This window comes from Pleuronectes platessa, chromosome 7 (assembly GCF_947347685.1).
Source record: "Pleuronectes platessa chromosome 7, fPlePla1.1, whole genome shotgun sequence".
Taxonomy (NCBI): Eukaryota; Metazoa; Chordata; class Actinopteri; order Pleuronectiformes; family Pleuronectidae; genus Pleuronectes; species Pleuronectes platessa.
The window spans coordinates 18,110,633-18,224,638 of record NC_070632.1 but is presented as its reverse complement, the minus strand read 5'-3'; the positions used below and the strand labels follow the sequence as shown (position 1 = coordinate 18,224,638).

At 40.4% G+C, this 114,006-nt stretch overlaps 8 protein-coding genes and 2 long non-coding RNA genes across 14 annotated transcripts; 6 read left to right on the top strand and 4 right to left on the bottom strand.

Moving 5' to 3' along the window:
• The first annotated feature begins 17,972 nt into the window (after window positions 1–17,972).
• tmpob (thymopoietin b) lies at window positions 17,973–22,702 on the top strand. The gene is made up of 6 exons (XM_053426514.1): window positions 17,973–18,589; window positions 18,718–18,835; window positions 19,781–19,936; window positions 20,087–20,208; window positions 20,294–20,394; window positions 20,780–22,702. The coding sequence occupies exons 1-6, from the start codon at window positions 18,356–18,358 to the stop codon at window positions 21,165–21,167; spliced, it is 1,119 nt and encodes a 372-aa protein (XP_053282489.1). The 5' UTR covers window positions 17,973–18,355; the 3' UTR covers window positions 21,168–22,702.
• A 5,410-nt stretch (window positions 22,703–28,112) lies between these two features.
• On the top strand, window positions 28,113–31,831 carry LOC128444534 (L-lactate dehydrogenase C chain). Of its 2 annotated transcripts, XM_053427063.1 has the most exons (8): window positions 28,113–28,176; window positions 28,535–28,671; window positions 29,608–29,725; window positions 30,074–30,247; window positions 30,327–30,500; window positions 30,607–30,724; window positions 31,324–31,447; window positions 31,664–31,831. In XM_053427063.1, exons 1-8 carry the CDS (start codon window positions 28,122–28,124, stop codon window positions 31,829–31,831), a joined length of 1,068 nt encoding a protein of 355 aa, XP_053283038.1. In that variant the 5' UTR covers window positions 28,113–28,121. The 2 variants fall into 2 exon arrangements, with proteins under 2 accessions (XP_053283038.1, XP_053283036.1); XM_053427061.1 differs by lacking the exons at window positions 28,113–28,176; window positions 30,074–30,247 and having other exon boundaries at window positions 28,543–28,671.
• Window positions 31,832–33,629: 1,798 nt separating this feature from the next.
• Window positions 33,630–34,837, bottom strand: LOC128444143 (spexin prohormone 1-like). The gene is made up of 4 exons (XM_053426449.1): window positions 34,775–34,837; window positions 34,644–34,689; window positions 34,356–34,415; window positions 33,630–33,802 (listed from the first exon to the last, which is right to left on the bottom strand). The coding sequence occupies exons 1-4, from the start codon at window positions 34,835–34,837 to the stop codon at window positions 33,630–33,632; spliced, it is 342 nt and encodes a 113-aa protein (XP_053282424.1).
• A 2,421-nt stretch (window positions 34,838–37,258) lies between these two features.
• On the bottom strand, window positions 37,259–41,252 carry LOC128443960 (vesicle transport protein GOT1B). Its single transcript, XM_053426216.1, has 5 exons — window positions 41,050–41,252; window positions 39,630–39,721; window positions 39,354–39,532; window positions 39,180–39,261; window positions 37,259–37,817 (listed from the first exon to the last, which is right to left on the bottom strand). Exons 1-5 carry the CDS (start codon window positions 41,072–41,074, stop codon window positions 37,779–37,781), a joined length of 417 nt encoding a protein of 138 aa, XP_053282191.1. The 5' UTR covers window positions 41,075–41,252; the 3' UTR covers window positions 37,259–37,778.
• A 1,632-nt stretch (window positions 41,253–42,884) lies between these two features.
• On the bottom strand, window positions 42,885–53,336 carry LOC128443962 (uncharacterized). The gene is made up of 2 exons (XR_008339099.1): window positions 47,118–53,336; window positions 42,885–46,549 (listed from the first exon to the last, which is right to left on the bottom strand). It is a non-coding gene; the product is annotated as an uncharacterized LOC128443962 (long non-coding RNA).
• LOC128443959 (uncharacterized) lies at window positions 50,824–58,539 on the top strand. 2 transcript variants are annotated; one of them, XM_053426214.1, is made up of 9 exons: window positions 50,824–51,021; window positions 52,376–54,518; window positions 54,999–55,113; window positions 55,853–56,033; window positions 56,387–56,401; window positions 56,827–56,910; window positions 57,432–57,502; window positions 57,706–57,841; window positions 57,930–58,539. In XM_053426214.1, the coding sequence occupies exons 1-9, from the start codon at window positions 50,944–50,946 to the stop codon at window positions 57,951–57,953; spliced, it is 2,847 nt and encodes a 948-aa protein (XP_053282189.1). In that variant the 5' UTR covers window positions 50,824–50,943; the 3' UTR covers window positions 57,954–58,539. The 2 variants fall into 2 exon arrangements, with proteins under 2 accessions (XP_053282189.1, XP_053282190.1); XM_053426215.1 differs by lacking the exon at window positions 56,387–56,401.
• A 4,677-nt stretch (window positions 58,540–63,216) lies between these two features.
• On the top strand, window positions 63,217–68,029 carry LOC128444514 (uncharacterized). The gene is made up of 2 exons (XR_008339153.1): window positions 63,217–63,595; window positions 67,000–68,029. It is a non-coding gene; the product is annotated as an uncharacterized LOC128444514 (long non-coding RNA).
• Window positions 68,030–70,908: 2,879 nt separating this feature from the next.
• LOC128444190 (neuroepithelial cell-transforming gene 1 protein) lies at window positions 70,909–80,666 on the top strand. Its single transcript, XM_053426512.1, has 12 exons — window positions 70,909–71,213; window positions 72,981–73,047; window positions 73,253–73,312; window positions 74,047–74,151; window positions 74,249–74,416; window positions 74,521–74,583; window positions 74,673–74,769; window positions 74,846–74,922; window positions 76,358–76,615; window positions 76,731–76,901; window positions 77,018–77,204; window positions 79,338–80,666. The coding sequence occupies exons 1-12, from the start codon at window positions 71,065–71,067 to the stop codon at window positions 79,670–79,672; spliced, it is 1,737 nt and encodes a 578-aa protein (XP_053282487.1). The 5' UTR covers window positions 70,909–71,064; the 3' UTR covers window positions 79,673–80,666.
• A 3,528-nt stretch (window positions 80,667–84,194) lies between these two features.
• On the bottom strand, window positions 84,195–95,474 carry asb13b (ankyrin repeat and SOCS box containing 13b). The gene is made up of 7 exons (XM_053426513.1): window positions 95,357–95,474; window positions 92,100–92,282; window positions 89,408–89,607; window positions 89,155–89,305; window positions 88,408–88,542; window positions 86,986–87,177; window positions 84,195–85,972 (listed from the first exon to the last, which is right to left on the bottom strand). Exons 2-7 carry the CDS (start codon window positions 92,140–92,142, stop codon window positions 85,815–85,817), a joined length of 879 nt encoding a protein of 292 aa, XP_053282488.1. The 5' UTR covers window positions 92,143–92,282; window positions 95,357–95,474; the 3' UTR covers window positions 84,195–85,814.
• Window positions 93,708–112,773, top strand: tasor2 (transcription activation suppressor family member 2). Of its 3 annotated transcripts, none has more exons than XM_053426510.1 (22): window positions 93,708–94,215; window positions 94,529–94,677; window positions 94,886–94,981; window positions 95,063–95,135; window positions 96,742–96,833; window positions 96,924–97,061; window positions 97,794–97,927; window positions 98,031–98,047; window positions 98,375–98,474; window positions 98,571–98,665; window positions 98,788–98,894; window positions 99,203–99,275; window positions 99,369–99,440; window positions 99,589–101,676; window positions 102,001–102,745; window positions 102,855–103,326; window positions 104,561–107,971; window positions 109,831–109,953; window positions 110,038–110,191; window positions 110,304–110,409; window positions 111,167–111,348; window positions 111,566–112,773. In XM_053426510.1, exons 1-22 carry the CDS (start codon window positions 94,188–94,190, stop codon window positions 111,658–111,660), a joined length of 8,550 nt encoding a protein of 2,849 aa, XP_053282485.1. In that variant the 5' UTR covers window positions 93,708–94,187; the 3' UTR covers window positions 111,661–112,773. The 3 variants fall into 3 exon arrangements, with proteins under 3 accessions (XP_053282485.1, XP_053282486.1, XP_053282484.1); XM_053426511.1 differs by having other exon boundaries at window positions 93,708–94,221; window positions 102,433–102,745; XM_053426509.1 differs by having other exon boundaries at window positions 93,708–94,221.
• Window positions 112,774–114,006: the final 1,233 nt, after the last annotated feature.

Genomic DNA, 114,006 nt, shown 5'->3' with positions numbered 1-114,006 from the left:
GATGAGTTACATCTCTTCAAGGAGCTGGCTTTAAATGACGTCATCAGTACGAGATGGTGGTGTGTGTATCCAGGATCTTTTGCTTGGTTTCTGGATCGTGGGAGGAAGTGGATACATGTAGTCAATCCAGTCTAGAACCAGATATTTTTATTTCCCTCAAATGTTTATGCAAAGCTAAGCTATCTGTTGCATCGTAGAATGAGTGTCAGTCTTCAAAATCTCATTTAATAGGGAGTAAACTAAATTGAAATTTTGTATTATATTTATCAGGAGGCCAGGATTAAAACTCCACATGAATGTTAATGTTGTAAACAGTTCAACATTTGTTAGCAAATTAATCATAAATAACATGCTGTTGTGTTTTCAGTCTGTTCTGCTGCCCTCAAGGAGCCAAGAAAATGACTTATTAATGCAGTGACGAATATTTTGATAAAAAACTAAAGCCAGAAGAGAAAAAGAAAATCACAGGGGGAGGTAAAAACAGTAAAGATGTGGAAGGATTTATTTTAACAACTCCACAGCCGTAGATATCTGTTCCCAATCAGGACTTTTTGCGTAGGTAGGAGCACACCAGCACTCCTCTACAGTAACGAACCACAGCGTGTGTGTGTATGTGTGTGTGTGTGTGTGTGTGTGTGTGTGTGTGTGTGTGTGTGTGTGTGTGTGTGTTTGCATGTGTGCATATGTGCGTGTGTGTGCGTTTGCGTGTGTGTGTGTGTGTGTGTGGGCAGGCATGCCTGAGGTTGCTGAGCCTCGGCCTTCTCCTCAACATTAATAAGGACTTCCTTCCTACCAGACAGAGTCAAACACCTGATCACTTACCAAGGAGGACATGCCCACGCATCCCTCAGAGCTGGCAGCCTGCAGCCTCTAATAAGGATCGGCCTGTGTTCTTTAGCTGCCCATCAATCAAAATGTTCGCATGTCGGACATCCATATGCAAATCATGTTTTCTCTCCTTACTCCACCCTCAATGTGTGAATGTGTTTGTGTGCAAGTTTAGACTTAGATATCATGGGTGGGAGCTAAGAAATCCAGAGAGACAGAACAAGAAACAATCCCTCTCATACATATGCCACTTTAAAAATTACAGCTTCTTCTCCCATGGCAATAAAGTTTGGCTTCTTTTTAAAAACGTCGAGCCAAGATACACCTTGTGAAATGTGCATTTTTATGATGTGCATAACCCGTTATTTGTCCTCCTTAAATATCAGTTTTTAAGTGGTTTTTCTGTAATAGAGTTAGAGTAGCTTGTCACAACTGACTCAAGAACACATCAACAGAGTCCTGAGGCTGGACTGGAATTATTTGGCCATAACAAAAGTGAACAGAAAATTATTGAATTTGTTACAGAAGGATTTGGAAGTACCCCAAAAGTCCAAAGCCAAAATGTTGTGATCAAATGATCCCTTTCAACTTGATAGCAGATATCTCCGGTGATGGCTGCCCTGAATCTGACTGTTTTATGGATCAAATTCTGTCAACATACCTGCCGGGAACACAATGCTTCATCAGCAAGAGCTGTCAGTGTGTGGTTCCCACAGCGAAAAGAGAACAAAGTATCCTTCAGATTAAATGGAAACCTAGTGTCCTTCACTCCTTCAGCCCAGATGTTTATTATCATGAAACTCAGCATATTCAAATATGTCTATTATAGACCGATCAACATCATCTGGTCTTTATGTTCTGTACCCAGCAGAATCAACGCATGGTACTCAAGTACTTTCCATTGACATAAGATCTGCGGTCTCTGTGGATGCCTTCAAAAATAACCTTTGCCTACTTCTCCTTCTTTCCGTCTTTATTGTTGAATTGAACAACTGCATTCTTGTGAAGCACTTTGTGACCTGGTGTTATATTAAAAAAACTTTACTCACCTACTTGGTTAAACTGAACGTTTAAGGATGCTCAGGATTACTAATGAAGCTCAGGGAAATGTGCTCGCAAAGTACAATAGTACAAGGTATTCTAACTCAACACTGAGCAGAAACCCATTGTGCCATTTATACCCTTTGTATTGGCACATCATGTTTTGCAAACTGTGCTTCCTGTCGAATTGTCTGTAGTGTCGCCAAATATGTAATTTGTAGCAAAGCATGGAACATGTTGCTCTTCCTCCTCCATGATAATCTATGACTCACCCGACATGGCCTCCAACTCCGGCAAAACTTGGACGAGAGACTTGAGAAGAGTTGGAAACTGGCAACAGTTGAGATTAGAAAGAGAGAAACAGTTTAGAAAGGAATAAGGACTCAATCTAAATATAAAATGATTGATCCCCTACTAATAATTATACATATATGTAAATAACACCATTACTGGTCAGAGGTTTTTTGAACCTGTGCAGTGCTCATGGTTTGCCTTGTGTTTGTTTGGTTCGCTCAGGAGTTTATGAGACATGTATTTAAACAGAGCAAAAGAGACAAGCAAACACACACACGTGCTGTTCAGACCATAGACTGTATATACTGAAAAGGTGGCTGCTCCCCAAAAAGCCAAAACATCTCAATCAGCACCTGGTGTCTGGATGCAGTATAGGTCATAAATCCCACCTCCCTCATGGATGAGACATAAGCCCAAATAAAAAGTAAAAGTACACAACACAACAACTTGTTTCCAATATTCCAAACTATGTTTCCTGCACTAGAAAAAGCATCTTCTATTTGCACACATCTTTGTTAGCGACAGACAACCATGTCAGGTAATCAGGTAGACTGCAGCTCAGGTGGTGGAGTTCATGGCTTGATCACAAGCTCTATGTATCGATTTGAAAGTGTCAAAGAATAAGAAAGCTAAATCACTCAAGTGGTCTGTGAAATGAATGTAATGTCAACATCCCAAATCAAAAATAAAACTATATAAATAACATTTGGCACTGCACTTAGTGCAATAAGTGCCTTAAAACAGACCAGCATGTGTGCTACAAGATAGAACTGTTTAATATTATAGTTAAATACTGTATCTCCAGCCAGTCACCTCTTCGTCCAGAGAAACCTTGGCTTTGTGTCAGTTTGGAAAGGGTTTGAGAAGATAAATTTGTCACATAACATGGAGGACTGAACAAATAATTTGCCTAGCTGTCTCACGTTTTACATTGCAGTTACATTCCTCTTTGGTACTTGCTTTTCTACAGCGTGTTCGAGCCGAAACCGCAAAACTCCATGTCACTATCAAAGACAAACAAAACAAATCTTTATCAAGCTCATTTCCATACTGCCATTTCTCTTTGAATATCCCTCTGTGTGGGTTTTCCACAGTACAAGTCTGAATATGTTCAGACCCTGCTATTCTACAGCACTAAGGTTCTCAGCTCTGTTTGATTAGGGCAACACACAGGAGGTCTACTGCCATGATGTTTTCTTTACCTGTGCCCATAACTCTTAAAAACACACAAACACTTGGGTTGTAAATGACCTGTTCATCACACAGTGACAGGAGAGGTGATTCTGGACTCTTGGTGGGCCAGGTGTGCAGATCAGGACAGCTGCGTCGTGCCAAGACCTGTTGGCATGGCGACGCAGGACCATGGAAAGTTCTGGACTCTGTCGCTGCTGGCAGGACTGAGCTTCTGAGCGGGACCGGTGTTGGCTTTGCCTCCAGCTGTTTCTTTACAGACATGCTGAACGCCAGCAACAGCCAGGGGCCAAGATCAGCCCAGCGAGCCTGACCACACACAGCCCACTTACACACTATACACACACACACCCACAGTTAGACAAGCACACACAAACATCCAAGCATTTTCAGCAATTAGCTGGAATATATTTTCACGCAGAATTTTACTGGTATTATTTAATTTATACATATAGAGGTGCAACAGTTTTAATTTTGCCTTGTAAAGCTGTTTGGAACTTTGTTTTGAAAAGTGCTATAGAAACGAAATTGAGCAAACATGAGTGAACAAACATTTATTATTAATGGGATTCATATAAGGGATTACAAGAGTACGAAACATAGCAAAACCTAAAATAATGACATGGTCCCCCTCAAGGGTTTGTATACCATTAGTTCTTAAATTTGTGGATTGATTCTTTTAGTATCAATGATATTTTTTTTTTTTTTGGGGATAATTGTTGACGAGGCACATTCTTCTTGACAAAAAAGCCTCCAGTTTTCATAAATTCTTTGTTTGTCCTGCATTTCCCCCAAATTGTCTCAACGATATTTGGGTCAGGAGAAGGCGATGGCCTCTCAAGAACCTGTGCTGTTTTCTGATGTAGCCTCTAAAAACTAAATCTGCCCTGGTCAATGTTGACCAAATCAATGCTGCTGTAGGTCACACACACGTCCACAAAACGACAGAGATCTCCCTCCATGCCTCACAGTAGGGATGGTGTACTTGTCGACCCCCTGTCCAAACACAGCGTTTATGGTTGTGACCATTAAGTTCCCTTTTGGATTCATCCCTCAAGAAGATTTTTTCCAGAAGCTTTGAGGCTTGTCTAGGTGTTGTTTGGCAATTTTATGGGCTGTTTTGGCGCAGCATTGGCTTTTTTCTGGCAACTTGACTGTAGAGCCCATTTTTGTACAAGTACCTCCTTACTGTGAATCTTAAAACAGCCACAGCACTTTCTTGCAGAGGAGCCTGTATTTCATCTCAGGTGGCATGTTGGGTTTTCTTTTATTCAGACTGGTTTTCCTGGTAGATGTGGCTGGGATCTTCTCTTGGTCTCCTTGACCATGGCTCGATTTCAACAGAATCCTAAATATTATCAAAGTGTGAACACAACTAACACCATTTTCTAATATTTGGAAATATATTTATATCCAAGTGGCTCCAGTGCTCTGTAGGTCATCTCTTTGATTTATTACCTCGGCCAAGGAGATTTTGTTTTCCTCTGCGTTTGTTTGTTTCTTAGTTTGAAGGGTTACACAAAAAAATTGTAACTGATTACCATGAATTTTATGGAGGGGGAAGGCATGACCCAATGAAGGCCCCTTTACATTTTGGAGCAGATCCGTATAAAGAGGTTGATGTAGAATTTTTCAGCAAGTGAGATAGGGTGTTAGCCTAGGTGGAGGTATGCCCTCGAAGTGCCCTTCTAGTTTCAAGAGCGATTAACCTTGAATCTAAGTCAGGCACTAAAGCCGTTTGTTGAATGGAGTCCAGAGTTTCACAAACCTGTCAGCCATGAACAACACAGCAGGAGATGCTCTAGTCTCATCTCAAGTCATCTCCTGAGTGTTCAGGTGAGGGGTGGCACAGCATGTGTTACTTTACTGAACAGTAGAAAATCTCAGGATGTTGGCAGTGAATCAAAGATATTGAAACATGCTGTTGTAATAACTGAATTTTATATATGGTTAAGATGAACAGCGTTCTTCTATTTGTGCAACTATTTAGAAAAACACCTTGATAGTAAAACATTTCTCTTACAAAATATTACAGATGGTAATTTTCAGTTTCAAAATATGCAAAACATGCTTTTTCAGTTTGTAACTAAGTATAATGTAACATTGTCCTTCACGGTACTTGAACGTTCCTGTAGTCTAAGCTAACCACTATCAGTGGTGCCTGAAGCCTTTGATTGAGGTACATGTGGTGTCAGTGAATAATTGCTTTGTTGAAACAGTCCCACCACAGAAAAATAAATGTGCCATCTTTTGTTTTCCTTTTGTGGTAGACAGTAATTCATTGAGTAAAGAGAAATGTGAGGGAATTCTTTTGAGGCTTTTGTTTGCTAATTCATTACGTTCTCAGGACCAGGAAAAGTGGCTGCAGAAATTTATTGAAATCTATTTCAGTGGTGAAGTCGGCTGTGTTTCTTTGAGAGTTACGGCCTTTTTCAAACTTTCTCAGTGAGTTTTGGTCAATGAGGAGGCAAACTGATGTTGTGGTTAAGCCTGGAGGGAGGAATGTGTAGGTTTGTGGCTGTGGGTTTCCCCCAGCCACAGGAACTGGTAGTAATGGTAGGCTGGAAACAAGGTATGGACATGATCCCCATTCTTACTGAAAAGTGGACAAAACATATCCAGCAGAGTATAATATTGACTACCAGTTTGACCTGATGTGTCATGTGTCGCTCAAAGGTAACTGAAGATATAAAGAGAAATCCATTAAAAGAAGAAGAGACACTATATCTCCACCAGCAGCCACTTCAATATTCCATTATCCATCATAGCTACAAAACAAAAAAATGTGCTTCCTGTCTTTCTTCTGCTGTCCCTCGAGATTAAACATCAGCTGAATGCATTGCAATGTGAAGTATTCTGGGAAATGTAGGAAATCACCGAAGGTGGTTCAAATCATTAATAGAAATGTGAATTTTACCATAATTCCAGTTTCCAACTTCAACATCAACATCCAAGTCACAATTATTAGTTATAATTATTATTATAAGTATTATTTATTATTACTACAGTATTGCTGGAAAACTAAACAAACATGGATGCCTCAGTTTAGCCAAAATAATTAAATTCAACATTAATGAGTACATTGCTACATTGTTAGATCTCATGTTAGAGTCATTTTAGATGGATTGTTACCCCACAACCGAGTTTTGCACTGGCTCACTGTTGCCTCACAGCACGGTTTGAATCCGAGACTGGCAATGGAGTTTGCATGTTCTGCCCATCTATATGTCTGTGTGGATGTTTTCTATAGGGTCCACACACACCAGAGGTGTGAATGTGAGTGTGCAGGTTTAGTTGTATGTTGGCCCTGTGATACCCTGTCCTGGGTGTACGCTGCCTTTCACCCAATGTCAGCTTGGATAATTAATGGTTTGAACTCACAACAGTCTGTTGTTACTTCTGGCACTGTGGTTTTCTATATTTCTAAGAAAGCTTTTCCTAGTGGCGTTGGGTCACCAGTTGTTTAGGGTTAGAGTTTGAAGTGTGCATAGCTTCACCTGAAGCTCTGTACGTGGTCCAGCAGCTCGGTATCCTGCTGAGATGAAGTATATCCTGACCGACTGAAAGACTTCCTCCCGTCTGTCCCCTCTCACTGGGAACAGAGTGGGTGGATATGGTTAGCAGCCGTCATAACAACTATTTTTCAAAATGAGCTCCAAATGACGACAAGTTTGGACGTATTGAATGCCTGACAACTTTTCCAGTCCAACTCTATGATGATGCCCCAACAGAGAATACGCTGTCCATCAGTATGGAGGGAGGTTTTTCGGAAATGGCGCAGACATCATCCATGGAGGCGACGTCTTGAGCATCTTATGCACAGCTGGACTTGTATGGTTTCCTCAAGCTGTTAGATATTTTGACTAAATCATTATGTTGTCACTTCAATTTCAGCTTCACATATGGCATTATATGTCTTAATGCATGTGGTTACTACACTTATTACTTTAACAGCATGTCCATCAACTCGCAAAGCTTCAACAATAAACTGTCCATTTTCCATTTACCGTCTGCTGCTGCTGTTGTAAGTATATCTTTGCTTTCCATATCCACAGTGAGTGCCAGCACTCGTCCAGCCTTCCCCTCTGGTCTCATTTTGACACCTGAGGTTGCCATCTTGTAAGTCAGGAAAAAAGTAAGAGCTATAGCGAGGTGACAACAGTTTTTCCTCCTAGTTTACCTCCGTGCGCCACACCGAGTCTGACAAGCTGCTGAAAAATAGGACCGGGTCACGTTTCAGCCTCAAAAGAATGTGCAGTGGCTGTGAGTAACCCTGTGGTCTGCTTTGGCATGTTTGGTCTGGCTCTTAATAGTATCATGTAGTGTGCCGTGAAGGACCGGGGGCACGAACACCAAAGAGAAGGGCCGAGGGCGTTTCTACTTTGGACCATAATCAATGCCAAAACCTAATAGGAGCACTGTAATCAGTCTTCCCTCTAATATTAGCACCATGGCTCTTTTCTCCAGGGTGGCGGTTGGTGTGTTTGGCTCGGTGCATCCTCTTCGACCTTAAATTCAGTCCTGTGGCTTTGTAAAGCACCTCTTGGCATCATCAGCAGTCAGCACATTAGTAAAATACTGCTTTAACCTTGTATGTGATGCTTTTAACCGAGTGTAACACTGAAGATAGTGATACCTGTGATTTCAAAAACACCCCCAGTTTCACTACTAATCCTTCTTACCAGCATGGATTACTAAATTGATCCATTATGCTTCTCGGCATGTCAGATGTATTAACTTCCTGAGCAATTTTTTTTTCAACATATGGTTTAATCATCGACCTCCGCTCAGGAAATCTCATGGCGCTGGTCTCTCTTTTATCAAAACCAGAAGGGCTGGAGATGGCGGGCACCGAGAAAAGGTCTGGTTACACAGAGAAGTAAATTGTCTGTCCCACAAGGCCTGGACATGAACTTAAAGATAACTTGGTCAGTGCACTTCACATCATGGATGATATTCAATATCACCTCTATTGGCAATTGTTTCACCTCTAACTCTGCAGGGTTGCTTTCTATACTGTCGCACCTGTGCTGAATTAGCAGGAAAACTCATATGCTCGCCCCCGAAAGAGAAGAGCATGTCAATTTAACCAGAGGCTGATCTCTGGTCAATCAAGCCACCCAGTATGTGCTCTCACTATGAATTAAAATTAATACTGATATCCCCAGCACCGCCAATATTTTTTTGTTCTGCCACTAAATGTCGGCGATTTATCATTAAAACATCCCAGGGTTTTGTGTAGGTTCTTTTGGACCTCGGGTTCAGTGGGTTTGATGCTCAGCCAGGGACAATATCGAATCCAGGCCAAGAGTCCAAGCTGTGAACGCTTGTCTGAGAGTTACCGTAAATCCTTCTGCTTGCACCACTAAGAAGCTAAGAAAGCCACAGCCCCGCTATTTGCCACCCCTGTGGTCCTTACAGGTAGCCACTGAGACTCCCCCAAATTATGATCTACATGTATAGGGGAGCAATGTGAGAACAGAGCTCAATGGATAAAGGGCCTACCTGTTGCCCCTTATTCTCCTCAGTGGATAAGGACTGGCGCTGTCAGTTTTCCTCCGAGTTGATTAATCTGGCACTTTATTGGATATGATCCTGATGATTAATGCCATATTATCGTGGCCCTCTGATAAAAAACATTCCGATTTCAGTTATTTCCTGGTTGAACATGATATTTCTGGGTGTTATTCCTTAACATGCTAAACATTTGAATGTGAAAATTATACAATTCCATGTGCTCCATTAACCATTTACTCAAACAAAACCCTTTTTAATAATTATTATTTTAGTTATTTTCTATTTTCTGATTTCCCCCTTATAATTTTGCATCTTGGTTTAATGGTCAAATGACTGTGATTACTGATTACAGATGTGAATCAGGGTGTTAATGATGTCCACCCCGAATTCACCGATGTTGCATTTTTTTTATTTTCTTTAATGAATTGGCATAATGTCAGTAAACATGTTAATGTTCTTAATTTAGACTTTTTTTTCAGATGGAAAATGGTCGGTCAGTGGGGTCCGGGAGGTGAAGTCCAACACTGTTCCCACCAGGAGTTCCCAGCAGGCTTCTGGGATCACACATCAAGGTCTGTCGCTGGCCCCCGACCCCTACCCAGGCCCCTGTGACGGGGTGGGGCCAAGATTGAGTGGGCCAGAGGAGGCAACACACCATAGCTGTGTGCAACTGCACAGTGAGTCCTTTCGCTCGTTGCCATGCTGTAGCTGACCGCAGGATTGCAGTGTTTACTTAAGAGCCGGTGCATAAGAGAAAGGCAGACCACCGGCAGTCACCACCCGCCGGGCCCTGGGCAGGACATGGGGCTCATCTGTGTTGAAAATGGCTCTAGAACCTGCCACCTCCCACAGGGCGAGCCTATATTTAGAAACAAACTGAAAAAGCTCTTCATTCTTAAAAAGCTGTTTAGGTTTCCATTGAGAAGGGGGTTCAGAGGAGGACGGGTGGTGATGGTGCTCTCATGTGGTCTGAGAGGTGCTTCTCTTTGCCCTGGACTCACCTGTACAAGATGTTTGTTACAACTTACACAGGATGGAAGTTTTCTAAGTCCTAAGGTCAGTTGGTTTAAAAGTTGTGAAAGAAGATGATAGGTCATGGGAAATTAAATGGGAGATTGTTATATACTATAACAATGTCATACAGCATCCCAGCTGTTAGATCTAAAAGAAATCAAATTTCTTTACCTGATCCTTTGACATACTCTTATCACCTCCGCCAATGTGGTATCGTTTTCTTTGGATTTTTTTAGGGGAGGTGGTTATTTAGCAGGGTTAAGCAAAAACTATTCACCCGATTTTCATAGATTTTTGTGGCTGGTTAGAGCATTACCCGAAGAAACAGCCATTAAATTTGGAGCAGATCTGGATAAATAAATTATTTATTTTCACTTTCTTTAACATGGAGCTCTTGGATTGGCTGTTCTAGTTATGTCTATAAGAGGAGGCTAGCATTTTACCGGCAGTCAGAATAACATGAGAATCAGGTCTCGAACCAACAAGAACAACAACACAATATCTGATGGATGTATTAGACTAGAACTGCGAGACAGAATTATTAATTCACAGTGTCAGAAAAATATCCACGTAATCCCTTTGCAAGTTCCCCTTAAAAAACAAGCAGTTCAGACATTTAAGTGCTGGGTAATAAAAAAAAAAAAGCCCTTTTAAACAGCCGTGATAGTTGTTTATCAGAAAATGTGATTTAGGTCCTGTCCCAAAAGAATCCCTTTAAGCATCTGAATGTTGAATATTTTTGATTTATTTGCTTAAGAAATCATCTTACACGTTTCCTTTCTCATGGATATGATGATTTGCTGAGTCTGAATTTTTCTGTTTGCATGCTGTTCTACTCTTCCCACCTCTCAACGTCTCATTGAACTCGGGAGGAAGGCAAATCCAAGACAGGACATGCGTATTACATGTTTTCATTTGCCCTTATATATGCCTCAACACTGAAACAATCCCCCTTTTCATGCCCATGGTTTCATTCAGTGGGTGGTGAGAGCACGATTATGATTGGGGATGAGGGAACTGGGTGATTTTTTTCCAAGGTGAGCACCTCATGGGAGATGACTGTTCGCTGCCATTAGTTTAAGTGCAGGAGTGTCAGTTAACCCGACACTGGCACCAGGAATACTTAATGCCAGATGGAGGGAGCTGTCCTTGATGTCTTAACAAGCAGGCGTAGAGAAACAAGCCTTTATTCAGTGTGAGAGAACGTAGAAAAAATTGATAACTTAGCAAGGTTACCACAAAGTGTACGTTAAATCCCACATAGGAAAGGGAGGGATAAAGGAGATTGAACGGGGTGGGAAGGGGCAAAAGTCAAAACTGGATAAAAACACAGTTTGGATGTTGCTGACTGTTATTTTTTATTGCATTCAAACTAAGCAGGAATATAAAACAAAGCAGTGGTTGTCACGCTGAAGGGTCTAGCTGCTTAAGAGGTGTCAAATTATTGTACCTCAGCTGGATACATCGGCATTGGAAGCCAGGGGGTGAGAAAAGAGCCAAACCCAGTAGACTTTGGCATATTTGTCCTCACCGCTGGCACAGATGAGCCACGCTGTGAGACTACAGAGTATCGATAGGCCCCCGGCGTTTTACTACCCAAAAACTATGAGCTGCCACAAGAGCCGAACCATCAAAACTGCCTCCCGGGATGACAGTAAACATGACGACAAGTGCTTTTTCCACAAAGTCCACTTCCTAGTCCCCTGACCGAACAATTCTGATGCAGGTCCAGTTAAAGAGCGGTCCATTTAGGCAAAGAGACGGTGTGAGGCCTAAAGGTCTCAGTTTTCACATTTAAATAAATAAGATCATATCAGCTGACGTACCAGGTTTTGGGGAAAACGTCCTAGCTGCAGTTGACACAGAGCTAAGAACGATTACTTAAAATAACTTGACATAAGAAAGCCCCTTATCCGACCAGTGAGGAAATTACAAACCCAGCCATGTCAGTCTATGGAAGCAATTCCTATAAAAGGTCCCCAAAGAGCTTTCTTGTTGTCAGCTTTGATAAAACCCACTCCCTTTTCTTTTTTGGTACTTAATTGAATATTGAGCTTGAGTCCTTCCAATGATTGCAATAAAATGTTCAATGCACTGAGCTGTTGGCATCTTAACCTGATCTGGCACTTGTAATTACGAGTGCTGCCGAGTCTCTGTTGATTGTCTACTCCTCATTCATTAGTTAAAGTTAATGCTGACAGTCTCCAATGATGCTTCAGTAAGAGGCCTGTGAGCTCAGAGCCCAGGCATGCGGGAAGCAGAGGAAATGGTTAAGGGGCATGGTGGTGTTACAACCGACCCATCACAGGAGGCTTTTCGAGAACTCTTTGGCTCTTCCTATACTGGTCCGGTACCAGTGCTCAGCCGCGGGGACCAAAACCCTGAGAAGAGGCAGGTCTGTTGAGATCTTTGGCCAAGTTAAGCAGGGAAATATTTCTTTCCTGTTAACTCAAGGGTCTGGCAGTCATTTGTTTTAGTTTGCCCGCTTTCTTCTAGTTGTGAGCCACCGGCCCCTCGGTTCATTCATGACAGGCACGAAATTAAAGTCCTTCTTGTGATGAACCATGAGCAGAGTCAAATATGTGATATCTAAAATCTTATGGTGTTGAATTTTGATCCTATATTGTCCTGAAGTGTCGTTGTCCCTTTACTAAGATAACATGTATATAGTATACAGTACCTGAAACGTGTGTGTGTGTGTGGGGTGTGTGTGGGGGGGGGGGTCTATTCTTGGGGACAGTGGATAGGGTTGGCTACACTTTTTAGCAGCAGCAACGAGATGTGTTTCTGGACATTTGATGAAAGTAAGTCTGGTATTCATTCTTGTGTTAACTCCTGAGGGAAATATCTGGAAAATGCACCACTGACCTCCAGGTTCAAAAACTTGTTGATGACTTTACCTGCTTTTTGGAGCTGAGTGGATTTTGTGCAGTGAGTTTTTAGCAGCTGCCTTTTGCGGCTGAACATATCTCCGTGAGAGTCAACCAGAACAGTAAAGGTGACCGATCCCTTTCACATTACACAGAGTCCATAGTTGATATTAAATGTTGATAGCAGCTTTAACTGGAATGGTACTTAAGGCCGGCATATGCTTCTGCGTTTTCACAGACACGCAAGGACTCGCAAGCGCAAGAGCCCCTTGCATGCTTTCGTACCCCTTCTTGCGTGCTTGCATGAGTCGCCCAATTTTTTTTAACTATACGACAAAGCTACGCAAGCCACACTTAAATTTTCTAAGTCTAGATTTTTATTTGGATGCACCAAATTAAACACACAATGTCAAAACACCCTTTCTCAAAAAGTTAGGGACAATTATTGAAAAATTCCTAGATCCTTGGCAAAATTGAATCTTTTCTTTTTCAACCCACGTGTTATGCTTCCGCCAATTTTCACAAACGGACAGGAGTGAAAACATGACCTCCTCGATGAAGTTCACGTCTCTCACTGCTCATTGTATCTGAGATGTCCTGAATTGAGAAGTGGAAAAAAATTATCTGCAGCAGTGAAGCTCCTTATTGCATCTGCAGTGGCCCAACAGCAGCTGCAGAAGAGGCTCCAACATATCACATTCGTGTTCATTATTTATGTCAATGTGATACATTTCAAGAAGATAGATGAGGGTTTTTAGCCCAAATGATCCAACATGACATCCCATGGGTGCCTCACCGTGGCCTTAATAGATATTCTCTATTCACGATAAGTTCATACACAGTAGTTTGCCTGAAGTTCAGTGAGGACATGAGCAAGTGTGTCTTTGTACTCAATGGCCAAATAAAACTGGACAGGCCCAAATCATAATAGTAATGCAAATACATGGAGTAGTACTTATGATACAACCTTCAGGCAGCCAAATGGGCATCAAGAAGGGCCAGTGAGGCGGTCTCATTTTTCCTCCTGACAGAAATGTCTACAACTAAGTGTGTGTCCTTTTAAGTAGAGTTTGGATTGTCAACAGAAGAAAATATACTGTGCGAGCACTACTAGATGGCTGTTCCTAAGCCAGGACACACAAATCTCCACTCCTGTGAAATACACTGCTCCCGCTGCCCGCATCCTACCCTCCTCTTTGTACAGGAAACGGCCTCGGACTTGATCTTAATTAGTTTGGCAGTGAGTAATAACATCCTGCAAGGATTAGAGATTGTTGTGATAGATTATTGCCGGAAAACACACCTTTTTTTCCAGGATGCTCTGGTTATTTAAAAATCTTAATGTGGGAGTTCGGTAAAACAGAATAAACACTTGTTTAATAAAACTGACTGTTTGGTTATTATGTGAAGTTGGACCAGGCAACACATGAGCACCCATGAGATGACAGGGCTGTGATCTTACAGTGTGTGGAAATTTCATAACGTTGATTAATTTCACCAGTATGTGTTTTGTTGTGTCAGTGGAATTGGATCAGACATTCTCTGGGTGGTAAAGGTTGACTTTTCCTAAGCTACTTCTGTGGTCGACTCAATGGGGATTTAGAAATATGTAAAATCCAAGATAAACTCGACCGAGGAGTTTGTGTTTAAAGTTTTTGTAGGTGATCAGAAACCCGCTTCTAGGACACAGATGTTTGAGATGTGTCGTCTTTTCCAACACCGTCTCAAATTTAAGACTAGTCAACACAAATGTCTCAGTGTGGCTCCACATATAGGCCTTTATGTTCGCATGAACAGCTTTTAGTCTGTTTTGTCTTCCACCTGCCAATCATGTGTCCTGTGGATTCATTTTTTTTAATTATCTGTCATGAAAATGTGAATGTTGACGATTAAAGCACAGACTTTGATCATTTTCCGGGGGCCATGATTGTTATGCTTAAAGAGGCACCCTCTATGATCCTTGGCCTGAGTCTTATTTTCTGTATAAATGACATACAAAGTAAACTTAAGAGGTGTTTCTCAAGGGCTCTACATTTTTTACGCTAATACTCCATTGGAAAAGCTGAAGTGCATGTGAAGTGCCGTATTTTTGTGTGGTTTGGAGCTGAAGTGGAGATCTATTGCCTGGTTTCTGCAGCAACATCATCAAAAAGCCCCAGAGGGGCAGCTCTGAAGGACAGGTGGGGAGGCACACGGTGCCACCTCAAACCACTGTCCCCACGGCAGGAAGGAATGGGGGTAGAGACCAGCATGCTTCTGTGTGCAAGTGTAAAGGCATTATTTTCATTATTGATTATTTATTGATAGATTGTAAAGTCTGGGTCAGTAAATACAGAAAGGAGTCTGTTTCAAGACCTCTGCATTGCTATGTTTTTATTCAGTGATTCAATAATGTCAGTTCAGTCAAATTATCAGGCTTCTCATAAAATTTCCATCACCATCCACAGCCCAACGTGATGTTTATTGTCTGACAAACTATTAGGGTTAAGGTTTGAATTAGGGCAATGATTAAGGTTTGGCATTTAGACGTGATGCTGAAGGTGAAGGAATATGGAAATGCCTTTTGGCAAGGAGTGTCCTCACTAAAATAGATGCACAAGAAAGTGTGTGTTTGGCAGGAAGTTTAAAGAAGACCTTTGTCACTTTTTGTCCTTTTCCCTTATGATATCCTGCCAGTTTTGCAGAATAAATACCATGAATATTTATTCATTAATGTTATACTAACTGCAGTAAACAAAGAAAACACCTGAGTCCAATCCATATTCACTTTGACTACCCTTTGTTTTTTAAACGGCATCAACTTTATCAAAACTGACCACAGTTTTAAAAGATTGATGGCAGGTACAGTACATTGCTCTAATCACATTGGAGAGCTTCCCATATTCTTTCTATGGATTCAGTCACATTGTCTTCTATGTCTTTTTGGAGGACAGATCCTCTGCTATGTTCTTCTTGTTACTGAAGATTGCTTTTTGTGACTCTGGCTGTGTGTTTGGGGTCTGCAGAATGAATTTGGGACCAATCAGGCGCCTCCCTGATGGTGGATAATATTTTAAACAAATAAATTACCTAAATTCTTGTGCAGTTATATTTAATATGTAGACTCGTGTTTTCTGGCTAGAACACTAATGGTCTTCATTCCGATGCTATTATTCCTCTTTAACTTTGGAATAGTCTTAAAACTCATTTGCTTTCTTTGGCTTTCTCTTGATTTTATTCATTTAATTTAGTGGATAATAATCCCCCCTCTTTCCATTTCCTTCTTGTGAAGCACCCTGTGGTTTCTTCTGTCCATTACATCAAGGTTATTTGTTGGCTTGATACCGAGCAACATGAAACCTCAAATAAGTGAAACATGTTACTTTTGAATTGTTGGGGTTCCTGGAGAGTTCACTAACTTAAAGTTAAGACTTTTAAATACCACATTGAGCCCAGTTTAAATACCAGTTTCACAATGACACTGTACAAAGACCATGAGGGAGAAGCAATACAGTTAAAAAATAATTTATTATTGTGTCACATTTTTCTTAGTACTTTTCAGCAATGTATAACAATGTTTATCAATATGACTAATTATATTTACACAATCTAGACTTACATGTGCAAAACAGAAAATGGATGGCTGGATTTACCAATGAATAAGATTGATTGGTTTAGTTTAATTTAGGATTTAGCTCTAATCTTGACTAATTCACTCTGAGCTATTAAGTTGTGTAACATCTTCTACAGCACACAAACACATAGAGATGGGCCCCTTTTTTTTCCAGATGTCCAGAAACCAGCGAGTACTGTATTAGTTAATTTATGGGATAGACGATGGACAATCATTTGACACAATTTTGAGCAGCCTCTCAATGGTTAATATTAAGCAGTTTTACGTATTTTCTATAATAAATGCAGCTCCTTTGGGTTTGTCATTGGTGGTCAGAAAAAAACAGGGAAATTAGAATATGTTACTGTGTTACGATTTTAAAAGCAGAATTTGACATGTGTTCCTGGTTGATATTGAACTTCTGTTGTGCAAATTTAGAACAAATGATCTCCTTACTAACTAAAGCAGGCTAGAGAGAGTATTTCAGTTTGTGAATTAAATTCAAATTTCTTTAACGGTCTGAGCCTTTCTTGTGAGGAAACACATTTGGAACTGTACAAAACTCCAGACCTGCTGATACCCTGATAATGTGTCTCATGCTGCCCTCTTCTGTTATAGGAGCAGTTTTCATCTACAACATTTGCTCACCACTGCATTATGCAATATTTAAACCAGGGGTGTGTAAGTGAGAGGAGCGGTGGAACTGAGCACCCAAGGCCCCAACGTGGGGGCCCCAAAATAGGCCGCACATAATAGTTTTAGTTTTAATCTAAAATTTGAAAATGCTACATTATTATTATCGTCTGAAAATTTAAGATGAATACAAAGTTTAACAAACAATCTCTTGTATCTATTACAAAAGATCCTCTCAGAGCCCCTCCTGAATTCCAGTGTCAAGTTATACGTTTTTGAAGTCCGATGCTTGTTGAATTGTAATGCTGCATCTTAAAATAGTTTTTAATATCAAACTGTGAAATAATCATAGTACATACATCTTTTTTCTCTTGTTCTGTTCATGCTATTATTTTAGTTTTTCACATTACTTATAATATTTTGTTGTCCATGAGCACATTTTTAGGTTTTTAGCTTTTTGCACTCGTTTAGTCTGAGGTACCACTAATTTCTCCCTGTTGATGACCCATTAAGTTACCCATATGTATATACACAGGGGGTCCAAAAGACTATAAATCTGATGATTCTCCAATATCAGATGTATTGCTGTACATGTACTGTAACTGTTGATATTAAATGCAACCTGTCCATTTTGAATTGGAGCAGATTCACATGACAGCCGTGATTCGTCGCAGGGGGAAACTGCAGCTGTCATAACATTGGTAAACGATCAGCAGCATCAAACCGCCATTAAGGTATTTCTCTTGTCGCTTGCTACGACTCGAATTTGTTTTAAACCCGCCTCTGTCCCGTTCGTCCACAGAATGAAGTCAGTAAAGGGATCATCGGTGTAAACGTCGCCGGGTGATTAGTGTAAATCACCATCTGAAATACTCAGCGCGAGGTTTCTTTGTGGCGGCGGCCTGCGACTGTTCCATTCATAGCGGGCCAATCAGCGCGCGGCGTACTGCCGGGCTCCGTCCAATAACGGTGCTGCTTGTTGCGTGGCCTTGTTGCGACCGCGGACAGACAGAAGCAAGTGGACCGGTGTGAAGCTAAGCTAAGCTAACGCAGCCACGCTACCGCCGCTGAAATTTCAATTTCGGCACCAGCTCCGCTCGCAGCATTAGCGCGTATCTGCTTTCGAAAATTCCGCGTTAGCCGGAAGTGCTGTAACTGTCGGGCGAAGAAGCAGAACGAGGTGTTTATTCCATCCGGCCGCGCTTCTTCCCCCCCACCCCCCGCGAGTAGCGGGAAGGCGCCAGTCGTGTTTGACAACAGCGCTGTTCGCTCACGTTCCCGCTGCTGCGGATGTTGTTTGCAGCTGCGGACTGAAGCGGCAGAAAGAAACACGAAACCTCGCATCGGACTGAGAGAGAGAGCGCCGTGAAGAAGCATGGCTGAATTCCTCGCGGACCCGACGGTGCTCACGAAAGAGAAACTGAAGAACGAGCTCTCCGCCAACAACGTGCCACTTCCCAGCGGAGAGCACAAGAAAGAAGTGTACGTGCAGCTGTACCTGAAGAACTTAACCGTGCTGAACAACAAGCCGAGCCCGCCAGCAGACACCTTCTCCAGCGACGAGGAGCTGCCCGCCCCCGTGGTGTCCAGCAAGAGCCGCTCTGGAAGAGTAAGTTTTTTTAAGTGCAGCGACACAATGGAGCTTTTGTTCGTTTTTATTGGTTGAAGCGATGATTGTATCGTAAAGTGTGAGTTATGGGGTTTGGTGTGATTTATTGATCTTTGATTATTCTGCAGAAAGCCACCAAAAAGACGGACAAGCCTCGCACAGCAGAGGTGGAGGTGACAGATCTCACAGATGAAGATCTGAAACAACAGCTGGCAAAGCATGGTGTGGAGTCAGGTCCCATTGTTGGTGAGTACCAATTACACTCCAGTCATTCAAAGACTCAGAACACAAACAATTATTCTGTTATGGTTTTGCACTTCTGTAAAATCCGTTATACATCAATTGACTTTTTTTAAACAATTAAAACTGATATTTTGTGTTTCTTTTAAGTGGTTAATCTATATTAGTTGAAAGTATCTTGATATGTTAGTATCATAACCCAAACACCAGGTCTAGTCATTTCTTTCTTCTTCATGCTTTAATGAATCAGCTTTTTCATGCAAGTATGAATATCAGTTAATGAAAAACATTTACTTTTTTCAAACTGTACATAACCGTGGTACCCAGGGCTAAACATAAAATAAATACGTGGAATTTATTAGTTTATCTTTTTTTGTTTTGTCTAGTTTTAATGGATTAGTCCCCTCCACCTATCTTCTAAACAATGTCCCAATTGTCTATAATGTTTGGGGTTGGTCTTGAATATATTTTCTAAAACCTGCGGAAAGTGCTAAGATTAATAAAACTATATATCAATACGTTTTATCATGTACTATTAGCATTAACAACTTTGTTAAGTATGATTTTTAAAAATTGTAAAGTTCAGACATACCAAAGATACGTAGATAATGGTTTGTGTTATTGTGCCACTGTCGGACAAGTCAAAGACCACACTCAAATCACATTTTGTTAACAGCATTTACTTTTGTTTCCAACAAGTGCGAGACCACTCTGCTGCAGTATCAGTCAGTAAATAAAACTGAAATGTTAGAACAATGCATATACTAAATGATATCCTCATTGTTATAAATAAATATTTGTTACTGAAACCTGCTTACCTGACTGATCTTAATAGTGTAATGTGAACGCAATAACTGATAGGTGAAAATTGTGCTCACTGAAGATCTGTAAGGTTACTCATCCTATTAAATATGTAACAATATTGTTTTTATCCTTTTCCCCGTCGCTCAGCCTCTACACGTAAAGTGTATGAGAAGAAGCTGCAGAAGGTCTTAGATGAGCCTCCGGCTGAACCTGAAGCTCCTACAGACATCACAACTCTCCCCAAGGCAGACTCTAACCAGAACGGCAACACAAACTCTGACCACTACAGCGACAAGGAAGACGGTGAGCTCTGATGGCACATTGCCCATAGTCTTTGTAAATTCCAATAACCTACATCATACAAGTTTATCGAGGTTAACCAGGTTACGTTTAGTGAAAACAATCTGTGTCCCCTTGTAGCACTGTTTGTTTATATCACCTGTGTTTTTTCAGAGGAGATCGCTGTGCCAGTGCAAGAACCAGAACCAGAACCCGTTCCTGTGGTAGAGAGGCCTGTGAGGAGCAGAGGTAAAGCTCCCGTCACTGTCAGGGCCAGCAGCAGACGACAAACCAAGGTGAGGGATATTTTGACATTCTCCAGCTTGGAATATAATTATTTTCTTTCCATTAGTATTAACATGTTTCTTTTTAAATTGACAGGTGGTGGAGGAAGTTATTATTGAAGAGACGCCAAAGAAGGCCAGCAAGAGCGTTGTTGAAGATATCCTTGCCAATGAGATAAGCACACCAACAGGCATCAGGTAACTATTGATTTCTCGGGATTGCACGTGAATCACGCCATAAAGCCATTCAATTCACCTTAGATTAAATGTTGGGTCCTATTTCAAGGCTCCATCACTAGCTTTCTCTAATTTAACCATATTTAATGGTGTTGAGCAGTGGATGGAATTGGCTTTATTTTCATTGCGACATTTGTTCCCTCTGAAATAAAAGACTAATACTAGAGACATTGACCCCACATGGTCTTTGGTGTAAGATGGTACAGTTATCTCTTTACCAGCTTAGCAAACGTCAGCTGGGGGAAATCATGGATGTAGTTCAAAGCGTCGGAAAAACTTAGTTTGTTGGTCCTTAAGTTTCTGTCAAGTTAATACAAACTGTGATACAATTTTTTTCTCTAATCAGTGCGAGCTGCAGGCGTCCGATCCGAGGGGCGGCCGGTCGGCCGCTAAAACCAAGCGAGTACTGGCTGGATGAGTCCCGCCTTCTGCGCAGCGTCCACACTGAGAGCCGCACCTGCTCAGAGTCCTTTTCTCGACCAGGCAGTGACGTCTCTTCAAGCAAACCCTCAGGCCGACAAGGCTTTCTGTCTGTGTTGCTCAAGATGCTGCTCCTCGTTGGGGTGGGTGGTTCTCTCTACTATGCCTGCCAGAACCTGGATGTAGAACAGATCAACACCCTCAAAGGCCTATTGGACGGCGTCATCGTCCCGCTCCAGGGTATTGCAGACAGCGCAGCCAGCTACCTGGGCATCAGCAGCAGCGCCGGTGCTGCAGTCAACGCAGGCAACTAAAGACCCTCAGCAGTCCCTCGCCATGCCCACATCTGCCTCCCTGCCACAGCAAACCACAGCTCCAGCAGAAACCTCGGCTCACCTCTTATCTTTTCCTACACGGTCAGAAAAATGACACAGATTCGATCGGAATGAAAACTTTCTCCTCTCTCCGTTTCAGCTTCCTCCCACCACAAGAGGGAGGTATAACTCAAACTGTAGCTTCTCGATAACACTGTTTTTGTGGCAGTCAGAAGAGACTCATTTTAATGTTGATTTTAACCTGTGAATTGTTTGTGTCTTTGTGTGTATTTAACCCTCGTCTGTAGAAAAAAGTGCAGAGTGGAGAGGCCAGTTTATTCATGCATGGTTCTAGTTTTTGAAGGTCATACTGTAGTTTCTAATGGTCCGTGCCAGGTGTTTTCCTTACGGTGAAGTGCCTGGACACTGTTAGCACTTAGTGCCCTCCCCTTAAGCACAAAGCAGCGCTCCTACTAATAACAGAATGTCTTCATTTGTTTCTCTATGAATTTTAGAATTAGCTGTATACTTAGGTAGAAGCATTATTTCAAAGGTGCTCAGGTCAACTCAGCTCAAACCTTTTTGTTGTGGTCTGTGCTGGGAGGAGACGCATGGTCAGGTCACATCACTGCACCGGGCGAATCAGCCCAAAGTCTAGGTGAAATTATAACTTTATTTTAATCCACCACTCCTTGACTCGTCCTTATTTGGGGATTCATGGCTCTGGCTGATTATTCTGGTCACTCTGTATTGTAATCATGGCTTTTACTGTCAATAGATGATGAAACTTTATTACTGGCGGCATCTTGTTTCAGCATCCTCATCAATTTGCAAACGAATTGTTTAGTGTTGATTATCTACCATTTATTTGATTGATTGCCGTGTTTGATCATAGATTGATTTCTCCAGCCCTGCCGGTGTGCCCATATGAGTTGACATGCTTTGGGTTTTTAGTGCTCTATTGTACCATCTTTATTTCGCTCTTTTTTTTTTTTAATTAGATCTGTGATACTTCGGTCCTTAATGCAGGACTGGCTGTTGACGTGCACCCACATAGCCCACGACACTGATTGCGTGTGTCCAGACACGGCAGATTCGCGAAGAAAACGCAAGGAGAAAGTTAATCTTTTTGAATAGTGTATTCTCTTCAGAGAGCTCTCGACTACTTTTGCCTGTTCAAATTGCCAGAATTAAGATGCTGTAGGTTTTGGTGGGGTGTGTGGATTTATTCACTGGGGGTGATGTCAGGGAGCGGGAGGACTTCTGGGGCATCTTTAGTTTCTATTTTCATATTTTTCTAAACACACATTTTTTACAGCACATTTTAAGGTACCATTTGAAAGCAATATGTAAAACATGCAAGTATGAAACTGTATCTTAATCTGAACCTTTCCGACTCAACACAACTGATTCATCAGCAGGCAGCTCTCCCACATTGGAAAGAAACGACAAGGGTTATGTGGGTAAGGATTTTGAATCTGTTTATTTATGATAATGTAGGCAGTGTATCATAAAATAAACTTGTTATTAAAAGACATGTTTCCCTTCATTTCCCCGAACAGTCCATACTTTGTAGGATTTTAAAAGCATGTTAGTCAAATGTTATCAGTTAATCTCATGGTGGCTATTAATAATGACATAACGTATTTAAAGTGAAAGTGGATATAAAAACAGATATTTAAGCAATTATTAATTCTATTCTGATTAAGAAATTGAATGGACTAAGAATAGGCTATAGTTTAATAAGACCAAGAAGAAATAGATTATATATAATTTGCATTCAAGTGGCTGATCAATTCCTCAAGGAAACAGTTGGGTCGCTCCGTTTAGCTTTTATAAGAAATGTAAAATATTGTTAAAAAAATTGTAAATGCAAACACGCAATTGAAGCAACGACAGAAACACGCCATCAAAACAAATAAGTTACCTCGTAGACCTTCTGGCCAAGGAGAATGTCAACTTGAGGACAGAGTACAGCTGGAGGATCCAGCTGAGCAAAGAGTTGGAGGAGCAAAAACAAGAGCTGTTTCGACAGAAAAAACTGAAGGAAATGTCCATTAACAGAGGAAAGAAAACAAAGCAAGCGCTGGAGCAGTTACAAAAGTACAGCAATGCAGAAGCACTCAGCGCCACAAAGATCGCCTGTCAGGTAAACCACACCATCAAGAGGAAGAATAAAAAAGATCTTCAGAAAGATTACGAGGAGCTGAAGGTGGCATACATCATCAACCAGGAGAAGTTTAACAATGAGGTTCAGTTGGAGAAGGATAAAAAAAATATTCTCCAAGTAGAGATTGAGAACCTCATAGCGTCCTTTGATGATTTCTACCAAAGTCACACAACAAACCAGGAGAAGTTCAACACTGAATTCTAGGAGGAGAAGACTAAAAAGAACCATCTCCAAGAAGAGTTGGAGGATCTCAAAGCTTCTTATCAAATTGTCTGCAAAAGTAACACAACAAACCAGGAGAAGTTCAACACCGAGCTCCAGGAGGAGAAGAGGATGAAGAACTCTCTCCAAGAAGAGCTGGAGAATATCAAAGCTTCTTATCATGAGGTCTACCAAAGTCACACAACCAACCAGGAGAAGTTCCCCGCCAAGCTCCAGGAGGAGATGAAGAAGAAGAACGTTCTCCAAGAAGAGCTGGATAATCTCAAAACTTTGCATCACGAGGTCTGCCAAAGTCATATAACCAATCAGGAGAATTTCAACAGCGATCTCCAGGAGGAGAAGATGAAGAAGAACATTCTCCAAGAAGAGCTGGAGAGGCTCAAAGCTTCTTATCACAATGTCTGTCAAAGTCATACAACCAACCAGGAGAAGTTAAACACTGAGCTCCAGGAGGAGAAGAAGAAGAAGTCCGATCTCCGAGAAGAGCTGGAGGAGCTCAAAGCTTCTCATCACGAGATCTGCTAAAGTCATACCACCACCCAGGAGAAGTTCAACACCGAGCTCCAGTAGGAGGAGAAGAAGAAGAAGAAGAAGTACGATCTCCAAGAAGAGCTGGAGAATATCATAGCTTCTTATCATGAGGTCTGCCAAAGTCCCACAACCAACCAGGAGAAGATCAACACCAAGTTCCAGGAGGAGATGAACAGTCATGTTTTCCTAACAAATCTGGAGAAGCTCAGGGTTACTTCTGATGAGATCCTCCAAAGATATAAACCTTATGTTTCCAGACCTGAGCTCACTGAGGAAGAATTTCTCTCCAATTTTCTCCCTGCTCCCAAACCAAAGGAGACGGGGCTGCCTGAGAAGACAGAGAAACCAAAGAAGGCTTCATTGTGGAAGAGAGTCCGCAACATTCTGGGGTTGTGCTGTAGGGGGAAGAAGTCAGCTGCGCCAACATCCCCAAGTAACTGTGCTGACTTTAACTTCTTCACCTGCTGTGGGGACTGTCAAGGTTAATGGAGGTGTAACCTAGGTCTCAAATGATTTAGGTGTGAAGCAGCGTCAGTTTTCCATGACTTTTTGTTGACTAGTTGAAACACTGTTTTGTGTTCAGTGAAAGTGAATACAAACTATATTTAAAAGCAACCTGTGTCTCCTGTGTCTTGGCATTCACACATTGGGCTCCAACTGAACCTATATTTTTCGCACTGGTTACAGAGGGATTTACAATTTGATTTCAAAACAACATACACAATAATAATGTCCTCACAATGATAGTATCGCACCAAATAAAACGATAAAAAACTAAATGTCTTGCATATGTTGATGTATTTAAGATAAGGTAAGATAAGATGTACCTTAATTTATCCTCCTTAGAGGATATTCACAAATGACACAGCAGCACAAGAAGGTGTATCAGATACATCCTCCTGCAGAGCTGGAGAACGGTTCCAGATGTACACATGCAAGAGTCATAGAACCACAGTTTAGGCCTGTGCATGCACCACCAGTTTGGTTCTTGTAGTTTTCCATGTATGCATATGACAGACCCTATATATATATATGTATCACATTTTATTCTCTTCTATCGAATGTTCGTGGATATAGATTTTTTTATCAATATAAACATTTATTAAGTTTACACAGCCATATCCCTACATGAAAGACATTAATCAGCTGTATGCCTGCACACATGATGGAGATCTATACTATCTCAAATTCCAACTTTTCGTCATACCGTGTGACCGTGGCGTCAAAGTTTGATGAGTCAAATCAAGACGATTGAGCTGCACCTGCAGTATTAGTCACAGATGGCAGTGTAAGACCATTGTTTACCCAAGGCACAAATCTTCTACCCCAGGGCTAAAGAGTTCATTCACACATTTTTAATGTGTTGGATTACACTTACAGATGTTTGACAATTAATGTTGAGAGATAACTAGTTCATAATTGAGAGTAAAAGGAGAATCATTAACATCTACGTTACACGGTGTGACCGTGGTGTGGCTTGACATTTTGATGGTTCGCCAAAAAAGAGGAATATATTATAACTGCAGTGTGCATTGTCCTATCACAACCAAGCTTCTGTCTCATGATCAGAGACCAAGCCTGAACAGCGCTGTGTGTCAATATTTCCTCAACGTTATAGCGCCACCTACTGATTCGCCATGAAAAAGGAAGTACTTTGTTAATCCACTCTGCATTATCGAACCGGCCCAAAATTACTGACCCATGATCATAATCCTGACCTGAACACATCCATATATTAATATTAGTTCATGGTCACAGCTGATCAGTGTGAAAATTAAGTTGTGGTAACATCGTCCAATTGACACAAAATTGCTCACGCTACATCAGAGCGCCTACTTGAACAGACATATTAGTCTGTGCGTAATAATAGTGATTGTGCCACCTACTGGCAACAGGAAGTAAGCTTTGTTTTACAAATATCATTCGATTTACATAACATTTTCACAGTGTGATGTGCTATTTGATAGCATGGACCGTAATGAGCAATTAGGAGGCAAGGATCGACATCGCGTGACGGACGCAGGAAGTGAAGCGTTTATCCTTGCCACTGTGTGCTAAACGCATGCAACGCGATGCAACGTGGAGAAGTGTGCTTGGTCATCGATCGCTCTCTCTCCACCGACTGCAAGAGGCTTGAAATTGCCTGTGCTCGGGCCCATTAGGGCTACAACGGCCCAGTTCTAATTGTTATTATTAAGGCCTTTGAGACCCCACTCTCTTTCCGCAGCTCAGAGGCTCCATGTAGCTCCCGTCTCTGCAGGTTAAGTTATGGAATCATTTTAATGTGAAAATCTTCAGCCAAAACATTGCAGTGGCCTTTTATTGGATCTTTACCAGTGCAGTGATGTAAAAAATAATCTATACTGATCAATAATAATAATCATAATGGTCATTTATGTTATTGACAACCTTTCTCAATGTGGGCATTACACCTGCATCAATGTGGTACTTGGAACAGTTATTTAAAAGGGAATGCATGTTATTGTTGTTTTTGCCTGCCTGTTGTTGTTGTTGTTGTTGAAAATAGCAGCTGGTGCCTGTTCGAATGCCAAACTGAGACTTTGTAGGGGATGGAGAGACTTAGTCAAATAAATCCAGCAGACTGCAGCCTGACAGCACAGCAGGGAGAGGAGAGAGGAGCAGGAGGACACACACTCTCAGAGAGAATCCTCCTGAAGCTTCAGAGACACGACAAGAACTCAGCCGGACCCTCGACAACAGGTGAACAACCATGTTTTCATTTTGTGTAGCTTTGAGAAATCTGACTGAGACGGACTAGTCTTTTTATGGAGAAAGTAAAAGTAAACAGCAACTGTATATCTGAGCTCAGATCCCGCTTAACCCACATTAGACTGCAAGTCACATTTGTTTAGTCATCAATAATATATAATAAAATAATAATAAAATCCACAATCTGCTGACCATTGTTTTGACAGCGGATGTTGACAAATGTACCAATACAGTAACAGAACCATCATCTGCATCACTGAGACTGGACACTTTCATGAAATATTGTGTATGCTCCCTTTTGTATAACAGTTTCTACTTTGTGTTTATACGTTACACTTTACAGTTAAATATGTGGCTTTATCAGTAAGTGCACCTGCTTCCCTTAGTTGTATGTTTATTTTAACCTCTCATCAAACAGCTGAACGTCTTATCTACTTCGAATGTCTGGGTTCAAGTAGAAAGTGCGACTCAATGTGTCTTCGCAGTAGACAAAGATGAGGTCTCTACATATCTGTGTTTCTATACGACATTCGTATTATAAGCCAATAATCTGACGACTCTCCTGTTGCTCGACCATTGAGACACTGACCATACATTTATTCTGCACACTTAAAAGTTGTGGAGGCCAGCGACCCCTCTGTGACCTTGCGGGATAAGCCACCTCATTAACCGCTTGTGTTTACATGCTTGAAGTGTGCAACGCTTTCTCTCAGTAATCCAGTGTCACAGGTCTAATGAATGGACCGGATGAGGGGATTATCCAGATGTCTCTGTGTCTAATGTCTCTGTTGTACTGAAACAATTCTAAATAAACAATCAACTCTTATTATTTTTAACTGCATTAAATTCAGATTCTGTATCTAATGGTTATATAGTCGAAGTTAAGGCTATTACATGGGATTGTGCTTATTTTAGAGACATAATTATGGTAAATTATTTGATAAATTCCCAATTATCAAAAATAGACATCAATTAGTTGGTCCATATAGACGACATCCAATTAGGTTATGGTTGATGATCATCAGTAGAGCTGGTGCGGCAGATGGAGGCAGCGTTAAGGGATTACAGTAACTCCTTCCACAGTCTGCAGTCACTCAGTCAAGTTTGGCTCCGCTCCCCGTTTTGGGAGGAGAGGTGAGGAGAGGGAGGAGGGGGGCTCACCGGCTCTGAGTCACATGTGCTGCGTGCTGCAGCTGACCGGATACCTGCCTCAGTCTGGAGCGCACAGACTTGACAGTGTTGTGGATGCAGGGCGCACGCAGCTCTGTGGAAACCCACCGCAGGTGTCCTCTCAGTCTGCCATGCTGATCACATGCTGGTATTTATACCTCGCAGCTCGGAGCATCGCCCAGCAATGCAAGTATAACGCTGGTGTTTCTGTGTCTGGCTGCAGTGGGTCTCTGTTGAAGGTCAACTCTGCAGAAGGAGAAATGTGGGACAGAGCTGTCACTGTGTTTTCCTCTATTTTTGTAATAAATTTAGATCATGTCTCAGAGGTCATGCATCCATTAGTGATAATGAGAAAACTGTTAATATGTGACTCCTCTGTACTCTGACTGTGACGTGCTGTATCCTGAATGCAGTATTTATGAAGTTTGTGCACGCAGCCTTTTCTTTGGCTGCAGGGATGTGTTGCTCTGTATGAAATGTACACACACACACACACACACTGAATGACTGACTCTTGTTTACATCTATCATTTCCATTCCTCAGCTTTTAACATGGCCTCAATCCTGCAGAAGCTCATCACCCCGGTCTTCAGTGGTCCTCCTGAGCCGCCCAGGAATAAAGTGACAGTGGTGGGCGTGGGCCAGGTCGGCATGGCCTGTGCCATCAGCGTCCTGCTCAGGGTAAGAGAACCCCCCCCACTGGTTCTGCCTCAACTCAAATGATACCCTCCAGCCTGCTGCTGTCACAGGTTTGGGTAACAGCCAGGATCATCAGAGGCTGACTGTGGATTACAGATCTCTTGGTGTCTGATCTGGGTGTTAACCCTGCACGGTGCTAACGAAGGTGTGGTGACAGGCAGACTGGAAAGAAAAAAACAATTTGTGGAAATCTACAGTGATACCAAATCAGTTCAACCAAGCTTCTGTTGTTCTTCGAGTTGTGCAGCCGCTTCCTGTCTGAACAGACGCAACAAACTAGTTTACTTTTATTTGTAAGGGACCAGGTCCAGAAAACACTAATCTCATACAGAGAGAAAGTACACAGTATATTGTAACATATTTAGCTGCTTGCTACTTAAGCCAAATGACTCCAAGTGGGACAATAAAATACTGATCTAAACTGATTATCATAATTTCAATCTAAGTATTGCAAATACAATAGTTCCAGCTATTAATAACTAAATTATATCACATTGACGAATCCCTTTTCCTAATTTTGAATACTCAGTAGATGTTTATTTATAAAAATCTGGTCACTATTTGCAATGTCACTAGGTAAAGGATTAGGAAAACAGGTAAAAATATATATTTTTTGGTTTTATATATTTGATACAAGATGAATTTTCATCTAAAAAACGCAGCAGAAAGTACATAATATTTTGAACATGATATAATGTGGCCATAGGGCAGCACATACAGCATATGCAGAGATCTGTAGTTTTAAATGAACAGTGGATGTGCCATTGGGTCAGGTTCTTTACATATTTAACACATTGATCTTATGCATTGATATAACTTCAACCAGTTACTCAAACTGTAAAGAGTGGATATGTTGCTGGATGAGTTTATAGTTGGGTGAAGCAGAGTCATGCAGCCTCTGACCTCCTGTGTGTGCAGGAGCTGGCTGATGAGCTGGCCCTGGTGGACGTGATGGAGGACAAGCTGAAGGGGGAGATGATGGACTTGCAGCACGGCAGCCTCTTCCTCAAAACTCCAACAATAGTCGCAGACAAAGGTAAGTTCATATCCAAATCATGCGATTAGTTTGAATCCCGTCAGGTATCGAGTTGCCGCTTCTTTGAACCTGTCGAAATTACAAACGGGACTATTTATATTACCCATCATATTCGCTGATCATCCTAAAACACAAATGATTGGAATCTGTGAGTGAGCTGCTGGAGCTGTCCGTGCCAGGGGAGGATCAATAACGTGAATCTGTAGGAGAGTGCAACAAGGGCACAAGTTGAGGCTTGATCAACCTCGGCTGGGTCTCCTGAGTGAGAGCGGCTGATGTTCAAAAGACCTGATGACCTCAGGATACATCAATCACCCTCTTCACTGTCTCTTTCTCCTCCTCGGTCAGATTACTCGGTGACAGCAAACTCCCGCATCGTGGTGGTGACAGCCGGAGTGCGTCAGCAGGAGGGGGAGAGCAGGCTGAACCTCGTCCAGAGGAACGTCAACATCTTCAAGCACATCATCCCCCAGATCGTCCGATACAGCCCCGACTGCATCATCATCGTGGTTTCTAACCCAGGTACCGTCCACCCAGCGTTTCCTCACTCGTCTTCTGGGTCTCATGCAGAGATGATGTTTTAACAGCTCTGTTCAAACAGTGGACGTGCTGACCTACGTGACCTGGAAACTGAGCGGCCTCCCCAAGCACCGCGTCATCGGCAGCGGCACCAACCTGGACTCGGCCCGCTTCCGCTTCCTGATGGCTGACAAACTGGGAATCCACGCCAGCAGCTTCAACGGGTGGATCCTGGGAGAACATGGAGATACTAGTGGTAAGTTACAGCTCTAACTTACCTGTGAGCAAACTAAAGAAAGGAAGAATCCCGGTCATATGTCCAGTTCGTGAGAGGAGTGTGATGGTCTGAACATTTGTTGTAGTGCCTGTGTGGAGCGGAACCAACGTGGCCGGAGTCAACCTGCAGATGCTAAACCCCGACATCGGCACCGACTGTGACGAAGAGAACTGGAAGGAGACGCACAAGATGGTGGTGGACAGGTAGAGTTCACTTCAGAGAGTCCACTCAGGTGGATCATATTTTCATTAAATATTAACGTGATAATATTGTGACAAAATACCTACATTAAGATGTTTTGATTCAACGTTCTGATGCCTAATTAATTTGTTATTACGATAAGCTAAAATTTAATCGAAACTTAAAATTATCATGAATATAGCACTGTATAGGTTTAGCATTTTATTGTTAATATTGGGGCGTTTACTCCAGTAAAACACAAAAATATTTGTCTCAATTCAATCGTATTACACATTAACTACACTTTTCATTGTCTTATTTTGTATATTGTAATAATAATACATCAAAATATAGGGAAAGTTTTGATCCATGTCGTCCTCTGTCATGTGTATGAATTAGCATTTGTATGAAAATCAGGTGGGTGTCCCGGAAAATACAATTTGAAAATTGCATTTTATATTCATTATATATCAACATGAATCCAGTTACAGAGGAAAAAAGCAGCAGTCGATCCGCCTCTGGGTGGTATGGTGTCCTCATATAATTTAAAATCTAACAGTAATAAGTCCACATTGATCTGTTAAAAGTTGAGTGTGTTAAGTTGTCTCTGTGTGTGTCTCAGTGCTTATGAAGTGATCCGACTGAAGGGTTACACTAACTGGGCCATCGGTCTGAGTGTAGCTGACCTGACAGAGAGCCTCATGAGGAACATGAACAGGATTCATCCAGTCTCCACCATGGTGCAGGTAACACACGTTCACACACTCAATCTGTTTGTCCTACAAGGAGAATTTCTCTTTTTGATCCCTATTATTAATAAGAAATTTAATACATTTTGATTTTAATGCTCATATCAGGACAATTGATTTAAAATGTTCTTCTAAACCAAAACCCCTTGATCTTAAATTGATGATGGTTTTATAAACACACTCTCAGACACACAGTGGTGTTTTGATTGACAGGGCATGTATGGAATCGATGATCAGGTGTATCTGAGTCTGCCCTGCGTGCTGAACAGCGGGGGCGTGGCCAGCGTGGTCAACATGACCCTGACAGAAGACGAAGTGGCCCAACTGCAGGACAGTGCCAACACCCTGTGGGACATCCAGAAGGACCTGCAGGACATCTAGATGGCCACCAGGTGGGCGATTTAGCTGCACCTCCCCAGCTGCAAATCAGCAACTTCCACTCTGAAGTTTCAGCACCATCCTCAGCACCACCTCCAGCTACACCTCCACCCACTGCTCTCCTCGACTGTGTTGCAGCGTTCGGACCATGTGTCACTCATGTTGCTTTGATGTGCAATAAAGTTTGGTAATGCAATAAAAGCACGTGTTCAATTACTCTGTAAAAGTTCATGTGTTCATACTCTCAATTTCCAGCAATCAAACTATCTTTATATGTCAACAGGTTTCACTGAAGAAATGCATGTTGGGAAACTGGTTGAAATCCTAATGATCTGAACAAACTTAATTTAGTTCTCGATTCATGCAGCTCATCAATTTCAATTCAGGAGAGTTTTTATGTTCTGAAAATAGAGACCAGATATTTGAATTTGAATTAACATTATTAACACATATATGAGAAAAATTCAATTAGTTTCCTGCCTGTTGTTTTCCAACGTGTAAGATTGTAGAGCCTAGGGTTTAAGGTAAGCAGTAAAGAGAAGAAGATATATTGGGGTTTTCAATAAAGAGGCCAAAATGGTATTTTTCAGACATTATCCGGAAAATGTCCAAAGCATTCAGATGAGGGGTTTCAGAGAATTTCAGAGAAACATATCAGAGAAAACCATTGTATTTTCTACTTTACTACATATATTTGCGCAGATATATATATTTTTTTATATATATATTTTTGGATTTTAGATACTGGATGATTTAAAAGGCTTTAAAAACCTATTGTTAGAGAATAACCAAGTAGTTTCCAACCTTGGCTTCTGACGCCATACAAGAATCAGAGTGTGGGACATATGTAATTTAATATAATTCAGAAAATTCATGCAAAACTTTCTAGTTTATATTCGGTGATCAAATAAATGACATGTTGTTCCCATCAACTAGCACAAGGAGTAAGGGTCACTCATTACTCATTAATCAAATCAAACCTCCGGCCTCCTGAACTTTTACTTTGAAGGTGAGCTGTCTCTCTGTCCCCCTCTAGATGTCCTCGTTAAAGTTTTAGCTTCACAGGTTGATTCCACTTCATGCACCGACCAGGTGAGGCCTCACTACTGCACGAATCTACAACAACAACAAATCCCTGGTTATTATTATTATTCATATATTATTTAATTTTATCCTATTTGAGTTGTTTATGGTTTATTGTAGATGTTCAGGTTAGTAACAGCCTCAGATGAAGTTTCTGAATATTAAAAATTATATATTTTACATAAAGCCTTTAATAAAAAATAAAAAAAATCTTATACCAGTGATCCAAATTTGTATTTACCTGGCAGTGGTGTAAATTATTTTGAATTTCATTCTGATTGAAGTTTAAGAATAATCTGGATGAAGCGTTCAGTTCCCCTGCTGACCTGCGTCTGACCCATTCACGACCCGAGCTGCTCTGTCTAATAAAACTCAGTGGGCCGACTCCTCCGCTGACCCCCGTGTGGACAATGTGATGATGTCTGACTGTTTAGCCTGGTGTTAATCACTGTGCGCTGAGAATCACATAATTGTCGCCTCAAGCTGACAAACTAAAATGTTTTCCTTTAGTTGAACCACAGTGAAAGGAGGAAACCCCCTTCACGCTGAACACATACTGTGAATCTCACCGAGGAGAATATAGATAAACACGATCAATTCAAGATGGCTCATAATTAAACAATAAAAGCTCACAGGTAAGACAGTTTTATTCATCTAGCACATTTTAAAACAATTCAGTTCAGCAACAGTAATGTTTTATGTTCATCTGGGGAATCGTCTAATTTGTGTCCACCTGAGGAAGAAAAAACGTATATGATGGATGATTGACAGGAAGCGTGTTGGTGACGTCTCTCAGGGTTGCACCTTCTTCCACGGCTCGCTGCAGAAGCTGCAGGAGGACGGACGAGGCCCAAGATATCACCAGTCCATCACCGCTCAGTTTGTGAGTCACTGCACAGACACACAACATGGACGTTTGGCAAAGAAACTCTACAATTGAAACATGTGCTGGAGAGAAATAACAAGCAAACATCTAGCCACATAGGAGGAAGAGACCATTACTCAAGATCAACCTCATAGTTTCCAATAATACATGTGCTGATAAATAAAAGCTGATATTTAATTTAATGAGATAAGTATCTAGTTACAAAATGAGATTGATGATGTTTAATCCCACTTTCTAACATGGCACTTTTTATAAAAACGAGTGGATTTAATAATTACTTTATATTTCTATTATAAGCCATCTGTCGCCAGTTTGTTAAACATTCCTCCAGTACAATATTATTAAAATCCACCAGTATAGTTTACCTACTTATAAACCCTTTGAAAATCTGATTTACTGGACATCTAACAGGCTTTTAAGAACCAAATATACAGCAACAACTGCTTACACAACTTTTTCCTTTAAATTACTTCAGACTTCGAAACTGAAATGTTTTTTTTTATTAGTAACATTTTAATCATAGGATAAATGTATGTCTGCGTTACATATTAAACTCACCCGAGAGTGAAGTGTCATCTTTGCCTCGGCTGTTTCGCTGCAGCACTGAGCGATGTCCCTCTGTAAAACACCAACACGGTTTTCTCTCTTTATGCAGACTTTTCACAGCAGCCATCTTTATCATGTAAACAAATCTGCTACTAATCACACTGATGAGGTTTTCATTTACAAGATGATCAGCTTTAATGAGAGTGATGAGCGACACTCGTGTTTCCCACCTCATGTCAATATGGCCACTGTGGAAAAAACACTAAAAGCAGAGCAGTTGTGTTGTCAATGTGTTCTTACGTGCTCCTTTCAGGTATAAGATGGCCTGTGGAGTCCAGTTCCTCCTCTGGAAAATCAACAGCACAGCTTCATCTCACACTGATGCTTCTACACCTTCATTACAAAACCCAGAGACGCGAGCTGCCACTCACCTGTGGAGCCGTCCAGCACTGAGTCACCAACGTCACCACAAACAACGAGACTATTAGAGACATCGCTGAACTCTGGAACGACATTTTGTTTGATACAAAATCAAGCAAATTGTATGACTCATAATAATTTTAAAAATTACTACAAACTTATATTTTCCCATCAGTTGAAAACATTTGATTTGTATTTCCCTAATCTATTGTATTTTTTATAAGTTTATTTTATTCTTTGACCAAACAAAACAATGTAAATGCAAACACAACATCTCAAATCTTGAATGAAAAGAAGCAGAAAGTGAAATAATCTTATGTAATCTGCCACAATTTCACAAGACATTAATTAACACAGAAAATAATTCAATAAAATAAAATGAATGTAACACTAATAAGCAGTGTATAAACATTTAATAAATGGTTTATGACAAGTGTACGCAGATACAGGACAAGTGTTGATTAACTCACACATGCTGAAACCGATCATGCAGTTTCCCTGTAGATTTTATGATATTTTATGTATTCGTTGTGATTTATACTATATTTTATGTAAATTCAGCTTTGTTCCATAATATTGTCATTAATCTGCTCACCCGCTTCCATGTGTGGACTCCTAAATATAGCAAACTATTAATTCTGCCCAAAGCATATTTATAGTGTGTAGTAAACCACTTTGAATGTGTATATGGTGCTTAATAATGTAAAATTATCAAAAACACATATTTTATATTAACTAACTTAACCCACACACATTGGAAGTTAAATCACACTCAAATCAATTCAGTGAATGTTATTGAAAAATCCATTTTGGAGAAAGATCATTTATTATATCTATCATCACAACTTCCCTGTATATTGCAACTAAAAGGGACGGTGCAAAACATAGTTACAAATATAATTTAGACTATATATGAAGCATCTATATTCTACATTCAGTGAATATTGGGACTTCAGGTGAAACATATATATTTATATATATATATAAAAACATTAAATTCACATTATAATTGTCACAGACTGTCAAAGTGAAGGAAAATCTTAATTCAACTCTTGTGAATGGAATAAGAAAACAACAACAACCACAATTATTACAACTAATAATAATAATGATAATAATAGCTCACCGTTAATTTGCTGTCCCGCCGGCTGCAGTTTGAGTCTTAATGTTTGATTTGTGCTTTGTGATCCTCTCTTTTCTTTAATAATTAATAATGAATTAATTAGTAAGAAGAAACCCCCTCATCACCAGCGTCAGTGATGGGGCTGATGTGTAACTGAATCACGTCACACATTAAACTGTCTTTCAGCTGACGAGGTTGACAGGTGCTATTAAAACCGCCACTGCTCATTAACCACTCACACATATGAGAGTTTGGAACTTTGAGGTCCCTCATTAGAAGCAGCAGCAGCTTCACTGGGTCACTGTCGACACTGGTGAGAGTTTATGAATGGTAAAGCTGAGGTGATGACAGCCTGTATGTGGGTGGAGACACCTGCAGGACGCCTGAGGCTGGAGATCGGGTAAAAGCTGCAAATGTTTGTGAATTTATGATGTTTTCTATAAAAAGATGCATGAGTCATTACTTGTCATACTGCAAAAAGTGACTTTTGCACTTTATAACACAGCCCAACAAACACAGTTATGAACAAAGAAGACGATGGACCTGTCACCCTCCTGACCAGGGAAAATATAAATGCACTAAAAAATACAAAGTGGTGTGTATGTGTTATTTGTTGTAACTTGATTGGTTTTAAGCGGACTGTTCGCCCCTGGTGGAGGTTTGTGCTCTACTGAGAGCCATTCTAGTTTTGTTTCTCATTATCTCGATCAAGGAGGCAACGTTTTCACTGTCATTTGTACGTCTGTCTGACATTTAGCAGGATTACTCAAAAACTACTGAACCTATTTCCAAGTAATTTTTTGGAGGGGTGGGACATGACCCACTACGTTTTGGAGCAGATCTTTGACACGACAAGATAGAGTGTTAGTTTTGGCAAAGGTTTGCAAAATCCTTTCACTTATTTTGAATCTGTTTGGAGATCTTTTCTGATGCCTCTCTGTTGTCATCCTGGGTTTTCTTTGTCAATCATTTGTGTCTCATTGTGGTTCATTTGTTCATCCTTGTAATAGTTGTGCATCTGTCAGCAGTCAGTGTGTCTCCCTCTGTGATATTATCACTAACTCTTTGGGCAGTTGACCAGTGATCCCCCAACCGATATGGATTTATGGGGGCTCTTAAGGATAGTAGGGAGTAAAAATAAGTCTGATACCAATATTGAGGGGGATATAGAATACAAAAATATATTTCAAATTTGTTGTATTTTACAGTTTAACCAAAAACTATACAACAGATTGTTTTCACAACCTTGTCCTATTGTTTAATAGTAAAGGAGTAAAAAGGTATAACAGACGCACATTTATTACAGCCTAGTGTAATAAATTATCCCTGTTGACATATTTAAAACTGTGACAACGAAAAAAAAAACAGAAAAGAATGTATGAAAGTCAATTTATTTCAAGTTTGCATTTACAAAAGTAACAGTTCAACATCTCCACAACAAGCTTCTTCTACCTTTAACCAACCTCAGTGACATTTAGCTCCACCTCAGTATAATGTACAAAACTCCAGTAACACTTGATAGAAAAAAGCTCTCAGTGAGTTTTTCAGGCACGATCTGCAGTAGTGGCTGCTGTAAAAGGCCCCAGACTCTCTGGGAGTGGATCCAGTGGTCCCACATTTTCAGTCCATAAATATCAAGACTGAAATGATACAAAAAAAGGGAGACCTGCTTCCAACCTTTAAAATCAAAAATCTGTCGAGGTAACTAAGTCCAAAACTGTTTCCATCTGACAGACGAAACTTCACGTCAGTCAAATGTGCGCATACGAACTTTGTGCAGAAAAATAAACGATGATTCACAGTCATGGAGTGGCAATGACCAAAATATACAGTAACTGTTAGAAGCTATGATAAATACTTAAAACTCTCCTCCAACAGGAAACAACCCACTGTTATACCATCGTGTTGCTCTCACCAATTTTATCCACCAGCTGAAAATGAAAAAGACAAAACAGGGTTAGTTGTAGGCCACAGAAAAAAAACACAAACAACATACTGATGTAGATACACTGTATATTTTTTAATAATAATATAAATGCAATGCAAAACTCTATATGCACTAACTTTCTGATAGATATAATAACCCCTTCCAAGGAGGATATGTTGTCACCTCTGTCTGTTTGCTTTTTTGTTGCTCACATTCTCAACAGGATAACGAAAAAATTGCTTAACAGATTTCCATGAAACTTGGTTGGAGGATGGGACGTGGGCCAAGAACAAATCCCTTCAATGTCTCTAAACATTACGAGACAGGGTGAAATTTTCTCACTTTTCCTAGGGAATAAATCTTGGATCCTACAGTAGTGTAAAATAAACCACTCTACTTCTCCTTTAGTTTACATTTGTTTTGTACAGACTTGGTTCTGAAACAATAAAAGCTGGGGGGGGGGCATTCATTTAAAACCAAAACGACCTGATGGGATGGAGATCTGAGGATTTCTCTTTTTTCTGAAACACTTGTCAGAAAGACTTACATTAGAAATAAAGGGATTATTAAACAGATGTTGACGGGATCATGAGATGAGATAAAACATTTCTCTGAAAAGGCGACAGATTTGTAAAATATCTGCTGTGCTGAGACCAGTACAGTGTGTCACAGTGTATCACATTCAGCACAGAGTACACTGAGTGAATCATGTTGAACACTCACTGTCTTTATGAACCTGTGAAGGCCTCACACACTATCAGATTTAGAGGAGAATCCCAGGAGGCCGGGTTCACAGCAACATAGACGCTGTACCTTAACTCTTTCTCACTCTGATAAAAGCCCGGAAACCACTAGATTATATACAGGTCTATACAGGTTATATTTGCCTGGTTTTAGGTTATAGAAATTATAATCTATTAAAAAAACAATACATAAATAATAGTAAAATAAACAAGAGCAGAACAATATTTATAAAGTGAATATTTAATCAATGTGAAATTACTGTAACTAAAATAAAGTATGGTTAATTTCAAGCAATTTTTTTTGTCAGTGTGTTTTTATCTGTCTTTCCTGTTTATGTGTTTTATTGTTTTGATAACTGTTCCAGTTCTTTTACACACAAATAGTAAACTGAATAGAGTTTTGAATTTGGGCTCCAATAAAACAAGATGCATCACATCAAATATCAAATATCAAATATATCCTTTAACTACATAGACAACTTCAGTTTAATTCAGATTTATTTGTAAACCAGACCCAGAGAGATAGACTAAAGAGTATTTGTGATAAATCCTCAAAACAGCGAATCTCAAATAGTTGAAATGTATGTTCAGTTTTCTTGGTTTATGGTGGACGTGATACTCACAGAACTGATCCCAGGTAGACTGAGCAAAGAGCCGATCACAGGAACTCGTCTGATGAAGCCCACTGCCACAGGGAAGAACCCCCTGTTACACAGAATGAGGGGAGATGTGAATCAGTTCAAGTTCATTCAAGAATATGATGACAGTGAGTTTGTTCTCTGTCTGCTCCAGCTGACCTGAACAAGAGGAAGAACCCGTAGATCTCCAGAACGACTCCAATGATCGGCCAGCCGATCAGAACCACCAACACTCCTCCCAGGAAGAAGCTGGTGGCTTTGAATTTGTGTCTCTGGAAGAAAAATCTGAACGTGCGCTCCAGGCCGATGACGAAGGACAGACCAGAGACGAACAAAATCTGTACAACAAACACAGAGAACATCACAGGTCAAGACATCTTTCAGTCAACACAAGGGACATCTTTGACAGTGTGTTGACATCAGTGATCAACTCACGTTTCCAATGGCGAGGAGAGCTTTATCAAAAAACAGCATCATCCCGAAGAAAAGGAAAAACACGCCAAACCCTGTCAGCCCCATCCCGATCTCTGGAGACGTTAAGAGACAAAAGGACTTGTTGGTGTGTGCACATGGTTATATCACATATCATACATTAGTATTATCAAAACAAAAATGTGTTCTTCTGTAGACAAAGCCACAGCTGTGGAGTATAACAAAAAGCACGACAGTGACAGTTCTCAAACAATGACTAACAGAACCCTGTGCAAAACATGGAGTAAATATTAGTCTCTATAGAACTTAATGAGTTAAACCTAATTGAAACTAATGAATAAACTAATTAGCAATTGATGATTTCTTTCAATTAATCAATTAATGCATGTCCTCTAATTTATCATTTTGTGAGTTCTGCAGTATGGAGGTCCCTTTGATACATGCACTGAACCTAATGTGAATCTGAATCAGCTGTCAATCATGATGTTTCACCCGGTATTCATAGCCTCAAATCAATAATTAAAACCAAACTTGTCATAAACAAGCACCTGAACGAACATCTTTGTGATAAAAACTACCTAAAGCAACAGAAACTATCTTGGAGAAAAATGTATTTGACTATGACATTTCAGCTTGGCCCAGGTTTTATCCACTAACATGAAGGATTTATGACCTGTTCTGCAGCCAGCCACCAGGGGTAGATCAAGATGCAATGGCTTCATTTTTGGGGAGCTGTCATGTTGTCCATCTATAATTCCAGTCTATTGGTCATAGTTACTTAATAACCCAAGTTTGAATCTTTTTGTAGTAATGTTGCTTGTTTTTGGAGTAATGGGGAGTAATGGAATATCTTTGTATATGTTTTGTGTATCTTTGAAGTAATTGAGCTTCTTTTTTTTCCATTGTTTAATTAACTTTCTAATAAGAAATGTTCACTTCAGAGAGTAGCTCCAGCACTGGGGCCCCCTGACCCTGTGGGCCCCTGTGCCCCTCCAGTAATCCTTCCATGGTCAGGACCATTGTGTATTTATGAACAGAGTTTTATTGAATGAATGAGCTGAATAAAAACTAGGATCATAGGATAATAATGTAGTAATGAAAATATAATGTTATAAAGAAAATGTAACTTAATAATAAAAATATATAAACATAACCAAATTATGAAAACATAATAAAAATACAAAAATAGAAGGTCATAATGAAAACATGTAAAGTAAAAAATATGAAATAAAATTGACAAAATATAACGTAAAACATATATGAGTTATCCCTACTTTATTTGGTTTAAACAAGTTGCAATGACGTATGACACATTACGTCACACTGCTCTCAGCCAATAGCGTTTAGGCTCTGATCCTCACACATGAACCGGATTGAAAAGGTTTGAGAAACAAAGCAGAGAAACAGCACAAGCGGAACTTACTCTGAGAGTCTGTGAGAGAGATCATGGTGACGTCCGCTGGAGAAACCACCAAAGCACTCGGAACTCAGCGGATCACAGCCGCGGATTTGAACGTTGAGGCTCAGAATAGTGATGATGCCTCCGCAGCAGTGGACCAGCGGTTTGTGCCACAGACACGTCCTCCACAGCAACGTCTTTACGCTGGCCTCCAAAGATCGTCTATGTAGGGAAGCTGCTTGTCTAAAGCCTGCACTCGTGTTTGTGCGCCTGATGCAAAAATAACTTTAATATCGTTTAATGAATTGGTTTCCATTTATTTTCAAATTTCTTAGAATCGAATTTTAAGGAGATTTCATTCATTTATCTGATAAAGCAAGTCAATAGTTAAACGGGTACAGCCCATACGTTTCAGCCATTTCCTGCTCTTTGGGCTGGTGCTTGTAAATTCAGGCGGTTATATGGAGGATGATACATGACTTAAGTATAAATAAATGTATAAATAAATACATGAATAAATGCATAAACAAATGCACAAAATAAATACAGAAATAAATACATGTATAAATAAATGTCTAAAATATATTTCAACATTTATTTATACTTATGTGATGTATCGTCCTCCATAGAGTGAGACCTCTTCGTCTTGAAAACCTCTCTACCGATGACGCAGCACGTCACGCACGCGGCTGCGCAGTGAGTGCGTTGCTCACAACTCATTCATTTATTCTCCTTCCTATTTATTTCCCACTGATGTTTACTCCTGCTGACCTTTGCCTTCTATTCGGTATCCAGGCAATAGACGAGCAGGACAGTACGGACTCCTTTCACATTGATGTCACAGACGAACTACAACTCCCATGAGCGCCCGCGGTAACTTAGAGCACCATCTCGGAAGTGGAGTTGTTGAGGAAGCAGGGAACATCACACGTCGCAGCTCTTCTGCAGGAATGCACCTATCGTCCAACGCTTCATAAAGGGACGCGTCTGTTCTCTGCGGCGGGTCACCATGGCCACAGTGTTGGCCATCGCCCTGGTGTTTGTCGGATGCTGCAGCAACGTGGTGTCTCTGGAGCTGCTCGTCAGGTTAGTGACAAACTTCTGATCTCTGCACCGCCGTCATGTCGTGCTCACCTGTGTTCGTCTGCGCTCCAGCCTGCAGCGCTGAGGATCCTGTCAGGTGTTAACCTGTGCACGAGGCGTAGAGCAGCCTCATCATGCTTCTGAGCTTGTGTAACCGGTGTGCATGTTTAGAGTCTGACGAGAGTCAAAATATAATCCGTGTTTGCCTCAGAAGTATTTTTACTACAAGTCATTTATGTGAGAAAGTTTCCCTGATGACTTCAAATAGGTCAGACTGTTTATTGAGTTATTCAGGCCCTCACCTTGAGATCAGGATCTCTTTTCCAAGAGAGGACTGAGAAACATTCACAACTAGCAACAAACTATTAATCACCAGCAACAACAATACAATACAATACAAATAAATGATTACAAAAAGCCACAAGATTCATAAAAACATCACATAGTAAAGATTTCAAATATCCAAGGGGAGCACCTAGTTTGAAGGAAGTGTGTAAATCATTCCATTTAGCAGGTGCATAGTATCTGAATCCAGTTCTGCCCATATCCGTGCGTACATGAGGGATGTTACAGTGAAGCAGTTACTGGATCCTGTGCTGTATCTACTAGGGGTGGGAATTGGCAAAAATGTGACGATTCGATAGTATTGCAATATTTGGGCCGCGATTCAATAATATTGCGATTCTTAACATATTGCGATACAGCAAGTATTGCATTCATGCCCCCCATATTATTCAAAGGCATTACAAAAAATTAGGAAAATAAGACTGCTCATCTCACTTCAAATGTCACATTTAATTCTGTGAACAACATTGCAAAAACTTTGTCCTTGAACATTCAGGACATAGGACCTTTGTAATTATTTCTGAATAGGAGACCTCTCACATGAACGCTGAGCTCCCAGCACATAACTAAAAAATATTTAAATACAATACAGTAACATAAAGCAGACATAATAGAGTAACATAAACCTGAGAATAATCATATAGATAAAATTAACTTAGAGATTCAATCAAATTAAGAAAAATAAACAAAAATGTGTACTCCTAGAGTCCAGGCCAGTTGGCTGCAAGGTCTTGAACCAAAATGTTAAATTAATTTGGGAATATTGGCATTTTTGTTCAGAAAAAAATATTGCAATACTTTGTGCAACTGTATCGATATAACTGCATGCGTAAAATATCGCGATGCTGAACAGAATCGATTTTTCCCCCCACCACTAGTATCTACTGGTTTCAAATGAGAGAAGAGAGCTCAGGTCATTTTGGAGTTTTAACAACAAAGCTTTATAGATAGCTCCACACAGGCTTGGTATTAGTATTTAAAAATAAGCCTGGACTAAAGGACCAAAAATTATATCAAGGTACAAGTTAAAAAAAAAGATATTTGCCTCCTCTGTATGAAACATCGGTAATTATTTGGTACTGTTTGCATTCAAAGGAAACTTGTTTGCTCGATATAATGTGAGGTCGTTATGACTCTCACATCCCGATCACAGTCTCCTGAAGCCTAACTAGTGTCTTCAGTCAGCTCAACAGACCAAAGCTCAGAGACATTTCCTATCAAATAAGTTGTAACTGTTACAAATGAGAAAATGTTGCGCTATATGAATATTAAAATTTCCAACCACAACTCTTTCTTGAAATGTTGAAATCTTTCCACATAGATTCAAACCTAGATTTCGGTCCTTGTATCAAGAGGGATAATCTCATTGTGGTTCAGAGTTCGTTCTGGAGCAGTAGATAGTTGTATTTTCATTCATTAGGGTTATCTACATGATTGTAAAACAACTCAGTTATCCTATTACAACAGGAGTCCAGACAGTGAATAAACAACATATTACAAGTTTTAATCTGTTGTTGTTGTCTTCTTCTCTTCCTTCAGACAGTTTCCAGGATGCGGCAACATCGTCACCTTCGCTCAGTTTCTGTTCATCGCGTTGGAAGGCTTCATCTTCCATTCTAACTTTGGGAGGAAGAAACCCACCATCCCTATCAGGTGATTGGTCAACTTTTGTCAGAGGGGTCAGATGTGTGGCCCAATCAGCAGCGATGTGTATTTAAACCATGCTGTGGTAAAAAGGCAGTGCACACAATGGATGCTTAAGTTCTCTACAAATGAAGCAGCTGCTGCTCTTGCAGTTTAAGATGTTAAAGAAGATGTCACCAGCAGAGATAAGCTGCATTCACACATGCACTGAACTCTGGAGATCCTCCTCAGTTTCCCCAGAGGAGGTGAATGAATAAACGCAAATGAGCCTCCGGAATGTCTGCACACGTAGAGAAGACACCGACGGAGATGCCAAGAGAGCTCGTGGTGATAAAGAGACAGTGTCGGTGTTCTGTAAACAAAATCACTTTTACATACACAAATAATAACCTCTAACATACCAGAGGAAAAGGGTTCAACTGAAAAACAGATGTCTCCTTTAAATTTCCCGTTGTAGAAAAGATGAACAGACATTAACACAAACCTCTTATTCCTGTGTTTTCCAGGAACTACGTGATCATGGTGACAATGTTCTTCACCGTCAGCGTGATCAACAACTACGCTCTCAACTTCAACATCGCCATGCCCCTGCACATGATCTTCAGATCGGTATGAGCTCCTTCCTTTCTCCCTCACCTCTCACACAAACCCCACCCATCCCCTCCACCCCGGTCTGACCTGCTGCTTGTTTCTCCGCAGGGATCACTCATCGCCAACATGATCCTGGGGATAATCATCCTGAAGAAAAGGTATCAATGTTTCCTCTGACACTCGTCTGCACCCTCGCAGTGCATCCCCATGTAGTTGTGTTGCAGTGATTTGTGTCCCACCATGTCTCTCTGCAGGTACTCGGCCAGTAAATATCTGTCTATAGTTTTAATTTCAACTGGAATATTCATCTGCACCATCATGTCTGCCAGACAAGTGGTGAGTCCTCTGCAGTCCCTGGTTATTATGCATTATAATGCTTTTACACAATATAAAGTATTTTCTCTGAACAGCCCAGTCTTGACCTTCAACTTGTATTACTACTACTACTACTACTACTACTACTACTACTTCTACTAATACTAATACTACTTTCTGTGACTTTTTGTTTTTTCTCCTGCAGAATGTGGCCACTGAGGGATCAGAAGATCAGGGATTTTACACCTTCGTGCGCTGGCTCATAGGTCAGTTCTGGCTCAGAAAATGGGATTTTATTTGGTTTAGGGATTATGATGATGATATCCAACTATTTAGATATTGAGGTATGGTTAAAATGTTTTATTTACAATATCATAAAAGAGAGAAAAATCCACACATCTGCATGGCGAGGAAGCTAGAACCCGTGAATATATGATAAATGATTAATCAGAATTATTGCTAGTTATTATTGATTGTTGGTTGACTCATCCAAACATTTGCTTTCAGCTCTTTTTGATCTCAACTACACAACACACACCAATTGTGTCTCTATGGCATCAGAGGACATAACATTGATTAACATTGATTTCCTCAAGACCTGAGATTTACGATATGGGGACTTCATTTTTGTCCCCGTAATGAAGACAAGTCTCCATAATGTGACTGTGTAAAGAGATTGAGGTCCCCACAACAAGAGGAATACTCAGACCACACACACATACACATGTCAAACAATTTCCCAAGAAGTAAAACCAGAGTTTTTCTTTTTCATTTCTGTTCTTTGGCGGCATGGTGGTGCATTGGTTGCTGCTCTCACCTCACAACTAGAAGAGTCTGAGTCAGGGTCTTTCTTTAGGAGTTAGCATTTCTCCAAACACCTGGATTTTCTGTGGGTACTCCAGCTTTCTCTTTGAGTGCAAACACAAGCAGGTTGGACTGATTAGCGACTCCAAAATCACCCATAGGCAACAAGGACTCTCTCTCCCACGATCCTCCAAAAATAAGCGGTGTTGCTAATGGACGGATTTCTGTTCTAGGTATCGCCATGTTGACCTTTGCTCTCCTGATGTCTGCGAGGATGGGTATTTTCCAGGAGACGCTGTACAAGCAGTATGGGAAACATTCCAAAGAGGCTCTCTTCTATAATGTGAGTTTTCTCTTGCTAGGACACGCAGGACGGGCACAACACATTGAAATGCCAGCAGGGAAACTTCAAGTTTCCTTTGAGCCTCAGTCTCCCACTTAGTGAATAACTGGTATTATTCTGATGCAGGTTGATTAATGTAAATTTCTATTTCTTGTCTCTTTCAGCACTTCCTCCCTCTGCCGGGCTTCCTCCTCCTCTCCACAGACATCTACCAACACTGCATCCACTTCAGTCAGAGCGGTGAGTCGGGGGGAAACGTTTATGTTTGTGTCATTTTCTCATATCACACTGATGTAAATAAACATCTCCTCTCTGCAGCTCCTGCAGTGGTTCCTGTGGTCGGAGTGTCTGTGCCAATAATGTGGCTCTACCTGCTGATCAACGTCATCACGCAGTATCCTGAAAAAAAAAGAAGCTCATGTTACCTGTTAATCTGTCCACATGTCCATCATTAAGTCCAACTGAGTGTTAGGGGTCAATTGAAAAGCAAATCTGATATTTTTATGATATTTAGGTTGTAATTTTAAGAGACAAAGTGATCATATTATGAAGATAAATTCATGATCATCTTGTTTGACTCATGCTCCATCCCTCCACCAAGTTTCATGGAAATCCAGTGAAAACATTAACATTAAATATACCGTATATATTGTGTTAAATAGAATATATATGCTCAAAACTAGAAAAATATTACAATTTGCTTTTTTTAAGTACTGAAAGCAGATCATTTTGTTTTCATCACTGAAAATAGACAATATTGTGTCACAAGCCAAAATTGCTCAAGAACCACAGCTCTATTGTAGATAACATCACAATATATTTGTTACATTATTTAAGATTGAAGATTGCACAACATTTACATTTAGATTAACACTTCATAGATGTGTCCATACACTCTTAACACACAAAAACCATCACGTAAATGTGACACCAACACAAAAATTCGGATGACAGTCTTGTTGCAGACCTTAACCAGCGTCTCCAGGTACGTGTGTATCCGTGGGGTTTTCGTCCTGACCACCGAGTGCGCCTCGCTGACCGTCACCCTGGTGGTGACACTGAGGAAGTTCCTCAGCCTCATCTTCTCCATCATGTATTTCCAAAACCCCTTCACCACCTGGCACTGGGTGGGCACCGGCGTGGTCTTCGTGGGTACGCTGATGTACACGGAGGTGTGGAGCAGCGTGCAGTCCGCTCTGCGTGGACCAAGCGTCAAGGAGAAGAAGGCGGAGTGAAGACAAAACTACTTGAAATACAGCCACTGTGTTGGACTCTCAGATTGTTTGGGGTCAGCGACCCGGCAGCAGTTTTTTATAAAGCTATGTCAATCCTTTTTGGTTATAGTAAAGCTCACACGCACAAAAACATACAGCGGGTTAATGGATGGGGATATTCTGTATATTGGTTATTAAAATTACATGAAAAGACAAAACCTACAATGTATTAGTTAACCACTCAAAACTCTCACTTCTCTGCCATGTCTGTGTCGCTCGGCCCAAAGACCTTTTAAAGCAGCTGTAACATGTCAATATTTCTTATTGATCAGACGATCAATATTTTAATTTATCACATGACCTGGTACTGAAAGAGGTCACTCGGAGTGATGCAATCATGGAGTGTGCATTTAGCTCATTGTTTTTAGTTTTTACTGCTCATAACCTAACTATTTTCTCCCGTCAGCAGTGTTATCGGCAGGCAGCTGTTTTTAACCCCAAACTCTAAAATATCTTTCTATCAACTGCTCAGTCTCATGCAGCAGACACAGTTAGTGACTGGCTGGTGATCATAGTGGAGAGTTCAGCTGCTAAATAAGCTGATATTTCGCTCGGGGGGGGTTGTCAAGACCAAAAACAGAGAATTAAAACACTTCAAATAAATGACAATCTCTTTCAGTTGGATATTAAATGGAACGAGGAGACGTAAAATTATGAGGGAGTTAACATGTATTATCACATTTTATGGCCAAGGCAGGTTGAAACCTTCCTCCAACCTTCATGGCTGCCAGGTAACAGCCGGTGGCCTGATTCATACGTAAATAACTCGAGACAATTTTTCCAGGGAAGAATGAAAATGTTTGTGTTTATGCTGATGGCTTTTGGCCATTCAGCATAACTGTGGTGACATAACAGTGTTGACTGTGAAACCTGTTACTTTCTAGTTGTGAATCTTCTACAGTCTAACGTTCCTCATCTTTCTGCTCATTTGTTCATGTCTGACGTTGGTTTAACATTATCCTTGTCTCAAACCACATCTGCTCAGTACAGTGACGTCACTCCACAATATACACACTCTTTTCTCTGCCGAAAACCTTAGTGAAATGTGATAACTTAGTTATTTGGGTTCTATTTTAGGGTTCTCAGCTCTAGTTACAAAGTGAGTGCTAGCAACAGGATGCTGTCTGCAGTTCATGCAATGGCCACTGGTGTCAGTAACAACTAGTTTTCTGAATGCTACATCAGGACCTTTAAACTATTTCATGATATCAACTTAAAGTTTGATCCGTCAAGAATTGCTGGTAGAACAAATAAGTTGATAATTATGAGTTATTTTTTATAATTAATTTTTCAAATCATCAACTTTTAAAAGTGATATAGCTCTCAAACAGGAGAGTTTGCCGCTGATCTTGGTTTGTGTCACAGTGAATTTAATATTTAGGGGGATTTTAAAAGCGTTTGATGATTATGTAACTTTTTGCTCCAGGAGATTGTGATGAACCTTCTTCACTGTTTTAAATAAAACTTAAATCAATTAATGTTGGTTTAAAAACAGGTTACGTTATACTATTTCTTAAAGGTTATATACATTTTAACATCCGCTTGATACTGGAGTTTTTATAAGACATGACTCAAACAGGAGAAAGTATTGTATTTGGTAAAGACCATATATTCAGCCACATTAGGAGTATTGATGCTTAATGCTGTGGCTGTATGATGTTGGTATAAGAGGGACTCACTCAAAATACACCACAGAGGATTTTTTCATTTTAATTTCAGTAACAGTGTTGCTCAATGATAGCTTCTTGACAACAGTGTAGCTCCTATGGCTCAGAAAAATTATTTAATAAGATCAATACCTTGTTCGTTTTGTCTTTTTATATAATTTATTTGTATGATGGTCAATTTAATACACAGAATATCACCTGACAATAACAATAGTACTTTCTTAGAATGCATAGATGCCAAATTGTGATGCCACTTTTGATCTTGCGTTTGAGTATTTATTTGATAGAAGTGACAGTTGATTGACCTAGTGGATCAGGGGGATTATACTACAGACCTGATGTGATGCTGTAAATCAGGACTGTTACATTAGTGGGGTTCAGGCAGATTTTGCATTAAGTTTTTATGTGTTCTCGTCATATTGTCTCAGGTGTAATGGATCAGTTTCATTGACTGACATGTTGATAGACCTGTTCATTTACACACCACTGAAAATAAAACGACAACATGGCTACGAATGATCATTATTCAATGGATGTGACTGCATCTCCACCAAAGGGGTGTGTTTGTTTACAGATATAATCAGGGCCGGCCCTGGCAATGTTGGCGCCCTAGGCGAGATTCCAAATTGGCGCCCCCCAACATACACAGGCAAACTGTCATGCATCCCCAAGAACTTTTGGACTTTTTACAGATGCACACACAGGCAGACAAAATTGTAAGCTATATATAACAATAAAAATATATAATAAAAAATATAAAAAGAGTCTGAACTCAGCTGTACTGATAGCATATCATGTCATGTCGACAAACGGGGTGATTCTTACCTCTATATTGTTCTTTCTTCTCTTCCTCTACTTTGCGGTGCTTTCTGAATTGTGCACCTTATAATTTAATCTTTTTTTTATTCATCTTTGACTCTAACCGCAGTCTATCACCGCAGCATGTACGTCAGGGACACACCTGAGGCGGAAGCGCAAATTCTGTATGAGCCGCCACCTGACTGTTCACACAGGGAGCCATCCAGGAGGATGTTTTAGATGCTGGCTTGCCTACAGTTGGTACATGTGCACAAGTGATAGGAATCCGAAGCTGTTTTTCAAGACAGCACACCTGCACTTTGACAAGTGTATGTTTTATTAAAACTATTTCAGATAATTGAATGTCTACTGATGCATGTTGAAATGATTTAATTCTATGCTTTGGGTTCTTAACCTATATTAGGATTAAGATGTAAACAGAGAAAGTTTCTCTGTTAGAGCAGGAAATTCTCTTCTAATATTAATGGTGTATCTAAATTATTCTAATAGACCTGTAGTTTATCTACTTGACGGTTACTTATGTAAGAGGTAGGTCTTTTAACAGCAATTTTTTTTTTTGAATAAGCAAGTATCCACCATCATTGCAACTGTGTACCCATGGGCGAGGAAAGGAGGCGGACCGCTTCTACCTCCGGTGCATCCCGGGGGCTGAGGATGATGGTGTGACGTTAACATATTGTTTTACATTGCATGTGTCACAACATGATAAATCAGTCTCTTGTGCAGCCCTCTCGGTATTTTGCGCCCTATGCAACCGCCTGTGTCGCTTGTACCAGGAGCCGCTCCTAGATATAATAATTTCTTAGTTAGGGACACGATGTTCCCTAGCATGGCGTTGGCTGCATGACCCAGGCGGCCAATCCCATGAGCTGTTGTTCAGCTGCAGCCAATAGGAGCAGCTATAGTTGTGAGGCGGCGGTGGGAAGGGCAGACATCGGTGTGCAGCAGACCTGTGTGATCCACGTTGTTTGGAGGATTAAGTATTTACAGTAACGCTCCTGGTTGACAGACTGGTGCAGAAGGTGGTGTGTGGATGGGGGGAAACAGCCATAGTCACCTCTCCCAAGAAGAGGGGGAGGCAGCCGGAGTAGCTTTTGTGAAGGGCATCCGGGTGAGTGGAAGCTCCAGGAAAACTTCGCATGGGATTTAAACTGAGACTTTATTCCAAAGGGTCACGCACACACTGCACCCACAGCTGCATCAACACTGACTGGTGATCTTCAGACTGTGAATAGTTTCTAATTGTGATCAAAAGCTGCTTTTCATTAATCTAAATCAAACAATGAAACATTCCCAATTAATATCTGCTTCATTAAACTGTAATCTTCATGGATGAGGCATCATTTTCTCAATTTAACTGCTTAATAATTTTAATATTCCTAATAATAGCTGGTGAATAATTGTCTTTATTTCCTCACTGAATCTTATGTATATTTTCTACATCCTCTATATTTGAATTTAAATTTCTTTACCTTTTTAAATATTTAAAAGAGTAATTGCTGGAACTTAATAAAAAAAAACTAGAAATAAACACAGGCCTGTGATAGAAAATAAACCATACAGCTTTAAAAGACAACATTTAAATATGATATTATTATTTCATACATGCTGCGGTTTAGTTTTTTCCAAAATTCTTAAACCCGACAAAAGTAGCATATTGAAATGTGCTTTAAAGGTTTCAGTAATCCTATAGCTATTATAGGGAAAGTTCTGTAACTTACATTGACCTCTGTCAGTGACATTGTGCTCTGTCAACTTGTAACTAGAGGCAATATGAGCTTGTGCTTTTCTAGTTGTATAAAATCATTTGTTTATCTAAGAATAACAACATAACATTGTTATTTTGCCAATAAGAGTAGAGAGTTTTATGTTTAACAATCTTGACCTGAAAAATAATCTGTATTTTAGCGTGTTAATCGTTCAAAACATAATTTCTTTTGATTATTAAAAAACTTTTGTTGGTGCATCGAGCTTGTGAGATCTACATCAGGACATAACTGCTGGGATATTTAAAATACTATTAATAATATTTAATTTAAGGAACGTAATATATATCCCTGCATAGCTAAAGAAGGATTATTATTAAGCATTTTGTTGGATTAGCTTCATGTGTTGTGAAACTGTAATTTCCAGTGTTGAGCTGTGTTTGTTTCTGAGCCTAGTTTGGGTCAGAGAGTTAGTTTTCAGTGTCAGAAACCACAGCTTTCGATGAAGTAAATATTAGACCTAGGTCATGGATGGATAAGAACTACCTAAAATGAGAGAAATTAACTTTGAGATCAGTTTATTTGACATATAAATAAACATTGCACATTTTGTAACCTGTATTGTACTTTGTAGAGGTGCAGGAATTACTTGATTAATTAGTTGAAGGACAAAAAATGAATTGTTCACTATTTTGAAAATATACCTGATGAGCCCAGCAGGTGGCGCTCACCACAATACATTTGTGTTTCTCTCTCCAGCTGTCGGACCGAGTCATCAACCGGATGAAACAGCCTTCAGTGGTCAGCCCTCGACTCCCACAGAATGGAATTGCTCCTCTACACTCACCTGAATCACCAGCAGCCGCTCCGGCCTCCGCCCCCTCTGTTGATGACATGCTGCCTCTCCTGACATCTCCTCCTGCTTCGTTCATCTCCCCTCCACCACCTCTTCCTCCTCTGGAAGCCCCATCCACGACTCCATCACTGGAATCTGCTTCTCTTCCTCCACCTGTTAAACTAGTGCCTCCTCCTCCTGTAAAGTTTCACTCCCTTCCTACGACTTCTCTGGAATCTGAAGTCTTAGCCCCACCTCCTCCTTTATCCTCACTTTCTCCACCAGTGACAACAAATGTGGAGCCTGCACCTCCTCCTCTCGGTCCTCCTGCAGCGGGGCCAGTCGTTCTACCTCCCCCTGAACCCCTCGTCATAGCACCAGAAACTCCATCTTCTACACCAACTATTGCAGAACAAGTCGTTGAACCTCTTGTCCTTCCTCCACCTGTGGAGTCGCTTCCAGCAGCTGCAGCTCCACCTGAACTTTCAGCTCCATCTCTGCTCTCTGAAACTGTGAAACAACCTGCTGAACCTGCTGCTGCTGCTCCTGCTGTCAAACCTCTTGAAACTGTCGTACCTTCAACCCTATCTGTTGAGGCAGTTCAACCTCCACCTATTGTTGAACTACATCTTCAGCTGGAGCCTGTAGTCCTTCCTACTCCAGTGGAAGAAGTGACCCCAGCTGTGGTTTATTCTCCACCTCCATGTGAACTGGTTCCATCTCCTCCAGCTGAAGTAGTGACTCCAGTTGTAGTTCCCGCTGTTGATTTACCTCCTCCAGCTGAAGTAGTGACTCCAGTTGTGGCTCCAGCTGTTGCTTTACCTCCTCCAGCTGTAGAAGTGACTCCAGTTGTGGCTCCAGCTGTTGATTTACCTCCTCCAGCTGTAGAAGTTACTCCAGTTGTGGCTCCAGCTGTTGATTTACCTCCTCCAGCTGAAGTAGTGACTCCAGTGTTGGCTCCAGCTGTTGATTTACCTCCTCCAGCTGTAGAAGTGACTCCAGTTGTGGTTTATTCTCCCCCTCCATGTGAACTGGTTCCATCTCCTCCAGCTGTCGAGGTGACTCCAGTTGTGGCTCCAGCTGTTGTTTTACCTCCTCCAGCTGAAGTAGTGACTCCAGTTGTTTCTCCAGCTGTTGATTTTCCTCCGCCAGCTGTCGAAGTGACTCCAGTTGTTGTTTTACCTCCTCCAGCTTTAGAAGTGACTCCAGCTGTGGCTCCAGCTGATGATTTACCTCCTCCAGCTGAAGTAGTGACTCCAGTGTTGGCTCCAGCTGATGATTTACCTCCTCCAGCTGAAGTAGTGACTCCAGTGTTGGCTCCAGCTGTTGATTTTCCTCCACCAGCTGTCGAAGTGACTCCAGTTGTGGCTCCAGCTGTTGATTTTCCTCCGCCAGCTGTCGAAGTGACTCCAGTTGTGGCTCCAGCTGTTGATTTACCTCCTCCAATTGTAGAAGTGACTCCAGCTGTGGTTAATTCTCCACCTCCATGTGAACTGGTTCCATCTCCTCCAGCTGTCGAAGTGACTCCAGTTGTGGCTCCAGCTGTTGATTTGCCATCTCCAGCTGTAGAAGTGACTCCAGTTGTGGCTCCAGCTGTTGATTTGCCTCCTCCAGCTGTAGAAGTGACTCCAGTTGTGGCTCCAGCTGTTGATTTAGCGACTCCCTCTCCTCCTGCTGTGGCTCCAGTTGCTGATTCTCTACCTCCATGTGCACTGGTTCCACCTCCACCTCCTCCTGCTGAATCAGTGACTCCAGCTGTGCCTCCAGCTGTTGATTCTCCACCTCCATGTGAACTGCTTCCACCTCCTCCAGGGCCAGCAGCTGCCCCCCCTCTTGCTCCAGAGTTCACCTTCGAAGAGCCCTGCCCGCCTTGTCACTGTGTGGAGCTGGCCGTTGTGCCTGCTGATGCACCTCCGGTCAGTGACCCCCTCGTGGAGCTTCTAATGCCAACTCTGTCTGGACCACCTCCATGTGATACAGCTCCAGCTCCTGAAGAGTCCGCCCCCATCCTGTCTCTGCCCCCTGTTGTTGAGGATGAAATCATCTCAGTGCCTCCACCTGCAAAAGGTAAGTTTGATATCCCCTTGTGTGACGTATTCATGTGCCCGTAGAGGTGTGTGGAGGCTTGTCAGAGCTCAAGGGTACAGGTTTGACACCTGGTAGCTCGGGTAGCCCATAGGAAGGCTTGATTCCCCCTGCAGCAGCCACAGGTTAGTTTCTGAACAAGCCCTTTGCTGTTTGTCTTCCCCCTTTGACTCTTACTGTGTAGTCAATAAAGGCAAAATCCCTACAAATATTTAAAAAAAACACGTTCACACGCATTCCCTCAAAATCTGTAATAAAATGATTAGATATTTATTCTGACAGTGTATGTGATTTGTGATGTTTCCCTTGACAGACTCATTGAAGAAACAAATGTTTTTAATATTAAGTTATAGCAAGCTACGGAGGTTTTGCCAGAGTTTTGAAATATGAAAAATGATCTTCCTGCTGAATAAGAATTAAAAACTAAATCCCTGAATTTCTTCTTCTTCGTGTGACAAACAGCGTTGCCTGTTTCTCCTGAAGTGGTCGAAGGAGAACTGAGGCAGAAGATCCATGAGGAGATGCACAGAAGTCTGGAGGAAGAGATCAACCAGAAGCGACAGGAGCTGCTGCTACAGTAAGGACGAGGGGGTGGGCGGGGGTGTAGTGTGTGTCTGCCAAGATGAAATAAAGTAGAAGTAAATTCAAGCTACACAAATGTTTTGTGACCAGACTCCTGTAAACATGGCAAAAAAAATACATAGTCATTTAGAACAAATTAAAAGTTAAGTCCTCAAAATGTTTTTGAGAAAAGCAGCCTCATCATTAGATCTGCTGAGTAACTTTCGATCATATTATCACATGATGTTCATCAGACTTCCAGTACTTCTCATGTATGTTTCCTTTGTTGACAATGGAATCAGCAAATTAATTAACATGTAGTCATTTAGTGTCAAACTTGTCACTAGCAGTTAATCCTTGAATAAATGTCTTCATTATTAATTGTAATCAAATAGTTAGTAAAGAGTAAAAAAGCTTTCTTTAATTTCCCTGAGCCCAATTTGACGTCTTCAAATGTTGTCCAACATACGTACATTCGGAAACGTCGATATTTGCATTTCACAAGACAAAATAAATATAACAGAAATTCGTCACTTTTAAGAAGCTTGAACCTGCAAATATTTACGTCATTCTAGTTCAAATGCATAAAATAAAAAGGATCGCCTGTCAAAATTACTGCAGATGAATTTCTGATCAACTAGTCCATTGGTGAACTGACAGCTTCAACTCATTTTATGTATAAAACTGTATGAAAGAGGCATTGGGGTCACAAGTAGAAACTGTTCCGACATGTGATGTGTGCGTCCAATGTGCAGACTGGTGGAGATGAGGGCTCTGGCTCAGGTGGAGGCCACGGCTGCAGCTCAGGCTCAGGTGGAGGAGCAGGTGAAGAAGACACTGGGGGCGGAGAAGTTGGCTCAGTCGGAGAAGCTGACAGAAGCCATCATGAGGGAGCGAATGAGGACGGAGGACCAGAGGCTCATGGTGCAGCTTTATGTAAGCAGAAAAAACACATGCATGTCATTTATGTGCAGTACTGTGCAAAAGGTTTAGTCCATGAAATTAATACTTGAATGCATTAACATGAAAAGGGTTTTATCTATCAATCAGCCTCATACAAACTGCAGCAAATATAACCAACTGTGACCAGCCGCTGAGTTAAAGCAGCTCCAGGTCTCCAGTAGGTCTTTAGAGAACATGATCTCTATGGGGTTTGTCTGCTTCAGCATCCTATAAATATCTTAGGGTCCTAAAACTTGTGCACAGTACTGTGAGTGTGAAAATCTCTTGTAAATGCGCCTCCTCTTACTGTTCCTCTTTCTCTTTCTTGCCCTGTGTTCTTGTTTCAGAGGATGGAGGTGAAGGTAAGGCGGGAGAGAATGCATGTTTTAATCTTTCACTTTCATTCTTCTCTAACTAAACTCCACCAAGCTCTGTTTCCATGGAGACTTCTCCACGGTGGCCGCGCTAAATGTTTCAGACGAGACAAAACAACATTAAGCAGAAAAGAGAGATGGCACATATAAGAAAACGCTGTTGGTATTAAAGCAACACTATGTTACTTTGCTGAGCAGCAGCAGCCACAAGTAGACATTATTTATTTTGGATGGAATCTGAGCAATTAATTAGTTTTCATTAAAATATGTTGAGTACATGCAGGGACACCAAATTCTTTATTTTAATTTCCCCAGTAAACTATTCTAATAGGAAAATGGTAAAATGTAGAGTTTGATTGTATATCCTGGTTTTAGAAGTTTTCTTGATGGTATTAAATTGTTTATGGACACAGGCTCATCAGCTGGATGAGAAGGAGAAACAGCTGCAGAAACGAGACGCTGTCTATATGGAACACATTGCCAAACTTGAAACGAAGGTAAATTCACTTTTTTGGTACTCTTCATTTATTTGAAGCTGCATGGATCAGTTTTTACCACTAAGTGGCGCTATTGCCTAGATTCAATTTATTACATTGTTTTAGCAGAGGATAATAAAGTGTAAATAGCTAAATAGGTGACTCATGTTAATGTTTTTAAATAAATGAAAATGTTAGAGAGCTGTGATTGACTTCCTACTTTAAAAATGTGCATGTTGTTTCTTACTTTATCTCTGTGTATATTTTAGTTTTAACTGTCAGATTTGTTTCTTTTTGTGACACAGCAAAGACAGCTCTCAGTTGCCTTGACAGATTCTATCTTATTCAATGATTTTTTTATTTAGAAAAATTATAAGAGCAGTTTTTACGTTTTACCTCCTCACCTGTGCAATTACTTATACAAGGTTTGAACAAATCAATATATAAATAGGAAATAAAATAATTAGATGAGGTTCTTTTCAGATTTTCTGTTTCGTATTTGATCTGGAAGGTGATGTGTGTTGTGTTTACGTCTGTGACAGTGCACTGAGTTTTATAAAGTGACGGCAGAGAGCTTCCAGAAGGGCAAAGAGGAGACACACCAGCGGTTTGCGTGAGTCACTGATGTTAATACTGTGTCTACAATTGACTTTGGAATGAATGTTGTGCTTGGTAAGCTTACAGAGTGCAGTGACCTGTGCTACAAGTTAAACATTATACATGAGACAATAGTCCAGTTTGTCCGTTTGGTGACATTAACCACAGAACCAGCGTGATGTTTGACATTTGCACGTCTCTGCCTCTTTGCTCTCTCAGGCGTTTCGACAGGCAGCCGGTGTGTGGAGACCTGCAGAGTCAGATTCTAAAATGCTACAAGGAAAACACAGGGAAAACTCTGTCCTGCTCGAGCATAGCCTCAGCCTACATGCAATGTGTGGACAACGCCAAGAAAGTACGACTCTGCATATACTGTCACATTTGACTTTTTCATTATTTTCTCTTTTATTATTGGTTTTAACTTATTTTCTTTCCATCTACAGAATAAGTTGAGCACTGGAGGTTAACATTAACCAAGCATTGAAGACGTCTGACATATTTACTACTGCAGTGAACAAACGTTGAAGGACTGAAATCTACAAACAGATGGGTTACAGAGAATGCAATTTATATGGAAATAGAAAAAATGTCAAAGTGACTTTTCTGGTCCGGTACTGGTGTCACAAACACATAGAGTTTCATTTAACACTTCATGTCTGTGACCCTGTTGGTTCTTGGAATCATCCTTAAACCTTTTATGCCAACACCACAACATGACAGGAGGATATTTCTCAGTGATTGTCTGTGTTAACAAGGCAAAACATAACAAAGAAGCATTAGAGTAAAGTTTGCTGCACATGGTTTTCATTTGAGTGTGAACACAATATATTTGTATGAGAAGCAGTATATACTGAATATGTATGTGTGCCTTGGAGCTAGTTATCAGACTGCAGATGCATGAGAGAACTGTTAGAGGAGCAGAGGTGTGATATAACAAAGACTTGTTGCTTGTTGAAGTTAATGTACCTCGATGGATTCAGGGAATCTCCACCTTCAACTTCTCATTCTCAAAGTCTGGTGAATGCACAAAATAATAAAAAGGCTTAATGAAAATGTTTTGTTGGATGAAAAATTATTTTCTGTACTTCGCAGCTTGAAAAAATATAATGTGGGTGGTTGCTTTCTGCGATGAATTCAGATGAATTAAAAGAAACAAGTTTAGTAAAAAAGCCAATTTAATAGGCTGAAATAATGAAAGGGTTGTTTTTTACATTGGTACTGTGACTGAGAAATGATCGTTGTTGGGTCCCGTGCAGTCATTCATGTTCCTCAGAGGATGAACCCTAATGACTTTGGTGATCACTCTGAATCATTTAACTGCAGTTCCCTTCAGCTCTATGGAAAGTTTTAGCAGTGAGTGTTATTATTTTCCAACCTGCTTATTTATTATTATGATTCAATCTCAGTCACTGCTGTCATCAGTGTCATATCCAGAAACAGCAGAGACGTTGGTGCCTGCTGGATGTGTGAGTCGTCAACTGCTGATTATGTGTCAGGGGTTTTGCTTACAGGTTGTTTTTACTGTAACAATCATTCCAGATTTACTAATAACTAAAATACCCACATTCTGGCTCCTTCAGGGAAATTCCCTTTGATTCTTTGCTCAGGTAGAGGGCGACCTGCTCTCTTCTTACTGCTGTGTCTATTCATTTCACTGGTTGTAGAACACGTCACAGAAAGGATCATGTGACCTTCCAAAATATTCTCAGACTCTGTTCCTTCAGATGAATGGACCGAGAAAGTGAATCTCACAGACTGAATTGGTTGTGGAAGCTACTGATCTATAGGACCTGTATGTCCATCCCCTCTAAGGTCTCACTAACTAATACCTGGCTGCCTATGCCTCCTCTCAGCTCCAGATGTTGCTGCTCATGTTGGGATTCTGTTAAAAACATTGTATTTAATGGCAGATGAGATGAAATTAGTAAAATAACAATCAGCAGAATAATGTGTCTCCATCAGGATTTATCACAACCGTTATTAATTTCAATAATGTGGTAAGTAAGTTTGGGAAGACACAATTAAATGTCCTATTTAAAATTGAATGCTTGAAATAATAAAAAGAAACACCATCCACCGATCCAGCCATGCTTCATCCATCCATGCATGTCCCCCCTCCCAAGCCATGTTCTTCCTCAAAGATCCTTGGGCGTTTTCTCAGGCCTTATGGAATATGTAGTCCCTTCAGCGAGTTCTGAGTCCACTCTGGGGTCTCCACCTATACACAGGAAGGTCCCCCAGGAGACATCCTGACTCGATGCCTAATGTATATGTACTTTTTAACTAGATTTGGTAGATTGTTTGCAAATTAAATACAAGGGCTTGGCTTTGTTGTGCTCCTGAAAGAAAACTATTTGTTGTTTAATTAGTTTTTGACTATTTGCAGATCTGGGGGGAAGCCGGTCTTCAGAGTAGATATTTCATTCTCTGAAATGTTTGCAGTCTGATAAACATCTTTCTGTGAGCGCTCCAAGCATATATTGTGTGGGCGAAAAGAAATTGAAAAGGAAAGAATAGACTAGCATTTAAATGTCTCTGAAGGACACAGCCCTTTGGAATTGGAAGGTGGGTGAATGAATGCACAGAGTTTATTATGAAGGCCAAAAGGAAAACAACAGGAAAAAAAAAAGAAGTAAAGTGGGCGGTTTGTGTCGGTGCCCGGTTTCTCATTCCGCAGAGAAAAAGCCTGTCGCTGTAACCTCATCAACGACTCAGTCGACTCACAGATACCACAACATAATTCACATTACACTTACATCAAGACAACTGGCTAGCTTGTTTCCTCCGCCATGCGTCAGCTATTACAACTTCATCAGATTCAGAACATGTTGTAAAATCAAGGACATATTTCTCCTCTGAATGGAAACTATACATCTCTTTTTGCTGAAAAGACAATACCACAAAAGTACATTTTATCGATCACAACTTTGGCTGCTGAAACAAACAGATCCAACCATTAGAAGAATCACCTGTACTACATGTTCAACGCGTGGGTTCAGTTCTGTTGCATTTATCTGCTGTTGCAGGAGACTGTGTCTGTCATTATGCAATCCTGTCCTTTCCTTGGTGATGCTATAGTGATTGTTGCCAAGGAGGTGTCTTAAACCTGCAGACTTCTTGAGTAGAACTGTTACATAACGCTGCCCGTGTTTGTGTGTCTACGTGTGCGTGCGTGTGTGTGTTTTTCTCCTATCACCATGTTACCTTGCTGAACCCAAGAGAGGCAGAGCTTGACGTATGATGGGACGTTACCTTAACAATACCACACAGTACAGCACAGGTCATGTTCACATCTAAATCCATTTTTAATGCACAGAGACATACAGGAACCAGGCATCTGTATGTGGTTATGTAACTTTTTCAATCTATATCAAAAACAAGGCAGAGAGTATGAAAAATACAAGGCAGAGAGTATGAAAACATTTCCTTCCAATAAGGGATCCATCTATCCCTTATAATGCTGTTCTGTAGCTTCCATCCACAATGTCACGGTGGCTTATTCATAATAGTATCTAATTAAAATACAATCATATTGATCATCCTAAACAGACCCAAAGAGAAAAACAAGCATCAGTGCCTTTTAAGCCTGAAAGACAAATCTTGTTTTAAACCTACAGTAGCTGACCTTTTGGACACTATACATATGAGAAACATATCAGCAATCTTGATTATTCACACATCAAGAAGTTATTGAATATTAAGAATATTAAGGATGTATTTTGCTTCCTCTTGCTCTACGTCACAACCACAGGGCATTATATAAAACAATGATTAAAAGCCTAATATAAATTGCTATTGCTCCGATATTTCAACATATCTTGAAAACAGCTAGTTGATATCATCTCGAAAGATGTAAGGGCCGTAGAATTGAAAGGTGGCAGAAGGCCGGCCCATGATGAACTGCTTCATACATTCAAAGATTTGTTGAAAAAGCTACTAACGGCCTGATGCTGCAGCTTCATGCAAGGAAACTGCAGTAGATACCAGGGAAAGTGGCTCTATGTAAGTAAGTAAACTCCTAGCACACATTGCATCTTCTTTAGGAAATATTATAGAGCTCCACTCTGAGTCTTCAACTTCTGCTTAATTGTACAGAAGTACAAATGTCAGACTATTTAATTTATCTCTTTGTTCAGTGCAGACTTTGCGGTAAAAAACAGTTCAGCGGGCTGGGTCATGACACCAAGATCTGAACTGAAACCGTCTTGATAAGGCCTGTGTCTGAGGGCTGGTCTTTCAGAATGACTTTAACAGAGACAGAGAAGGAAGAGAAAGAGAGTGAAGTGAGGATTTATTTATTTTCAGTTTCTCTGTCTCTCATAGCAGAGATGTACTCTGATATAGCAGCAGGTGAGGACTGTGGAGGATAGTCAGGTCGTTGGCTCGGACGTGGAGGCCAGTCACAGGTCTGTGGACGTCCAGAGAGGGATTTCACGATGCGATGGCTGTGGGATCTTCCACTTATCTGGGCTTGGCTAGCTGGCCAGGGAAGATATCCCGAGCTTTCCCTCCTGAGCCTCTCTTGTTTCCTGCTCGTCCTTTATGATCGTGAGGGGTTCTCAGGCCTGATGGTTTATGTAGAACAAAACTTCGGTGAGTTCTGGGTCAACCATGGGGTCTCAAGACGGAGACGTATTTGTGTGAGATGTTGGACGCCTGGTTGAAGCAGTAGCAGGTGGGTACGACTCTGCAGGAGGAGGGTCAAAGTGTGGGTGCAGCGATGAGGTGGGGGGTTCTGGTGAGATCAGGGTGAGAGGTTGACGTGACTCAGCCCTCACAGCCACTTCCTCTGTCACCGTCAGGATGGAGAGATGAGAGGAGGAGAGGCAGTGAATCATGGTATATAACCGGCTGACTCACCATATAAGAACGGATACAGGCAGGGTAAGTGTGTGGCTGTGTGTGTGTGTTTGTACTAGAGCTTTGGTCTTTGACAGGAGCACAATTATTCCATTTACCGTCAAACCAGAGGAATGCATGGTGAGATTCCTGCTCTGTGAGTCGTGCCCTCTCACCTACCATCACCATGCGGATACAATTTCACCCTTCCCTTTCCCGCTCTCTCTGGGGAATCCCCCCCTCTGTGTGGCTGGATTTGGAGGAAGCTACAGAGTTTGTATAAGCCATGTTGTTGTTCTGGTAATGATTGAACTCTTCAAGCCAGTTTAACAAAACCATGTTCCTGTTATTGTCCACGCACAATTTATTTTTGCTAATTGGAGGAGGTCAGGATTCTAATCCAGGAAATAAATCTGGATTATGTGGATAAATAGAGTAATTGCTTGTTTGTGCTTGTGAGATCAGGGATGATTTGTCATGCTGAGTGTGTGTGTGTGTGTGTGTGTGTGTGTGTGTGTGTGTGTGTGTGTGTGTGTGTGTGTGTGTGTGTGTGTGTGTGTGTGTGTGTGTGTGTGTTTTTGTGAGTGTGTATGTTTGTGTGTGTGTGTGCGTTTGCGTGTGTGTGTAGAGAGAGAGAGACAGAATGAGCAATTATTCAACTTACACTGTTTTTTGGCTCTGACATTTAGAGGTTAACACTTAACACTTGGTTTTAGAGTTAAAGGTGTGTGTGTGTGTGTGTGTGTGTGTGTGTGTGTGTGTGTGTGTGTGTGTGTTTGTGTGTGTTTGTGTGTGTGTGTTTGGCTGGGTGTGTATGTGTTTGGCTGGGTGTGTGTGTGTTTAGTCGTGTGCGAGTGCTTGTGCGTGTGTGGGTGTGTGTTTGTGTTTTTGTGTGTGGGTGTGTGGCTGTGAGCTTGTGAGCTTGGGTTGAGTCACAGTTACAATAATGACTCTGGCAAAGAAGTGGACAAACAGCTTGAACTAACTGTAAAGACAGAGAGAGAGAGAGAGAGAGAGAGAGAGAGCGGGCGAGCGAGAGGGGGCTGTGCTTTCCGTGGCATCTCCATCTTATAACTCCTGTGCTACTCAGTGCATCCACACATACACCACACACACACACACACACACACACACACACACAGGCACTGATATAGAGGATACAGTATATCAGTTTAGTGCTGTGTGGGTCAGAGCTGTCGTTCAGTGGAAGCAGTGAAGTGTTGTGAAGACATCATGTGTCGTGTGGTGGATAATGGATCATCTGCAACAGGTTAGTACTCATGTTTATCACTGTGCTTGTGTACATATTAATGTGTTGTTTATTCGTTGGAATGAAGACAAAGATGCTGATTTACTTCCAGTCCTCTACTCTGTCACAACTCGTGTTCAAGAGCATGTCATGGGGTGTTACAGAAAGTGACGTAGCAGTTTCACTTTCAGTCTATTTTTTAAACAGCAGTCAGTCGCCTGTGGCCCCTGAAAAGAGACTGATCTCTGTCATGTCAGCTGTCAGTCACTGAAAAGTCCACAACTCAAGACAAGAGAGGCAAGTTTGTGTTAATGAAGGGAAGGAATCCCACCAGCCCAGTTATTTCACAAGAGTGATCCTACAAGGGTCCGCCCTCTCAGTCACTATCTGGTGATTTTACAAGCAGTGACACAAGAATCAGAGAAAACTCTCTCCGCCTCTCACTCCTGTCTGTTCTCCCTGACTCAACGTGATACCACTTACTGGGTCTGAGAGATTGATTTTCAAGGATAGACATCCTCCCTTGGCACTGAAATCTCTTCTATAAAAGCGTGTATGTGTGGGATTTTCACTGTCTTGCTCTCATATGTGAATGCTGCTTATGTGACTGTCAGGTGACCACACCTGGATCCTGTCCTACATATATAGATATATATGTAACACACTCCCTGCTAACCTCATTCTGTCATTTAAATCCTGCGTGTGATGAAGTCTCCCTTAGTCTACACCGTCACTGATCTCAGACGATAAAGGTCCGGACTCATTAACGTCAGACTGGCACGTCTCTAAAATCCCCTGGTTACAGCAAATATACTGTAACATCTATTTGACCCATATTTGACTCAACCAACTCAAATCCTCTTTTTCCTGTTCATCCATCCTCATTCATAACCACCTCCAACCACCTTGTGTTTGCTGCCTCTTCAAATTGACAGGTCCAGGAAATGTGTCTGAATATGACTCATCCTTTAAAAGGTTGATTGCTTTAAGTCTTGCTACATGACAAAACGCAGCCTATAGTCTATGATGACACAAATCTAGGTTTTAGTGATATGATCATAGATTGTTATATATGGACAAAGAGATGGACTGAGGCTCTTCAGTCCAGTGTTTTATAGTCTGAGGTAGTTGGAGCTGATTACCTTCATCTGGCCAAATGCCCACAGCCTTACTGGGTTTCCAATCTCCACCAGCTCCTGTCGATTCCCATTACACCATTACTCTTTTATCACCTTAAAGCAACAGTTCAATACTCACTACTCTCAATACTCTTTGTCTCAATGAGAAAATCAATATCAGTTTTATATCTGTATGTTTATTTTTTATATATATATATATATATATATATATGTGTGTGTCTTTAAACTATAGGTGAAGCCAGGCCATGAGTTTTCCCTGTTTCCAGTCTTTATGCTAAGCTAAGCTAACTGGCTGTTGTTTTATCGAACACGCAGACATGAGACTGATTTTCCTTTAACTCATTGAAAGCAGAAGTGTGAAGAAGAATCTCTAGATGAGTCATCACTTATCTTCCCTCCTGTTTACCAAATTAAAATGTGAATTTTGAAGAGTAATTGTTTTTAGGCCGAACATGGTTTTGCTGACTCATGCTCTGCCCACCTGCTTGAACTTCACACCTAAAGAAAAACTATTTTCATCCACGTCATGACGAGCAGGAAGCCTTTCTGCCGAGGTGAGCTCATGAGAGCACATATTCATGGGGTCACACCTTCTGCTGCCATTAAGCATAATTGCTCCGCCATGCCCCCCGTCTGACCTCACTTAAGAATGGCGTGGAGCGTTCGCTGCCATACTAACATGAAACCTCAACTGCAGACACGCGCCGCCTTGCACGATGAGCTCAGAGGACATGATGTATGTCAGTCAACATGTCCTCCTCATCCACGAGTCTCGGCTGACCGCTGCTCCTCATGGCAGAGTGACCGCTGGCTGACTCACCCTGGATTCTCGGATGCTCGATGACACCATTTGAAAATAATGGAGAGATGAGAGAAGAATTTATGAGTACAGCCTCTGGATGCCTCTTGGCCCTGTGAGGGTCACCAATCTCAGTTAGTCATCATCCCAGTTTGGTGATGCATAGCATTTACCAGCAAACCTCGAGGAGGGTGGAATTTAATTTCCTTTCTCCTGACTCCTCCGGTGTTGGTTTTGTGTGATGTGGTGAGGTTGCAATGCGGCACTTCTTTTCCTTTGATGAAAACATGTATTAATCAGTATCTTTGTATCTCCGCCTGTTGGGTTTGCATTCATTTAGAGGAGATTTGGCTTATGAACGAGGACGGGGGGAGAAAAGGACGTGTGCTGAACAGTGTGGAATGAGATAAACCTTCACCCTTTTTCTGCTTCAGCTCAAATGAAGCCATCTGGGAACCAACATGAGTCACAGCTCCTGTGGTACATTATTGTCACACCTGCCAGATCTGATATATTTTCGTTAACAACAGTTTTATTCTATAGCTCAGAACAGAACATTTCAAATGGACTAAACTTTCTTTTCTATTATTCAACCACAATGCATCTTTTTATACACTTCTTCTGTCAGTCTACCTGCTGTGGTTTCTCTGCGTCGTCCCTTCATTTCCTTATCCTGGCACCTTTCCTTTTATGGTCTGATCTCCAACCTAAGGGAGGAGTCATCCTTGTAAGATGATGACATGTTGTCATGACAGTAGCGGAGCAGCGTTCATCCATGTATACGTTTATGCTGTGTTTGGCTTCAATTGTGTATTTCTAACAATTGCTGATGTGGAATCCTGTTACACTGTATGTAGTCTGCTCACACTCTATATATTGTTTAATATACATTATTACTAATCTATTTATACTCTCATATTTCATTTAGTTTTATTGCATGTTTACCTATTTATTACTTTTACAGATGTGACCAAAGCACATTTAAAGTACTCACCTATCAAACTATTCACCCTCACAGTCACAGCTACAGGTAATCGGAAGTTGCTAGTTAACCGAACGTGCATGTGGACTGTGGGAGGAAGCCAGAGTAGATCAACAGAAGCAGGATTGACACCAGCTGAACTGGGCTTCAAACCCTCTTGCGTTAAGACAGAGTTAAGAGTTAGTCAGTGAACTTCAGAGGTGTGTGTAGGTGTTTTTTCTCTTTAGTTTCAGACAGAGCCAGACTAGCTCCTTATCCTCATATCTAAACTACCACTGGACATAAACAACCACTGTCCATATTTGATATACTCACATGACAGCTGTATCAATCATCCTATGTAACTCTCTGCATGAAGCTGAAATGCATCCCATTATTTCTCAGAATGTCAAGGAGACAAATGTGGTGTGTGTGCGTGTGTACGTGCGTGCGTGCGTGTGTGTGTGTTTGTGACATATATCTCTAAAATACATGAGTTTAAATTTCCTTCTCCTTTGGGTCACAGGTTGGGCTCATACGGTCTTTCGTTTGGCCCTGGCTTGCGATGTAACCACGCCCCCTGCTGTTTGTATGTAGAACAGCACATGGAGCAGTGAGAGGAACAAACAGACGACTTCCCTCTTCAGACAACTTTCGACCTACATCTGCATCCAATCAGCAGCCACGAGTCTCACTTATTACACAACATCAGGAGTCACTTCTTCTCCATACAACATGTCCTGTGTATATTTGGCCTGATGCACTTTAACGTCTTTAACAATGTGGAGACTTGTTGAGTAAAGAACTGCTCTCAGAAACTGATTTCATCTGGTGACATAGATGTGTGTATCCAGTCTCTAGCACCATATGAAATCAGTGTTTTGGGAGGTGGACTATCAGCATGTGCAGCGTCTGTACAGGAGTAAAGTCAAACACAACATGGTCGTGTGTAGATGCCTAAAAGTAGGTCACATATGTATAAATTATTGTATTTTCTCCTGCTTCGTTCACTAACTGCTCACAGATGCTATCGTACTTTAACCTTTTTTTTTATCCTGCCTGTCTCTCATTTACTCGACATATATTATTATAATGAGTCCACTTTTATTCATGTAGGAAATCTTATTCAATTTATATTACATTAAATGTTATGCACTTTCTAAACTATTTAACTTCTCCTAAAAGGTGGCCACAACTGACCATTAGGAGATAATGGCAAACATAAGGTGCAGTCACTTAGACAATAATATCTAAGTTAGTTTAACGTAAGCTTTGACTTGGCAGAAAAACTCCTCTGTGTTTTGAATTTAGCAACAGTGAATTGTTTTATTTATGAATGAATCCTTTCTTCAGTAAGAACAAGCTGCTTTCTCTCATTTCACAAGTTACCTACTTTTCTTTGAAGGCTCATCTAGGATTTAAATCTGGCAGCTACCATTGCATCATTTCCTTTAATATAATGGTTGTATGTTACAGCTACAATGTAAACAATTTTGAGGTGATTTTTTTTTAAACTGAAAGAACCTGTATATGCTGTAATAAAGGTTTCAAAATTATGAGTTTTTTTCTTTCTTTTTTATAAATATCATCATTATGATAAAAGGTTTTAATCACAATAAAGCTTTACCCAATTTAAGCTCATTCAGTGGCTGACAACTAAAAATGTCTCTCAGATGAGTTTCATATTAATAAAAGTTTGTTTGTCTGTTGGTTTTGAAAACTCATATCTGTGTTTATCCAGAATGAAAGCTCATTCTTGATCTTAAAATCCTTAGTCTCAGCACAGCCTGGTCGTGAGATGGGCCATTGAGTAACTGCTCCAGAGCCTTTTAACATGTAACCTGATCATCTTGAGCAGATTGAGTTTGACCAATTTCCATGACTGTGAATGGTGAAAAGTTGAGATTGAACGTTAACAAGGGAACGCTACAGAACAATCATTAAATGGACTTTATGTTAACATGACGTTTAGTCAAATATAATTTCCAAGCTAAGCAATGTTTCAACTTTTACTGGAGACATGAACAGTTCCTGGACACTGGCCAAACATCTGCTGAGGAAGATCATTGCGATAAAGAATTCCAGAAAAGAACTAAATGTACCTTGTGGTGATTTTCTTTTTTCTGCCATATCCATGTGGTTGAGGTTGTTTTTTTTTATATCTCGTCCAGATATAAACTCACACGACTACAGATGTTATGTTTGACTGTGAGTCATAAATGTGAAGGCACAGTGTGTTTTCTTGCCCATGAGGAGCATTTTCAAACTGCCTCCTCCACCCTGACTTTATGAAGATGCTACAGCAGTGAGACCAGGCGCCGTATATCACGACACGGACAGATATGGTGATTAAACTGGAACCGGCACCCTCACTGAGGTGCTGATGATGGGCTCATGAAGGACACGAGAGATTTGACCGATGGCCGGGTCGTCCTGTAGGGGACCGTCATACAGGTCAGAGGGGTCCCTATAAATCTCATCTGGATCCCTTTATGGAGGTGAAAAGGAAGATTTATTAAACAGCATAAGTCTTCCCTCAGGGGGATGAATCATTCATGAAACGTGCACCAAAGCTTTTACTGAAATGAAAATATGTTTTTGAACTTTAAAGCATATGTCAAATGTAATATGCGTGAGATTAAAACACGGTTACAAACAGGCAGCGTACTGATGCAATATTCATATTGTAACATTCGTTTTTATATATATTTGTATCCCTGACTCTGAGCACAAACAAGTGTATTCAAAGAAGACAATTTACATTATGTTATTATATTTTCTCTGAACTGTAATAAAAAGTTAGATATTTTTCTTGCTGTAATTCTTCAGGTTGGTCCATGAACCCAGACCGTAAAGACAAATAAGGGGCCTCGGGGGAAATAAGATGTTGGTACAGACACACCATCTGACACCAGCTCCCTCTGCAGTGTAAACTATGAACCACCATGCACATAGCAGCGTGTACATGGAAGCTGAGTAATGAGAATCAGCCAGAAATCAATTATTTTGCCAAATGTGTTGACACCTACATGATTCATTAATGTCAATGAAAAAAGAAGCAGCAAAATATAAGAAGCAAATAAGATGATTTAGATAGATAATAAGATGGTAATAGTCGTCTGTTTAGACATTCAGCTGAACGGAACCATAAACAAACACGATGAATTATAAACATATTAATATCAAGCACAGGCGAGTAGGTATGAAAATATGTATATAAACAACATCTGGTCAACAGATAAACAGCATGAATTTATCAAATTTGTACGGAATATTGCTTATATTGAATTGTAGTGTGGTTGTTACTATGTTAAAAACAACAAAGTCGAGTGCAAAGACCATTGATATGGGCAATGTTATCAATAATCAATATACATAGATAGCATGGCTCTACAGAATGATTGATACTTTACACTATATCACATTTCATTAGAAGCTAAGAAACCAACCAGTGCACCTTTAGTGGAATAAAACACAGACTCAGGTTTACAACAAGCTTGTTGTGTTTGTTAACGTCTGTGGCTTCATTTGATCATATGTGCGACAACATAGCTAATAAAACATTTATGACACTATTTATGCGAAAGGTAAATGATACATGGAATGCATTTTATAGTGCATTTATATATAGTCACATTCACCCATTCACACACTTATTCATGCAGCACTGGGTGTAGACCCAGCACTTTTCATATCACACACCATCCGCACACTGCCAGCACAGACGTCAGGGGGTGATAACCTCCGGTTAGTGGACGACCTACAGCTTCCCCACAGCCGTTTATATGATACTCAATTAATGCACCCGTTGATTTTCATACAAATTATTTTCTGCGTTTTTATTTTTCATCACATTTACCTCTATACAGGACACAAAATGAAGGCTCTCCTCCCTTTCGGTCAGTTCACTTGTGGATGGACACAATCCCAGCTGATGTTTTGTACTTCCCTTCCTCAGGGAACATTGGTTATGTGCATAACCCTATTTTGGGGGGGTTGAACTTTGAGACTTTGAATGGTTGAAATGCAAATTATTTGGAAACTAATTTGATGACTGCAGCTCACTGGGTCAGTTATGGCTCCATCCTGAATAAAGTGTCGAGAATTGTGTTTAATCTTTTTTAAATGTTTTGTATTCACATAAGTCTGTTGTGTCCAGATATAGGAAAGAAACGTGTCTGTATATTTTGTTGTTCATTGTATGGTATATAAAGATAAACTGTTATGAATCTACATGTGAATACAGCGTTTTCATGAAGAAGCTGAATAATGAAGTGACCGTAATAGAACAAGCGTGGTTTCCTTTATTCTGACCCACATTCATAAAGAGGTCCTTTTACAAATATCTCACTGGTCCCTCCCACCTCGCGGTATCACAGCAACGCAGCTCAGAGCTCTCCCCTGATTGGTTCGTTTCCAAGAATCCGCCATATTCAAACTTCCGCCGTGGTGTGTGTCCTGTTGTCATCGATCTTCTGCTTCCCTTTGTACGCGTCGGGACCGGTTCAAACTCGACCGGACGCCCTGTTTTTCTCGCTTGGTCGCGACTAAACGTTGGAAGAGGTGATTTAAGAACGGGTCCGGTCACAAAATGGAAGAGAACGAGGAAGTGTGCGGAGAAACGGTGAAGAACAAGAAGCTGAAAGTTCGCAGGATGACATCGAGGACGTCCACGTCCAGCGTCCAGAGCGCGGCCGCAGAGGCTTCCCCTCAAACCCTGCGGAGGAACAACAGCAAGAAGTACGTAGAACACGACCGGGAATACAACTGTGGTTCTTTATTCGGTTATAAGGTTATTTATTGGCGCTTAGTTTGTTTCCTGGTTGGTCCGCGGTGACGGTCTGGCCTGCTATTGTAACTGATAAACGATGCTTTCAAGTGCACCACGGAAAACCCACCTTTAACTTTAAATGTGGTGATCTATTTAAATCTATCTTGTGAGAAAACTCCTCATAACTATCAGCAAGTAACTTAAGGATTGATCAAGAGATTAACTAGCCCCAATTACATTATTTTCATCTTCTGTTTATTTATTTTTTTACATTCATTATTTAATTATTGTATCTATAAAATGCCACAAATACTCATAGCAGTAGCCCAAAGCCTCTGATGATGCAATCAAATCAGATTTCATGATTAGTTTAATTATTTGGTCATCTGCAGATTGTACCACTGTTCCATTAGTTGTTTGTCTATAAAATGGACAAAAATAATATAAATGTCTTGACGAACATCTCATCTGCACACGGCCGACCACGAGCCAGAAAAATTCTTACATTAAAAACAAAAAATTCTGCTCTAGAGTCATATTGTATGGTAGATGCATCAATGAATTATATGAGGAGACCCCTCGTATGTTACATATTTCTAAGCTGCTCTGTTTTTGAAGGAGCTAACAGCAGTTTAATTAACAAAGCTGCATCTTATTCTATTTTATAGTGTAGATCTACGTTATCAACCAGCTCACTGTTGTTTATTCATCCAGGTGAATGGTACTTTAATGCAACACTCTGGATAATAATGTGTTATTATCTTTAAAACTTGTGTTATAACATCTGCATCATTCAACCTGCTCTGCACTCCGATTTATTCTTGCAGATTTGCCAAAATGCAAACAGTATTGAGATCTGCAGATAGGCTTGGTATTTGTATTGGCTTCAAATGTATGAGGGCAAAGTGCCAAATATTTACCGTGCCCTCTCTACACTATGTATCCTCAACAAATCACAAGATAAATACAACTGTACTTGTTATTTTCATTACTCTCTTGTATCAAACAGTCTTCGCTCATTAGTCCGTTATTTCCAGCATGGCTTGAAGGCATGAGCCTAAGATGTAGAATGTGGAGGAGTGTGGGCAGCTGACCTTGGACTTGAAGACACTGAAACTCTCTGTAGCTTCATTGTTTTGTCATCATAACTCACTTTATTTTCCCTGCAGAAGCAGCTAGCAGTCTAACGCCTTATATGGTTTTAAACACTTATATCCCTCCATCATCATTGAAACATAACAGAAATGGGAATCAAATGGGGTCGTTCATGATAACAGAGCTTTAATGCATTCCCTTTAAAAACAGTGATTATCTATCTCCATCTTCTCTGAGATACATTTAAAAAAAGTCATAAATTAAGGTAGACTGTCTATGGTTGCATTCAAATAACAACAATAACATGCTGGGCTTTTTTAAGTGATTAAAAAAAACCACAATCTTCTTTCTGCGCTTGAATACTCTATGTTGCCATATTTTTTTTTAAACACCTACAAAAAGGGTGTGTGACTTCCTCTGATTGTGTTGCCCTGCAACTGTTCACCTGTGACTCCCAAATATAGACTGGGTGTGACTATAGTGAGCACCACCCATGCCCTAAGGTGCGCAACTGACGTAAAGTAACATTAATGTAATTTACCACCAAAATCAATGCTACATGTAGTAAACTTCCAATGTGGCTACAACACTGTCTATGACATAGATATAAACCTGTTTTCAATGTCTCTCTTTTCTTTCAGACCTCCGCTCCAGAGAGGCAGCTCCTTCACCTTTCTTACACCAGGGACACCATGGGACTTCAGCCTAGTGAGTTTATGTTGAAAACACCATCATCTCCCACTGCAGAGGTCTCACTCTCACGCTGGTATCTGTTTGTGGAGCAGATGAAAATAAAACACGACCTGTACTGATACTTGGAATAATATTTTATGTATAGGAATATATCAGATGTTTTTTTTAGCTCTGATTGCAGCTGTGAACATAATGCATGTGTCTTGTTATTTTTCTATAGAAGAGGAAGCGCAAAGAGAAGGACGACGACACGGTCAGTCTGCGGAGCTTCGACCTCAAGGTGAGACCCAGGACAACATGTCCACTGGCTGCAGGTTTCGTCTAGCAGAGTCTTGAAAGCTGCACCAACCAGATCTGCTTTAACACCAAACTTTAATCCCTGTGCATGACTCAGGTGCTCGTCGACACAGATAGACATGAACTCTCTCGTGTGTTATGAGCTCAGGATAGTCCCGCTCTCGCTCAGAGTGTCACAACCACTGACAACTAGACTGACATTCAGTATAGCACATAACCTTCACTAAATCCCAAGAGTCCCCTTAAATTAAATGAAGCTGCACCAAATTTCCCTGACTTACTTCAAATTTTTTTTTAAACGTCATCACTTACTATGTTAAAGAAAGTTATAATACAAAATGCATGGATCCATCCCCTGATCTGGATCCACATCAAAACAAACCACATCCTTTCACCAAGTTTCATGGACGTCGGGTCAGTTGTTTTTGTGTAATCTTGCCTGTAAACAAACAAGCAAACAAACCAAGAAAACAAATGGTTATTGATGAAAACATAATCTAGATGGAGGTAAAAACATACTAGCGAATATAAATATAGAGGAGAACGTTGATGTGACAGAGACTGGAATCTGTTCTCTAAAATAGCAGAGACAATTAAGACAATAGTAAACACATTTTTATAATAAAACAGTATGAAGTGAGTCTTTTGGCACCCCCACACTTTACACCTCAATACAATCAAGTTGAACTGAAGAGAGTTTATTTCTTTGATTCCTAGGAACCCAGCAACAAGCGAGTCCGACCTTTGACCAAAGTTTCATCTCTCGTCAACTTGATGTCTCCAAAGAACGGGGCAGTGCGCCGCTTTGGTCAGACCCTCCAGGTACACAGCAGTTACACAGTTTACAATGACAATCGCTCAACAAATGGTCTATGGGAATTTAAATGAGTTGAATTTGTCTGCCTGTTTTCTTTTCTAGTCAATGTCGTTACGTAGCGATTGCAGATCGCCGGGGATGTCCCGCCAATCCAGCAGCAAGGCAGCAGGTCCCACTCCCACGAAACGGAGGAACAGCACGCTCTGGTCAGAGATGCTGGACGTCCATCAGAAGAGCACGTTCTCCACCAAAGAGATCAAGAGACAAGAGGTGGAGCATTTCAGACTAAAGTGCAGTCTTATCAAAACCCTAGAAAGTAATAAATGAACTTCTCTCACTCTGGTTTCTCTTGTGTTTTAATGTTCCTTCTCCAGGCAATTTATGAGCTTTACAGGGGGGAGCAGGATCTCATCGAAGATCTCCAACTTGCACGAAAGGTTAGAAGCCTAAAATTTAAACCTACATTTTTTTTCTTCTAATCAAACCATTTCCCCACTTTGACCACTATTTCGTTGTTCATTTTCAGGCGTACCATGATCCGATGCTAAAGCTCTTAATCATGACGAAGGAGGAGCTAGCTCACATATTTGGGGACCTAGACGCATACATCCCCTTACATGAGGGTAAGTAATCACCAACCACTATCGTATTTCAATACTAATAAGTGATCTGACCATGTGTGAACTATTACATCTGCAGAATTGCTGGTGAAACTGACCGAGGGAACTGGCTCAGATGGAACAGTCGCCTTAATCGGACAGATGGTAATAGACTGGGTATGTATGCTGGCAGATGATAACACTTTCAGAGAGTATCTGTGAAGATTCTCTATCAAGGTCGTGGAATCCTCCGAGGTTGAACATGTGTAGGTAGTCAACTGGACTTGCTTGTGTTTCAAGCAATGTTTCTCCTGTTATCCAAGAGACTCCTTTAATTCTAACTGACTATTGGGAGGTTTCAGGTATTTAGGTATTCAGGTATTTACCTGTGTTGAGAGTCGTCATGTTAAACAGGCCGGTCGTTGAAACCCCCACCAGTTAGTGGGTCAGTTCGAAGTGAAGAAGCATCTTGGACGAGCGGTAAACGTCTTCAAGAAACACAAGCAAATTCAGATGCTTATGTTAAAAGATACATCTCCCGAAGATTCTAACAGAGTTAAACCTACACACATGGCTTCTATAAAATATAAAATAAAGTAGACTGGAAATAAAACCTGGAGGGACTATACACGTGGTTATTTATTATTATTATAATATTTTTTTATTTTGTTCAATAGTTCCCTGCAGTGTGTATATCAATACATTTTCTTTATATGACAAGTTAACTATGCAGTATTACAATTAATGCTTGATTATTTTCAATTCTTATTGCAGAATTAGAGATTTTTGAGACTTCCCAAATGGGACCGTATTGGCTATAGGTTCAGTGGGGCTGACTGAAACTCCTTTTAAAGGATAGACCTGCTGCAGCTTCATCCACCGTCAAAACAATTGTACTTTTTAGTGTAGAGGTATAATTAATTAAAATGGGCGATATCTCTTGATAGCCTGCTGTAACATTCTATTACATTTCTGTAATAAAAGCAAGAAGAAATATTTATCGAATTAAATAAAAGACTTTTCGAAGGAAACTGAAGTCAGTACTATTTAATTTATTATTTAAGACTTTTCAAAAATCGCAGAGACCTTGTCATATAATCTTTAAATGCTTTCAATAATCTAGAACAGTGTCACTGACTATAAATTCACGAATTCATGATACATTTTTTTAATTGTTACAATAGATAAATATTCAGTTGATAAGGTTACATGAACATGAATTACTAAAATGCTGTAATGTCTGGATGTAATGATTACACGTTGACGTATGTTAAGAGAGATTTTAAGAAAACTTTAAGAACTATTCAAGGAACTTTAATCTTCTTTTTACCACAAGCAGCCAACAAGGTATTCATTTCACCTGTGGGTGCTGAGTGTCATTCTGTCTCTATTATTATTATTAATGCCTCTTGCTGCATAATCTATCAAGATATTTTGCACTGTGATCATTTATTAACGTAGTTCTCACAGCGTGATAATGATGAGGATTTAGCACAGAGGGAGAGACGGGACAAACCCCAGCAACAACCATCATTTCAAAGAGCCGACCCGTGTCTGTGTTGTTGTGAAAGGAGCTACAAACAGTTGGAAACTGATTCTTTTATCTTCTCAGCTGCCTGGTCTGAACGCTTACAAAAACTACTGCAGCAACCAGCTCGCAGCCAAAGCGCTGCTGGACCAGAAGAAGCAGGACAGGCGGGTGCAGGACTTCCTGCAGCGCTGTCTCGAGTCGCCCTTCAGCAGAAAACTTGACTTGTGGAGCTTCCTGGACATCCCACGTTCACGCCTGGTGAAATACCCGCTGCTGCTGCGAGAGATCCTCAGACACACTCCTCCTGATCACCCAGACATCATCAGTCTGGAGAGAGCGGTACGATATATCTGCCTCATACAAATCTCTACTCTCACAGATATACGTGTCGTTGCTTATTTGTAGCTATTGGCTTCTTACTCGTTTTTGTCTGTTTTCTGAATTTCTTTTCCAGATTTCCATAATCCAGGAGATTCTGTCTGACATCAATCTGAGAAAGGGGGAGTCTGAGTGTCAGTATTATATCGACAAACTTGTGTATCTGGATGAGAAGCAGCGAGACCCTCTCATAGACAACTGTAAGACCCTACTGTTACATGGGGAGCTGCGGAACAAGAGTGGCTCGGTGAGAATCAGGATGAATCTCTTATCATTTACCACCCACATGCTTTAAAAGTACTGTCAACATGCTGTATTTGTTCGTCAAAGTCAATTTCACTCTGTCAATGTATCTCTCCACAGAGGCTACACGTGTTTCTCTTCTCTGAGCTGCTGGTTATGACACGGCCGGTGACACGTGATGACAGAAGCTGCTTCCAGGTGTATCGACAGCCAATCCCAGTGCGGGACCTGGCTCTGGAGGAAGTGCAGGACGGAGAGATCCGTGTGGCGGGGTCGTTCAGAGGGGCTTTCACCAACACAGAGAAAGGTAGGTTGAGTTTGTGTTACACTCCAAACTTGCATTGAGGTAGGGTTGTGTTGCCATTTAGAAAATTTAGTTGGTTTCACAAATTATTTGTTACCTTTACTAAATTTGGAGACATGCCATTTTGTGCTCTTGGATTTTTCTTTGTTGTGACTCTTCATAGATTTAATTAATAAGAGGTCTCACCCGCTCTGTCAGTTTAAACGCTTTTTAAATCATGCCAGTTACACTGGGAACATGTCCTGATCTGTTAGGGAGGAGTTTCTTTGAGGTTTCACTATTCAGCAGAGCTTAACTTGAACCTTCTCTTTGCTACAATGTCCGATTTGCTGTTGCACAAACAGGCCAGAGCCAATGTAACACAGACGTTAGTGATAATTCACTTTTAAAAAACATATTTACCACATCTACCTGTATTACAGCAGCAGCTAAGTAGTGGCAGGGTTCGTACGGTCATGGAAAACCTGGAAAAGTCATGGAATTTTAAAATGTGTTTTTCCAGGCCTGGAAAAGTCATGGAAAAAAATAATCTCCCAAAAGTTTTGGAAAAGTCATGGAATTTTGTTATATTAATATTTTCATGTTGTTCATTTTAGGGATGGGCATAATTAATAGACGATGAGTTTCGTCGATGACATTATTTTTTCATGGATGAAAACTATTGCATGTTCGCTATGTGGCAGGACGTCGGAATATCCGAGTTGCCTTGAACGCAGCACAGCGAGGACGTTAGCATTTGGAGAAAGCAGCCCGGAGCTTACCTGCGCTGCTCGGCTTCATGTCCGCACACGGACCGTCAGTCCACCTGGAAGGGAACCCGGACAGACCCGGGTCTGTGTCAGGGGTTCCGGGAGTTAGGGCGTGACAATAACTTGACTGAGAGGGCGAGAACAGTCAAATTCAGCTAAGCTCCAAACGGGGCTTAGTTTAGAGTACAGCAGCGCATATTTTCAAGTGTTACCAGTGAACAGATCCCGTTTAACTGCCACAAGAGTTGTTCATCTTCGAATAAAGATCTCAATGAGGAAACACGCTTTGTTTTTTATATTTTCACTGCATTTTAATATAGCCTATAAATAGTGAATATTAATATGAAAATATTAATGATTAATCGAAAATCGATCGTTAATTCTCCCAACGATCGATTAAGACCATTTAATTGAATGCGCATCCCTAGTTAATTTAAGCTGAGTTTAAAAAAAATTCATATGCTTTTAAAGAAATACGCTAAAATATAAGCAGGCATACTTGGGTTTGTGTAATTTAAAGTATACTGTATGCCTTGGAATTTTCATTGTTAGTTTGAATACTACATTGTCACTTTTTCGCGAATACACCAAGATTTCACAAAATGTTCGGTCATGGAAATTTGGTTTAAAGTCATGGAAAAGTCATGGAAATCCACTGGTCAAAATGTGTATGAACCCTGAGTGGTTTAGTATATTTGTACTTTCTGGAATACAGATTGGGGTTAGGTTGTCTGTGTATCTTGTATCAGTTATATTATTTGCACTCGGCGGAGTTCTTCAACATCAATTGAATAAAAGCTTGTTCAGATTCTGGAAGTGAGAATTTTTAAGGACCTGTAGCGTCTTCCAGAGTGCGGCAGTGTGAAATGCTGAGATGAGTCACTTGAGATGTTTGTGGCCCAACAGCAGGTTGTGTAAAGTTTGGTTCTCTTTCAGTCGCCTTTTAATTGCATCATATCTCCTTTACCTGCAGCTTTGTCCGTCTGTGCTATAACTTGCAGGGCAGTGGACATATGAGGAAGGTTTTTTCCCTCCAATGTTTGTGAATAACGTTAATAAGACTTTAATACATTACCCCATCCATGTACTTGATTTGCGTCAACTTTGAGTCACGTTCAAGTAGATTTTTATCTGCATTTTCATTTGCAGTTATGGTGAAGAAAACAACTTCTGTGATCCCACGTTGCTTAACATCATCAAACAATCACAAACGATAACACATCTTTTGTTATTGTTCTGATTGAGAGATCCCATGTGGCCAAAGTTACACATTGCACGTGTAAAGGATAAATGTTAAAAATAATGGATGTAATTCATGGATTTTATTATCCCTCACAGCCTTAGGAGATCCTTTAAATCTGTTTCCTTGCTTACCGTGTCTCTCCAGTGAAAAACATTTTCCGTGTGAGCTCCATGGATCCTTCCCATGGCCAGTCCCACACCCTGCTTGTCAACGACGTCTACCACAAACAGCAGTGGCTCAACTGTCTGCGCACTGCGATGGCTCAGCAGCAGCGGGAGGTTCCACCGAGGGTTCAGCAGGTTGAAGCCATCGGAGCCAAACGCCGCTCTTCCCTCCTCTCAGCCACCATCTGTGACGAAGACACGTCTGAGAACTGTCCACCCGTCTTGGGCCCTAAACTCAGGCCTCAGACGCTCTCCAAAACCAGACTGGACCAGAAGTTACGAGGCTCAATGAAGAGGAAGGAGACTGGGGTGTAGACATTTAACCTGGTGGTTCACATATGGGTTCCTCTCAGACCGGCACATGTGACGTCTTGTCACATATCACTGAATTATCATGCGACCATTGTTTAGTGCTTTAGCTTCGTCCATGCACTGAAAAAGCCTAGCCAATCCTTTCCGTCCAAATGTAAATGTTTTGTCTTTAAAACTTGTAATTAGTTTTCCAAAAAAAAGGGATACATGCCAGTGTGACTGAAACGTGTTTACATCAGTGAAATATGTGGAATTAGGGTTTTCTCTATGTACAGAACTTTAAAGGTTCAGTGTGTAAGATTTAGGTGAAAGGATCTATTGGTAGTAACTGAATATAAAATGATCCTAGTGATATTTTCACTAGTGTGTTTCCTCTAAATTGTACAAATTGTTGTTTTCTTTAACCTAGAATGGGATTTTTTATATTTAAATATTTTATATTTACATCAGGAGAGGGTCCTCTGCTGAAGCCACCATGTTTTTTTACAGTTGCCCAAACTGAACAAAGTAAACCTTTGGAGTTTTATCACCACTAAAGGCTATCAGAGGTTCTCTGTTTAATGTTTGGAAGGGGGGTTAAGGTGTAGGGTATTTAGCTGCACCATGCAACCACTCACCACTAGATGTCACTCAAATCTACACACTAAACCTTTAAACTATTTTAAACCACTTGTAGCTCTTATTTCATTTTTCATTCCAGTGTTGACACGTTTATATTTTCTAGTTTTTTTTGTGTAAGTAGCCATTGTGTGTGTGCAGCTGTCTGTTGTGAGTGTTACCAGGAAGCGTGGACAAATTGTGATGGCTCAGTTTTTCTGAGAACAAAGCCATTAAACGAGACAACGGTCAAATGTTTGCTCTAAAAAGACAAAAGATAATGAGCAGTGCATTGGCCATAAAAACATACAACAAAGTTAAAAAAATTTCAGAGAGAAAATCAAATGAACCTAGATGTATTAACTGGAAAAAAATAAAATGTGCTTGTACTTAAAATGAATCCTGAGTGTGTGAGTTTTTGTTGTTACAACACATCCTGTGGGTTGTACTCTGACCCCTGAGTCACTTCCCTTCACTGTTGACAGAGCGGTTTGACAGTGTGTCTCAACATGTGTAAAGCAAGCAGAAGCTGAGGTGAAAAGTAAAGTTGACTCCTTTATTCTAAATGAGGGCAAAAAATGCATCTATAATTTAGTTTTGTGTAGTTTTATGGTCAAAATGTTAAATATATATATATTTTTTTTTTCATTTGAAAACATCCTGAAAAAGTCATTTTTCTATCCAGAAGCACACTAGATTCCCACTTTCGACTTTTCCACTGTTTTTATCTAATGCTGATGACTTGCTGATAAATGAGTCTGATCTGCCCCCCCGTTAATCTGTTTGCCTTTACAGGATTTGAATATATAATTTGAGGCTGTAGAATCATTTTTATTAACTGTTGATTTTTTTTAATTATATTTAGTTCTTGGTTAATGGAATATTGGTCAACTATCTCTTGTAAAGCCTTTGTTTGTTTGTCAGGAGTTGATGCTGCAAAACTGAAGATTATCCGCTGACACTCGCTGGTGAAGAGGAGATGCAGAATGACTATGTTTAAAATCCATAGAGAAAACAAAGGGGCCTCTTGCAAAGTGTCAGCTGGTGAGCAGCTGCAGTATTTATAGCTCCTGGTATCTCACTAACTATAACAACTAAAGCAAAGCGTTGTTGAAACCATCTTCCTCACATTTAGTTTTCTGCTGAAATACAACACTATTTAATGTGTGAAGAAGCTAATGCAGAGCTCAATGCAGTTTCTCTGTTTGTTTTGAGTTAAACTAAAAGCTACGCTGCCTGTGTAACAGGTATTTGTCTCCACTGTCCCGTTGCCATGGCCCCTTATGCTTCCTCTTAGTGGAGTAGCCGGTTTCAACTTTTGAATTCTCAAACTGTTTTATGTTCCAATGTGACAGTTTGAATGTTGTTGTGTTTGTGTATCTTCCTGTGTTCTTGACAGCTACAGTATTAATGTAAATTAATTGAATATGTTTAATACAATGCATGTGACTCAGCAGGTAGAGCAGGTTGAACATTTATAACAGGATTTGACCTCTGGCTCCTCCCGTCCACATGTCTACATGTCCTTGAGGAGGTGGTAAAGGCCCCTGTACTGGCTCCTCCTGTCCACATGTCTAAATGTCCTTGAGGAGGACGTAAAGGCCCCTGTACTGGCTCCTCCTGTCCACATGTCTACATGTCCTTGAGGAGGTGGTAAAGGCCCCTGTACTGGCTCCTCCTGTCCACATGTCTACATGTCCTTGAGGAGGACGTAAAGGCCCCTGTACTGGCTCCTCCTGTCCACATGTCTACATGTCCTTGAGGAGGTGGTAAAGGCCCCTGTACTGGCTCCTCCTGTCCACATGTCTACATGTCCTTGAGGAGGACGTAAAGGCCCCTGTACTGGCTCCTCCTGTCCACATGTCTACATGTCCTTGAGGAGGACGTAAAGGCCCCTGTACTGGCTCCTCCTGTCCACATGTCTACATGTCCTTGAGGAGGTGGTAAAGGCCCCTGTACTGGCTCCTCCTGTCCACATGTCTACATGTCCTTGAGGAGGACGTAAAGGCCCCTGTACTGGCTCCTCCTGTCCACATGTCTACATGTCCTTGAGGAGGTGGTAAAGGCCCCTGTACTGGCTCCTCCTGTCCACATGTCTACATGTCCTTGAGGAGGACGTAAAGGCCCCTGTACTGGCTCCTCCTGTCCACATGTCTACATGTCCTTGAGGAGGACGTAAAGGCCCCTGTACTGGCTCCTCCTGTCCACATGTCTATATGTCCTTGAGGAGGACATAAAGGCCCCTGTACTGGCTCCTCCTGTCCACATATCCACATGTCCTTGAGGAGGACATTGAGTTCCCTTTACATTATGCAATTATTGTCTGAGACGTAAGTTTGCAATTGTAAGAAGAAAAACTTGGAAATATCTTTGGCTGTCAATCAAAAGGGTGGATGTTCATCTCTGCACTGATTATAGTCACGCTGCAGCAAAATTCTCAGTGTCAGAAATGGAGGGTCAATTTCTCATACAGTTTAAATACCATTTTAAATAAAGTCTAGGAAAAAACCACCCTCAATCGAGTTTGACTAAAGCAACACGTCAACTTCCTCCTTCTGCAACTCTGGTGTTTAAAAAAAACATGTGTCAGCACCTTGGCTAAGGCTTGTATATACTTTTTGGGTTAGGGTTAGGGTTAACCCTAACCCTTGGCACTTATTATGGTTTTCTTCCATCATGATATAATTGACATCCTAGTGCTGTAACGAACAAGGCCTTCATTGCACAATCTGACATCAGGCTTACACAATCGTTGTCCTGGAGAGAAACTTCGCTCAGTTCAGTGACAAAGTTTTCCAACAAATTCCCTTTCAAAATAATTCCAATGTGTTTATAGGACATACACACACTTCAGTCCAACTCCATACAATCTTCACTGATGTGCTTTGACTCTGTAAAGTAAACCAAGGACAGGGGGACCATTAAGACTGTAAGAAATACAAACTTATTGGTCTGCGTGACATTAATGATACAAAAAATAATTGCTGAAAAAATGTCACTCTCTCATTTTATATATTTTTTTGGTAAATTTTAGATACACACAAATGGCCTATAAATGCATTATTATGCTCATGTCTTCGTCTGTTAAGGTAAAAAAAACCTAAAAAACATATTATTTACAAAACAAACATGTATTATCATTATAAATATTTCAAAACAAAAGGTACACAATCACTGTTTTGCACAATCAAATAAGGCAACTTTATAAATTCTTAATGTAAACACACCTTCTCTGACATCACAGTTTTTGGGGCATCCGAATTTTTCTCTTCACGCCAATAACAACCTGTCAGACTTTTAAGCAGTGGCTCAGGCTGAGACACGTTCTCAAATGAGTCAGACTGAATGAATGTTTCTACTTTCCCTGCTTACATCTGACAACCATGTCGGCTTGTAGCGGCAGATTTCTCTCGTCTAAACTTAAGTATATATATTTTTTTTTCCTTTGTACCAGGGCACTCTATGTCGTGGCTACGTCCTGGGATAACCTTGACAGGGATGATATGAGTGATGAAACTTTTCTCACCTTCGGCTTCTTGCTTTCTATACAACTGACTATGTAATGAGAAATTCTGTCTGTGAGGACTGTAAAAAGTCTGCTGTGCAGATTTCACATCAGTTTTGATCAGACTAAAAGGTTTAAGTGACATTTATTTTTTACTCCTGAACTGAATCCCTGATCTTCCTGTTTATCCAGCTCCGCTCCAATCGTTTTTAATTGGTTCGTCCTTAGGTCAAGCCCCAGCCATCCACAAAAGTTAATTTAAACCGGTTCAGATCAAAAAGACAGAATAACAAACATAGAAAACATAACCTCCTTAGTGAAGGTAATCATTTCAATACAAGATGAAAATTAATCAGCAGAAAATTAACTGATTTTAAATTTTTTTGAAATATTTGAAATACATTAAAATACACACAATCAAAATAGTTTTGGTCTGTTTATTTACACAAATTGAATAAAGGTAAAACCACATTATTTACAAATATCCATGAAAAATAAATACTCCCTGAATATATACAAATAAATACAATCCTAGTGAGACCACTTCAACTTCCCTAAAGGTGGAACAAAGTTTTACAGGATCTATGTGGACTTACATTCAAGTTTGCTTGGTCTAGATGAGCAAGACAAGTTCATGCTGCTTTGCTTCAACCTCCATTAGGCAATATTAAATACTTAGATCCAAAGCTGCCTAACATGTGCTCCTTTGTTGTGGCTGATTTTTTACACAGCTTAGTTTGTAGGTGAGCCGATCTATGATGGAACTGATCTGAGGTTAACACATTGTTCTATTAAAGGTGTAGTTTGTTCTGGTGTAACAAGTACGAAAAGCTGACATGAGAGTCTTAGCTTGAGGGACAGTGTGCCTACACCTGTATGTTTACTGTTGATGTGCATGGCCTTTACAGTTGATATGATCTTGAGGCCGTTAAACTTTCCTTACCTCTCGAAACCACCATTAGCAGCCAGTTTACAACTTCTTGGCAAGCATGATACTTGATGTAAATAAGTGGTGAGATGTCAGACTAGAGGTGAAAGGGGAAAAAGTATGAGACTTCACATTAACTTGGTGGACAGATAACTCGACTCCAGGGAAATGTTAGTGTAGCTAAGGCGTTTGTTTCGAATGCGCCGTGGAGGGTGGAACAGTGGCTGATGCTCTCCTCCTTGGATTGGTCCCTTGAAGACGCAAGGCCTCCACCCTATCGCTGATCTTCCCCCCTGCCCTTTCTGCAGCACCTGTAAAATTCGTGGTCCATGTAAACCGTTGCTGTCGACATAATCCTACATCTTGTCTATGCACTATTTACACGTGTTAAGGGCCTTATAGAAGTGGCTGGCTCATTGCACCTCTTTTTCTCAAACTCCCGACATTTCCCGGACATATTATTGATGATTCTGCCGCAAAGAGAGGCGTAAGTAGATCACAGATAGGCCGATCACTGGAGTATTCAAAATGTCCAATCAAAGGAGGTGAGTATCTGCCACTGTCCAAATTGAAAAAATTCAGCTTGACGAGTCAGCGACCGTCGGGTGATGTTGAGAGGTTGCCAGCGTTCGGGGTAGGGCGAGTTCTTTCTCTTCTCAGCCGCATACTCGTGGAACCGCAGTTGGTAACGTGGAGCAGAAATACTTTTAAACAAGTTTGTCTTTCAGCTCGTGGATTCTGTTCCGTGCACTCCTATCATATGCAGGGGTGTGGTTTTTACTTGTGTGAATGTTGAGTCTGTGTTAGTTGGCAGTGGTTTGCATTCAGAATTGTCATAATACTGTATCCTGATGAGCTGATGGTGTATCATGGCTCTTTCCTTTGATTTCACCATTAACACATGTGCTAATGTAACATTATTACTGATAGTTAGGATGGATCAACAGCCTAATGAATTCTCTATGCACCTACAAGTGTGGTAGTGTTCAGATATTTAATCTGTGCTGATCTTCAGCCAGCACCAACATCCTGTCATATGACTTCCTTTCGAGAGAGATCCACAGCAGACTTAACACGTCTGCATTTAACCTCCTCAGAGCTGGATCCCGAGTTTCTCAAAGTGATAGAAGTTCAATAACTGGAGGTGGTGTGTAAGAAAGAAATCGTATGATGCGATTGGGCAGGCCCAGCTGGGAAACCACCTCACGTGCTCTTGTGCCGAGAGTCCTCCTCACCGTCACTCTGCTGATCTGCTGGAGACTGAGGGGAGTATCTGAGGCAGAGAAAACAAGAGAGGCTATTTCATTTTACATCTGTTCTCAGGCCCTGTGCACTATCATCCTGGTATCATCATCTTGTACCCAAGACCCATTTAGGGCATATTTGAGAAGGTGGCCACATTCTTTCAGCTGTGTGAACCCAAAGGAGTCATAGTCAGATGACTTCCTCTTGTGTGACGTCCACGGCAGTTTCAAAATCAACCACATGTAGAGTTGGTTAAAGTAGAGTTTTCCACACAGTGACATATTTGTGACCACCACCACTACTTTAACATGAACATTCAACCATATATTGATATTCTACTTTTTCTCTGGCGCCCCGGGCCACACTTGGTGTATGAACGGCGCTTGTGTGTGACGGAAAGTCTAGCTTTTCATTTCGGTGCCCATGTGTCTCAGGCGTGTGAGCAGTGCTGCTCTTCTAGGGGTCTCACCTATTTTTCTCTATTTACTCTAGTGTTTCTGTAAACCACATCCATTTATTTGTTTAACAAGGTCTTTATTGTTATTGTAAGACCAGAACCAGAAGCATTTCGTTGAGTACATAGGCTACTTTTAATGTAGGATATATATTAACCTAACGAGCAGATCAGCAACAGTCGTCACACGCTGCTGACAACCTCAGTGTGGCCGAGGCATCAGCCTCTCCTGGCCCCGCTTTCCCTCTCGCTCCCTTTCACACTGACACACATTAACTCACAGACACACGGATAGAGCCATCTGTAAAGTCGAACTGGCGAAAAACAACATCGATGCTCTTTGAAAACAGAAATATAGTACATGTGTGTTTGCATGTAGAGCAAGGAGGTGAGATCTGATCACATGTGGTCTCTGAAGTCACATGTGGAGAAACATTGTAATGCCATGTGTGAAGTGACAAACTTAAAGCTGTGTACTTGTGATCGTGTCACTGGAGACGGATGTTATTACCATTTCTGAACAGGGCCACTGATGATACCGTACATAGAGACATTAAGATATGCAGACTGTGGGTAAACAAACTTACTCTCGTAGAACTCAATGCAGCGGTAACAGGGAGATCCCAGACTGGTGTAGTGGATGGGTTTTTTGTTCAGGTTGTCCCTGGCATACACGTTCCCCCCAAATTCCACAAGTAGCTCAACTAAGTCAACGTTCTTTGTTTTGGCTGCATGATGAAGGGCAGTCTCATGCAGCTTAGCAGCATTAACGTTTGCCCCTAAGGGAAAGAAAAAAACAGAACGGAATGAGTCAGAATTACATGATCTATAAGTGTCTTAATAACTTTATATCATTAATGGCACAGATGAAAAAAAACCTTGAACAAAATCTCCCTCATGTGAAATATAGATGTGCTGAGACGTTTTAACAAGCTGAGTAAAATCAGGCCCTAAGTTTGAATAACTGTGACAAATAGCAGGCACAAAAAACAGTCAGACCGAAAGTAAACAACAAACATGCTCCATCCCTTCACTGTCCTACTGTGAATCTCTACACTAGTCTTAAAGGGATAGTTCACCCAAAAATGATTATTCACTCATTACAAACAATTGGACAAATGTGGTGTCATCGAAGTGTTCAAAAGTGTCGCAATTCCTATTCGACTCGAAACAAGGTAATTTCCACCGTGTTTTAAGCCTAAAAGTCCACCAGAACTGGTTAAGCAAGCAGACAATTGCATTTCCGACGGTCCTTGAATGCGTCTTTACGTCTGGAGATAGGTCACTAATCTCTTCATTTGTATTGGATTCTGCTCCAAAGCGGGTTTCCCCTGAAACTCCAGAAGTGTTTTGTGAAACACTTCTCAAACACTTCACCCACCCCTCCATCGGCATAGTGGTGAGTAGATAATGGGTGAAATATCATTTTTCAGTGAGCTTTCCCTTTAACGGTTAGCAACGCTGTAGGTGTCCAGATTTATAGAGTTTCCTATCCTCACAAAAATAGGGATATTTTCAATTGTAAAATGACTATTAATATAGTCAAACAGCTAAAAAGTGTTATTCACAGATATTCAGAGATATCAATGTTGTCCCATGAAGACAAAATCAAGTTGATTTTGTTGGGGTTATTATCCGAATACTGTAATATCATGATGTAGATGTAACATTAACAGTTTTTTTTAAAGTGACAGAATAAATGGAGCGACGCTGGCGACGCTCGTTCAGGCTGCCAACTCGAGCTGCACTGCGCCAATCATCTGACATTCATCATGTGACATACCTGACTCTCCACAACCATCTATAATACACACCCACCTTATCAGGTGTTTGTCTATATAAGCACTAGACGCCAAACCCTAAACCTGTTCTACTGGTTTTAACGTGAGTTGTTTGACCTAAATGTATTTAAAATATATTACCAGTGAGATTAATTAACTTGATGTAAACATGTTGTTACATTTAATTTAACTCACTTGTGGTTTGCAGAGAACACAAAATGGACTCACCTGCACTGAGGAGAACTTTGGCGCAGTCGTAGTGTTGCCTGGCACAGGCTACATGAAGCGGTGTCCCGTAGTGGCAGTCGTGGGCCTCCATGAAAGCTCCTTGATCAATCATGAGCTGAACACAATCTGAATTACCTTTGGTGAGAGAATGGACAAATTTATTTTATTTAGTGAAAAATGAAATGTCTCTCTGAGCACAGAAAGGTTAGAAGGATACTTATTTCCTGTGGGCTTGAAAGGTGGCTGTGAACTGATTTGTCCTTCAAAGAGCACAGGAGCTGCTGTTTAGCTTGAATAGATTTTGGCTGAAGTTTCACCTTAGTGGATTCTCCTTACCAGTCCCCAGCCTGTACACTTTGTTCCATAGTTTTTTGTAATTGCGACATCCACAAATTCTTTTAAATATGAATCAAGGGCTCAATAGTTATTGCTTTTGATCACAGGGACCCATTTTAATATTGTACTGAGCTTCCTCTGTTCAGCTTTGTCTCTACCCCTGGGTACATTTTCTAAATTTGCGATTAAATCAAATAGTTTAAACTGGAAATTAATCAAAAATCAATGGATAACTTTGTGTGATTAAGACCTACCTTAACTATTCTAATTTATTTCAGAACGTTATGAACATTTTCCACAAACAAAGGAAAACCATTTTTCCTGTGACACCAGTGAAGCAAATACATCTCGATGCACAAATTCATGCTACAAAGTACATTCCTGTCTGACATTGTACATAACATGACGCACCTCCCATGCACGCCTCGTGAAGAGGTGAGAAGGTAAACAGTTGAGGGTTAACTGTTGCTCCATACTCCAACAATAGCTTGACACATTCAAGGCTTCCAGCAGCACAGGCATCACACAGCGGAGTGCTACCGTCGATGTTGCGGGCATCGACCTGTCGGACACAGAGGTATAACAAAGTCGTACATTCAATCAGTCTATCGTGCTCTGATGAGCTAAGACATTCACTTGACTCAATTCTGGTGGAACTGTTCACCTGTGCACCAGCGCCCAGCAGCAGCCGGACACATTGGGTCTGGCCCTGTATGCATGCCTCATGCAGCGGTGTTATAGAGTCAATAGCCACGATGTTTACTGCTGCACCTCCCTCGATCAGCTGCTGCAGCTGCAGCGCCCTGCCCTGTGCGGCGGCCTCATGCACAGCTGACCGGTCCGTCCAGAATCCAAGGCCGTGAGCTGCAAACATGTGACACAAACAAAAAACTGAGCCTGTTTATGTTAATTAACCTTTCTAGGTGTATGGGTTTTGGGTGCATTAAATCTTCTCCCAGTTCAAATTTATTTAGTCACTTCAATTTTAAAAAACACAGTAGAAATATTAGTTTTTTTCTCATCTTGGCTCAAACACAAAGTGATATTTGAGAGCTGCATCATTTTTTCAACCAATTCTTTATAAAACAAGAGACAAAAATCCCTTGAATAGGTCTTGATCCTGTTGTACTGCAGTTGAATTTATCAGTATATACATATATTACATAGTCAGGAGGTGTACTAATGTGTTTTATTACATTGTAAGAAAACACCATGGCTGCTTTACAATTTACAACTTCCTGCTGCGTTAATCAAATTGGTGGCGGTACCAAATTATGTGAAGATCGGTTAAACCAGACAGATTTGCTACGTTTTAGGGGGCGCTGTTGAGCCATTTTTCCCACAACCGTTTCCAATTAATCCAGAAAACGTTAATTTGAACCAGGCCTGATGCACCCGCGAAGTATGGTGAGTTTTCGAGTTTGTTCAAGCCGTCGAAAAAGCCGTCAGCTTTGCTTCAACCTCATCGTATCTCTCCTGAGTCGTCTTTGTTTCGCAGAGCTAGATATTGAGGTCATTACTGAAACTCTTCTCTCTTACCAGCAATTCAAAGAGCTCCAGATTGTGATTTAGCAGATCCTCTTTCTCCTGAGTTCTGATTCCCGCTCACTTTGGCTCTAGAACTTTAGTGTTAATCTGCCACCTTTTTCCTAATTTTTCATTCTCGCCACTTCCTCACTGGGCTCCTGATAGTCATCCTACATGATGAACATTTCTTTCATCTTGTGCAGTTATTGTTTGCTCTTCTCTTTATTGTCCATTGCCCTCAGTTCTGCAAGGTACAGCAGAAACATCGGTCAAAAATGACCTTTATTATTTCATGCATGGCTAAATTCCGAGACACACCCACAACTCCAGCTTGATCCTGTAGATGTAGAACATAGTCTAGGTCCTCAGCATCTGAGATTACAGAGTCAGTCCGGTTTTTCATGCAGCATCTTTATCACCATTTCAACTCAACCGCAAGTCTGAAATGATTGCGACCAGATATGGTTAGCTAGCAAGAAAAGAAGCTAAATAGCTAACAGCTAGTTAGTATTGTACATATTTCTCTTTTTCACTAGTAATGGATTGTAAAATAAGAGTGTTATGCATCAGATGTGCAAAAGCCGCTGTGTGAGATGAACGGTAGGTGTTCCGTAGTGAATACAGTATGTGTATGGGTCATTTTTGACCAATGTCTGTCAAAGTGATGTACAAATACAAAATTTAGGATTATTTATAATAAAGAACGGAAAAAGGAAGATAATGATTTGTGCTAATCAAAAACAAGATATTTAATGAATACTTACAATATTAAATGATAAAATACATTAATTTCAAACATATAGCGAAGAAACACTCATGCATGAAATGAAACAGGAAGTGAATACGGGTAATTTTCCCCCCATGTTGTGCCTTAGAAGGCTCTATTATCGCAAACATATTTTTTATTAAAAAAGTATCAAAGGAAAAATGAAAATGGGGAATGTGATGATTGTTCTGTTGATTATACACAGGAACACGACAGACCACATTGCTGGCTGACTTTCGCGAGCCCCGCCTTTATTGTTCCCCTTGCAACATTAACATGTCAAAGGTTCCTACCCAAACATACACCTGATACTACAATGATCCTAGACAAGTTAATTAGGGAATACCTGAAATACTGGATGATGAAAATGCATTCACTGCAAAGATATAGAAAATAAAAAATGAGCCGGGTCACCTTTGACCCATGTTGTGTAAGACTCGTTTAACAACTTTAATTCGATTTACATTAAATTATATTATATTGTAAGGAGTGTGTCATTGTGTTGGGTAACATTGTAAGGATAATTTGTTATTGTGTTGAATCATAATTTAAGGATAATCTATTATTGTGTTGTATTACATTGTAAGTATCATCTGTTATTGTGTTGTATTATAATTAAGAATAATTTGTTGTAGTGTTGTATTATAATATAAGGATCATGTGATATTGTGTTGTAGTATGATATCAGGGTCATTTGTCATTGTGTTGAATTACACGTTTCTGCTTCCTTTGCCCTGTGATAACAATCTCTGTATAAATGAAGTCTGTAACTTCTGTTGTTAAAACAAGAAACTGTGTGTAAAATTATGCAACAGGTACTTCAGAGCCCACTGGCCTCACTCACGAGCTTCCAGCCTTGTGTCTCCATTTGCTCTCCATTTATTTACAACACTTATTTTCTGACGTTGAGCTCGATATCTACAGCGACTCGCAGCTACTCACCATGAAATGAAAGCTACATGAACCCGCTCTGTGACATCACAGCTACCAACTGTTAGCCTCCGTTCGCTGTTTCGCACAGTTGTCCCGGGTTAGCGTTGGTCACCAGCTCTAAGCTACTTACCGATTTCTCCGTACAAGGACGGTCTGACCCGGGTGACATCCATTTCATGTTACTGCACCTCTCCTCCGTGAACCGCGTAGATTCCGCTTAACGTGAAAGTCATGTCGGAGCAGATCAATAATGACAGAGGGGATATCATCACTACAATAACACGCTGGGCAGACGAGGGGCTGGTGTGTAGTCCTGAAAGAGACAAATGGTGTGGAACTCTGGGTAATGTAGGCGACTGACAAGCAGGAAGTCTCCTGCAGTCAAGTCAAATAATTGATTTATAGAAAAGAAAATACACAGAAACACGTCCCAGCAAGGCATAGGAAAATGAATTCAACTTATATAACTACTTTGCTTATTTATTGACTTTTTTTCTATTCAGCTTGATCATACTAACAGACATTCTATTATAGTTTGACACTAGCTTGTTAACCTGTAACAATAAAGCTCTTACATTTTTATTTTTTAACGGATATACATGCAGTATGTGTTCCAGCAGCAACATTTGATATGGTGAGGACAAGCCATTTTTAAAGGAGGCTAGTATAATTAGATTTGGCTGAGGAAAATTAGCCAGGGCTCACAAAGAGAAAAAATCACATGTTCATGTGTACGTTTGAAACCTTAACAATAACATTGCTGTGGACACTTTTTCCCACAATTATATCACATCTAAAAAATGCTCCCACACCACAAAAGATTTTAGAACTTTTGATGAACTTTAAAAAAATGTTGTGGTTTGGGTTAAATGCCTGGTTAAGTCAGGGGTGTGTTGTCCCTGTTAAAATAAACATTTGGTTAAGATTATCGGTCTGTGCTCAGAACCTCTTCAATGTTGACTCAACAGTCAACATTAAAGTCAACTGGTTGGAAGTGAGAGAAAAAAAGGTATCTATCCTGTTGTGCAATATTTATCAGAGATGACGCAAATTTATGATGAATCCACTGTCCAACACTTTAGTTTACAGCTCACTACTGAGTATTAGTGTTCTGTTTTACAGGGAGTAGTAAATGAGTGAACAAGGAAGTGATTGTGGGTACGGCAACGGATTGCATACTTTGGTGGCGTGATCAAAGAGACTCAACCATTTTCAATCTTGTCCCCAGTTTCCGGGGATGACTCTGCTTTGGGAATTTGCCCAGATGGGTTGATGATGGAACCCAGCTAGGTCTTATCCGGTTCTTATGGGTATAAACAAGTGTATATATTGGGTTACTGTGTTGGGATCCAGAAAGCAGCTTGACGTGGAGTTGATTTGGATGGTTGGGGGATTTGCTGCCTCTTTTGACACTATAGTAACCATAGACTCCAAAAATGGTCAATACTTGATTCTTTTATTTTGGCATAAACCTCTGATCAGGTCAGTGAAAAATGAAAAATTACAGTAAAAACACAAATAAGTGACAGTGATTCATTCATATCCCATCACAAAAACACACTAATAGGAATAAAATAGACCCCATGTTGGTTCTGCCACTGTACTTGCAGTTAAATATTGACAACCTGAAGTTTGTGGTTTATCTCAACTTTCTCTTCAAACGGCAGAATCCTCCAAGTCGCGACACATGTTGTGGCACGTCAGTGTAGAAACACAGGTCAGATCGTCTTGCTTGTGATGATTCAGTCGTTGAGGCAGAGGAAGCACACCGAGGACAAGTGAACAGCAGACACACACACACATCCGCCGCAGTCCTGCGTTGACTTTCAAAATGGAGGCTGTCTCCTCCGTAGGTTTCTGTTTCCTTTTCGAAGGCACTCTATCAGAGCCGAGCAGCTGATCCACGAAGCACGTCGGGAACCGATGAGATTTCACCAGCAGCCGTGTATCTAACCTGGGAAACGATACGAAGTGACAACCTAAGCGGATCTATTCGGTCCTGCGTGGGTTTGACCGGGCTCGATTCTGTAACTTCCTGGTTCTTTCGCATTAATATGTCTGTCGAAACTGCGGCGAAAGCTCGAGTGACTCTGAGAGGTTCGGTGGACACAACAACACGTGCAGGACTTTTTAACACGTCTGTGGATATGTGTAAAAGAAGAGACAAGAATTTTCAGCGAATGGCAAAAGGAGAGCGACAGATTTCCTAAATCCAGCGATGGAAAGTGGACATGTCGGTGCTGCGCGTAAGGGTGACAAACACTTTCTCCTCCTGAAACTTTAACTTTGACTGTCGATGTGACTTGAGTGTGTACACCACCACTATACTCACCTTTATTGTTATGTAAATATATATATATATTATGAGATATACTATAAATGTCGTTGGACTCCAAGGGGAAGGACGTGGCGCTTATGTCGTGTCTCTCAGGACAAATAGTCCCAGCCTGGTGGAACTTTTTCCGCTCGCAGAAAACGAAAACGCAACTTGCCGTAACTTGGCTCAGTAGCTCGTGGTTCACACTGTGTCACGCTGTTGTGATTTGTGTTCACTTTTAGATGTTTTAGTGCCCGTGCCAGACTCTTCGGACGTGTTTCAAAACAGGATTTTAGCTCCCCTTCAAAGTGCGTACTTGTATGAGGAGTCGAAGCAGTCTTTCAAGTATAAGTCCGCAGTGTTGATCAAGAATGAGCCACTGGAGGAGAAGGTTAGTCCAAATCTGATCCCAGCATTTCATTGTCATGGAATACTCTGACTTCAATCCATTCACATTACAGCCCCGTACAACATTTGATAGAATACTATTTAAAACAATTGTCAAACTATTTATATTTTGTAAAATAATTTATATTTTTGTCATGTCATTATCTGTTTTTAATTACAAAGTTAAGGCAACATTGTTTTTGATCTTTTAGTATAATGCGTACCGAGCAAGGAGAAGTGAAGCAGGATATTCAGAAGAGGATTTGAAGGAAACCTTTGGGTTCTTGCTGTTTGATGACGTCAACCAGGTACAGATTGGCTGCAATGACTCATCTGAGACAGAACCTGTTCCAGAGCTCGCTCATTTTCTCATTTGTATTTGCTTAAAGGCTCATTTGTTCGGAGAAACTGGCCTTCTCACAGGAAAGAGTGCATGCACAACTCTGGGAGATCCCTCCAAAGGTAAGTTCTGATTTGTTTCACTTCATCAAACTGCCTCTTGGTCAACCAGTGGTAAGCTCACATTGACAGTTACCTATTGAAGAGCTCTGCCAAGAACAAGCGGTCCGGTTTCTATTCCAGATGATGGCCTCGTAAGATTACTAAACAATGATCATCAGATCAAATACAACTTATCCATTAAATCTTTCTTATTGACTAAAATGATTTTATGGAGTCATTACCTTGATCGCCGTGTCCAGGTTATTATCCATGCATCCATGCTGTTCAAAGTGTTTACAGCGCAGATGAGGCTAAGGAATAGTCCATGTTGAGGGCATGGGGATCCGCTGCCTTTTAAAAGTGAAAGCAAGTGGAGGAGTTGTATGAATGTTTAGAAATGAAAGTGGAAGAATACGTGTTGTGAAACAGAAACTGTAATTTGGTGTATAGAAGTGTGTTGGAAGGAGGGGGAGAGACAGTATGCGCAGCTAGTTTCACTGCTTAGTGCAACATTTTTTTTAAATCTCATTTAACTGTGACATGTTTTGTAAATAAGTTTTGCCTCTTAACTTCCATTTAGAAATGTTGCCAGTCAAAGATTTGCCATCTTAGACCTGTGCAAATACTCCCACCTGGTCAGACATGTGTACACCAGCATCTCTGCACATCTACATGTGTTTTTATATTTTCAGAAGACCTCTGCCTGCCCCAGGCGGTTTGAAGTGTGGACGTTGTAAATTGTAGAACACTGGTCAAAGTCCCTTTTTAATGACTCTGTTTTTCAGCAAACAGTAGTATAATATTATGACCATGAAAACAAGAGCCTTGCTGTGTCACATGTAAAATGTAGCAACGTTGCACTGTTACCAATCATCCGTTTCTGTTTGGATCTGCTTGAGTTCTTGTCCAGATCCCAAACCTGATGTAACATATTTCCTCTTCTACATTTTCGAAACCAACATGTGAATTCCTAATACTAGGACTACAAATTAGCTTTATTGATTTTCAGAGACATTTGGACAGGTTATACGTTTAGTATCTTTTACTGTCATGTTACTTGCATCCCCTTGACAGGAGACTTAAGGTGAATAATAGACCCACCAAATCAGCCGAACTAGTCATTGCGTGTTTCTTCTACTTCTTCTTTTGTAGATCTAATTATCTCTACGTTTTAATATCTGTAAGTTTTTGTGGAATGAATAAAGTTTATTGAGTTGCTTTGTAGAAAACACAAATAAAGTGTATGGCCCTGATCAGTGTGAAGCAATATGTGTTCTTACTTGTACAGTGAAGCTTATAGTATCAATATTATTCAAAACTTTCCAGATGTAAATTGTTCTGTTAAAGTTTCTCATTGTTAACGATTGAGGATTAAATGATGTCGCATGTAAATGATCTGTCATTCAGTGGGTGAGGTAATTCAGATAGCTGTTAAACGTGTGGCATGTCCTTGACAGTTGAGACATTCCTTTTTAAAGGTGTGTGCTGTTCAGTTGTTTTTGAAAGTCACTGAAAAGTTATAAGTAGTTACATTGTAGTTTGTTATAATGTATTCAAATCTTAGTGTATCCCCATGTTTATTTCTACGGGAAAACACATCAAGTGAAAGTTTCCTGTGTCTACCCAGGTGTTTACATATCAATGTACTCTGACTGTTTGGATCTGAATCGCTGGTATCAAGGGAAATCCGGATACGTTGCCATCATCAGGCTGACAAAGGTATTAAAAGAAAGGGAACTTTGAAATGTAATTATTATTATAACATAATGTTTTACAAGCTAAATCATTGTCCTTCGTTATTTCCACCAGGGCAGAGTTAAGAAGGTTCCAGAGAACTACACCCAGAATTTCACAGCACCCACAGTGGGGTTTGATTGCCATGAGTCAGGAGAGTTGGCCTCAGTATCTTCCAAAACCAGCTCCTTTCTTGCTTTTGAGAGAACACAGGTAAGAAGAGGCATGTGACTGAGTGCTGAAATGTCAACAGGTGGTTTAACTTGGAGATGTGGTTAACTCAGGAGATGAGTTGATTCCAGTGATAACAGTTATTCTGTAAGAGATTGCCCACCTCTTTATTTAAATTAAAATGGAAAGGAAATGTAAATACATGTAAGTAACATCATAACACAGACTTTTGATTTCATAAAATAGATGCACCCAATACTAGTATTGTTTAAGACATCAGATGTTGTTGTAGTGGCATCTAGTGGCATTAAGGTTGTTCCCTTTCACATGTGAAGAACGCTGCAGGAGATTCTTCGATCAGACTCATTCACAGCAACAGAAAGATCTCAAAGGGATGGCACAGCATGCACCTATAAATCACATCTTTTTTGACACCTCTGTCTGCCCTTATCACCAAAAGCTCATAAATCTCATTTTGTATTTCCATGTTGACACCTTTTTCTGCTTCTGCTCATCGGACAATATTGTGGACATTATCTTGAGTTTTTACGACAGGGCGAACTTTGGAGAGTGTCCGCAGCAACTGACTCGGACATTTGCATTTGAAGTTATCCGGAGTTCAGTGCATGTCTGAAAGCAACTCAAGTGTCTTTATCTTTTCGTCTTTATGCATCCTTGTTAGCACAGTATTGCTGAGCACCTTAATATTTGAGAAAGTATATGAAGAAAGAAAGAATGAAGGTATCTCAAAAGCCTTTTGTTTTGTATTTGCAGTATTACTTATATGAGCTGTTGGATGAGGAAATCGGTGAAACAGCTCCATCTCCCAGTGCTGCCGTTCCTTTTGCTATTGTATCATTTTCATATACGGACACAAAAGCAATACTTGTGACACCACAGGCTACAAGGTACTGTAACATGATGGCAGCACAAATTCTGCTCTGCCTATATCACACCATTTAATACAAGTCAAGAATATTTGATAACTTGTTTCCTGATTTCTCTTTTCAGTGAAAAGAAAAAACTGGGTAAGTAAAATCTAGCAAACTCAGTACAAGAGCAATTCCATAAGGTTTATTACTTGGTAATTCAGCCGCAGTCAAAGTGTGGCAGCCTTGAAATAAATTGTTCATGTAAATAATTTTACACCTTCAAATTTAAATAATGGCAGTCATTTCTTTTTGGTAATTTGCATGTCCAGTAAAACAGCTCTGTCATGGTTTACATTCACAACTTAATGTATAAATTCCTATGTATACCTAATAAGTGCCCCATGAGTGTATTTAATGTATTAATAAACTGAAATGAACATGCATCTCACTTTTTAATAGTTGTCGTATGTGATTTTATTTCAGTTCGTGATTACATGGCCTGGAGGGGTCAGCTTCAGATAGGCACCCAGTCCTATGATGTTGGGTTGAGGTCCACCAAAGGGGCACTGATTCCTACAAAACTGTAAGTTAAACGTGTAAAGACAAGTATGTACTGCTCTCTCTTTATTACCTTTAGACTTGAATTTAATGACCCTCCGTCTTTGTTTTTCTGTTTAAGGCCTCCAGTGGTCAAAGTTGATAGAGCCATTTCCATGTTAGATCTGATGCAGCTGTTGCCAAAGGCTGCCTTTGAAACCTGCTTCTCTACTGAAGGTGGGTTTCCAGATATGAGAAAAAAATGATTTATTGTCCAAAAGTTACATTTCAAAGGAATTATTATATATTGGATTTAATTCATGTATATCAATGATTTTGTCTCTTTTGCTGTCTTTCAGTCTTTCTTGGTGGCTTATACTGCAGTCTGTATGAGCTGGTTCCTTCTGAGGCGAAAGATACAAACTCACTCTCTCCGCTTCTGCAGGAGATCAAGGAGAAAGATCTTGTGAGTCTTTTTATTACAGATCTTTCAGACATTAAAATGCTTTGTCTTTCATTCCAAAAATGTTAAAGGAATATAAAACGTGGTTTATTCACTAAACAAACGAAAGAACGATACTTAAACCCATTGAATTTGTCAAGCAATGTAGAATCCTCCTGTCAATTAACTAAATCAATGAATTATTTCACAATTATTATTTTAATAGTTTTTGCTTCAAACTGCTAACTATCAAACAGACATGGATGAAAACACAACCGCCTAGGCAGAGGTAACAATTAAATTAAGTTACTGACTAAATTTATTTTGCTCAGGCTCTCACTGTTCCACTGAAGGATGGTGGTTTTCTTATCCTGTTGCACCCGTCCCATTTCCCCCCAATCGATGGTAAGATATGAAAATTATGATGATGAACAGTGACATATGACGCAGTCTTTTATCAACTACATAATTCAAGTAATCCTTTTTTTTTTTTTTTAGATAATGCTCTGAATGCATCTGAGGTCCTGCAAGGCATGTTTATTTTTCCCGGCTCACGGGTGGTAAAGAGAGGTACAGCATGCATTCACTTTCATCTTGTGTTTTTCTCACTCCTTAAATTCAATGACAATTACCCAACTCAGTGACAGTTGTAGTTTGTTTTGTTTTAAGGTCAAACCAGAGATTTTGAAGTATTCTTTCCTCTTTTTTTCCACCACAGGCACATCTGGACAGAAAAAGGCAACCATTTCATCTGAAATCCTTCAGGTTCTACCAGTGCTGAGTTATGCAGAGGGTTTAGTTGAGAAAACACCCCTCAACTCAACTGAAGAGCTGTGTGACGTGTTGAGGCAGCACATGCAGAGCTACGCAGAATTGATAAACCCTGTGTTGGACTTAAGTCTATCAAGAGAAGTCAGCCTCTTTCCAGATCAGTATGATGTGCTGGATGACCACAGACACCTCTACTCATCCCCTGAATGGACTGACAAAGCAAGACAAAGCTTCAGGTCATACATGAGAAAACCAGTCTCCTTTCAACTGCCGGTGTCCATGGCTTCAGAAGTTCTGGCAGCTGAAGAGGGGGAGCAAGGGGAAGACCTCGAGGACAATATCTACTGTGTGTCATTTCCTGAGGAGGCACCTACCAATCCTATTGGCACGGGCTCAGAAGACCAGTTGACAGACCAGAAATCTCCTGTAAATGCTGAGACATCTGTGGAGAATTGTCTTATAAGCACTGGAGCACAAGTTGATTCCATAACTGGACCTCAGAATGTTGTCCCAAAGGATTTGCAAGCAGATGATACAACTGAAGAGAATTCAAAATCTGCCCTGACTGCACTGAGCAAAACTTTTGATACGGAGGCAAAAACTCCCTTATCCTCCCCGAAATCAGATGACATGTCAGCAGAGCTGATTGTCAGCATCACATCAGCAGAGCAAACTGTCACTAATGAAAGTTTAAATGTGATCAGCTCTATGACTGCAACAAAGCATGATGACTTTCAGATTTCTGGCTTTTCCGCAGCCAAATTACAAACAGAAGGAGTCAACTCTCTGCATAAGACGGTGAAAATTAAAACTATAGATTGCCTAGAGGTCATCGACAGCTCAGAAACAAAACGAAGGAAAGTGCGTAAGGGGCATTCCAAAGTCTGGCTAAGACTGAAAAGGAGGACTAAAGCTTGTGTTGAAACTGAATCATCTGGCGACTCACGGTTGAACAATCTATTGGATATTGATCGGAGAAAATTAAGTCGAAAATGCAATTTTGGAAAACTTTTATCCAAAAACAAGAAGGTGAGATTCGTTACTGATGGTTTAGCTGTAGCAGAGGACAAAAAACCTGACCCTGCACAGCAGAGCTCTGGGGACGCCATTTTAATGGATTTTGAACTTTGTCCCCAGAGAAGGAAAGCCTTGCGCTGGGAATTGAAGCCTGTTATCAGTGAATGTGGAAGGATCTTGGTTCCTCATGGCGCTGTGGCTGTTCCTGAACAGATTCAGTCTTTAAAGCATAAGTTTCAATGTACAAAAGATGAACAGTGCGCTGAGAAAATGTTGGTTGATGCCTCTTTGAATGATCACAAAAAAGTCGAAATGGAGCAAGACTCTGTGCCATTAACAGCAATGGACAAAACGGATGACATTATATCCACGGATGGAAGGAATCTTTTTGATAACATTGTGGCCAGTTTGACAAATAATGAAAATAGCCTGTTAAGACAATCAGACAATTGTTCATGGCCTTTGCATCCAGTGAGTACTGAGCATTCCTCAAATAATGATGGCACAGACACTCCTCCAACAGAAGTTAAAGAAAGTGGTCCTCTCCTCACAGGAAAGTGTGCAAAAAAGGGTGAATTTGATTTGAGAAAACTAAAATCAGTTCTGTTAAAGGCAAAGAGAAAAAACAATGTCCTTGTGTCCAAGGAAACAACGACAGGTATTGCCCACGCCGAGCCTCGTCTCAAGGAGGACAAAGATGATGCGGAGGCATTGGAGGCCTTGACCAGTGTCCAGGACACTAATGTGGATGTCAAGGAAGTGAGAAACATGCTATCAGTGGACCCTCGTTTTGCATATGCCCTAGGCCTGACCCCGAAAGAGAACCCAGATAAGGTACAAAAGAGTGAGGTTCAGGTCTCTCAATTTAAAGAAGACTCATCAGAGACACAAGAACAAGCCCTTTCAAACAAACAATCTCAAGTCCTACAAAGTCCTCCATCAATCTTCACAAGAAGGGGTAGGATTAAGATGCTCAAAAAGCATCAAGGCATCTCTGAAGACAATATCAAAAAGAACTGTAAGTCATTTAAAAATTCTAAGATTCTAATTTGGACTGCATGTTTTTGGATTAATTTGTGTAATCCGTTGAATATTGTGAAGGACCTTGAAAATAACTGACATTTTCTTGGCTGGCTTCTGCAATGGTCCTCAATGCTATCTGCGCCTGACTAATTATTTGCTTTTGCTCTGCTCTTGCTTTTTCTGCATTTTTCTCAGTCCTATCCATCTGAACCAAAAGTATTTTGACAAACACGATTTAAAACAGTAGTTCAGATGTTGGTGGAAAGTTCATTACACTAATATATGTACTTTATTTTTCTCCTCTGTTTTGTCTTCACAGGGTGGTTGCATTTTCAAACCCCAAATCGTTTACCCACTGACAAACTCAAACCCAAAGAGGGTTCTAGGGATAATTCTGTCAGGAAGACTGATATGGAACAATTGAATAATGCTTGCTCATCTACTGAAGCTTTGAACTTACTTGCTGACTTGGCTCTAAGTGCCAGTATTGACAAGGTTCCACCACAACCGGCGCTTGAGGGAAAACCTGAGACAAGTTTCAAGAAGTGTGGCCTTAGAAAAGATGTTCCCAGTGCTGGACAAGAATCACTTCTTCATTCTCTGCTTAGACAGCCTGCTGCTAAATTCATACAGCCTCTTGAGACTTCCTCATCAAGCCCCCCTGTGGAAGACAGGGAATTGGTTGGTTTGATATCGAAAGAACATGGTTACTCATTGCCCTCGTCTTTCTCTCTGCTGTTGGGTTTGCCAGGTACAACCTTCCGGGTAACCCCCTTAAACGGTTCTACCAGATTGCTGCACCATCAACAACACTTGAGTAGAGATCATACTGTTGGCCCCACTTTTGGTCAGGAAGACAGACATGAACGCAACCACTACGGGACTTCAGAATTCCAGAAAAAATGTTTGGAACGCAGGGAAAAGTTCAGGCACTCGCGCACCATCGTTAATAAGGATAAATCTGTCAGTGTCACTAGACAATGGAAGGAAAACTATGATTTCAGCAGAGACAGCAAGTTTGCAAGTGTCTCTAAGGGCAGAGCTGTCGTCCGAGCCTTGCATGGGTATGTATGTTGTTACTTATTTATACAAATAATTACTTTTCACATCATTTAGATATGAAGAGATATTTAACTTGAAGAGCTCATGTTTACACATTTCCCTTTTTGATAGGCCGTGGGATTCCTCAGTTCAAGACATCAGTGATGAGTTACGACTCATCGTTCACATGTGGATAGGTCTATTTTACAGCCGGTCAACAGCCAGATTCTTTCAAGATGACTCGAACTTTACCAACCTTTGTTCAAAAGAGAACGATTCTTTGGAAATGTCCTGTGAAATGGTATCACCACCAGCTCAGTCTGAAAACAGGGCAAATTCTGTCGGTGCTTTCCCAAGTCCAACAGACTCTCAAGACCCTTCAACTTCAACAGTTTTGGACCTCAGCAAAAATGACAACTTTGCCTGTGACCAAGGATCTGTGATTTTGGACTTATCACTGAGAAATTCTCGTGCAGAGACTGTCACATTAGATCCACAAATCAACTGTGAAAAATCTTCTGTGTCCAGTGAACTGAAAGAAGCAAGTCACATATTGAATACACTCAAGTCATCGGTGGGTCTACAGGAAGCCAGAAAGTTACAGGTTTGTTTCTAAAGTTAATGTTGTACTGAGGGCAAACTATTACATGTCATATTTTAACCATGGTTTTCCGACCGTTCGCTTGGCCAGATGCACCAAGCTGTCTTTCTCCTGGTCTTAGGCTAAGTAAATCATAACTTGATAATCTTGAATCCAAACTTATCGTTACACCAGTTGCACCATTTAGGCTTAGGGAAGACATATTATGCTTGTTCACTTTTCCCTTTTCGCTAGAGTATTGTTTGGGTTCATGTAAAATGTCTTTAAAGTAAAAAAACAACAAAGGTCCATGGTAAAGGGAGATCTTGTCCCCCAAGGAAAACAGTGCTCCTTAAGCCCCTGAAACACCTTGTCAGTACTGATGCATCTGGGCATCACGATGCGCCAAAACATCACATTTGCCCACATTTGCCTTATGCATGGCTAACGGCTAGTCTTGCACTCCTGCTAGCAAAGCCAGGTAAAGCACACAGGCTGACATTTCCTATACATGTTGGAAGCAGTTAACCAGCACAACAGAGAGGGCTAGCTGACCAATCAGAGCAGAGAGGTGCATGGGAAGAGGGGGCCCTTAAAGACACATGAGCTAAAACCAAGTGTTAAGGTAGATGAGATGCAGCAATGGACAGATGGAGAAAGAATGGACTTTTCTCTGTACAAAACCCCTAACCCTAGATCATGTAAAGCTTGTCAAGAAATAACCCAAATAACCCTATTCTGAACCTAAATAAGCATGATATAATCATAACACTTTACTTCTAAAGCTGCTTTCAGATGCACTGGATTCTTCAGGTCCTCTGTATTTTCTTTGGAAGAGGTGCATGTGCGAAGGCAAATGTCCCAGTGAGACGCGTCAAAGTTCGGCACATTCAACAGCTGGACTGCAAATTTCTTTCATTGTTATCTTTAGCTGTTTTCTTGGATTGGGCATTTGTAGTTGAGATTATTGTGGCTTTTGTTTTCATCATAAAATATCATTAATTTTTGCTGCATGTCAGGAAACAATTATTTAGCCTCATACTTCTGTGAGTATTGATACACATTTCCATAATAATTAGTGTAGCTACCTTTTGCTTTTACAGGATTCCATTTTTTAATTGCAGGTGCATAAATTGCAAAATTGGCGTTTAAAACATTGAATACTGAATCAGCAAAATGTTCACAGCTTTTACTCAATGAAAAATACAATGGGCGTAACATTTAATTCCTATGTTCTGTTTTCTATTTCTTTTTCCAGTGTTACAAACCGATGGTAAACGTGACCGAGACTATTAACGAGGTGAATGATCTCAGAAACAACTATGGAAATGAAGAAACTAGTAGTCCTTCACAAAAAGATGACTGCCTGGATTGCATTGATAAACCATCTTTTGGAGATGATGGAACATTCACTCATGGACGAGAAGAGATCAAAAGTGTTTCAATCTGGACAGGAAATCTTCAAACCCCATTATTGATCAGCTATTTGTTACATGAGCGCAACAAAGAGAAGACACATGTGAACAGTAGTTTTCAAAACTCACAAACTACAGGGTTAGGTTTGGTTCAAAAACAAGTAACGGATTCACCCAAATCCATGACTAATGAGGAGGCAGAATCCGACAAAGAAGATGTGCTTTATATAGATGAGGATGATGAAATTCTACCTAAAGATGGTGGAAAATGGGAAATGAAAGAGAACCGAGGCCAAGAAAAGGATCTACAAGCTTCCCCAAAACTGATTCACAAATGGGATGACTCTACAAAGCAGCAATTGGGTATTGGTTGCAATGGATATTTTCTTGAAAATGAAAAGCAGTTATCGAGGGAGGGACCTAAACCAATATCACCTGGCCAGACTGCAAATGTTGCTGAAGAAGACAACTGTGGAAAAGAGGATGAACTTGATTGCGTATCAAAGGACAGGGATTTGAGTGATCAGTCGTTACCTATGAAATGCGACGGTCTTGAGTCAGTTCAGGATTGTTTTACGGATTGTAGTCGCCAAGCACCATTTGATGAGCAACCTCCTCAAGCCAGCCATGATGCACAGTTGAAAAAACCTTGGACCAATGACAGTACTTTGACAGATGAACATGCTATTGCAGAAGAAGCTCCTTGCACTCCACATGAAAATGAACCTCTTTGTGATGAATCTGCAGATGAGGAAATCCCAGTAAAATACACTTGTTTAGCAGAGGAGGCTCCGTGTGAGGAGGCACTGTGTCAGAAGGCAGTGTTACTCGTATCGGATGAGAGCACTTGTTCTTTAAATGGTTCCTCCGCAGCTGGGTTTATACCCCAGACAAAGGACTGTTTGGAGATGACAGGTAATGATGATCCTGATGATCAGAAAACCAAATCAGTTGTGTTGGAGAGAAAGGACAATACCGCATCTCAAGAAGAATTATTTCATCACCAGTCTCACTCACCTCCGTCTGAGGTTATCGAAAAAGCTGAGGCTGAAGATGCATTGACTAAAGAAACAAATCGCAAAATGAGAATAACAAATGAGGACTTTGAAAAAGCTCACAGTGAGGTTGTAATTCCATTTATTGCATCAGATATAGTACAACTACATATCTCCCACTCACACGGCAAGATGGACGTTCAAGGCCAGAAAGGAATACCATTGAACAGTGAAACTGCACAGCTTGACAAGCCCACAGCGGTATCAAGTTATTCTATAATGTACCGTAAAGAAGAGGAAGTGAATGCTGGCCAAATATCACTTCTTGATGTAAGCGAAACCAAACAGCCATCAGTCTTTGGCAGTGAGGCTGATAACAGGTGCCCTACTCCAACTTTGGATGAGGTGCCATGCAAGTGCATACCCTGTTCTCTACCTGGCGGCAGTACTGAAAAAACCTGCTTAAACATTACTGCAAAATGTCTTAGCAGAAGCTCAACACATCTAAATCTTGAGAAGCCTCTTGAGCAAAAACTCTGTTACCCATTAAGAGTTCATAGGGACCCCAGCCCTCACTACGTTCAGCATTCTGATGAACAAAGAACTCTAAATGTTCTGAAATGTCTAGAAACGTTTCTATCCATTTCAAAACGTACCAACAAATCTAACCAGATTGAAACAACTGATGCAAAAATAAGTCTTGATCAAAAGCCTAACCTCTCTACTTCTTCAGCTGACATTATGAACAAGAAATTAGGCAATTTAAAGCCAGTGCTGGTGTCAACCTCTACCTCACAAGAATCTTCAGGTCACCTTGTATTATCTTTCAAAAATAAGCTTGAGGAAGTACTTGGTGCTCAATTGCAGCAACAGAACAAAGACTCCCCACTTCCTCAACACAGTTTTGAAAGAACAGATATAACAAAGGACACCTCTATAGGGAAAGATTGTCATCCCTATAGATCTACTCCCTCTGCTCAGTGTTTGCAAACCATTGAACCAAATATTGACCAAGACGGGCACAAGACAACATCAGAGTCCAATTTAAATGATGGACCAGGTTCATACAATCAGCGTCCGGTCATGGCTGTGAAACCCTCTAAGAATGATGAAAATCAGTCAGATCATAGCTCTAAAGATGGACAAATTGAGTACGCTCCCACCTACGCCCCACCAACCACCATGCCCTTGGAGAAGACAGAATGTTTCATAGAAAATTCTGGACTAAATTATGAAGATCCAAAGCTCAGTGGGTTTCCTACCAAAAGTTATCAACTGTCGATTGTTAATGACTGTAACTCAGATGAAGCTACATTTGCACATTTAGATCCTCCTGATAAGTACCAAAGAGGGAGTACGATTCTTTCATCAGCTCTGTCCAAGCAGTCGGTTGACTTGTCAAAAAGTGATCAACACCAAGGTTTCTTTACACATAGTTCACCTGAGAAAGTTGGGAAAACAATTAAAGAGAACCCTAAAATGGACCAGAAAGATGGCTCAGAAGCATCAACTTTAATTGGGGATGACTACGACACCAACATTACAGAAGAAAGTCTCATCCCTGGACCGCAAACTTCTCTCATGTGCACAGTTTTTAACACTGGTCGGAAAAGACCATATTCTTTTCTGGAGGAGATTTCTCGAAGATGCCTAGAGGATGACCCCACACAGGCGTCAATGGAACAGGAGTGTCTTATCTTCTCTGACCAAATGAAACACCTATTGAAAAGGAGTAAGAGAGGACAGACAAGCGAACAGGATACAGATGACACCTTGACATTGTCTTGTGCTAGTCCTTTGACTGTGCACTTTTCAAGCCTGGAGGAGCAGGAGGATTCACTGGATCTCTTGGACGCACCCTCACTCACTAGACAAAAAATCAAGGTTGACATGTCTGACAGGAAAAACACCGAGGATGAAAAGACTATGCATCCTCAAAACCTATCCCAAAAAACAGATAACCTCAAGGAACATGCGGATGTATCTGTTGTCACTGCAAACAGTGCTAGGCTTTATGAGGCAATGATGGATGGCATTTGTGGTGCCCGAAAGGCCCCATTGAGACCCGAGCACTTAGTTAACAGAGGTTCCAAAAACATTGAACCCAGTAACCCGTTCGACTTCTGTGATCAAATGAAGAGAGAGATGGACGAGTGCTTTCGAAGTAAACTGAATTCAGTTGTGAAGAAATCCTGTAAAACAAAGTACAGATTCTACATATTGGCAACGTCAGACGATGCCGTCTTTGAGGAAACCAAGGTAAGACCAAGTTTTCAAAGAAATAATGATGAAGTATTTCTGTTTACTATATTGTTCTGGATTGCTTTTTCTGTAGCCTGCATTCCTACCACCATTAAAGGTATTTTCCACCATAATGTATTTTCTGACAATTTATTGTCAAAACATTAACATTTATTATTCATTCCCTTTACTAAGAGGGCCTGTCCTGAGTTGTTGTTTACTCGTTGAAGGAGATGGGTGGTTGTTTGAATAAGGAAAAAATAACTAAATGTCCATGCACATTTCTCAGCTTTAAACAGAAAATGTATCAACTATTGATACTATTATAATAAACTAATTTGATTTGGAAGTAATCTTGGTCATGTCTCAAGTAATAATGGAAACGATTCCTTTTCATTGTCTGACATGGAATGTCTGTCTAAACAAAACGTGATGATGGCACCTACAACTTCATAGGGACTTTGCAAGGTTATTTCAATATTGTATAAACCAAAATGAAAGTAATCATTTGTTACAGTTCTAGTCTTTTCCTATAAATCTCAAACCAACCAATGGATTTAAGCATGGACACTGATTACAGATACATAAAGCAGATAAGATACATGTATTGATCCCAAACACATGCACAGTCACACTACATGCAGATGAGGAAAATGTGTCCTCTGCTTTTGGCCCATCTGGTGAACATAGCAGGACACACAGAGCAGTGGGCAGCCATCCACGGCACCTGGGGAGCAGATGTTGGGGGAGTAAGGTGCCTTGCTCAGGGGCACTTAGACAGTGGGGGTAGGGAGAGTCCTCTTTGGACTTTTCGAACAGATCCAGGGTTTGTCCATCCATGTATGTTTTTATTTTCACTGCGAGGAGTCAAACCAGAGACCTTCCAGTCTGATGTCCGTAACTTTCGGCCCATAGTCCAATTTTTCTGCAACTAGTCCACCGCCTCGCCGCTCAGTGTAGTTTGTCTGTTATATCTGCAGTTTGGTGTTTGTAAGTTATCTCTCAGTATCACTTGACAGCCTGTGTGAGGAAATGTTCATATGTGACAAGTTAAACACGACCTCTTTGCCTGCAGGTCAAGAGATGGTAAAAATAGAAGTGACCTTCAAGTCAAGTCCCTCAGCAGTTCTGCAGAGGGGGTTACTTAGTAAATGAACCAACTAGCTTACTTATATTTATTATAGGACACATCACTGATTGTTTAAGAAGATGGATGACTTGAACCCTTCTTTAAAAGTAAAACCAAAACATTTCAATTGTATTATGGCTGGCTGCAGTTTGGGTCATAAAGCCTGCTCACTGCGAGTTAGTTGATGGGACATGAGGCAAACTAATTAATAAAAAAAGAGTTTCTGTCATTTTAGGTTGTTCTGATCCCTCTGACATATGTGCAACTGTTCAATTCAGTGATGCGCTTGGTTTTGATTAGTGTTTTCATGCTAATGGCTGAGACATCATAATTGACAGAGGTAATTGACCCATAATCAGTTGGTTGGGTGTGTGGACAATACCTCTGTACCACAGCTCAACTCCGTGATCATGATATTTGTGCAGTTTTGGCAATACATGAAATCACCAGGGCAAGTGTTTGTATCTGGCATATGTGGGCCTAATTGTTTTTGCAATGGGAAGAAATGGTTATGCATTTTATACAGTCTATGAGACTTGTTAGAGCCTGTCCCCATCAAGCCACAAGGTGCACTGAAATATTTGAGATTTTGTAGAGTTTGATTGTATCACAGAACATAACTTAATTAGCCCTATACATGATGGCTGTCCTCAAATATATAACAGAAAGTCAAGGGAATGTGTTTATGCAGTGTAGCGCTAAAGAAAATTTGCTTCTAACGTTTTGTGATTTCTGCTTTCTTTTTAAGGCACAGTTGGAGTCAGTGGGCCATACTTACATACAGCCATCCAAGTTCTTCCTTGGTGAAGGTAGTTCTTCATCTCTTCTCATCATCCTCAGGAATGAAGACATTGCAGAGCACATTTGCAAGGTAAGAGGTCATCTACTGTTAAAGATCACATCAGGACTTTTGCGGTAGCTAGTGATTTAATGACTCTGCTCTCTTAAATATAAGGTCCCACATTTGCTGGAGTTAAAGAAGTCACCAGGCGTGCAGTTTGCTGGAATAGATGAACCAGATGATGTTGTGAATCTCACCCACCAGGAGCTCTTCACACGGGGAGGTTTTCTAATGTTTGACAATGCAGCACTGGAGTCCCTCAGTCTTTGTAAGTGGACTATGTTGTAGTGTGAGATCTTATTATGTGAGCAGCTTATACTAGTGTATCTAGTATATCTGTACATGTGTAATTAATCTTCTTAATTTGTATGAATGTTTAGGCGACATGAAAAAATGCTCCGACATCTTGCAAGAGCTGGGCAGAACAGGGAAGTGGAAATGGATGTTACACTACAGAGACAGTCGTCGGCTGAAAGAAAATGCGAGGTACGGGCAACTTTGGAAAGATATAGGGTTAGGGTTAATAACTTGCTTCTGACTTCCCTATGTGGCATGACAGCTGTTCTAGAAGACCTTTTTATTTAGTTTATATATTCATGTTTTCTATAATCTAACAAAAGACAAAAAATAAAGCACTATATCAAATCTTGGATCATAGAAGTAGCTAATAGTAAGTAAAAGAAATCTGCCTAATAAACCCAAAGGAAGAAAAGGATCTAAATTATAAACAACACACAACACCTTCGTGACTTTTTTCTTCTTTTACATTAACCTTTATACAAACCTCTTCACATACTCACATTACATACTTCACAGTTGCAGATATAAAATGCACAATGTCAGTCGTAATATTTATCTAACATTCAGAAGGTGAACAGTCCTTTCTTCCAAAATTGATTCTGAAAATCCAAGTCCAAGTTTTTGTTCCGTATGAATCCTTTGGTCGGAGACACTTGATAAACACAGCTCAAGAGATTGTGGTAATGGTTTATCATACCAGTCTCCAATTCTTTTGCTGTGTATGTTGCACTTTGGAGATACAAAATAATCATTGTTTCATCTTCAAAAGTAATGCTCATCAAAGATCCCTATTCCTCACATGTGTAATTAAACTTCAGTGTTTTCCCTTGCATGCATTTAGATGCAGTATTATGACAACCGCAACTGAGCTGACTTTTATTCTCATTAAAACCAAACAACAGAACTGATTGTCTGAATGCTATTTTCTTTCTCCCACATTCAGGTTGAATTCCGAGGCAAAAGAAAAGAAGTGCTTCTTAAACTCTTGCCAGGAGAGTGGCATACTGGAGTTCTTGCCTTACCACAAGTGTGACCACACATCAAGAGATCAGCCTGACTATCTCACATGTTTGGTTCGCTTGCAGGTCCAGAATATATCAGCCCGTTATCCTTTGTTTATAACTGGTGAGATCCTATTGAATTAATATGTTCACTGTGCCTTGACATTCAATGAGTCATGTGCTTTTATTTTGAAGGGATTTTTTGCAAGGAACATCTGATATTTTATTTAAGTAATACTTTCAGTATAAACATAACATAAAACAACAACAAATTTGAGTTTACCTGTGTTTTGGTTATGTAGCCATACAAAAGGAATAATGTGGATTTCTTGTTTTTACAGATGCAACAACAGACGGTGCGTTTGGGAGAAACGGAATTTTAACAATGACCTTGAACTCTTTCCTGACAAAGTCTCCAAGTGAAACATTGCTATGATTTTTTTTTTACCTGAAAACGTCTGATGGACTTTTCATTTCGTCTTAAGTACACGACAATGATTATTCACTGGATGTGAGGGAAAAACTGGTAATAGGGATTAAAAGTGATTTCAGACATACTGCAAACACATACATGTACTTATGTTCACCTTAGGGTGTGTGCAGCAATACCTCTTGATCTGTTTTAACAGGCTTCTCTGTGTGTTTATTTGTTAAGTCAGTTATCATTCAGTTAATGAATTGAGTGACAAGGATGCCAGTGTACTGGAAGGTGTACTGTACATACTGTATTCATTTTGTATTATATTTATGTTGTAAATTATAAAGTTTCAAAGACGGATGTTTGATTTAAGTAAATATCGTCTTCTAGCTTATAACTCTGACTTTATACAATTGTATCACAATCTGTATTCATGTTTGAACAAAGATAATATTTTTGTTGTCAAAACGTTCACTACGATTTTATCAAACATTTTACAATACTTTGTTTGGACCTGGCAGCAAAACGAATTTCGCTGTTTGGCAGTCGTGTGTTACATTTTTGTAAGCTTCTACGACACTGTGAAGGTAACTGACAGTGATTCTTAACTCCTGTTGGAGCAAAAAATAATAGCATTATTATGATTAAATGCAAAAAATCTTGAATGTTGTTAAATTTTGTTTGCAATAGTTCAGTGAATAGTAGAATTATAATACATTGTTATGCTTTGAAAAACGTGTTGAATGAAGCATCTGATTGAAAAATACAATCAATGAAATGATTTCAGATCAACAAAGCTGTCTTTACTCAACTAAGTAATGAAATCAAAATTTATATTTAGTTTTTGTAAGGAAATACCAGTTTGGCTCTGTCAGAGTAAAATGCTTAAAATGTTTGTTTTCTCTACATTATGTAATTTCTTCTATAATGGATTTAATACTGTAAAATAAACATTGCATTTATTGGTTGATTTATTAAAATTACTGTGGCTCTTTAATTGTTGTGGGCATGAGCCAATAAAAAGGTTATACACCAATAGTCAATGCAATACAAGTACTGCAATGCAGTGTTTATCTGTTTGAGCGGCCTTCAGTTTCTTAATTGACAATAAAGCTACTTTATCTTTATGTTATCTGTTGTGTATGCTGCACTGTTGAGAAGAACCTTTTTTGCTCCCTTCTGTGTTCGACAGAAGTGAAAAAATAACTTAAACTTGTGTTTTACATAATCAGCTTTAATACTAAGCAATATGGCACCATCCGAAAATGTGGTATTTGGAGTTATTTTACAGACATTATGCAATGGGATTTATAAAAAACAATTTTTAACCAGGATAGGGCCTCGCTGAGAATCAAAATCGTTTTCACAGAAGTGCACAACACTGAGGTTACAAGAAACATTTGATGAAACATGAAATATGAAGATCAGATCCAAAAAGTAATGTAAACTTGATAAAATATTCCAACATATTCAAATTATTTATGAAATTGATAAATACAACAAAGAAGGTTTGTTATGATACTGCAGAATGAGCCGATCTGCCTCTTATTTGTATATACTTAAAGAGTTATAAAAGGAAGAACCTGATTGTTATGCAAATAATGCAGCAGACATTTTTATATACTCTGGTCGAAGGGTTGGAAGTACATTAACAAATGTAATATTCTACAAATATATTACTCATTCATTGACATTATTCTGTTTAACTTATTTCAAAAGGACATCAAAAGAAGAGTTCTTTTAATGGTTGTCACTGAAATTCATGTGGCTGCATTTTTTTGAAATACAGCGCCACACTATGGACAGTTAAACTGGAACTAGCCTCTCAATCACACCAAATTTGTGTCAGCTTTGAAGATTATTATAAAACATTAAATTGTATTGAAAATGCTCAGACATCTTGAAAATTTAAATTTGACTACTTTAAGATTACCCCTGTGATTTTTAAGTAAAAAAAACGTTTTGGACAAAATAGACAAAGACAAATATAACTCTTGGTGTGCCTTTATAAACAATATTCATTAACCTTGAATAGAGATTTTTTTGGGGATGTTTCCAGCATTTTTTTCATCATTGAAATTGACATGAAAATACAAAAAATTATTGTTGAATGTATGCAAAAGATTGTGAAATAGGCCAATTATTATTTCCTTAGCACCAGGTCAACATTCATAATGAAGCCCAACTTATTAACATGAGCCTTTCGCAGGCATATCAGTAACTGTTCATGATTAATCATATGCACTAACATGATAACATTTATTTCACAGAATCAACAATGCAGACGTGCATTTGTTTTTATTTTTCTACATCAATTTCTACATATTTAGTTGCATTTGGTTTTCTTTTTTGTAAAATATCAAG

Excerpts from the sequence above, each read along its gene's own strand:
- LOC128443960 (XM_053426216.1), bottom strand. The coding sequence starts at position 41,074 with ATGATCTCTCTCACAGACTCTCAGA. Across the intron at positions 39,262-39,353 it reads GGGTTCTTCCTCTTGTTCAG|GGGGTTCTTCCCTGTGGCAG; the intron begins GTCAGCTGGAGC and ends TCTGTGTAACAG. Across the intron at positions 37,818-39,179 it reads GTCTACCTGGGATCAGTTCT|CTGGTGGATAAAATTGGTGA; the intron begins GTGAGTATCACG and ends TTTCATTTTCAG.
- tmpob (XM_053426514.1), top strand. The coding sequence starts at position 18,356 with ATGGCTGAATTCCTCGCGGACCCGACGGTGCTCACGAAAGAGAAACTG. Across the intron at positions 18,836-19,780 it reads GGAGTCAGGTCCCATTGTTG|CCTCTACACGTAAAGTGTAT; the intron begins GTGAGTACCAAT and ends CCCGTCGCTCAG. Across the intron at positions 20,209-20,293 it reads GCAGCAGACGACAAACCAAG|GTGGTGGAGGAAGTTATTAT; the intron begins GTGAGGGATATT and ends TTAAATTGACAG.
- tasor2 (XM_053426509.1), top strand. The coding sequence starts at position 94,188 with ATGGAAAGTGGACATGTCGGTGCTGCGCGTAAGG. Across the intron at positions 103,327-104,560 it reads AGGAAGCCAGAAAGTTACAG|TGTTACAAACCGATGGTAAA; the intron begins GTTTGTTTCTAA and ends TTCTTTTTCCAG. Across the intron at positions 107,972-109,830 it reads CCGTCTTTGAGGAAACCAAG|GCACAGTTGGAGTCAGTGGG; the intron begins GTAAGACCAAGT and ends TTTCTTTTTAAG.
- LOC128444190 (XM_053426512.1), top strand. The coding sequence starts at position 71,065 with ATGGAAGAGAACGAGGAAGTGTGCGGAGAAACGGTGAAGAACAAGAAG. Across the intron at positions 73,313-74,046 it reads TGCGGAGCTTCGACCTCAAG|GAACCCAGCAACAAGCGAGT; the intron begins GTGAGACCCAGG and ends TTTGATTCCTAG. Across the intron at positions 76,902-77,017 it reads TGCGGAACAAGAGTGGCTCG|AGGCTACACGTGTTTCTCTT; the intron begins GTGAGAATCAGG and ends ATCTCTCCACAG.
- LOC128444143 (XM_053426449.1), bottom strand. The coding sequence starts at position 34,837 with ATGTCTCTAATAGTCTCGTTGTTTGTGGTGACGTTGGTGACTCAGTGC. Across the intron at positions 34,690-34,774 it reads AGTGCTGGACGGCTCCACAG|AGGAGGAACTGGACTCCACA; the intron begins GTGAGTGGCAGC and ends TTGATTTTCCAG. Across the intron at positions 33,803-34,355 it reads AGATGACACTTCACTCTCGG|TGACTCACAAACTGAGCGGT; the intron begins GTGAGTTTAATA and ends GTGTCTGTGCAG.
- LOC128443959 (XM_053426214.1), top strand. The coding sequence starts at position 50,944 with ATGGGGGGAAACAGCCATAGTCACCTCTCCCAAGAAGAGGGGGAGGCA. Across the intron at positions 57,503-57,705 it reads GAGACACACCAGCGGTTTGC|GCGTTTCGACAGGCAGCCGG; the intron begins GTGAGTCACTGA and ends TTGCTCTCTCAG. Across the intron at positions 57,842-57,929 it reads GTGTGGACAACGCCAAGAAA|AATAAGTTGAGCACTGGAGG; the intron begins GTACGACTCTGC and ends TTCCATCTACAG.
- LOC128444534 (XM_053427063.1), top strand. The coding sequence starts at position 28,122 with ATGCTGATCACATGCTGGTATTTATACCTCGCAGCTCGGAGCATCGCC. Across the intron at positions 28,177-28,534 it reads TCGGAGCATCGCCCAGCAAT|CTTTTAACATGGCCTCAATC; the intron begins GCAAGTATAACG and ends TCCATTCCTCAG. Across the intron at positions 30,501-30,606 it reads AGAACATGGAGATACTAGTG|TGCCTGTGTGGAGCGGAACC; the intron begins GTAAGTTACAGC and ends CATTTGTTGTAG.
- asb13b (XM_053426513.1), bottom strand. The coding sequence starts at position 92,142 with ATGGATGTCACCCGGGTCAGACCGTCCTTGTACGGAGAAATCG. Across the intron at positions 87,178-88,407 it reads CAAAGTTCTCCTCAGTGCAG|GGGCAAACGTTAATGCTGCT; the intron begins GTGAGTCCATTT and ends TCTTTCCCTTAG. Across the intron at positions 85,973-86,985 it reads CTGCATTGAGTTCTACGAGA|ATACTCCCCTCAGTCTCCAG; the intron begins GTAAGTTTGTTT and ends TCTCTGCCTCAG.